At 47.0% G+C, this 142,569-nt stretch overlaps 2 protein-coding genes and 1 pseudogene across 4 annotated transcripts; 2 read left to right on the plus strand and 1 right to left on the minus strand.

Annotated features, from left to right (window-relative positions):
* The first annotated feature begins 14,260 nt into the window (after positions 1–14,260).
* LOC136151458 (elongation factor 1-alpha 1 pseudogene) lies at positions 14,261–16,396 on the plus strand (annotated as a pseudogene).
* Positions 16,397–25,833: 9,437 nt separating this feature from the next.
* On the plus strand, positions 25,834–78,844 carry CMTR1 (cap methyltransferase 1). Its single transcript, XM_065913417.1, has 24 exons — positions 25,834–26,000; positions 28,024–28,161; positions 38,263–38,414; positions 39,921–40,079; positions 42,893–42,985; positions 44,581–44,652; positions 45,737–45,831; positions 45,953–46,025; positions 50,918–51,116; positions 51,883–52,001; positions 53,890–53,986; positions 54,300–54,432; positions 55,100–55,279; positions 68,794–68,850; positions 69,612–69,669; positions 70,120–70,188; positions 71,144–71,275; positions 72,203–72,325; positions 73,017–73,108; positions 73,909–73,977; positions 75,252–75,299; positions 76,108–76,220; positions 76,777–76,885; positions 77,491–78,844. Exons 2-24 carry the CDS (start codon positions 28,029–28,031, stop codon positions 77,621–77,623), a joined length of 2,508 nt encoding a protein of 835 aa, XP_065769489.1. The 5' UTR covers positions 25,834–26,000; positions 28,024–28,028; the 3' UTR covers positions 77,624–78,844.
* On the minus strand, positions 70,076–95,265 carry CCDC167 (coiled-coil domain containing 167). Of its 3 annotated transcripts, none has more exons than XR_010660116.1 (5): positions 95,173–95,265; positions 81,876–81,970; positions 81,622–81,674; positions 80,086–80,275; positions 70,076–70,201 (listed from the first exon to the last, which is right to left on the minus strand). XR_010660116.1 is itself a non-coding variant. In XM_065913418.1 (4 exons), the coding sequence occupies exons 1-4, from the start codon at positions 95,212–95,214 to the stop codon at positions 80,172–80,174; spliced, it is 294 nt and encodes a 97-aa protein (XP_065769490.1). In that variant the 5' UTR covers positions 95,215–95,265; the 3' UTR covers positions 79,924–80,171. The 3 variants fall into 3 exon arrangements, 1 of the variants encoding a protein (XP_065769490.1); XR_010660117.1 differs by lacking the exon at positions 70,076–70,201 and adding an exon at positions 73,997–74,865; XM_065913418.1 differs by lacking the exon at positions 70,076–70,201 and having other exon boundaries at positions 79,924–80,275.
* Between the last annotated feature and the right edge of the window lie 47,304 nt (positions 95,266–142,569).

Below are 142,569 nucleotides of genomic sequence, written 5' to 3' on the forward strand. Positions count from 1 at the left end.
TGTGAAGTAATTAGCCTTCAACTAATAAAAAAAAAAAATAAAAAAATAAAAATAAATAAAAATAGGCATTATAAACCAACACCATATTGTAAAGCAATTATCCTCCAAATGAATAAAAATAAAATTTTTTTTAAATCTTAAAAAAAATAGCCATTATAACTGAATAAAAAAACTCTGGAGAAATAGAAGGAAGATTACTACCATCTTGATGTAACAGTCTCCTGTTTATCCCCTGTCCATGTGTTTTGTTTATACATTGCATGGGATATAAATATTTCTAGAATTGTACAGATAAATACTTTTTTTAGAAAGGAAAGGTGCTTTTATCAGAAAAGCTGACAATCTGGGGAGATGGTAGACTCATGTCCAGAGACCAACTCTAAAAATTCTGGTTAGCTATGACAGCTTATTTGTTTTTGTTTTTTTATTATTATTTTTTTCTAATTGAAGTACAGTTGATAACAGTGTTGTTACTTTCTGTGGTGAAGCAAAGTGAAGTGAAGTCGCTCAGTTGTGTCGAACTCTTTGCAACCCCATGGACAGTAGCCTACCAGGTTCCTCTGTCCATGGGATTTTCCAGGCAAGAATACTGGAATGGGTTGCCATTTCCTTCAGCTATATATACTTTTTGTTTTTAATATTCTTTTCCATTATATTTTATCACTGAATGTAGTTCTCTGTGCTGTACAGTAGGACCTTGTTATTTATCCAGTCTGTGTATTATAGCTTACATCTACTAACCCCAGCCTCTCGCTCAGCCCCTCCCCTAATCCCTTTCCCCTTGGCAACCATAAATCTGTTCTCTGTGTCCATGAGTCTGTTTTGTAGATAGGTTTGTTCATGTCATATTTTAGATTCCACCTGTAAGTGACAGCATATGGTATTTGTCTTTCTTTTTCTGACCTACTTCAGTTAATATGATGCTCTGTTTGCATTCATGTTGCTGCAAATGGCATTATTTCATTCTTTTTTTAATGACTGAGGAGTATTCCATTGTATATATGTATCACATCTTTATCAATTCATCTGTCAGTGGATATGTAGTTTCCATATCTTGGCTATTGTGAGTAGTGCCGCTGTGAATTTAGGGGGTGCATGTATCTTTTTGAATTAGAGTTTTGTCTGGATATATGCCCAGGAGAGGGATTGCTGGTAATTCTATTTTTAGTTTTCTGAGGAACCTCAACACATTTTTCTATAGTGGCTGTACCAACTTACATTCCCACCAACAGTGTAGGAGGGTTCCTTTTTCTCCACATCATCTCTTACATGTTATTTGTAGAGTTTTTAATGATGACCATTCTGACCGGTGCGAGGTGGTACCTCATTGTAATTTTGATTTGCATTTCTCCAGTAATTAGCAATGTTGAGCATCTTGTCATGTACCTATTGACCATTTGTATTTTTTCTTTGGAGAAACATCTAGGTCTTCTGTCCATTTTTTGATTGAATTCTTGAGTTGTATAAGCTGTTTGTATATTTTGAAAGTTAACCCCTTACTGATTGTATCATTTTTATTTTTGATGCCTTGGGAGACTGACCTAAGAAAACATTGGTACGATTTATGTCGGAGAATGTTTTGCCTGTGATCTCTTCTGGGTGTTTAATGGTGTTATGTCTTATGTTTAAGTCTTTAGCCATTTTGAATTTACTTTTGTGTATAGTAAGAGGATGTGTTCTAACTTCATCAATTTACATGTGGGTCTCCAAGTTTCCTGACACCACTTGCTGAAGAGACTTTTTCCCCTTGTATATTCTTGCCTCCTTTGTTGAAGATTAATTGACCATAGGTGTGTGTGTTTATTTCTGGGCTCTCAGTTCTGTTCCACTGAGCCTCACATGTCTGTTTTTTGTGCAAATACCACACTGTTTTAATTTACTGTAGTATTGTCTGAAGTTGAAAAGGTTATGCCTCCTGCTTGCTGCTTTTTCTTCAAGATCGCTTTGGCAATTCTGGGTCTTTTACAGCTTCATATAAATTTTAAGATTATTTGTTTTAGTTCTGTGAAAAATGTCATGGGTAATTTGATAAAGATTGCATTAAATTTGTAGATTGATTTGGGTAGTATGGCCATTTTAACAATGTTAATTCTTCCAATCCAAGAGTATGGGATATCTTTCCATTTCTTTGAGTCATCTTCAGTTTCCTTTATTAGTGTTTTATAGTTCTCAGTGTAGAAGTCTTTCACCTCCTTGGTCAGGTTTATTCCTAAGTATTTTATTTTTTGGAGTGTGATATTTGAAAGATATTGTGTTTTTTTTCTTACATCACCTTTGTGGTGTTTTGTTGGTAGTGTAAAGAAATGCAGACGATTTCTGTGTGTTAATCTTGTATCCTGCTACCTTGCTGAGTTCATTTATAAGTCCTACTATTTTTCTGTGGCGTCATTAGGGTTTTTTATGTATAGAATCATGCCGGGCTTCCCTGGTGGTCCAGTGGTTAAGAATTCACGTCACAATGGCAGGGACACCAGTTCAATTCCTGGTCCAGGAAGATCCCTGGGTGCCTTGGAGCACCTAAGCCTGTGCGCCACAATGACTGAGCCTACGCTCTTGAGCCCGTGCTCTGCAACAAGAAAGCCATCACAGCTGAAGAGTAACCTCTCTTTGCCACAAATGGAGAAAGCCCACACGAAGCAACAACGACCCAGTGCAACCAAAAATAGATCAACAAATCTATGTAAAAAAAAATTCATGTCATCTGCATATAATCGTCTGGTAATAGGGTCACATGTTTTGAAATCATTGGTAATATGGTTACATATTTTGAAATCAGAAGGTACAAAAGGACCTAGGGTGAAAAGCCTTTGTCCTCCAGTGACACATCCCTGCACAGAGGTGATGAGTGGTGCTGGTTCCTTGTATATTCTTCCAGAGATGTTCTTTGTCTATACAAGCAAAAACATACATGTAGGCCTTCTTTCCCTTCTTTTCCACAAATGGTAACAAATTGTACACTGCTTTGTACCTTGCTGTTTTCAATTACATGTTGATGATTGGTCCATGTCAGAACATATGGAATCTTCTCTTTCTGTGTTACAGCTGCCTATTATTCTGTTATGTATTTGTACCATAAATTTGTTTTTCCAGCTTTTCTCTTTTTAAATCTTAAGTTTCTTTAAACCCTTTACTCTTTCTTCATACAACTCTCAAAGTCGTATTAAATATATCTCAGAATATATACTTTCAACCAAAACAAACAGGAAAAATAATGGCAACAAAAATGACATAGACCCCATAAAGTGGTATATGAAGAATGAAAAAAAGGAAATCTGGAAATTCACCTAGTGGGAGTTCTCTATTAAAATCAAGGAGTTGTGGTCTTTTAAAAAAAAAAAAAAAATTAGGATATAGCTTTTTCTAAATGTTAGTAATGGTCTAGTAAATCTGGTTCCATAGTAATCTGACTACTTCCATCTGCAGTTCCAATAATCTACACTGAAATAAGAACAGAATCTATTAGGCTCCCAATTCCACCAAACCCTACAGTACAAAACTTCAGTAAAACCAAGGCAGAATATCCAAGGTAAAATCAGTCTGCTCCCAACCAATCAAGAAAAAGACATCACTTGGTATGAATAACCATTTACATTTTGACAAGATCCGGGCTTGAGAAAGTCAATTTCATTTCTAGTAAGATTTGTGTCATTGCCACTGAAATCCTTATAATTTGTGTTGCATGATATATAATTGTGTTGGGTGACTACAAGTGAGCTGTTTAGTTAAAACTATAGTTAACTGGTTCTTGCATAATCAGGTAGTTACCATGCTGGAGAATTCCATGGACAGAGGTACAGTCCAGGGGTTCACAAAGAGTCAGACACGACTGAGTGACTAACACTTACACTTTTTTTTTTACCATGTTGGGGACAAGTAGCTTCCCTCTTTTTACTCTGTTTTAAACAGTGCTGCAGGGAACACCCTTACATCACTGAAGGAAAGATCCTCAAAGGAGACACATCTCAACTCAAGAGCCTAAAGGCTTTCTACAGAGACTGATCTCACAGAATGATCCTTCTCTTCTCTTCCTTGGCTGTTGGACACGGTGACTTGCAACCTCTTCCTCCAAAACACATGTTTCAAGTGTGCACACAAGTTCAGAAAGTGAGTTCTTAAATAAAAAAAGACTTAAATAACTTGGGTTTGAATCCCAGTCCTGCTCTTTGCAACTGTGTGACCTTGGGCAAGTTACTTATCCTCTCTGAGTCTCAATTTCTTCTAAAATACCCTTATCTGTTATTGTGAGGTCTAAATATTCCAATTATTGCCCTGCTCAGAAACAAATGTTCCATTATTTTTAAGGACACAAACCAAAAATTAACCCAGACTTTTGCATTGTTTCTCTCAGCCACAATATGTTCTTTTCCTGAAGGGATATCTGATATGAAACACCATCTCCATTTTGCTTGCCTGGGAAGATACGTGGTAACTTTTCTGCCTTGCAGCACCAAACCACAGTATAGCTGAACCCCACCACTGTGCATTCTGGCTCTAATTAAAGGCATGTTCTCTGCAACAGGGCTCTGAGAAACTGGGTAAAGAGGGTTTGTTTCAGATTCTGGCTTTATTAAGCAGATGAATGCAGCCAGTGAGCTCTGTGAAGTGCTTTGCAGTGAGTGGCAGGTGTCCTGTATCCATCTGATTATGTTAACCTAGAAAGGGCTCGCTGTACCTCTAGGCAATCTTCGTGCCAGCAATCAAACTCTGCCAGGGTGGGGGACTTTGCCCTTTGTGGGTTGGATAGCTGGATACCTGTCATCTGATTTTCTGATTGGAAACTGCTGTTTTTATAGAAGGACCTAAATCCCCTCGTTATCGCCAGCCCTTCTCTCTCACTACTTTCTGCTCTGTGAACAACCATCCAGGCGGTCACCACAGCTCCAAGAGTGCCTGGGACGGGCACCTCTCTCCACCTGCCTGTTTGGCTTTTTATAGCCCAACTCTGTGTAGAATCTCCTCACTTCCTATCTGAAGATAAATCAGGGGTGCCCTAGGTTTGTCTCAACAACTCATTCCCCTAGGCTTCTAAAAAAAAAGTCTACAATTAGTCTATTTGACACAGAAATTAAAGGAGGAAATGTCTAACTTGCACTGTGGTCCTAACCTAAGAAGAATCTAAGATGGTTAAAATCCTAGTATCACTGTCTCTTACCCAGAAAAGCAGTCTTGTTAACAGGTGCAGGGCCTGATCTGAACAGAATACTGCCGCTGGTAACCAGAGGCCAAGCGCTTGTTCTTCTGAACACCAGAAATCTTCCCGGGTGGTCAACTCTTTTAACTGTTTCCATCAATGGGAGTTGAAGCAGTAGGAGCTCCCAAGGAGAAGATGGGACCTTGTATTGATGAAAAGTAATGAACTGTCTTGTTTATCTATCTGATTCTTTCATTTTAGATGAGCCTATGAATCCTGCACAGTAAATACCCAGATGCTGAAATTTCTTTGTCTGCAGCATCCCCAAACAGTGTGCCCACCAGGGGTTACCCGAGCTCATCAATTTAATCTCCAAGCAGTATTTTCAGATTGTTGCTTTACCAGAGTCTAATCTGGATCCCTACGTCAAGTCCAATTTCCAGACCCACTCTCCCTGCTGTCCATCTTCCCCAGGACCTGTGAATACTAGAATCTCGAGTGACTTCTCAGTCATTAGTCGATTATTAAATTCTGGATGTCTCCAGTTCAATTCAGCAATAGTTGTTGGATGCCCATTTTTTACTAGGTCTTGCTCTAGGTGTTTATGCCCCAAACGAAAGAAAAAAAGCCATTGTAAGCTACATTCTAGTAAAGGGTCAAACGATCAGAAGCTTCCCACAAAGGTTTTATCAGATCCTCTGGAAGTGGTTTAGCAGTGCTGCCTACCTAAAAGCCAGCATAGTGGGTGTGCCTTCATCCACACATTTCCAGAGATGGGATTTTGGATAAGGGGGTCCTGTGGGGGTGAAGAGGGGTTGAAGTGATGGAGCTTTGGATTCAAGCCTAGTTAGGGTGGAAAATGAAGACAGGAGGGAGGTGATAATTAGACTATAGATGAGTCCAGGGCCTGCAAGAGGTACCACAGGATCAAAGAACAGTGTCTGAAAGAGAGAGCTGGGAGTTGGAGAACTGATATGTGGATTTAGTATTTAAAGACTGGAATAGTTCTACAACCAAACAATGATGTTCTTATCTCAAAATGATGGGCTTTGCTTCATGAGCACACTCCTTCATGAAAGTAACCTCATTTGTTTTAATTGTATACGTGTGTTAGTCACTCGGTCGTGTCTGACTCTTCGTGACTCCGTGGGCTGTAGCCCACCAGGCTCCTCTGTCCATGGAATTTCCCAGGCAAGAATATGGGAGTGGGTTGCCATCCCTTCTCCAGGGAATCTTCCCAACCCAGGGATTGTACCTGGATCTCCCACATTGCAGGCAGATTCTTTACTATCTGAGCCACCAAGGAAGTCCCTTTAATTATATAGATCATATGTATTTTATTAATATAATAATTGTTTTATTTATAAATTTATTTAAATAATAAAATTATAATTTATATATATTTCTATGTTATATGTTGATACATTGTTCCTAGATATATTCATTTGAAAATAGCATATTTTTAAATATAAGAGCTTCATTTTTGAGGATATATTTTTACTTTACTTCTTTATCACCGGAGACCTGGGTTCAGTCCCTGGGTCAGGAAGATCTCCTGGAGAAGGAAATGGCAACCCACTCCAGTATTTTAGCCTGGAAAATCCCATGGACGGAGGAGCCTGGTAGGCTACAGTTCATGGGGTCGAAAAGAGTCAGACACGACTGAATGACTTCACTCACTCACTCACTCTTTATCACCCACTTTCTTTTCCACCTTAATCTCCAGCTGCAACAGTCGAAACATATTAAGCATTATTTTAAGATGCTGTTACAAAAATCTTTGGTTCCTGTCCTTTTCTTGCATCTATCTCACCTACATTTGTCTTTTTTGACTATTGATCACCCAGACTACTTTCATATTAATAACTAATTCCCTTCCTTATGAAGCAAAGCCCACTTCTCCACAAAGAAGCTGAAAATACCAGTACTTTTCCCAGAATTCCTTGTGGCTAGAGCTACATACATAAAAAGGATGCCTTAATTTGGCACACTCAACCTGTGAACTGGGAATGGGATTCAAAGATGCTGGGACCAGCAGAATCATGTTCTGTGAGAGAGGTGGCTGATGAGTCATTTGTGGAAGCAGTCGTGACCATGGTGCTTGCGGGATGATCCCTGGTCAAGGGTATCTGCCACATAAGCTCTGGTGTGTCTGCCTAGGTGCTGGGGGCAGTAGTGACTATAAAACCACCAAACTGGTTCTGTAGCACAATTTTGGGCATTACTACTAGCCGTAATGGCAACCCACTCCAGTGTTCTTGCCTGGAGAATCCCATGGACAGAGAAGCCTGGTAGGCTACAATCCATGGAGTCACAAAGAGTTGGACCCGACTGAGTGACTTCACTCACTAGCCGTGTAGCTGCTAACCTCTTTCTAATATATACTTTTAATCCTTTCAATATATTCATTTTCTAATTACTGTACCCGGAAGTCATTTCTGTTGCATACACCTGAGTCAGAAGACTGACACAGCCTGGTCAAGCCTTGTCTTAGTCCTGTGAGCTGGCCTGTATCCTTCCAAAACATTTTCTTTTGGTTTGAGTTTTGGCTGCATCAGGTTCTATTACTTGCGTAGATGGCAGATGTGATGGGGAAGAGTCTGAGCTTCGAGTCTACCTTTTACTTGCTCTGTGACCGTTAGCCAGTTACCCAACTTCTGTGGGTCTCAGTTGTTCAGTCGCTCAGTTGTGTCCGACTCTTTGCGACCCCATGAACTGCAGCATGCCAGGCCTTCCTGTCCATCACCAGCTCCCGGAGTCTCCTGAGACTGATGCCCATTGAGTTGGTGAGGCTATCTAACCATCTCATCCTCTGCTGCCCCCTTCTCCTCTTGCCTTCAATCTTTCCCAGCCACAGGGTCTTTTCCAATGAGTCGGCTCTTCGCATCATGTGGCCAAAGTACTGGAGCTTCAGCTTCAGCATCTGTCCTTCCAATGAATATTCAGGGTTGATTTCCTTTAGGATTGACTGGCTTGATCTCCTTGTTGGCTAAGGGACTGTCAAGAGTCTTCTCCAACACCACAGTTCAAAAGCATCCATTCTTTGGCGCTCAGCCTTCTTTAAGGTCCAACTTTTATATCCATACACGACTACTGGAAAAACCATAGCTTTGACTAGACAAACCTTTGTTGGCAAAGTGATGTCTCTGCTTTTTAATACACTGTCTAAGGTTGCCATAGCTTTTCTTCCAAGGAGCAAGCATCTTTTAATTTCATGGCTGCAAGTACCATCTGCAGTGATTTTGGAGCCCAAGAAAATAAAGAGTCTCACTGTTTCCATTGTTTCCCTATCTATTTGCCATGAAGTGATGGGACCGGATGCCATGATCTTAGTTTTTTTGAATGTTGAGTTTTAATCCATCTTCTTTACTCTCCTGTTTCACCTTCAAGAGGCTCTTTAGTTCTTTGCTTTCTGCCATGAGGGTAGTGTCATCTGCGTATCTGAGGTCACTGATATTTCTCCCAGAAATCTTGATTCCAGCTTGTGCTTCATCCAGTCCAACATTTCCCATGATGTACTCTGCATATAAGTTAAATAAGCAGGGTGACAGTATACAGCCTTGACAAACTCCTTTCCCAATTTGGAACCAGTTCGTTGTTCCCTGTCCAATTCTAACTGTTGCTTCTTGACCTGCATACAGGTTTCTCAGGAGGCAGGTAAGGTGGTCTGGTATTCCCATTCCTTTAAGAATTTTCCACAGTTTATTGTGATCCACACAGTCAAAGGCTTTGGCGTAGTCAGTGAAGCAGAAGTCTCAGTTGCTAGCTCTAACAGATAAGAGGGCACTTCGTTCTGACCTGCTCTGGTTGTAGGGTTTGGGTGACGCCTCCCTCAAAGGTCTGTGCTGAGTATGAGGGACAGCTTGAGCTGCTCATTGTTGATGCCGCCCCGCCCCGCTGCCTGTGGCAGGTTCTCTCTCTCTGTCTTTTCTTTCTAACTTTATCTTGGCTGTGCTGGGTCTCTGCTGTGCGGCACAGGTTTCTCTAGCTGCCGCTCACCGTCTCTAGTGTGACCAGCCTCAGGAGCTGTGGGTCACGGGCCTGGTTGCCCCCTGGCATGTGCGATCTTAATTTCCTGACCAGGAACTGACCCCCATGTCCCCAGCATTGAAAGGTGTATTCTTAACCACTGGACCACCAGGGAGCTCCCTGGAAGCTTCTATTTTAAGTTCATAACATTCTAAAGCAAATAGGTTTATCACCTCTTCTCTTCCATTCGTCGTCTTCTCTTCAAAAACACTGGGCGAGACTGGGACAGTGGACATTCTGGAAGTTAAAGGAGAGGAGAGACTAACGGGAACGGAAGGAACTTCCTAAAAGCTCAGGGAGGATGGTCCTTAACGTTATCCTCTTGCAGATGGCTCCTTACAAGGAGCCTCCTCAGCCAACACAGCCTGCGTCGTAAACGCCAGGTCCTGGGACAGAGTGCACCGGTGCTCAGCCCCTCCTCTTCTCAAAGTCCTTCTGTAAGCTTCCTAAATAAGTGCCTAGTCTTTGCTCTTTTCTGTTCCAATCCATGCCCCATACCTTATCCCAAGACAGCTTTCTAAAGCATACATGAGGTCATGTCTTGGCCCCGTGTGTCTCCTTGCTGCTGCTGCTAAGTCACTTCAGTCGTGTCCGACTCTGTGCGACCCCAAAGACGGCAGCCCACCAGGCTCCCCTGTCCCTGGGATTCTCCAGGCAAGAACACTGGAGTGGGTTGCCATTTCCTTCTCCAGTGCATAAAAGTGAAAAGTGAAAGTGAAGTCGCTCAGTTGTGTCCGACTCTTAGCGACCCCATGGACTGCAGCCCACCAGGCTCCTCTGTCCATGGGATTTTCCAGGCAAGAGTACTGGAGTGGGGTGCCATTGCCTTCTCCAGTGTCTCCTTGAGTCATGGGCAAATGAATTACATTTTCCAAGCCTCAGTTTTCTCATCTATAAAATGAGGATAGTAATACCTATGTCATGGGGGTTGTTGTGAAGACTGAATGAAATAGTAAGTAAGTAGCCTGGAGTGTAGTGCCTGGAACATAGCAAGAGTTTCTGCGTAAACTATTGCTCGTACTACCGTTATTGCCCAGGGTATACAGCCGTCTGGCCCAGTGATCGTGAGCGCTTGCTAGGGAGTCAGACACAGCTGGCTCTGTCTTTACTATTCAGATGAGCTTGGGCAAGTCAGGCTACCTCTCCTCATTTCCTTCCCATGAAATGAGGATAATAAAAATCCTTCCACTCAGGGTTTCTGTGAGGGTGAAATGAGATAGTATATGCATTTCAGAATTAGGTTAGGCTAATAGAGGGCCCTAAACAAGCCATTACCCCTACCCCCATAAAAGCTGAAGGGAGGCTCAGTTGTTATTAAGGACTCAGGTTCTTCCTATCTCTGTCCTTCACCATCCTTGGGGGTTGCCTAGTAGCCCATGACAGCAAAAGTTTTAAGACTTCCTGGAATTTCCACCCAACAACTTCTAATTATACATCATTGGCCAGCATGTAGTATGACATCACATATAGCTGCAAGAGAAACTAGAATTAAAGTTTTTCAGCTGGACAAATTACCACTCAGAATGAAATAGCGTTCATCAAGTCATTCTGCCAACAACTATATGAATGAGCTTGGAGGTAGACCTTCCAGCCCAGTCAAGCCTTCAGATGGCCAATAGCTTGAATTCAACCTCAGGAGAAACCAGTATTACTGTGCTATGCTGCTCCTAGACTCCTCACCCTCAGAAATGGTATGAAATTGTGTTGTTTTAAGCTACTAAACATTGGGGCAATTTGTTATGCAGCAATCAATAACTAATACAGTAGGCAACAAGCCTCAGAATATTAGATTATCTTTGTCACCAATAGAAACCATAACTGTTTTAATATATTTAAGTTGCTGTAGAGATTTTAAAATATTATTTCTACTCATCCTTCCTTCAGAATTACAGTATTATTAGATTTACTACTAGATAATACACAATTTCCTTTAGGATTCATTCACTCCTAAAGGAAATCAACCTTGAATATTTACAGAAGGACTGATACTGACGCTTTTGCTCCAATACTTTGGCCAGCGAACAGCTGACTCATTGGAAAAATACCCTATTGCTGGGAAAGACTGAGGGCAGGAGGAAAAGGGGGCAACAGAGGATGAGATGGTTGGATGGCATCACCTACTCAATGGACATGAGTTTGAGCAAACTCCAGGAGATAGTAAAGGACATGGAAGTCTGGCATGTTGCAGTTGATTGGCTGAAAAACAATAATACATGATTATGGTCTCGCATTTTTGTGTTATGTAGTTGGCCAGCTACTGGGCAACTCTGGACCTAAGGATCAATGTGCTTCTCACACTGATAACTCTGATATCTTTGTTGCTTTTGAGGAATTTCTGTCAAAAATTATTTGTTGATCAAACAAGATCAAACAGAACAGAGGAGGTAAGTTGTTTCCATTGTTGGTTCAGGTTTTGCAAACCAGACAGTTCAAATGAGAATTCTTAACACTCCATAAGGCAGCTTTGACCTTTGGTAATGTGAGCAAGTGTGCAGTCAAGAAGTGTGGCCTAGTTGTTTTCAAGCCTGTCTAATGGTTGAAGTAACTGTTACAGGATATTATTTAAGATAATTTGGTATTGTTAATATGATATAGGCCATCTATAGAGTTACACATTCTGCAAGTAGCAGAAGTTCTTTTGTTTTTCAATGTAAACTCTCTTTGTACCTTGTCTGTGTTTTGAAGTAAAGGTATAAACGAACACACAGTATTTGTATAGGCTGTATTTGCATATTAATTTTCTTTAGAAAATACTGAGCGGTCTTTTGTTTATTTGTTTGGCCTAGCTGTGTGGCTTGCGGGATCTTAGTTCTCTGGCCATGGACCGAACCAGTGCCCCCTTGTCGTGGAAGCTCAGAGTCCTAACCACTAGGCCACGAATGAATTCCCCTGAGCATTTAAAATAAGAAAACTGAAGGCAAGATGTTCAGGTGTGGCCAAGTGAAGAGATTGGCATCTCATTTACCCCAAAAGAAACTGGGACAAAAGCAATAGTTGACATGAAGAAAAAGTGACAAAACACCCATTTCATTTCCCCAGACACCAAACAAAGTCATACAACAATCTGAGAAGCATTTATGCTTGAAAAACTGCTGAACTTCAGGTAAGAAGAGTGGGAATCTGTGATTTTCTGGCTTGAGGCTGTACCATCACTCTCTCCCTCAGTTATTTGATACAGAGATTCTAAATTTTAAGACAGTCAGGACCAGCACCTTCTCTGCTCTGGTCAGTGGGGACAGAGGATAGTGATCAGAAACACCCAACACTGTTGCTGATGAAGGGACAATCTCAGAGGTAGCAGTGAGGAGGGCCAGTGGCTCTACCATCTAAAGGTTGTAGTCTTGGTTGGGGTAAGCTTCCAGGATGAAGCTGCATGCATGCACAGAGATAAGAGAGGGCCCAATCAGCTACACGCTCCTGGCCAACCCTGAGGCTTTGTGTATGTGCAGAGGAAATGCAAAAGGGCATAACAATAAGTTAAAGCTGGGTAAGAGTGAAAATGGTGACTGAAACTGTAAATACACTCCCCCAGAAAACACAGATCTGTCAGTAGAGGACAGAAGAGCTAGTTTAGTGGCTTGAGGTGGTTGGACACAAGCTCTGTTTGATCAGTGGCTAGTCACTCAGTTATGAAGTACATGAGGCAAGTACTTCAGGAAGTCAGAAATAAAAATAACCAAATAATGACAGAAGTTGTAGCTATATTCTGCTGGAGAGACAGATTTCATGGATTTAGCCCAGACAAATTACTAATCGGAGAAACAATAAACATAAACAAATAGAAATAACAGTAGCCTGCAGGGGGGATTAGAATTCAGACAAGATATTATCTGAAATGTCCAATTTACAACAAGAACAACAACAACAAATTATAAGACACACAAAGAAATGGAAATGCATGACCCATACTTGGAAAAAAACAGTTAATATAAATTGATTCTGAGTGAGTATTGATACCGAATTTAGCAGACAAAGATTTCAAAGAGGCTGTTATGAGGATGTTCAAAGAACTAAAAAATTATATTTAAATAATTCAAAGAAATTATGATCACAATGAATCAATAATAGAGATTCTCAATAAGGAGATAGAAATAATAAGAACCCAAGGATATCCTGGAATTGAAGAATACAGTAACAACCCAAAGTAATCTATATAACCAATGCAATCCCTATCCAAATGCCAACAACATTCTTTTTTTTTTTTTTTTTTTTGCAGTAACAGAAAAATCCATCCTAAAATTCATATGGAATCTCTAGCAATCAAAACAGTGTGGTACTGGCATAAAGACAAACATGTCAACCAATGGAATAGAATAGAGCAGTGGTGCCTAACATTTTTGACAGCAGGGATGAGTTTCAAAGAAAACATGTTTTCCGTGGAATGAGGGGGAATATGGTTCAGGCGGTAACGTGAGCTACGGGGAGCGGCAGGTGAGGCTTTGTTCACTCGCTTGCTACTCTCCTCCTGCTGTGTGGTCTTGTTCCTAACAGACTTTGAATCAGTACCGGTCTGTGGCCCAGGGACTGGGGACCCCTGCAATAGAGAGCCCAGAAATAAACCCATACGTATGGTCAAGTGACTTTAAAAAAAAATTTTTCTTTTTTTTTTTAATTGTTGGCTGCATTGCAAAGCATGTGGGATCTTGGTTTCCTGACCAGGGATTGAACCCCTGTCCCCTAAAGTGGAAGCATGGAGTCTTAACCATTGGATCACTAGGGAAATCTCCATGTTTAAATGATTGTAAATGATTTTTGACAAAGATGCAAAGACCGCAACAAAAAAAGGACAGTCTTCTCAACCAATGGTGTTGAAGGCTTCCCTGGTGGTCCAGTGATTAAGAATCTACCTTGCAATGCAAGGGACACCAGGTCTATCCCTGGTCCCGGAAGATCCCACATGCCATGGGGCAACTAAGCCTGTGTGCCACAACTACTGAGCCTGTGCTCTCGAGCCCATGAGCCACAAACACTGATCCTACGTGCTACAGCTACTGAAGCCCATGCAGCTAGAGTCCATGCTTCGCTGAGAGAAGCCACTGCAATGAGAAGCCCACACATGTACCTAGAGAGTAGCGCCCCCTTGCCACAACTAGAGAAAGTGCATGCGCAGCAACAAAGACTCACCACAGCCAAAAAAATAAAAATAAATAAATAAATCTTAAAAAAATACAAGTGGTGTTGGCAAAACCGAATATCCATATGCAAGAAAAGGAGGTTGGACCTTTACATCACCTACAACAATGGACTCAAAATGGATTCAAGACCTAAATGTAAGACTGAAACTATAAAACCCTTAAAATATTGCAATATAGGAGAGAATCTTCATGCCATTATACCTGGAAATAATTATTTGGATATGATGTCGAAAATATAGGCAACAAAAGAGAAAATAGATAAATTGGACTTCATCACAATTAAAAATTTTAGCTTTTTCACACCAGGTTTGCTGCCAGGACACAGGTGTCGTGAAAACCACCGTTAAACCTAAGCAAAAATGGGAAAGGAAAAGACCCATATCAACATCGTTGTCACTGGGCATGTAGATTCAGGGAAGTCCACCACAACTGGCCATCTGGTCCACAGATGTGGCAGGATCGACAAGGGAACAGTTGAAAAGTTCAAGAAGGAGGCTGCCGAGATGGGAAAGGGCTCCTTCAAATATGCCTGGGTCTTGGACAAACTGAAAGCTGAACGTGAGCGTGGTATCACCATCGATATCTCCCTGTGCAAGTCTGACACCAGCAAGTACAATGCTACCATCATTGATGCCCCAGAACACAGAGAGTTCATCAAAAACATGATCACAGGCACAGCCAAGGCTGACTGTTGCTGCTGGCGTTGGTGAATTTGAAGCCGGTATCTCCAAGAACAGGCAGACCCCTGAGCATGCCCTTCTGGCTTACACTCTGCGTGTGAAACAACAAATTGTGGGAGTTCACAAAATGGAGTCCACTGAGCCACCCTACAGCCAGAAGAGATATGAGGAAACTGTTAAGGAAACATTAAGAAAACTGGCTACAACCCCAACACAGTAGCATTTGTGCCAGTTTCTGGCCGGAATGGTGACAATGTGCTGGAGCCAAGTGCTAACATGCCATGGTTCAAGCGATGGAAAGTCTCCCGTAAGAACGGCAATGCCAGTGGAACCACCCTGCCTGAAGCTCTGGATTGCATCCTGCCACCAACTCGCCCAACTGACAAAGCCTTGCGTTTGCCTCTCCAGGATGTCTATAAAATCAGTGGTATTGGCACTGTCCCTGTGGGTTCCGTGGAGACTGGTGTTCTCAAACCTGGCATGTTGGTCACCTTTGCTCCAGTCAATGTGGCAACTGAAGTGAAGTCTGTAGAAATGCACCATGAAGCATTGAGTGAAGCCCTTCCTGGGGACAACGTGGGCTTCAATGTCAAGAATGTGTCTGTCAAAGATGTTTGTCATGGCAATGTGGCTGGTGACAGCAAAAATGACCCACCAATGGAAGCAGCTGGCTTCACAGCTCGGGTGATTATTTGGAACCATCCAGGCCAAATCAGTGCTGGATATGCACCTGTGCTGGATTGTCACACAGCTCACATCGCTTGCAAGTTTGCTGAGCTGAACAAGAAGATTGATCATCGTTCTGGGGAAAAGCTGGAAGATGGCCCTAAATTCTTGAAATCTGGTGTTGCTGCTGTCGTTGATATGGTTCCTGGCAAGCCCATGTGTGTCGAGAGCTTCTCTGACTATCCTCCCCAGGGCCGTTTTGCTGTGCCGTGATATGAGACAGACAGTCTCTGTGGGTGTCATCAAAGCAGTGGACAAGAAGAGAGCTGGAGCTGGCACGGTCACCAAGTTCGCCCAGAAACCTCAGAAGGCTAAATGAATATTATCCCCAATACCTGCCACCCCAGTCTTAATCAGCAGTGGAAGAACGGTCTCAGAACTGTTTGTCTCAATTGGCCATTTAAGTTTAATAGTAAAAGACTGGTTAATGATAACAATGCATCGTAAAACCTTCAAGAGGAAAGGAAAATGTTTTTGTGGACCGTATGTTTTGTGTGTGGCAGTTTAAGTTATTAGTTTTTAAAATCAGTACTTTTTAATGAAAACAACTTGACCAAAACTCTGCTACAAAATTTGAGACCCATTAAAAAAAAAAAATTGAGACCCATTAAAAAATGTTTAATGAAAAACCTGTGTCTTCTTTGGGTCAACATTGTAACTCCCTATAGTACTACTTTGGTAAGAGTTGCTCATTTCTGGTGAGCCTATTTCTGGTGAAACAATTTTTGATTTATAGGTTTGTATTTCTAGGGTGAAGCTTCAGGTTTGTTAACCTTGTGTTGAGAACTCATCTGTTTTAATCACATCTTAAGCATTGGTGCAACACTTTCTAGGTTAGGACAGATGAGTAAAGAGTAACTATGTTTTTTTTTTAGTAACTATGTTTTATATGTAAGCTAGTTTTTAAGGTCAGATTGTATAGTATAAAAGCTTCCGTTGCATATAAAATTTTGTATGGTGACATAAATGAGTAAACCTATGTCATTTAGTTTCCCAGTTATGAGGATGTGCATTCACATTTATAATATTAAGTAGTTAATCTAAAATGTGAGGCTTAAACAGTATTGAGTATTGCGCTGCTAGAGTTAATTGTATACAGATTCTAGGAAAAATAAAAGATGCTGGAGGCTAAAAAAAAAACTTTAATTCATCAAAGGATTACATCAACAGGGTGAAAAGGTGGCCTGTGGAATGAGAGAAAATATTTGCAAATCATATATCTAATAAAGAATTAATATCTGGAATATATAAAGAGCTTCTATAATTCAGTAAGACCCCCAAAGACCCAAATGGAAAATGGGCAAAGGACTTCAATAGGCATTTCTCCAAAGAAGATATGTAAATGACTCATAAGAACGTGAAAAGATGTTCAACATCACTAATCATTGTGAGTTGCTTAGTCATGTCCAACTCTTTGTTAGCCCATGCACTGTAGCCCACCAGGCTCCTCAGTCCATGGAATTCTCCAGGCCAGAATGCTGGAGTGGATAGCCATTCCCTTCTCCAAGGGATCTTCCTGTCCAAGGGATCAAACCCGAAACTCCTGCATTGCAGGCAGATTCTTTTACAGTTTGAGCCACCAGGGAAACCCTCTGTCATTAGGAAAATGCAAAGAAAAACCATAATGAGATTGCAGTGTCACTTCATTATCACCCCCAGTAAGACAGATGTTATGAAAAAAGAGGAAAAACACTAAAAACCCCCAGAACATAACAAGTGTTGGTGGAGATGTGGAGAAATTGCAACTTTTGTGCATTGCTAGTGGGGATGTAAAATGGTGCAGCTGCTATGCAAAATAGTATGGCATTTTCTAAAAATATCAAGCATAGAATTAACATATGATCCAGTAATTTCATTTCTGGGTATATACCCAAGGGAATTGAAAGCAGGGACACGAGCAGATACTTGTATACCCATTTTCAAAGAAGTCTATTCATGATAACCAAAAGGTAGAAGCAATATAAGCAAGCACCCATTGATGGATTAATGAATAATCAAAATGTGATATATATGTGTATGTGTGTGTATATATATATACATATATAATGGAATATTATTCAACCTTAAAAAGGAAGGAAATTCTGACACATGCTCCAACATGGATGAACTTTGAAGACATTATGCCAAGCAAAGAGAATGAGTCACAAAAGGACAAATATTATATGATTCCACTTATAATACAATACTTAGAATAGGCAAATTCATACAGATAGAAGTATGGTGGTTTCCAAGGACTAAGGGGAGAGGAGGAACAAGGAGTTATTGTTTAATGGTAACAATTTTGGGAAGATGAAAATGTTCTAGAGATGAATAGTGGTGAAGTTTGCACAACAATATGAATGTACTTAATGTCACTGAATTTATACCTTTAGAAATCGTAAATTATATGCAATGTATGAGTTACCACAAAAAGTATAACAACTAAATGAAAAATTCATTAGAGGGGCTTAGCAGCAGATTCTAGATGGCAGGAAAAAGAATCACTGAACTCAAATATAAATTCATAGAAATTACCCAATCTGAAGATCTTTTTTAACTGAAAACAGTGATTGCTGTTCAAAGACCTGTGGGACAACATCCTACAGACATTAGATATACAATATATGTCTAATGGTTGTATCCAAAGGGGAGTTGAGAAAATAAAGGGCAGAACTTTTATTTTAAATAATGATCATAAAATTCCCAAATCTGATGAAAACATGAATCTGTATATCCAAGAATACAACAAACCTTAAGTAAGATTAATACAAAGAGATCCACTCCTAGACACATCCTAGTCTAGTGTTCAAAGACAAAGAGAAAATCTGAAAGTAGCAAGAGAAAAATGACTCCATATATAGGGAGCATTAATTAATACAACTGTTGGCTGAATCTAACCCAAAACAAGGGAGAAGACAGTGGGTTGATGTATCCAGCATGCTGAATGAAGAATTCTATATCCAGCAAAACTGTCCTTCAAAAATGAAACCAAAATAAAGACAATACTAGGTAAAAACAGGAAACATTGCTATGCTCCCTTATAAGATAGACTAAAGGAAATAATTTAGACTGAAAGGAAATGACACCAGAAAATGACCCAAATCCATAGCTAAAAATGAGGAGCACCAGAAATTGTATATACATGGGTTAATATGAAAGACTGTATTTTTCCTTCTTAACTATCCTAAAAACCACAAGATTATGACACTGTATTGCTATGTGATATATATGTTAAAAACGTTGTGAGTAAACTGTGAATGATATAAAAAATAAGAACCAGTATTTCTAGGAAGGGACAGAAAACCATTCAACACAGTGTGCAACAATTATAGTTACACAACTACTAAAGCCCTCATGCCCTAAAGCCTGTGCTCCTCAACAAGAATTGCTGTTGTTCACTCAGCCATGTCCAACTTTTGCTACCCCATGGACTGCAGCACACCACGCTCCCCTGTTCTTCACCATCTCCAGGAGCTTGCTCAAACTCGTGTCCATTGATTTGGTGATGCCATCCAACCATCTCATCCTCTGTCATCCCCTTCTCCTCCTGCCTTCAATCTTTCCCAGCATCAGGATCTTTTCCAGTGAGTTGGCTCTTCACATCAGGTGGCTGAAGTATTGGAGCTTCAGCTTCAGCATCAGTCCTTCCAATGAATATTCAGGGTTGATTTCCTTTAGGATTGACTGGTTTGATCTCCTTGCAGTTCAAGGGACTCTCTTAAAGGGACTAGAGAAGCTTATCAAGATTAGGAAATGGCCACCTGAGATTAATCCCCTGTAAACCCTGCTCACACCCTAATCTTGTCGGAGACCCCACTTCTGAACCACTGTTGTAAAACCCTTCATCATATCCTCTGGGTTTGAGACATAGCAGAAGCCTCCCTTGCAGGCAAAGCACTAAAGTTATCCTTTTCTACTTCATCTAAAACTCTGTCTCTGGGATTTGATTCAGGACCAGTGATAGAGAGACCAAGCTTTTGGTAACAAAACCCTCTGACACTAGCAAGTAGGTCTGGTTCAGTCTCCTGTGGGGTCACTGCTCCTTCCACCAGGGCCCTGGTGTACACAAGAGCTTGTGTGTGCCCTCCAAGAGTGGAGTGTCTGTTTCCCCCAGGCCTGTGGAAGTCTTGTAATCAAATCCCACTGGCCTCCAAAGTCACATTCTCTGGGGATTCCTACTCCTCCTACCATCTCCCTGTGGTTTCTCCTTTGTTTTTGGAAGTGCGGTATCTCTTTCGGTGGGTTCCAGTGTCTTCCTGAGGAGAAGGCAATGGCTCCCCACTCCAGTACTCTTGCCTGGAAAATCCCATGGATGGAGGAGCCTGGTGGGCTGCAGTCCACGGGGTCGAGAAGAGTTGGACACGACTGAGCGACTTCACTTTCACTTTTCCCTTCTATACATTGGAGAAGGAAATGGCAACCCACTCCAGTGTTGTTGCCTGGAGAATCCCAGGTACAGGGGAGCCTGGTGGGCTGCCGTCTATGGGGTCGCACAGAGTCAGACACGACTGAACTGACTTAGCAGCAGCAGTGTCTTCCTGTTGATGGTTGTTCAGCAGTTAGTTGTGATTTCAGTGCTCTCATGAGAAGAGGTGGGTACATGTCCTTCTACTCTGCCATCTTGAACCAATCTCTCAATTTTTGAGCTACTACTGCTATAATCGGTGTCTGAGGATTAAAAGTCATTAACGGTGGTGAAACCAGATAAAGTGTAAAACTTGCCATCTTCTACAACTTACTGTACATATTTCTTGAATATCATTTTACTTAAATACAAATTACTTATTTATCTATAGGTTCATAAAAGCAATTTATTTAAAAACCATACAAAAATTCTTTCAAAAATGTCACTTGGAGTATTAAAATAAATAACAATAGTAATGTATAGTGATATAATGCTATTATAACCACATACATATATACATGCATACATTAGGGAGAAGAAACACTTCTTACAATAGAATGCTGACCATAAAGTCAGAAAGAATCATGGAGTTAGAAGGCTACCATTTAGTAGATTACACAGTGAAAATTGATTTGGGCAGGAGTCATCCTCAAAAGCTAAAACTTGTTGGTAAAGGTTTGATGAGGAACAGAACATGCAGATAGTTTGAAAATACTTGTTAATGGAAAATGAAGAAATAGTAATGTCATGGTAGAGAAACTTAGACACTTCCTTAAACAGCTGAACATGTGATCAACATTACTGTCACTAGTAATGGTACAGGTAGACATCATGCCCCTCTCCTGCCATAAGAGGGACGCAATATCATTTCTATACTATCCTTGCCAATAGTACATGATTCCAATTTAATCATGAGGAAACATTAGATTCCAATTTGGGGGCATTTCACGAAACAGCTTTTTTAAAATGTCAAGGTTATAAACTAGAAACTTTTAGAAACTGTTCCAGATTAAAGAGAACTAAAGAGACATTACATAATTTGATGCATGATACTGGATAGGTCCCTGGACCAGAAAAAAATTTCCAGCTTATTGAGATATCATTGACAAATTAAATTTCAGCTATTTAAAGTGTGCAATGTGATGATTTATGTGTACATTGTGAATGAGTTGCCCTCTCCATGAAGTTAACACATCTATCCCCTCATATATTTACCCCGTTTCTTTGGTGAGAAAATTTAAGTTTTACTCTTTTGGCAGATCTCAATTATACAATATAATATTATCAGCTATAGTCACCATGTTATACATTGCATCCCCAGGCCTTATTCATCTTAAAAATGGCAGTTTATGTACACTTTTACCAACCTTTCCTTATATCCCCCACCCCACACCTCCTAGCCCCTGGCAATCACTTTTCTACTCTGTTTCTCTGAGATTGACCCAACCCCCAGATGCCTGATGCAAATAATACCATATAGTATTTCTCTTTCTCAATCTGGCTTATTTCACTTAGCATGATGCCCTCTGGTTATACCTATGTTGCTGCAAATGACAGGATTTCTCTATCTCACTATGTAAGTAAATATCACACTTTCAATCTTTTTTTTAAACTTTTTATTTTGATTTGGAATAGCCGATTAACAATGTTGTGATAGTTTCAGGTGGACAGCAAAGGGACTCAGCCATTCATATACATGTATCCATTCCTCCCCAGACTCCCCTCCCATCCAGGCTGCTACATAACTTTGAACAAAGTTTCATGTTCTATATAAAGTTTCATGTTGGTTATCCATTTTAAATGTAACAGTGTGTACATGTCCATCCCGAACTCCCTAACTATCCCTTCCCCCTAGCAACCATGTTTGTTCTCTAATATACCACTTTTTCTTTATTCATTCATCCAAAAAAATTATTTACTACAAAGTACATTATGGGACAATTGGTGAAATATAAATAACATCTGGAGATTAAAATATCATATCAGTGTTAACTTCCTGATTTTGATAATTATACTATGGTTAAGGAAGAGACTATCCTTATTCTTGTGACATAAACAGTTAAGTATTTAGGGATCAAGAGGTATCATGCCTACAATTTACTTCAAATGGTTCATAAAAACAATGTGCTTATATTATTGTTTTTCAATTGTTCAGTTGCTAAGTCCTATCCAACTGTGCGACCCCATGGACTGCTGCATGCCAGGCTTCCCTGTCCCTCACTATCTCCCGGAGTTTGCCCAAGTTCATGTCCATTGAATCAGTGATGCCATCCAACCATCTCATCCTCTGTAACCCTCTTCTCCTTTTGCCTTCAGTCTTTCTCAGCATTGGGGTCTTTTCCAATCAGTCGGCTCTCCAAATCAGTGGCCAACGTATTGAAACTTTAGTTTCAGTATCAGTCCTCCCAATGAATAGTCAGGGTTGATTTCGTTTAGGATTGACTGGTTTGATTTCCTTGCAGTTCAACGGACTGTCACATCTCTAGCACCACAGGTTGAAAGCATCAGTTCTGAGCTGAACCTTCCTTACGGCTCAAGTCTCACATCTGTACATGACTACTGGAAAAACCATAGCTTTGACTATAGGGACTTTTTCAGCAAAGTGGTGTCTCTGCTTTTTAATATGCTGTCTAGGTTTGGCATACCTTTCCTTTCAAGGAGCAATCGTCTTTTAATTTCATGGCTGCAGGCACCATCAGCAGTGATTTTGGAGCCCAAGAAAATAAAACCTGCCACTGCTTCCACTTTTTTCCCTTTTATTTGCCATGAAGTGATGGGACCAGATGCCATGATCTTAGTTTTTTATTGTTGAGTTTCAAGCCAGCTATTTTTCACAAAGCCAGTTTAAAATGAAATTTCAAAGAAAAGTAATTGATGATGACAGCCTTGTATTATATTGTTTTACTTGAATTATCCAATGTGTTAGAACACAAATGGTGTGTGTGCATGTGTAAAAATGAATGTGGACTGAAGTGTAATGTAGGCAAAACTGAAAGAGCATCTTACATTTTCCCAGCCTAAAAGGGCATCTAAATAAGATGTGGCTCTCAATGTCACCAGCTTCCTCTTTTTGCATCCTGTACTCATTCTGATGCCATCAAGGAAGAATTCTTATCTTGTGAGTCCTTTTGGAAACTACAAAGGAAGGCTATGAACATTTTGAAAAGAGTAAACATATTGTTTACCAAATAAAACTGTTGGGAAGAAAACTTTGTATTCTGCACAGATGGAGCCCCTGAGATGCTTGGTAAAGCATCTCATTTTACTACTTTCAAAAGAAAGGAAACTTCTTCACACCACTCATTATCTTTCTACTTAGACAAGCACTGGCAAAAAGATTCTTCTAACAGCCCTGTAAAATAGCCACAAATGCCATCAACTTTATCAGAGGCAGATCGTTGAGTCAAATGCATTTAAAATTTGTTTTGTAAAGATATGATAGCAAAATATAAATTCCTTCTGTACCACATGGAAGTTTGCTGGTTTTCATAATATATGCCATCAAGCACATTTTCAAACTAAGGGCAGAAGTTTTACTTGAACTGAAAGTTTAAAAACAAAGAAGGAAAAGAAAATCCACTCTTGGGACATTATGAGAGTTTTGTTTTTCATGTATGGCTTACCTGACATATACTTTTGATCATGTGAATGAGTTAAACCTTTCAATTCAATGTTACGAGGTCAATGTTATAAATGCTTCTTAAAAAATTTAAAAAACATTTTCAGTTAAGTGATTAATAAGGAAGAAACTGGAAGATATGCTTTTCTAAGACAGAGTTGTAATATAAAATTCTGTCAAATTTTTTTGAAAAGAGAAATCTGCAAATTTCTGGAACACTTTAGAAGTCTTTCAAAAGTTATTTCTACCTTATGGCTTCTAAGTTGAACCACAGATATGCAGTCCATTTCTTTCTTAAATAAACTGAATCAAAGATGTTAAGATGTTGATCTATCCAAAGATGAATTCATTCATCTTTGAACAAAAAACTACAGTTGAAGTTTTAGCTCAAACATACTGGAAGAATTCTAGTATTCCTTGAAAAAGTATTATTCTTGTCTTGATTCAAAAAACTGTTGAAGGTTTAACTTCATTTGCAAAAATAAACTTTTAAAAAAATATTTAATTTCATTTTTATTTATTTGGGTGCACCAGGTCTTAGTTGTGGCATGCAGATCTTTGGTCTTCATTGCATCATGCAGGATTTTTAGTTGCAGCTTGTGGGACCTAGTTCCCTGACAAGGAATGGAACTCAGGCCTCTTGCATTGGGAATATGGAGTCTTAGCCACTGGACCACCAGGGAAGTCCTTCCTGCTTTTTTTTTTTTTTTTAATCTTTGGTCAGTTATCTCATTTCTTTTCCCACACTTGACCTGTTCTAGAACCCTGCCCAACATGCATGCACAACTTTTTGCTAAGATGGATTCCACCACAGAAACCTGTAGGGGTTTGTCCACACTTACTATGGGGTTGTGCCCCCTCCTTTTTTGACCCCTAAGGAGCCTTCCTGCGCATGTGCAGGCAAGGAAGTTTTCCTTGATCTCAGGAGTGGTGATTTTATCTCTTTATTTCAGCACAGCTCAGCTTCTGTCCTTGGAGTGTCTGGAGAAAGCAAAGCTTCAATTTTACTCCAGTTGAAAAACACCAGCTTTCCAGTACAGGGGCCCATCCATCTCCTACCTCAATGCCATTCACTGGAAAAAGACCAGGCCTATGGGAGAACATAAGATCAGAGTTGAATTTATGAGTGTGAAGTTGTTGCAGGGAAAAGCCCATTCTGACTCCATATTGGAGGTGCTTCTTAGACTTGCTTTTCATTACTTTGTTATTATAATCATTTGTAAGTCCTGCCTCAGAGAATCCTGCTCCTCTGCCTGACTGTTAAAGCGCCTTTGTTCAGAGTCCTGTCCACCTGTAGATGGCAAGAGGTAAGAAATTAACACATCCCCTGTCTGAGGCTTGCTATTCTAGGAGATATTTGCAAGATCAATGGCCTTTTTATTTTGTTTCCTCACCTCCCCCCATCGCTGATCTATTAAAAAAAAACCTGGCAAGATAGTTATTTTGATATAATAGTCTTCCAGGTTCTCAATCAGCTCTCCAAATGAAGTTGCATTCCTTGCCTCAAGCCCTGATCTCCGGTCATTGGCCGACCCCGGGGTGAGCAGAGGAAGCTTGGATTCCGGTAACAAGGTGACACCGAGGAAGCTCAGCAAACTTCTGGCCCCACTGGTCTGAAGATCAGAAGAGGAGCTTGGCATGGGAAGCCATCTGTGTCCGTACGGTAAGAGGCCATAGGCAGCTCTCCTCTTCCTCTGGACCTTACTTCAATATCTATAGAGGTTGCACTGTTTCTCTACGTTGGAGATAACAGCAGTGAACAAGGTTGGGTGTGTGTGCCTTCAAACCATTTTACCCTTTACCTCTCTAAACTTGTTCTTAATCTGTAAAATTAAGACAATAATGAAACTGAGAGAGGAGTTGATGCGATGCCACTTGACCTTTTCTGTTTTTCACGTTTGTTTCTGGTCCTCTAGAGCCAGAAGACTAGATACCAGGTTACTCTCGCTTTTATAGTCCGTCCGCGTCGGGTCTTCTGCGCAGGCGCCCTGGACCGCCCCGGGGCAGGGTGGGGTGGGTGGGGCGGGCCCGAAGCCGAGCAGGTCTTCCCCGGGGCCAGGGCCCGCGAGGGGTGGAGGGAAGCAGGCTGCCCTGACGTCATCAGGCTGCGCGGCCCGCAGGGCGGGACCCGAGCGCGACAAGGCGGCCAGCGGACCGGGGCGGGCTAGTGGGGAAGCGAAACTGAGGGAGGAGGCGGCGGCTCTGGCAGTGGCTGGGCCAGGCCTGGCGGCGGCGGCATCGGCGGCCTAACCGCCCCCCCTCTCCGCTCCTTGGCAGGTCGCCCTCTTCCCTCAGCGTGAGTGCCGACGCGCGGCCCCGGGTGGGGGGGCGGCGAGCGGGCGGGCGCGCGGGGCTCAGCATCCTCACGTCCGCCGCCGCCGCCTCGGCCCCCGCGCTGGCGGTCGTGACCCTCGTCGCCTCTTCTCTCTCCCGTCCTCCCTTATACCCCCCGTCTCTTCCCCCGCGCCCTGTCTCCAGTCCACCAGCCGCTGCTGACACGTCTCTGCGCACATATTCTTCACACACTCACGTTGTCTGCAAATGAGAAGGCTGGCCGGGGGGGGAGGCGAGCTCATTTCTTCCCTCTCGTGATAAGGGGTGGCGGTGCGAAACCCAGGCCTGGGGAGATGGAAAGGGGATGTGAACCCCTTCCCTGGGAGAGCAGCGAGTCGAAGCCGGCCTTCTGCCTTCCTCTTAGGAGTTCCCTGCATTCTTATGGATGTGTAGGTCACTTGAGCTGTGGTGGGTAGGTCGGTTGTCTGCGCGGCCTTCCCCTCTCGGGCCTCAGTTCCTTGCAGTGGCAAAGGAAAGAGGGTTGGATAAGGTGGTTTGGAAGGTCCAAATCCAGGATGTGTAGGGGCGGAGCACCAGTGTCTCCTGCCTTTTGCACAGTTTCCACTCCTTTTCTTGCATCCATCTCAACACAGTTCTTGAGTTTCCTGTGCTTCCAGTCTCCCCCAGAGGTGCTAGGAATCAGAGGGCCCTTAGCTTAGGTTATGGGCCTCGGAGGTGGTGGTGGTTGCGGGGGCGGGGGGGGGGGGGAAGAGCTTTTTAAGACCCTGCCTTAAAGTTAAATGTAGCTCAGCCTGGTTTTGCTTTGTTTGTTCAGCATCTCCTGTTCTTCCTTCTTCCTCAGGATAGCTCCTGCCTGTGCCTAGTTAAGAGGCTGCCTCCTTAGAAAGGAGGAGATTGTGTGTTGGGTTGGCTGGCTCATCCTTGAGCTGGAGAGAAGTGAAACGTGATTGATGTTTGAATCATGAGAGATCAGTGATATCTTTGGATTTCAGCACTCTGTTCCTGTCCTGACCCATGCTGTTCGCCTGCCCTTGTGCCCCAGCAGCTCCCCTTCCCCCAAGGAGTTGCAGGCCAGCTGAGCACCCACCTGTTTGCTCTTATTTTTGAGTACTTTCTCTTTTCTGAGTCCTCTTATAGCCAACAGTTGTGTATAAACCACTCTGTTTTCACCTACTCTTGTTTTTCAATTTAATCATTCCTTGAGGAATGATTTCAGGAATCTCATTATTACTTCATTCCATCTCATTTTCCCCCTCCTGTTTGCTTCTCATACTTACCCACAGGCATGGATGATGGTGACACGGTACCTCGCCTCCTTCAATTCTTTTTTTGTGGAGGCGGGTGCCTGTTCTTAAAATTGCTGGTTTTGTACCTGAGTCCTATGATATAATAAGTCTGGTCCTGCTAACTTTCCCACTCTTCTGTTTTTTCAGTCAAGTCAACCGCTGCTTCCATTCCTTACTCCATTCAAACACTTTCCCAATTCTCCCATGTTTTCAAACATCCTGAAGAAAACCAAAAACCAGTATTTGTATCATATTGTGTAATCTCTTAATTTTCCTGGTGAAATAGTGCGATGGAGTAGACTTTCTGGGATGGTCTTTTCACCTTGAAAATAGTTGTTGATATTCATTAGGTTTCATGATTAATTTCCAGTGTACTTATTGTCACACGTGTCCCTTCTTGCATCAGAACTATAGAATAGCAAGTACCTAAGGCCTTTTTTTCCCTTGTGGCTTGTGGAGTTGATCCATGACTTTTTAGTATTTGACACCAGTGGCCCAGAGACCTCTGGGTCTGTGAGCATCACATTTTCCAATAAAACTGACAGCTCTTATTGAAAACCAGAGCTTGGCTAGCCTTCCTGGATATCATTCTGAGGAAGAAGCTGTTCAAGCACTGGCACTGGCAGCTGTTTGGAGTTGCCAGCTTTCATCCCATTAATGGTTTACTCTCTGGAATTCCCTGCTGTGATCCTAGTGGCTCTGACCAGGGCAGCTGACTATCTGGATTTATGGTTGCAGTAACAATGAAGAGGAGAAATGATTCAGAATGCACTGCCCCTCTCAAGAAACAGAAGAAAAGAGTTGCTGAGCTTGCCCTGAACCTTAGCTCCACATCTGATGATGAGCCTCCCTCCTCTGTCAATCATGCAGCAAAAGGTAAGCTTGCTTCTGTGGTCAGAGATCACTGACCATCTGACTGCTTGAATCCCTGATGCCTCAGTTGGGCAGAATACAGTCCACTGCCCCATGAGGAAAATTCGGCAAATTCTACTGAGCTATATCGGCTGTAGACTTTCTGTTTTGCCATTCTCCTGTTGGGAGTTGGGAATGTGTTATAACTAAAATACTGGACTTTCTACAGGTGTGCCTTAGTTCTGTTGTGGTCCTTCAGTGAGTGGCACTCTTTTGCTGCCTTCAGCCAGGTGGATGTAGTGGTGAGCCTTGAGTGCCCCTTGCTCTCAGCTGTTAATGATCCTGGGGCTCTTTCACAGGGCTGGGCTCTTTGCTGTGGTGATCTGGCTTAACTTCCCTCAGGTTTTTGCATTCTGTTTTCTTAGTTCCCTTGGCAGTTATGGTCAGAAACACCCGAAGGAATTGGAGCATCGCTGTGTTCACTGTTTGCATTAAGCTTTAAGAATTTCACTGATCTGGGTGAAATGAGCATTTTACTTTGCTTGTTTTCCAGGGTTATAGATGTTCAGTTTCCGCAGGTGCTTTCTGTGAAGCTTTCTTTCTCGGAGCTTGCCTGAAATACCAAACAATTAGCAGTAGCCCTGTTTGCATTTTCCTTGCATTGCCAGCTGTGTTAACTCCTCTAACAGTACTGTGAACTGGGTAGCTTAAAACAACAGAAATATATTCTCCAGACTTCTGGAGGCTGGAAGTCTAAAATGAAGGTTACAGCAGGGCCTCACTCCCTCCCAGGACTGTAAGAAAGAATCCTGCCTTGCCTCTTTTTGTTTCTACTGCTGCTAAGTCACGTCAGTCGTGTCCAACTCTGTGTGACCCCATAGACGGCAGCCCACCAGGCTCCCGTCCCTGGGATTCTCCAGGCAAGAATACTGGAGTGGGCTGCCATTTCCTTCTCCAGTGCATGAAAGTGAAAAGTGAAAATGAAGTCGATCAGTTGTGTCCGACTCTTCGCCACCCTATGGACTGTAGCCTACCAGGCTTCTCCGTCCATGGGATTCTCCAGGCAAGAGTACTGGAGTGGGGTGCCATTGCAGTCTCCTTGTTTCTGCTAGTTGCTGGCAATTCCTGGTGTTCTTGCAGCAGCATAACTCCAGTCTTTGCCCCTGTGTGTGTCTGTGTTCAAATTTCCCTCTTCGTACGAGGATAGCAGTCATTGGATAAGGGCCCACCCGAATCCAGTATGACTTCATCTTAATTTGATTACATCTGCAGAGACCCTGTTTCCAAATGCCATGTTCCCAGTGCTGAGTGGATATGATGTTTTGGACGCCCAGTACCCCCAGCAGTCTTGCATTTTGTATCCTTTGCTGGATCAATGGTAAATTGGAATGAAATTTGGTAACAAATTGGTGACTGAAATAGTGTGAAGCATCCCCTTGAGGGTGATAGAAAATACAGTTTATTCTCAAGAGGCTGGCTAATTGAAGGGTGGTTACTCATCAGGTGTACTGAGTAGCTGGTCCAGAAGGGAGGAACTTGATAGACCTTGCAGACAGCTAATAAAGCATTTGGTGCGGCCTTGATCCCCGCTAGATAAGAGACTCTTCTTATAACCTTCTGTGTGGGGATAGGTGCGCCTTTAAAGTTGTCACAGATTTTAGGGTGGGTGGGAAAGGGTTTATGTCATTGAGGTTGCTAATTTGGGAAGGCAAAAATATATTGGGCAAATCGGTTCTGGCAACTGTTGAGGAAGGGGATTTTGCTTATCACCGGGGATTTGAGCAACTTGAAGGTAGAATCTTCAGTCTTGAGCAGGAGAAATGGCCTGCGTGGGGGAAAGAGAATGTGTGCCTAGGGGAATACTTAGGTGGTGGAGGTATCTGGTCCTAAGTGGATCTCAGGGGACATTTGCTCTCAAGAGAATGACTCCCAGGAGATGAAGGTGTATACTTAACACTTTTTTTTTTTTTTCTTAACACTCTTTCAAGGGAACCAGTCTAATTTAAATTTCAAGCTTTTAAAAATGTGACTGTGAATTGCGATTATCCCCCCTCCCTTCCATTCTCCCACAAACTCCCCTTAATTCTGCCAAATGGCTTTAACCTTTTCAGAAGTAGCACCATATGACTCAGTCAGGTTTGACTGTTTCTGTTGTGTATACAGAATGGAAATCTAGAGGTGGCCAGTACGTTGTATATGTCTGGCAATAGGTCATTTGGTCCCTTTAATTTGCAGAAAAATGAGGCAGAGGCAAACATTGTTAACTTCCCCGGTGAGCTTATTTTAGGGAGGGGCAGTTCCACAGAAAACTCTGAGGATGAGTGTCTGGTGTCTTCATCAGCAAGACTGCTGTCTGTGCCCCTCCCCCTGCAGCCACATGCCTGGCATGGAATAAATGGCTCAGTACATATGAAATGGTTGGATGGCATCACCGACTCAATGGCCATGAGTCTGAGTAAACTCCAGGAGTTGGTGATGAACAGGGAGGCCTGGCGTGCTGCAGTCCATGGGGTCGCAGAGTCGGACATGACTGAGCAGCTGAACTGAACTATTTACTAAATAGAACTGATGGAAAGCAACAGTGGTATCTTTTCTAAAACCCTTAAAACGCTTCACCTCTTTGATTGTGCCTACCCCTGCTCCAGTCTGCAGAGGATCATTTCCTTAAGTACTTTGCATTAATATCATCTCCTTCTGTGTTGATTCTCTCAGACATCCCCTGGACAGTGTGCTCCGGTAGTTTTCTGTCTCCCCAGAAACTGCACATCCCCTGAGAGCTCTCTGTGGCTTTCCTGTTCAAGACACTGCATTAAAGCAGGTGTGTTTCCTCTCCCACCACTTCTACCTGGACATTCTGTTGAATAGATGATTGAAAAATGCTCTTTAGGGAGTTCAGGTAGAAAAACAGAAAATCAGTAGTTGCTGTTTCTGTCTGTCTGGGCCTTGTTTGTGCTTCTTTTGCTAGATCAATGTGGTGACTCATTAATAGGTCTATTTAGTTTAATCAGTTTGTTTATTTTGCATTATTGACAGGGTAGCTGCATTGCCAGTCTGAGACTGACGTCTGACCAGACTAAAGAAGAAAAGGGATGTTGTTGTCATGGCCACTGGGTCATCGTGTGTTGAGAGGAGTTTGAAGGCATTTTCAAGCCTAAATAAACTATTGGAAATTAAGCAAGGAGAGGCAGATGGCAGTCATTTTGTTCTTATCCTGGATAAGTTGGTCTAGACCCCGAGACAATTTCCTTTTCTCCTCAGCTGCTCATCTTGTGTGGGCTCCCAGCCCTCCCATAGCGTGTTGTTCTGCAAGTTGCTGGGCTCCTTCAGCCCAAAGTGCCTTCCCCTCCACCAGGTTTAATTCTTCCCTAAATAGGCTCTTTCCCCTGAAACACCATCGTTTTCCTGTCAGCCCAGATTCATGACCTTAATCAAAAACTTCCTTTATCGGTATCTGTTTAAATTGCTCTAACGAGTTGCCATTTGTCTGGCATGAAGGAGAAATTGAGTCTTTAAACAGGAGTGAGTGTATTCCACAGCAGTTGTTAGGCAGCATGTGATGTTTATTGAAGTACGTAATTTATTCTTCTGCATCCGTGTGCTGCTCACCTTGACCATTAGTGGTTGGAGCTGTCCCTCCTTGTGTGTTGTCCCTGTCATTTTTAATCCTGACATGTTTGACCTGCTGTTATATTATGAAGAATTCTGTCAGTAGCTGGGAAACCTCTGATTCTTCTCTAAAATAAACCTCTTGTCTTTAAAATGATTTAAGAGTAATGACTTCTATCAGGTAGAGAAGAAATCATAAGTGAAACGCGGAAGAATGTCTTGAGCTCTCGGGTAGGTTTTAGAAGGGAAGCTCCTGGGGAGTAAATGGGAATACCACCCAGCTTTGGCCAGTTCTTAATGAAACTCATGATTTTAATAGACCGATCTTATTACTCCTGTTAATTTATATCCTCATTATAAGATTGTCTGATCAATATTTGCCAAATCCTTATCAGTCTTGGGTGGCTAAACTTCCTCTTTAGCTCCTGCTGCAGCCGAGACAGGTGTCTTCTTTTCATCTGAAAAGAGTGGCCCCAGAGACCCAGGGGTGAAAATGAGTAGTGGCCGTGGCAGTCTGTGGACATCAAGATTGTTCAGGGCACTTGGCTTCAATGGTGTCAGGCTAAGAACAGGCTTTAAATAGCACATGAAATAGAGAAATAAGGCTTATCTGCTAATCCAGCACACTGCTCCATCTCACAAAGAAAAGCCTAGTCGGATATTTTAGCTCCCCTCAACCTCATTCTCAGACCCTGGGCGGGACAGCTGTACTCTAGGTAACACCTTGGAAAGAGGAATGGTGTGGAAAGATCTTTGTGCTAGAGTCCAGGAATATTGCACCCGAGCCACCACGGGTTTGCCCAGTGAGCCCTGCACCCAAATTTGGTTCTCCCTGTCATTTTGGTCCAAAAATGTTATGAAGACAAAACAAAAGATCTCTCTCTCTTTGGGATCTGAGGGTGGCAGGAACCCTGCATGCCCGGGAATGGTAATCATACTGTTGATGGGTGCCCACTGATGAATCCTTAAGCAAACCTAACAGCCTGGCAGCTCCCTAGAGCTGGACCAGGACCAAGGGCACATTGTCTTGTGAGAAGGATACCAGGCTTTCCTCACCTTTATATAGATAGATGTGTGAGTCTCCAGATGGCTGGTGAAAGAAATAACAACTGATGTAACATTGTACCTTCTAGGCTAGCCACAGGATCCCTGGGCTTCCCTGAGAAACTTGAGGGCTGTGCGCAGAGCTGCCGCTCCTGAGCTGTAGGCAGGGAAGCAACCAAGGAGAAAGACGCTGCGCTTGGGAAGCACAGTGCTTCAGCGTGCGGGAGCTCTGCTGAGCGCACATCTCTCCTCTGCATGGGCGATGAGCGGCCCAGCCTTAGTCTTGAGCTGCTCAGGTCTTTCCCCTTATATCTGCTGCCCTCTGAAGATTACTCTGGAAACAAATTCTGCACAAGGCTTATTGAATGAGACTTTATTTCCTTATCGTTTTTTTCCTTTAACCCTAATTTTGAAACTAATAATATATTCTTATTTCTTACACAGAAAATGCAGAAAAGGCAAGACAGAAAATAAATATCACCATACCTATCAGTTTCCATGGTTACTCATTGTTAACGTTCTGGGTCTTTCCTTCTGCGTAGCACTCTGTGATGTGTGCTGCATTGGCCCATGTAAGCATGTCGGCTCCTTGTTGAGGGAATTGGAGAGTTACCTGAAGAGGACGAAGGCCGATTTGGTGCCTCTCATTCAGGAATTTTCTCAGCCAACATTCCTCCTCAGAAGCCAGACTTTTGGTTTTAAGTTTATTCTAATTTTTTCACACATGCTCACCTGCTTTTCTTTTGCAGAATGTTATATATACTTAAAAACGCATGTTAAAAAAGAAAAAAAAAAAAAAAACGCATGTTTATCTTAGCTGTTGGATTTTTAAGCTCTCTGGGAGTAGGATTGATACTTTTGGATAGTACTCCATTGTATACAACATGGACCGTTTATAAAAACAGGTCCTGAACCACAGTTGTTGTCTGATCTATTAAACAGTATAAGGTGTCCTTTTTTGGCCTTCTGGGGTACAGGGTGCTAAAGAGTAGTCCAAGGGGAACACAGTTCTCTGTTAGGATATAGGTATTCCATCTTTATGCTTAAATTTTTTTTTGAACCTTAAAAAATTTTTTTAAGACTTCATTTTATTTTTTTTTAGAGCAGATTGTTTCACAACAAAATTGAAAGTAGAAAGGACCTCCTACACCCCCGCCCCTGTGTGTACAGCCTCCTCCATTACCAACATCTCTCTCAGGAGTGCTGTATTTGTTACAATTGATGAACCAATGCTGACACAACATTATGGTTCACTTTTGATGTTGTACACTCTGTATTTGGACAAATACTAGATTGGTGCAAATGTAATTGCAATTTTTGTATTGTTGAAATTTGCCATTTGATACTGGAATACATTCTTAACAAATGTGATATTATACATCATTTTAATGCACATTTCTCGCTTTTTTTTTTTTTTTTTTTGCTAATGTCTTTTTACTTGCTGTTTATCTTTACTTTTTGGACTATGGAAATGATGTTAGACAAAAAGCAAATTCGAGCTATTTTCTTGAGTCTGAAGTCATAAAGCAGTGGAGACAATGCGCAACATCATCAACACATTTGGCCTAGAAACTGCTAGTGAATGTACAATCCAGTGGTGGTTCAAGAAGTTTTGCAAAGGCTACAAGAGCCCTGAAGATGAGGATCATAGTGGCTGGCCATTGAAAGTTGATAACGACCACCTGAGAACGGTCATCAAAGCTGATCCTCATACAACTACACAAATTGTCAAAGAACCTAGCGTCTGCCATTCTGTCTTCATTTGGTATTTGAAGCAAATTGGAAAAGTACCAAAACTCAGTGAGTGAGTGCCTCATGAGCTGACTGCAAATCAAAAAAATTGTCATTTTGAAGTGTCGTCTTCTCTTATTCTATGCAACAGCAATGAACATTTCTTGATCAGATTGTGATGTGTGACGAAAAATGGATTTTATGTGACAGTCAGCAATACCCAACTCAGTGGTTGGACTGAGAAGCTCTAAAGCACTTCCCAAAGCCAAACTTGTACCAGAAAAAATCTCATGGTCACTGTTTGGTGATCTGCTGCCCATCTGATCCACTACAGCTTTCTGAATCCCAGTGAAACCATTATGTCTGAGAAGTATGCTCAGCAAATCGATGAGATGCACTGAAAACTGCAACGCTTGCAATTAGTATTGGTCAACAGAAGGGGCCCGATGCTTCACCACGACAACACCTGACCATATGTGACACAACCAGTGATTCAAAAGTTAAACAAATTGAGCTACTGAGTTTTGCCTCATCCACCATACCTCTTCTTTAAGCATGTCAATGACTTTTTGCAGGGAAAACGCTTCCACAACCAGTGGGAGGCAGAAAATGCTTTGCAAGAGTTTGTTGAACCCCAAAGCATGGATTTTTATGCTATAGGAATAAACCAACTTCTCATTGGCAAAAATATGTTGGTTGTAATGGTTCTTATTTTGATGAATAAAGATGTGTCTGAGCCTAGTTAATAATGGTTTTAAAATTCACAATCCAATACCACAATCATTTTTGCCCCAACCTAATATATAATGGCATGTATCCTTCCCTGTATTTCTGAGGGCTGGATGTCTTACACCACATGTTTGAGGTATTGTAAGAAGGAATGTGCTAAGGGCTTGTACACTCAGTAGATGCTTAGCAAAGATGACAACTGGGTGCCAGTTCTTTAAATTCACTATAGTGAGTATCTAGTTCATTGGTTTTAATGCAAAGCCTCAGTTCAAGTGTTAGAGCTAGAAGGTTAATTGTGGCACAGTCCTTGCTTCCTAGGAGTGACTGTGTCCAGTGGGGTGGCATGTGGTAACTAGCTCTCAGGCAATGTGATGAATGCTGTGCCGACGGTGTGAATACTGGTGCTACTGGAGCTCCGTGGAAGGGAAAGTCAGGCCTGGGTGCTAGGGAAGACTACGTGGTTTTCTGAATGTCAACCCTTTGCGACTCCGTGTTTTCAGAGGGAGATGGATGGATCAGTGCAGACAGGCTTTAGAATTAGAATGTAATTCTCAAGTTATGAATACGTGTATAAAGCCCATTTTGGGTATATAGAGAATTTTTTAAAGTGGCTGTCTTTTGTGCCTTTCCTCAAATATTTCCCACAAGCAGCCAAACTTTGAGTCAACATCTCTTCTCAAGGACCTCCTTTCTTTCTTAAATTGTGCTATGTTGCTAAGTTAGGGTTTTTTTTTCCTTAACATTTATTTAAAATTTTGATAGCTAATGTAGTCACATGGTTCATAAATAAAAAAATATAAAAAGATAGCCACTATAAACTCTAGTGATATAAAAATAGAAGTCAGGCTTAACTTTTTCCACTTGTTCCAAGTAATCATTTTGGTATTCTTTCACTGTGCCTTGACCCCACATGTGTGGCTAATCACTTTTATTGGTCTTGTATATCTTGCCTTCCAAAAGCTCTTTTTATAATTACAAGAAATAAAAATTTTATTCTATTTTATTCTTACTGTCTTTTTTGAGAACATGAAAGTTAGGATGTCATGCTCATGAATATGGTCTCAGTCTTCTGTTATCCAGTTGACAACGTGTCTTCATGGTCTCATCATTTCAATACATAGAGTGGAGGTTCCCAAGTTTTCTTGGTTCTTGACACTTAGCGTTCTTTAACTTTTTTCACTATGCCCTTAAAATACCAAAAGAAATACCTAACAGGTTTGTTAAGTATTTAGGTCTAAATAGCAAGCATTTATATCCTAATAACTACGAGATGTTTGCAAGAATAATATTCATAAATTGAAGAAATTAGAAAATTTTATTCTTTAAAAAAATTTTTATTGTGAGCTGCACTGGATCGTTGTTGCTGCATGCAGGCTTTCTCTAGTTGTGATGAGTAGGAGCTGCTCTGCCTTGCGATGCGAGGGATTTTCCCTGCAGTGGCTTCCCTTGCTGCAGAGCTCCGGCTCTGGGAGGAAGGGGCTTAGTTTTCTGGCACCATGTGGAATTCTCCCAGATCAGAAATTGAACCTGTGATCCCTGCATTGACAGAGGGAGTCTTATCTACTGTTCCACCAAAGAAGTCCCCAGAATTTTATTCTTAAATAAGCATAGTTGCTTATTAATGAGATTTGTATACTTTTGAGCATGGTACAGCTTCTTTAACCTTGGGATCAGATTGAACACTACCACTGTCATTTCATGTTCTGCATTCCTCCTGGCTTGCAGTTTATACCATTTTCAGTGGGAATATGCAGAAATTGTTTACCAGATTTTTTTTTCTTTGTTCACTTTGTGCACCATGGAAGATCTTCATTCCCTGATCAGGAGTCTAACCCCTGCCCCCTGCAGTGGAAGCATGGAGTCTTAACCACTGGACCACCAAAGTAGTCCCCTGTTTAACTGATCTTTGAGATAGAATTTATTTCCAAATTTGGGTGGCTTTGCCTAAGAAACTACCTGAATGAAACTATATTGGGTTGAGATATCTTTTTCTGTTTTTTGGCCATGCCATGCAGCTTGCTGGATCTTAGTTCCCTGACCAGGGATCAAACCTGGCAATGAAAGCACTGAGTCCTGACTACTAGATTGCCAGGGAATTCCTTAACATCTTCTAAGAGGTTCACATATCTATCAAAGAGAAGGAAAGATGCAGTTATAGCGATTATCTAGACTGTGGCTTATCCCACCTTTGGCCAGGAGACAGGTAACCCACCACTTCTAGTAGCTGCTAAGGTGGGTCTTATTTGGAGTCTTTGGGCAACAAAATTGCTGACAAATGACGCTACTGGCTGGACTCACCCAGGCCGGCAGCTCCCTGCTGGAGCCTTCAGTTGCGGCTCCTCTTTTCCCCACCTCAGTGCGGCTGCTTGAACCCCCGTCTTCCCTGTCTTCCCTCTCTTCCTCCTCTTCCTTTCCTATCCCCACCTCCCCCTTCACTTCTTCCCTTCTCTTCCCCCACTTTCACTCTGTGAGCCAGCTCTTCTCTGGGGCTGTGCTGTAGACTGCACCCCCCACAAGTTTGAAGGACCATGAAAACAGAAAGCTAGGAGGTTAGACAATCACAAATTATGATAGATAGTCCCCATGATAGAATTGTTGAAAATGAAAATAGGTATCAGTGTTTGGAAACTGATGTTCAACTAATAAATAGCAACAGAAATAATAATCATATCATTAATAAATTTTTTATTTGACAGTGTGCTCCCAAATAACATTTTTTCTCTTAATCTTCAAACATTTCTATGCGGAAGGTATTGTCATCCCAGTTTTGTAAGAGATGGGAAAGGAAGACTGATATTTTGAACTCCCATTGTGTGTCAGATACCCTTAGGAAACTTCAGTGGCCTTGCCCAAGATTACACAGTTTGTAAGAGGTAGAGACTACTTTTGACTTGGGTCACTTAATGAACTTTGTGTGTGCAATGCATGTACCGAACACTAGTTGTATAAATGAAGCTTTTAGAGGCTATATTGTGCCGTAAACACACCAAAACATTTTCTTTTTTTCTTTTCTAGCATCTGCTACAAGCCTAAGTGGGTCTGACAGCGAGACTGAGGGGAAGCAACGCAGCTCGGACTCTTTCGAGGATGCATTCAAAGCAGACTCTCTTGTGGAGGGAACTTCCTCTCGCTACTCCATGTATAACAGTGTGTCCCAGAAGCTCATGGTATGTCAGCGCTTGGGTTGGGTTTCTAAAGCTCTACCAGCAGAATGAGAGGAGGGAAGCTGTGTTGGCAGGAGAAGCAGCAAAGCAAGGGTGTAAGTTTTCCCTCTGCTTACCAGCTGCTGTGTTTCAGCAGAGAGCGCGTAACCCCTTCTTGATACACGTATCACATTTGAATCATCCATGGGCAGCGGCTGTTCAGGCCTGCTTCTCCTGTCCAGAGCTGGGGCAGCCTTTGGTCTTCTTAGTAGTGAGTTGTTATGAGCATATGTGAGCACATGGATGTGTGTTAGTGGATAAGAAGGCTTCATGCTGAGATTTTTGCTCTAGTGAGTGATCTTAAAAAAAAAAAAAAAGACTAAAATCCTGCTCACTCCCAGATTCCTAAAATAAATGGGAGTAGAGCTGTCTTCTATGTTAACTTCCAAAAGAGGGCCCAGTTTTCCTTTCCACCTTCAGTACCCTGTTGATATACCACAGGAGGAAGGTGGAAGAAAAGACTTGCTTACTGCTCTTATCAGACTTCAGTATATGTGCAAAGGTCAGGGAAATCCAAGTCTGTCTTCTGTCTAGCTTCACGAATGTTACAGTTGACGTCTCCGTTTTCTGTTGGAGTCATTTAAGAATGAGAACTGCTACTTCTGAAGTCATAGTCAGGATTCTGATTTGGGGGCCAAAAACTTCAGGGAAGTGGGAGATGGGAAGGTTGGTGACTCAGACTGTGACCTGGGGAAAGGTTTGTGGCTACTGTAGGAATTTCATCCAGCTGCTGAGCCTTGCAGTGCCCCTTCCACAGGGAATACAGGCCTCTAGAGGAAACAGGACTTTAGGGGTGGAGTTCTTTTATTAGACAAGGGTGTGTGGGTTTGGGGTCTCTGGTTTTAGGGATATGTAACTGGGCCCAGGACTCTAGAGTTTAGTGTAAGCTTTTTAGTTAGTTGTGACATTTAAACAGATGTTTCTGTCCCATCTTACAGTACCATCCATACCTCAGTTTTACATGAAGTGATTTTTCAGTTAATCTCTTGATTAAGTGGGCTCCTTCAAGCCCTCATTGTCCTTCCCTAGTAAGGCCATTTGACTGGTTAAGGGTAAGGTTTAGAAGTTGCCGCTGGAAGCAGTTCCATTTTAAATTATGTTCTCTTTATCAGCTCTGCTTTAGATCTACTTCTCACTTAATCAGATAAATTAGCTGGAAGGGTAGTTGTGCAAATGTCCAGTGAGATTCATTATATACTCCTGGTGCCTCTAATTACAGCTATGAGGTTCCTTCTCATTTATCCAACTTGTGGTTGCCCTAGACTTTCACCCCCAGGATAGACAGCCACAGGGCTCACAATCAAACTGCAGTTATTAGGCTAGAAGGAAAACTTTAGGCCTTACTCATTTATATTTCTCACAATTTAATACAGTGTCTGACACAGTAGAAGGACTGAATAAATGTCTATTTATGTAAGTGCTCCGCTTCTGTTTGCTTATATAAATGCACCATTTACGTCTCTTTTTCAGGCCAAGATGGGCTTCAAGGAAGGTGAAGGATTGGGTAAATACAGCCAGGGGCGGAAGGACATCGTTGAGGCCTCTAATCAGAAAGGTCGACGAGGCTTGGGTCTGACACTGCAAGGCTTTGACCAAGAGCTGAATGTGAACTGGCGAGATGAGCCAGAGGTACCTCGTATGGAGATGAGACGGGAAGACCATTTATGTCTTTATGAAACCATATTAACAAACTAGAAGTCCCCAGAGGCAGTATGATCAGGGTGGTTAGTGGGGATTGGAACTAGTTTCTTACATGGATGATATGGGGGTGTCCAAAATGGAAAAGAGGAGCCTAGGGGAGATACAGTGGGCTATGGATTTGTTTCCTGTTGCTTCATATAAGACTGGGTCTAAGACCAGTGGGTAGAAGATATAGAAAGGCAGAGTGTCTCCACAAAGAACTTGAATAAATAGATACAGCTTTTCACCAGTGATGAACATGCCTAAGGAGGTAGTGAGCTCCCTCTGCTGAAAGGATTCATGTGAGCCAAATGAGGACCACTCTCCCATTGTGTGAGTAACTGGATCAGGTACCCTCCAAGGTCCTTGCATCTCCTCAAGTTTATGATATCCTGATATTAAATAGGTGTTTGTTTATGCCAAATAGCTTTTCTCTTGTGGGTTTATTCTGCTTATCTCCTTGGGTGTGAGTTTGTTTTAATCCTGAATATCTAAAGAGATTCCCTCTGATGGTACAGATAATGTTTTTTTTTAAGTTTATTTTTATTGATTTACTTATGCCCTACTTTATTCCACAGAGGATTTGAAGTGAGTATAATAAAAGTATCTAAAAATAATGATAAAATGTTACCATTATAGAGTTGAAACTAGAGAAAATGAAACACAAATGTCTAGCCTTCCATATAGTTGCTTAAGTTGAGCTTCAGATGTTGCTCTGAACTCTGGAAAATGGATATTTTGTCTCCCTGTTGTTCCAGTTCAGCAAAGAAGTTCTGCGAACCTGTGCATGACAAAAGCCTAATAAAGTGTCAGAGTAAGATGCTGACAAACCAGGAGTTAGTGGATTCTGAGAGTGGTCCTACTGTGTTGCCTTGTAGTTGTAAGGAGACGCGACAATGCAGAATAGGCAAATACTGATCAGTGGGGCTAGGTGTAGGTTTCTGCCTCGGAACTCCTTGGTACTTTCCATGTCCTCGTTTATCTAGAGTGGGTGAAAAGTCCCTACCCTCCCAATAGGGCAGAATTAGAACTAACTTTGCTAAACTTGGAATCTGAAATTTGCTCATAAAATTGTTTTTAATAGAGACAGGCTATTGAAAAAAAAGCGGGTTTTTTTGGCCCTGTTACATGGCTTGTGAGATCTTAGTTCCCTGACTGGGGATTAAACCCTGGCCATGCCAATGAAAGCGCCAAGTCTTAACCACTAGACCCCCAGGGAATTCCATGAATAATTTTTTTTTGAGGCAAGGCTGACCTAATCACCATTTACCATAATTCACTTTTTCTTCTTAAAGATATTCTTTTGGTTAAGAGTTTGCCTCAACTATTTGTTGGTGGCCACGTCTTTTTGTTTTTTGTTTTAAAATTTAAATTTAAAATTTAAATCAATTTGGTTATTTTTGACCATGTGGGATCTTAGTTTCCCAACTAGGGATCAAACCTGTGCTCCCTACAGTGGTAGCACAATGTCTTAACCACTGGATCACCAGGGAAGTCCCACTTCTTTAAGGCAGTTGAGTCTGGGTGGCCTGAGGTGAACGTTCAATTCCTGGAGTCACTGCATGGAGGATGCTCAGTGGCACTGCTGTCCAGGAATATGGAGTGCAAGGTGTGGAGTTTCAGACAGAGTTCACTTTGTGGTAGCCGTAATGTTCAGACTTCCATGGGGAGGTTGAATCTGCTGTTCCTCTCCAAAGGAGCATCCATACTGTGTATGAGCTTCTTTGTAGAGATTATAATTCACAACTTTTATACCTAAAGGAACCGGCTTTGACCAGCAAGAGAAGCCATGATTCATTGCTAGATTCATTGACAAAAGTTTTCAGTAATTTTTCTTTTAAACTTTTTCTCTGTTGATGGTAGTTGACTTGCCCTCAAGACCTTGCATTGAGATACCATTTTATGCTTTTCAGAGCATGTAATATTACCTTTAATCTCATTGCTTCAATTCGCAATGGTGAATCTCTTCTCCACACTTGCTTGGAGGGAAAATGTTAGCTGCCAATGCAGGTTAGCCACCGATTTAGTTTTCTTTTTTTTTTTTTTTCGATTTAAGTTTTATAATCATTGTCTCTTCAGCCCTGTGAACTTAGTTCTGGATGCACGTTAGAATCACCTGGTGACCTCTAAAAATGTCCTTACACCCAGTCCCCACCTGAGACCAGCAGAATCATATACTCTGAGGGGGGTGCCCAGGCATCAGTACTTTTTAAAAGGTCTGCAGATAATGCTAAGTGTGGCCAGGATGAAAACCACAGTTTTAGCTTGGTGAGGAAAGTAACTGAAAAATTCAGAGGAAGCAGCACTAGAGAAGCCAGTTTCTACTGTGTCTTGCAATAAAAGGCATCAGGAAGTGAGGCTCGTTGCACTGTCTTCCTGATGTAATTACCTTGTAGACTTGTGTTCTTCTCTGCGTCCCCATTGCTCTGACTATAGGCCACCTGCGTTAAGGATCATGTCTTTTTACCTCTGTGTACTGAGCACTTAGTTCGCAGTAGGTGTTCATCAAATAATATTGGAACAAATGAAAGAAACTTTGAAAGTTGGAGAAGTTTCTTAGAATTCAAACCAAAATTGGCCCTGGCCTTTAGAAGTTGAACTTCAGAATCCTGACTCTTAGATCTGACACTCCCATTGGCCTCAGCGTCCTGGACACTTTTCACTCTGAGCCCCTCCATCGTTTTGGGGAAAGCCCTGGTGAGTTGGGGCATGGCCCTGAGGGTCTGCCTTACCTGACTTACTTGCCTCTCTTTTGTTTGTAGCCCAGTGCCTGCGAGCAGGTGTCATGGTTCCCAGAATGTACCACTGAAATTCCTGACACTCAGGAAATGAGTGATTGGATGGTTGTGGGGAAGGTAGGAGTTCAGGAAAATGTACTCTGAATTCTTGACACTTCTGACATTTCTCCTCCTCAAACCAGGTGTGTGTATCTGTATACTTACAGTTTAAGAAAAGTGTGAATCTGAGCTTTCTGGCAGGAATAAAGCTGCATCAAGAGGGTGTCAGGAGCTCCATGAATATGCCCCTGGGAGATGTGGCACACAGGGCTTTTTTCCTCCTAGTCATTTACCTTGCAAGGCAGCACAAAATGCATAACTTCTGTTTTCCTCTTGGATGCTTTTTAGAGAAGTTTATTATACACCTGTATATATTCTGGTCACTGCTGGGCACTGTTCCAGGTAGATAAAAAGGACTACCTCTGTCCTCAGAAAAGAATGAGGGAGTTGTTACTAAAGGAATTTGTTTATTCTCTTTCTGTAAAATTGTAAGAGTTAAGTATATAATTTTACCAGATCAGCATGTTCCAGAGAGCAGTTCTCAAAGTGTAGGGACTTCCAGGAATCTCCATCACCCTTTCAGAGGGTCTACAAGTCAGTTATTTTCATGATTCTGACAAGTTACTTGCCTTTTTCATTCTCATTCTCTTACAAGTGTCCTGTGAAGTCTTCCAGAAGTTATGACATGTGATATCACATGTTGAGTGCACATGTGGACAGGAGAATCTCAGTGTCTTGTAGTAAGCCGGATGCTGAGAGCTTTGCAAAAATGGAACCCAGTGCCACTCTTCTCAGTCTTTTTTTTTAATATAGTTTTCATACACGTTTATTTATATTAATATAACATTCATTTAAACTGAACTAGTAAATATTTAAACATCTTGGTGGAGAATCTCAGTGTCTTGTAGTAAGCTGTATGCTGAGAGCTTTGCAAAAATGGAACCCAGTGCCACTCTTCTCAGTCTTTTTTTTTAATATAGTTTTCATACACGTTTATTTATATTAATATAACATTCATTTAAACTGAACTAGTAAATATTTAAACATCTTGGTTTTAACTTATATTAAGGTATATAAACACACACACACGCAAATATACACGTCTATCTCCCACAGAAGCAAAAGCTGTTTGGGATCCTCAGTGATCTTACAGAGTGTAAAACCTGAGAATACCGAGTTTGAGCACCACTGATTTAGAGGCAGCCTCACTCATACATGACACTGAACTCAGCATCCCCGGGAGGCTCCCACACCTTTGTTTTCTGTGACACTGCCAAGTCAGTGCCTGAGGTCCTGCCTTCATACTCATCACAGAACAAGAGGCTTCCTGGTTGAAGGACAGCCTCTGTCATTTGGGGTGTTCCCAAATGCCCCCCATCCTTCTGCCCCCACGCTCTAGGGACAGACAGTTTGGGTGTCTCCTCCCTGTTTGCTTTTCTCAGCCTCAGTGTTCACGAGTCTTGTATCCATATGGTGCTTTCGGGGGAGCCCAGGGGGCTGCTCCTCCTCGTGGCTTTTGGAGCCAAGCCAGAGGGATTTAGGCTTTTCCATTCCCTGTCCCTCAGGGGTTGACGTTCTCTGGCAGGGATTGTTCTGCTCACTCAGAACCCTGGTTTCCCCACCCACCCAGATGCGGTCACATGTGGTCATTACGGGTTGTTTTCTCCCTGCAGAGAAAGATGATTATTGAAGATGAAACAGAGTTTTGTGGGGAAGGCCTGCTTCGCAGCATGTTGAAGTGTAAGGTAAGGCCTCGTGGCTAGAGCTGACACTGAAGATTTTGTATGAGGGGTTGTGCTGGGCTTTTCTTGTTCTTTTGAGTCGGTTGTGGGGAAGTTGAAATTTAGCTAAGATTTTTTTCCTGGAGAGCAGATGTCAGTCTGGCGTGTTTCTGTGAGACGTCTTTTTTCCTGGTGACTCCCCTGCCCTGCAGTGTTGTTCTGTCCCTGTGGTCAGTAGCCAGGAAGGGAACCACTTAATTTCAGTGGGTGGGTTCATCGTAATCCTGAAGGGGGGCTGGCATAGTGGGAGATTTAATCATTCTTCAGTATCAGAGCTGAATTCAAATCCTAGTTTTGCAGCTTTTTTTTTTTCTTTCTTTGCTGAGTGACTTTGAACCATTTGCTTTAGCTTCTCCAAGTTTCCTTATCTTTAAATTGGGAAGAAAAAAATACTCAGTGTTGTTGTGAGAGTTAAAAGAGATAGTTGGTGTTACTCTCCCCTTGATGTCTTCTGACCTGACCTGACTTTGGTCAGGAGATGCATTACCTGGGGCAGGGTGAGCCAGGGAAACTGAGGAGAAAATGAGTTGGAGGAGAAGCAAGGCCTGAGACAAGCCTCACAGAGCTTATTTTTCTGGCAGGTAGAGTGTTGGAAATATCCTCAGGTAAAGTGAGGCTTTCTTTTTCCAGAGAGAATTAGAGGAAAGAGAAGGGTTCCCTGCTGTGAGATAGGTGCCCTCAGAAAAGCCTCATCTTGGTTTGCCTGCCTTCTTTCTGGGTATACCCTTCATAACAAAACTCTAGTCCCTGCCAAATTGCTGGTGGAGTGGAGAAGCAGGCTTGCAGTGAGGGTCAGCAGTGCCAGTAGGATTAATACCACTTACCACGTGGCAGGCACGTGCTTGCTTCCCTTTTATTTTGTACCGTTTTACAAGTGAGGTAGTTGAGAGGCAGAGTGTTCGAGCCGCCTGTCTGGGGTCACATGTCTGATCATTTCAGAGTTGGGATGCAGCAGAGGCCTAGCTCTTCAGAGGGCTGTGAATCTGGCTCATCAAGCTCCATCCCGGAGGGTGATGCTCACCTTGTGGTTCTGATTCTCTCTGGGCAGAGTGTGTTTGATGTCCTGGATGGGGAGGAGATGCGGCGAGCTCGGACCCGGGCCAATCCCTACGAGATGATCCGAGGAGTCTTCTTCCTCAACAGGTTTGCTGGCATTCCCCTCCTCCCCCCACCGCAATGTGCAGTGGTCGATGTTTCCTTTTGAGCCTCCACCCTCCCATCTGTCTGTAACTGAGGTGTGCTTTTCTGTCTTGCTTTGTTGCAGGGCAGCAATGAAGATGGCTAACATGGATTTTGTGTTCGATCGCATGTTTACAAATCCAAGGGACTCTTATGGGGTGAGAACAAGATTTTGCTTCTGAATTCATAGTGCTAAATAGACTTCAGCTTCAGTGGCTCAGAAATTGTCATTTGTGCAATGCTAGGAGAGTGTTCCTGCTGTGTGATGGAGATGCATTTTGTGATGAGATATATTTTGCTTTGAGCTCTTAAGCTAGGGTTCCACAGTGCTTCCTGTGGTCCCAGGAGTGCCCTAGAAAGCAGTTATCTCTAGGGCTTCATGCCCGGAGTCCCAGCTCCCGACTCTGCAGATCCTGCTCTTCACTCCAGGTGGGGGTACCCAGGGCTTGCAGCAGTGGAGGAGGGACATTCCTGACCAGATCAGCAGGTGTGACCTCCATAGGCCAAGGGAGCAGGGAGGTGAGGGCATGGCCTCTCTGCTGCACTGATTAAACATGTATTTATCCAGCCCCTACATTGTGCCAGGCACAGTGCTAGACACCAGGAATACATAGATGTGATCCCTTTCCCCATGGTGCTTAGGTTCTGGACATTCTGGGGACTTGAGAGCAGATAAGGGTAAGGGTTGGGTGTGTGTAAAGCCTCTCCAAGCTCGTCGACGTGTAGAGGCCCGTTGCCACCAGGGAGCTTTAGCCTGCCCTCTTCCAGGGTGGGGTGGAGTTTGAGTGCAGTCAGCCCTCTGTGTCTGTGACTCTGCAGATACAGAGGGCCGGCTGTACACTGCCACTTTATATAAAAACTCAAGCATCTGTGAATTCTGGTGTCTGCTGGGGGTCCTGAAACCAATCCTCTGTCAATACTGAGGGATGACTGTGTACAGTCCTTACAGTGAGTTAATGTTCCAAATTGAATCTTGTGACATCATCTGATTTGGTTGCTGCTGTTTCTGGTATGAGAGGGCAGTACTCTGGGAAATGTCTGAGTGTTGACTGAAATGTGGGCATCTGGGTTCTTTCACTGGTCTGTATAATCAGTATCATGTTTGAAGGTCTGTGTTCATGGTCAAGGGGGCAGATAGGAAGTGCAGGTAGGAAGTCACAGGTGGTGTCACTCAGGTTCATACCTTCTTTGGGTCTCAGCTACCTCATCTCTGAAATTAGCCCTCCAACCTGCCAGAGGACCAGGGTAAGACCAAGAGACTCTTAAGGTTTGTTCCAGCTCTAAAATCTGTGACTTCAAATGTGGCCACTTTTCCTTTCTGCTTCTCTGAACAAGCTTCGGGTGGGATCCTAATTACAAGTGGTGGATCAGAATAATTTTCTACTTTGCTACTCTCATTTTTCTGAACACAGACCCTCCGTATGATAGAGAAAGAAAAAAAGAAATTTCATTCTAGCTTTCCCTTCAGAGTTTCAGAGCATTTTCACCCTGTTAGTTCTCTGACAGTGAAAGGGCCAGGAGCCAGCTGTTCCCAGTCCAGTTTCTCCCTCACTCAGCCTCCTTCTGCTAGGCCCCCGATTGTCCACCGCTTAAAGAAATTTGTTTTCCAAATCTTTATTGCTTCAGCCTCCCCTGCCTGGTTGTTTCCTCCTTGTGCCAGAATGGCAGGTGGACCCCTCCAGCCTTTAGTTATTTCTCCCTCCCACCTCACAGTACCAGCAAGCTGTACACAACGGCTTTTGGAATTAGCATCTTGAGAAAATTACATTGATATAATGTTGATTTAATTTTCTGAGCTCCGAATGATTTCCCTTAAACCCCTGCCTGGCAGAGGAACTCTGTCAGGTTGATGGGAAATCACAGCGTCATTTTGGGCTTTTGAATGTAAACGCCCCCAGCAGCTGGGATCTGGTTATTGTCTTTTGCTGTCAGGAAAATGAAGTAGGCACCAGGGTTGTACCATTCAGGCAGAGGGTGGAGATGTTACGTAGGAAAAGGTGGCTGTGTTAACAGTGCTTCAGGCAGCTTCCTGACTGGCACTGATTGATAGTGGCTATGGAGAATTGCCCTTCCAGAGAAGTTCTTCTACACTCCACTATAAAAGTGATTTCTCTTCAGCTCCTAGTGTTTGCTTCTGTCTGTTCACCCCTGTTTCCCCCCAAGGACTGGAGTGACAGCCAAGCCCAGCAGGCTTGTTGTGTTTAGAGCAGTCCCAGCAGACATGGGAGTGGCAGAAGCCCCAGGCACATGCCCAGGTTTGCTAGAGTCTCAGTGGCTCTTGGATCAGGGAAATTAGAGTAAGAGTGCGGACAGCGTGAAGCCTAGGAAAGTGTGAGGAGGTTGGAGATGGGAAGCTGGAGGGAGGGTCTTTGAGGTTTTTCAGTGTGTTTCTGCTTCTACAGGTTGTGGTAAAAGGAGAAAAGAGGTTAGGGAAATAAAAAGATCATAAACAAGAATTGGAAGGGGCCAGGAAGAGAAAGGCGTTTAGATTCTTTGGGTATATGGAAGCGTATTACATATAAACCAAAACGTTACATGAGGGACTTGTGTGCCTGCGGTTATCGTTGTAGTAAGAAAGCCTTGGCTATGAAGCATAACAGGATACAGAAGCTGAATGTAGATCTTGAAGTTTCAGCGCCGTCTTAGAAGAAATTGGACAGCACTTACGAAGTCCCTGCTGCCTGTGGAGCACTGCACCAGACTGCAGAGAGAAAGGAGGGGAGGAACAAGGGTCTGACTCTCAGGGAGCTGGCTGATCTAGTTGAACTTCGTGTCATCTTAACGTTTGTTCAGTATTGTACCGTTTTTAGGGGTCTTCGACATAAGGTATTTTGTTTAATCCTACAATAGCCTTGAGAAATAACCTACATTAGTTCCAGTTTGTCGTTGAGGAAGCTCAAGCTTAAAGACATAAATCATGTTCTTGCCTTTGACTGCACAGTCAGTAAGTGGCAGAGGTAAGAACCCCGGCCATACTTTCTGTGAAAGGACCTCTGGCCGTGGCCTGCGAGGGTGACACATTTTGAAATTACAGAACAGATTATATTTATGCTGTCTTTTTGGAGGTGAGATGCTCTCATTGATTCATTCTCCTTTCTTCTCACAGTCTTCTTTGGGCCAGCCTCTCACCTGGTGAAGCTGGCGCCTGGGGCTAGGGCATGGTCTGTGGTGAGGAACAGTGTTTTCTCTCTTGCCAGTGTGTGCAGGCCTGAAACTTGTGACACCTGCCTCACTACCGCTTTGCAGCCTGGGAAGTGCTGCATAATATTCTTGGCGTATGCTATTAGGTCTTATTTAGTGTGCAAATGAATACAATAAGAAGATATGAATAATTGATGGCTCAGGAACAAAGAATGTTAGGGTGGTGGAGCAGAGGAAGGGGAAAAGGAACTGATATGTCCCAGCACACTGAGTGGGCTTGCCACAGGGTGATGAAGTGTATTTTTAGCTACAGTCCCTTTCTCCAGAGACTATTTCCACTGTTGTGATCAAGCTAGCTAACCATCATCAGAGGCAAAGCCCTTGTCACCTCGAAAGTGACTGGACTGTGAGCATTAGTATTTCCATTTCTTTCCTATAACTGTTGCCCCTGAAGCCTTCTGATCTTTATCTGGCAGTTAGAGCGCTTTGGACAAGCACCCAGCTATGCCAGACTTTGAGGGAGAGAAGGCTGAGCGGTCTTAGCCCTTCCTGCTAGATGGTCATCAGGGTCCCCTGCAGTCACCCCTCTGGAGCTCAGCCTCTTGTCACCAGTGCAGTTGGCACGTCTCTGCCGTGGAGGCTTGAGACAAGTAGAATTCACCCTCAAGGGCCCAGGTGTGTAGAAAAGTGTAAACACAGTCTAGATCTGCATTCAGCATACATTAAATTTAATTAATTAATTTGGCCAAACTGTGTGGCTTGTGAGATCTCAGTTCCCCGACCAGGGATGGAACCTGGGCCACAGCAGTGAAAGCCCAGTATCCTAACCACGAGGCCACCAGGGAGTGCCCAGCACTTTAAGAATTTAAAGCCACTTAAGTGGCCAAAACTGATCATCAAATACAAATGATGATAGTGTAATGCAGTTATTCTTTAGGTGAGTGGATGCTCTGATGGCTGCCTAGATCAGTGTCTCCTGTTCTCTCAATCTTGTCAGCTTCCAGCTCTGCCCCGCGCAGGCCCTGGTCAGCAGAGGGGCAGAGGCAGGAGGGGGCGGTGTGCAAAAAAGGAGGACGCACAGTGCACTGTGCTGTGTTGGATGGAGTCATGGAACAGAACAAGGGGTCTGGTGAGATCTGAATCAAGTCTGGGGTTTAGTTCATAGTGATGTACCCGTGCATGTCAGTTTCTTAATTTTTACAACTGACCGTGTAAGATGTTACTAAAACTGAGTGAAGGATGTGGGTGAACTTTGTCGTCGCAACTTATCTGTACGTCTCAAATTATTCCATGATAAAAATTTAATTGGAGGGGGAGAAAAAAGGGAGCGTCTAGGAGGAGGGGACGAAGGGGCGCAGAGGCTGTGATTTGGAAGGTGAGGCCCTGGGCTGGGAGGAGGTGATGTGAGAGCTCCTCAGACTCTAGTTGGACAGGAAGCCTGCCTCTCCTGGTCAGGCTGACGGGATGCTGCCTAAGCGGTGCTGCAGACTGTGAACAGGTCAGTTTGTGTCTTGGCGTCTCTCTCTCCCTGTCTGTCATGTGGGGGGCTAGAACATCTACTCCGCTCGTTGGGACTCTTGTAAGGCAAGATGCGGTGGGGAAGAGATGCTGAGAAATAAAGCAGCACACTTGGGTGCCCATTAGGATGTTTTATTAGGAGTCTGAGCTGGGCGTGGTGTTGTGAAAGGCATCAGGGGTGTTTTGAGGTGGGGATGGGTGACTCTGAAGGCAGTGGTCTCAGGGGTTTCCTGCCGGCTTCCCGCCTGGTTTGCTGGCGGTTGTGGCTCTAGCAGGAGCTCTGCACTGTGCTTGCTGAAGGGCTTATTTTACTCCCCTGCTTTCTCTTTCCTGCTCCCCATTGAGCCATTTTTTTTCCCTCTTTCTCCCCTGACTTCACTTACCTTTGCAGAAGCCACTGGTGAAGGACCGGGAAGCTGAGCTTCTGTACTTCGCTGATGTCTGTGCAGGCCCGGGTGGCTTCTCGGAGTATGTGCTGTGGAGGAAGAAGTGGCACGCGAAGGGCTTTGGAATGACTTTGAAGGGTCCTAATGACTTTAAGCTGGAAGACTTCTACTCCGCCTCCAGTGAGCTCTTCGAACCCTACTACGGTAGGGACATGGAGGAGGCCACCAGGGACCGAGAGGGACAGGTCTTATCAGGAGGAGTTACTATCCACCTGCCGTGTTTTCTGTCCCAGGTCTCTCAGCACGGGGTTCCCAGCCCATGTCATGAAGATCTCGGTTTCCTCTTGGCTGTCCCTTTTTCCCCAGGCCTGTGGAATCCAGGTTAAACCCTCTAGTAGGCAAACTCTCAGCAGATCCATATTAATTTCTCCTTCCTTCTCTTGTGGTGACAGGAGATAATAAAACCATTTGATCTCTGGCTGAGAACTGGTGGTGTTATTAACAAATAACAAATCCACACTCACCCCCAGCCCTGTATGCCAGATGCTCAGCAACCCCCTAGCAGTTCCCTCCACTCTGTCTTACTTTTTGTGGTTTGGCAGGAAAGCCCAAGTCCTTTGTTAACAGAACTTGTTAAGAAATTGATATTGCTTCCTAAATGTAGGTGCTTTAAACGCACATTTGATCTTGAACATGAAGACCTTCTGTGTCAGTTGATGGCTCATGGCTGGTTGACGCCTCCTGAACTCTCCTCTACTGTAGCAGGGCCCTGTCTCTGCCTCCTGGTCCATCACTGCAGGGCAGCCTTGTATGGCGGGCCCTTCAGTGAGGTGCTCCTCACAGAGGGTCTTCTCCTGGGCCTTGAGGTCTGCCTGGTACCTGTGTTCACAGCCCTGGTGAGGTTGTGTCCTGGCGCCACGGATGCACAGGGCAGATGAGCTAAATGTGAACCTTGTGTCCTCTCTGTCAGGTGAGGGTGGGATCGATGGAGACGGAGACATCACTCGCCCGGAGAACATCAATGCTTTTCGGAATTTCGTCCTGGATAACACCGATCACAAGGGTGTCCACTTTCTGATGGCCGATGGGGTAGGTGACCTGCTCTTCGTGGGGTGATAATGTATGTTTTTATTCTTTTTGTACATCTTTTCAGTTTGTAACTTTGTCAAGGCTGTGCTGTTGTGGGCATCTTTGCTTGGGGCAGGTGGATCTTCTCAACTCACTTCCTCAACGGGCCTCGAGTGAGGGTAGAGGCCTGGTGAGGGGGCACCGTGACTAAGATGAACTCAGCAGAGCCGACGGGAAGGACATTTTCATTGTTTGTTACCCAGGTGCTGCTCTTGGCAGAGGCTGCCTGTACACGGCCACTCCTAAGCCTTGGGAGCAGCTGATAGGCAACCACGTAACCAAATGCAGCAGCTTCATATTAATTACAACTCCATATTAAGACTCCACAAGAGGCTCTGTCAGTGGCTGGGCTGAAGAAGAATTCAGGTTACCCATTTCTTGGGCAGTTGTCTGAGGTATAGAGGTGAGCCCCCCCAGCTTTCTCCCCTAGTAATCTGATGCTGCCGGTAGTCTTTTTCTGGACTACCAGAAAAGTTGTGAACTACAACTTAGTGTAGAAAAGGGTCAGACAACGTGGCAGTTGCTCCAGGGTCAATGGCCAGAGTTGCAGAAAGCTTCTGGAGCCCCGTGGGCAGCCTCTCAAGCAGTAGCTGTGTGGGGAGGTGAAGAAATGTTTAGAATGTCAGCGCAGGATCTGAGCATGCCCTCAGTCCCCAAAGGTTGGTGCCTAGCAGGGGACAACAGATAGGCTTGAGTGGAGGGAGGGGCCGCTTCCACTGAGCCTGTCGGAGTCTGATACGCTTGAGAGGCAGCCATGCAGGGCATCAACTCGAGTGGCAGACTCAAGGATTGTCCTTCTGACTTAGGCAACATGGACTGGTGACCCACGTGGGGTTTTTTGGTGTGTGTGTGTTTCCCTTCTCCCTATAAATAGCCGTGCATTTTAAGAAGCATCTGTAAATCTGGAAGACATTACTGAACATTTTTACTTCTGGAGACCAGGCTGGGGCCAGTTAAATGGAGGCCAGCCTCTTTGCTTCTCTTAATTATTGTGATAAAAATCACATAACATAAAATTTACTGTTGCAGCCATTTTTAAGTTTACAGTTCAGTTATGTTAAATATAATCATGCTTTCATGAAACAGATCTCCAAAACTTTTTCCATTTTGCAAAATTGAAACACTGTGTCCATTAAACAACAACTTGCCTCTTTTCCCGTCACAGCCTTTGGTGTCCCTTCCCTGTGAGCTTGGCTCTCTGCTCCTTGCTGGGATCTCACAGGGAGGGAGACCACTCCAAGAACAGCAACATACATTCTTCATACAAACAGTCTGCCCAAAGAGGCAGCCAGCTGGAGGAAGAGGCTCCATGGTCTTGGGACAGGAGGGGGGTGGTTTGTGAGTAAATCTGTGGTCAGAAGAGAAAGAAAGATTCTTGTGATGGTCAGAGTTAGGCGGACTTTCTCCTGTCACCAGACTGGGACCTGTTCAGTGGTAAGCCCAGGACTGAGGGGGCCCATTCAGCCACACGTGCTCCCCGGGTCTCAGTAGACTCACCAGGCATTCAGTTTCCTGTCTTGTAGTTGGCTTGTGACTAGCGTATTTTGCCTCTGTTCTGCCTTATCCTTCCCTTGGATTCCAGCATGAGTTTTAAAGTTTTCTGAACCATCTCCTTGGAGGAGCAGATTTGGTTCCATCCCTAGGAGTGACAGAGCAGGAAAATAGCACTGGCTCAGTAGGCAGGCCCGGGTCCCAGGTACTGTCTTCACAGTGAGCCATATGACCACACCAGAGAATCTGGAGATCAATGGAAATACCTGAAGAAATCTCAGGGAAGATGAGGGAGGAGCACTCTCTTCAGTCCTCAGCACTTCTCTTTTCTACTCTGATCCTTGTGCTCCTGTTTCAGGGCTTCTCAGTGGAGGGACAAGAGAACCTGCAGGAGATCCTCAGCAAGCAGCTGCTGCTCTGTCAGTTCCTCATGGCGCTGTCTGTTGTCCGGACAGGTGACACTTCTCTGCCGTCTCCCCATCCAGGACCCACCAGAGGCCCTGTTGTACAAGAACATGTATTGGGGTTGGCTTGAAAGTTAAATAATGGTCTGCTTGTATGAGGTGACATGTGGCGGAATGAGGAATTTAGGGGGGAAAGTGCTATGGAATCCCCAAAGTCCCCTCTACAACTCTTTCCCTTCTGTGCCTGTGACTTTTAATGGGCCCAGGTCTCTGGGCCCTGACTTTATCATAGTCCCTGAGATGATCCAACCCACTTCCTGGAGTGGAAACTGCTGACTATCATTGGTGTTTCCTCTTAACCTAGGAGGCCACTTCATCTGTAAAACCTTCGATCTCTTCACACCGTTCAGCGTGGGGCTCATCTACCTGCTCTACTGCTGCTTTGAACGAGTATGTCTCTTTAAGCCGATTACCAGCCGTCCTGCCAACTCAGAGAGGTGAGGCTTTCCTCTCCCTTTGAATCAGACTAGTTGGCTAAATGTCAGAACAAGAAAACCTGGTGCATCTCTGGCATGAGCACTCAAGCTACATTAAAAAAACCCTGATTTTAAAAAAGTGATTAGAGCCAAGAGGATTTGGATTTTCTTGGTTCTCTGATGTACCATTCAGCTTCTCCCTCCTCCATCAACCTTGTTCACCACACTTTTGTGGGCGATCCTTGGCTTGGCCCAGGAGGGTGAAGGAGACCAAGGAAGGGTTACCTGAAAGACCCATGGGCCACCAGCCAGAATCACTGTTTGCATCCCAGATGGGACCCAGTGCCAGTGCATCTTGGGAGAGAAGATTCAGCCAATCCGAATTGCTAGGCGGCTTGTTAAAAACACAGATTTCTGGGCCCCATCCCTGGAGAGTCTGATTGCCCTTAACTTAACAGACTTCCCAAGCTGATGGTGATTCAGCCAGCCTGGCACAGGGTAATTGGAAACCACTGCCATAGAGAGTAGAAACATAGCCCAACCTAAAAAGGAAGGATTTGAGGTGAACTTTGTAGCACTTTGTTCTTGGTACGTAGACAGGGTTTTGTGACTCAGCAAGGGGTTTGGGGAGGAGGAATTATGCCGGGGAAGCCGTTGCTCAGTGGAGTGACAGGGTCTCTCCTCTCAGGTATGTGGTGTGCAAGGGCCTGAAGGTGGGCATAGATGAAGTGCGGGATTACCTCTTCTCAGTCAACATTAAACTCAACCAGCTGCGGAACACTGATTCTGACGTCAACCTTGTGGTCCCCTTGGAGGTGATCAAGGGGGACCATGAATTTACTGACTACATGATACGGTCCAACGAGGGGTAAGCAGGCCAATGTGTTTTTTCCTTCGTTTCTTTTTGTTGTTGTTTGCTGGCATCCCTAGGGTATCAGGAAAGCCCTAGGGATGAAGAGAATGAAGGACTGAATGACTGGCTCTTGGTATCACTTTGTCTGTTTTGAAGAATTGGTAGCTGAGATCAGTCTGCTCGCTCCAGGGCTCCCTCAGACTTTGGGCACCTTGAGGACTTTCATCCTGCTCCCATGCCCTGTCACAGGGTGGCTGGTGGGAGCCTGGCTGGCATCGTCCTGCCCGTGGGAGCCTGAGTATGACAGTGAAGCTAGAGGGCAGACTTGTTTTGTGTCCTTGGGGGAAGGAATAGTCTCCCTTTAATTGCTTCCATTTGTAGAAGGCCATCATAGTTTGCTGTCCCATGAAGTCCCTTAGATGGAAGCAAGAGATGGCTGGAAAACAAGTATATAACATGCTTTTGGAAGTTTCTGGAATCAAAACTTTTGCCAGACCATGAGTTTCTCAACTAGGCCATCTGAATGCTGGTTTTGTTTTTGTTTTAACCTTCATCACTTGTTTCCCCTCCTTGTTAATGGTGATCATTTAAAGTTGTGACAGTTGACTCAGTTTTCTAAGTGGGCAAACCTCATCGGACAGTTTTCTGAGGAAACTTGGAGAGTTGTATAGTAGCAATGAATCAATAGAAGTGCTTGCTTAGGGGGCCAAACATGTACTGGAAAGGTCATTTCTAAGAGTGGAATCCCACGTCTCCCAGAGAAGGTTGAATGTATAGGTGGCCCTAGGGAAACATAGAAGGAGAGGTAGTCTTTATCCATCATCTCTCAGTGTTCTAACTTTCCATTCTGTGGTACTGCTGCACAAGCGCTCTCATCTTGATGTAAGAATCGGCACCAAGGTGGAGCCCGTGCTAAGTTTCAGCATGTTGTAGACGAGGAAGCAGGCCCGGGACCGGAAATCAGCAAAGCCAAGGCTTTGTCACTATTCTGGACTTCTTTTTGTTGAGCCATGCTGCAGTTTCATACGGGTGTGCGTGGATGCATGGCAGAACTGGTCTTTTCAAAGCTCCCAGTTTCAGAGTGTTTAAGCAGCCTGATAATTGATTTGTGTCTGATATATTGGGAATGTTTTTCCCCAATATGTGGTTTGCCTATTAATTGTCTTAATGATGTCTTTTGATAAGCAGAAGTTAAAATTTTTTGAGTCCATTTTTAAATTGTAAAATACACATAACAGAGTTTATCACTTTAACTCTTCTTAAAATGTGAAATTTAGTGACATTAAATATATTCACACTGTTTTGCAACCATCACCATAATGCATTTCCAGAGCTTTTTAATCATCCAAAGCAGGAACTCTGTACCTGTGAGATAACAACTCCTCTATTTCCCTTATTCCCAGCCATTGGTACCCTCTGTTATTTTCTCTCTGTGAATTTGCTTATTGCATGTACCTCATATAACTGCATTCATACAGTATTTGTTCTTTTGCCTCTGGCTGTTTCACTTAGCATAATGCTTTTAAGATTCATCATGTTGTAGTATGTGTCAGGATTTCATTCCTTTTTTAAGGCTAGGTAATAATCCATTATGTGTGCATACTACATTTTGCTTATCCATTCAACTGTTGATGAACATGTGGATTTTCTTCACGTTTTAGCTATTGAGAATAACACTGCTGTGAATGTGGGTGTGAAAAGTGACTGTGTCCCTCCTCTCACTTTATCTGGGTATACATCTGGAAGTGGGGTTGCTGCAACACTTTACTTTCTGACCAGCAATGCACCAGGGTCCCAATTTCTCCACATCTTCACCAACACTTGTTATGTTTTGATTTTTTTTTTCATAATAGCCATTCTAGTGGGTCTGAACTGGCTCTCATTGTAGTTTTAGTTTGCATTTCCCTAATGACTAATAATGTTGAGTATGTTTTCATATGCAAATTGACCATTTGTATATCTTCTTTGAAGAAATATATTCAAGTCCTTTGCCCATTTTTCTTTTATTTAAAAAATTTTATTTTTTATTGCAGTATAATTGACTTACAGTATCATATTAGTTTTTGGTATGAAGCATAATGATTTGATTTTTTAACATTATTTATTCATTTTTGGCTGTGCTGGGCCTTCTTTGCTACACATGGGCTTTTCTCTAATTGCAGCGAGCAGAGGCTAACGGGTGCTCAGGCCTCTGGTTGCGGTGGCTTCTCTAGCCTGGAGCACAGGCTGTGGGGCTCTCAGGCAGCAGCTGTGGCCCACAGGCTTAGTTGTCCCAAGGCGTGTGGAATCTTTCCGGACCGGGGCTTGAACCCTTGTGCCCTGCACTGGCAGTTGGATTCTTAACCACTGAACTACCAGAAAGTCCAATTTGATATTTTTATACATTAGAAAATGTTCACCGAAGTCCGATTACCATCCATCAATATAAAAAGTTATTAAGATATTATTAACTATATTCCCTGTACTGTACATTACATCCTGGTAACTGACTTATTTTATAACTTGAGGTTCGTACCTCTTAATCTCCCTCTGTGATTTCACTCATACTCCCCATCCCCCTCCCCTCTGGCAACCACCAGTTTGTTCTCTATATCCAAGAATCTGTTTCTTCTGTTAATATTTGTTCATTTGTTTTATTTTTAGATTCCACATGTAAGTGAAGTTGTATAGTATTTATCTTTCTCGGACTTATTTTACTTAGCATAATACTGTCTCGGTCCATTCACGTTCCAAATGGCAAGATTTCATTCTTTTTTATAGCTCAGTAATATTCCTTTGTGTATATATACTAATCTTCTTTATTTATCTATTGATGGACACTTAGATTGCTTCCATATATTGGCTATTGTAAATAATACTGTAGTGAACATTGGGGTGCATGTATCTTATTTTTGTCAGAAAAATAGCCAGAAATGGAATTGCTAGATCGTATGGTAATTCTGGCTTCCCTGGTATACTGCTCAGCTGGTAAAGAATCCGCCTGCAGTGTGGGAGACCCTGGTTTGATTTCTGGATCGGGAAGATCCCCTGGAGAAGGGATAGGCTGGTTATCCACTCCAGTATTCTTGGGTTTCCGTCATGGCTCAAACTGTAAAGAATCCACCTGCAATGCGGGAGACCTGGATTCAACCCCTGGATTAGGAAGAACCCCTGGAGGAGGGCATGGCAACCCACTCCAGGATTCTTGCCTGGAGAATCCCCATGGACAGAGGAGCCTGGTGGGCTACAGTCCATGGGGTCGCAAAGTCAGACACGACTGAAGCAACTAAGTACAACACAGCACATGGTAGTTCTGTTTTTAATTTTTTGAGGAATCTTCATACTGTTTTCCATGGTAGCTGTACCAGTTGACATCCCTACCAACACTGCGTGAGAGGTCCTTTTTCTCTATGTCCTTGCCAACAGTTACTTGTTGTCTTTTTGATGATAGCTATTCTGACAGGGGGAGGTGATACTGTGGTTTTGATTTGCATTTTCCTGATTAGATTAGAGATGTTGAACATCTTTTCATGTGTTTGTTGACCATCTGTATGTCTTCCACAGAAAAATATTTAAATCCTCTGCCTATTCTTTAATCAGTTTTTTAAATTATAGTTTAATCCAGTGTTTTTTAAATTGAAATACAGTTGATTTACAATGTTGTGTTAGTTTCTAGTGTACAGCAAAGTGATTCGGTTTTATGTGGAGAAGGAAATGGCAGCCCACTCCAGCATTCTTGCTTGGAGAACCCCAGGGATGGGAGCCTGGTGGGCTGCCGTCTATGGGGTCGCACAGAGTCGGACAAAACTGACGTGACTTAGCAGCAGCAGCATATATTATTTTTCAGATTCTTTTCCATTATTACAAGGTATTGAATATACTTTCCTGTGCTATACAGTAGGAACTTATTGCTTATCTGTTTTATATGTAGTAGTTTGTATTTGGTAATCCCAAATTCCTAATTTATCACTCTCTGCCTCTTCCCCCTTGGGTAACCATGTTTGTTTTCAATGACTGTGAGTCAATTTCTATTAGTCTATTTTGTAAATAAGTACCTGTGCATCATTTTTTTAGTTTCCACATCAAAGTAATATTGTGTGATATTTGTCTTTGTCCGACTTAATTCACTTAGTATAATAATCTCTAGCCCCATTCATGTTGTTGCAAATAGCATTATTTCATTCTTTTCTAAAGTTGTCTATAGAGAATCACTTGGTGTGGGAAGCCTCTCCCTTCCACGTGTTTTTTTTTTTTAATAATTTAAAAAACTTATTTATTTTTGGCTGTGCTAGATCTTTGTTGTTGTGTGGGCTCTTCTTGTTGCGGTGAGGGGGGCTACTCTTCACTGCGGTGTGCGGGCTCTGTATTGCGGTAGCTACTCGTTGCAGAGCGCAGGGCTCGGGCGTGCGGGGTTCCGTAGTTGCACAGGCTTAGGAGCTGGGCGCATGGGCTTTGTTGCTCCACAGAATTTGGGTTCTTCCTGGACCAGGGATTGAATCCGTATCTCCTTCATTGGTAGGCAGATTCTTTACTACTGAGCCACTGGGAAGCCCTACTGCATTCTTTTTTTATGACTGATATTCCATTGTCTGTGTGTGTGCGTACACACACACTACATCTTCTTCATTTATCTGGGTGTTTTTTTTTTTTATGTTGAGTTGTATGAGTTCTTTTTATGTTTTGTATTGTAACCCCTTATCAGATATATTGCTTGCAACTGTCTCCTTCCCATTCAGTCGGTTGCCTTTTTGTTTTGTTCGTAGTCTCCTTTGCTGTGCAAAAGCTTTTTAGCTTTTGATGTAGTACCATCTGTTTAGTTTTGTTTTTGTTTCCCTTCTCTGAGGAAATGTGTCCCCCAAAATTGCTGAGCTTGGTATCAAAGAGCATACTACCGGGGTTTTCTTCTGGAAGTTTTATGGTTTCAAGGATTACTTATTTTTAAGTCTTAAATCCATTTTGGGTTTATTTTTGTATAAGGAGTGAGAAAGTAGGCCAGTTTGATTCTTTCACGTATAGCTCTCCAGTTTTCCCAACACCGTTTATTGAAGAGGCTGTCTTTTCCCCAGTGTATATTCTTGCCTCTTGGTCATAGCTTAATTGCCCATATTTCCTAGTTTGAAATTAGGGAGCATGACACTTCCAGCTTTGTTCTTCTTCTGAAGATGATTTTGGCTATTTGGGGTCTTTTATGGTTTCACACAGATTTTAGAATTATTCTAGTTCTGTAAAAAATGCCATTGGTATTTTGATAGGGTTTGCATTGACTGTAGATTGCCTTAGGTAGTATGGTCATTTTAACAATATTCTTCCAGTATCTTCCAGTATATCTTTCCATTTGTTTTTGTTATCTTCAGTTTCTTGAATGAATCAGTGTCTTATAGTTTTATGAGTACAGGTCTTTTACCTCTTGGTTTACCTCTTAAGTTTGATTTATTTGTAGGTATTTTATCTTTTTGATGCAATTGTAAATGGTATTGTTTTCTTGATTTTGCTTTTTTTTTTTTTGGCCTCACCTCATGGCATATGGGATCTTAGTTCCCCAACCATATGTCCCCAGGGAGAGTCCCAGTGACCTCCTGTCTCTCAGGGAAGCTCTCTAATTTAAAGATCAGCAGGTGGGTCTCACCCAGACTCCTTTCGAATTACCATCTGAGCACTGGGACTTGGGAGTATGTGAGAATTTGCAGGTGCCCCTTAAGAGTCTGTTTCCTACAGCCCTCCAGCTCTCTCGTAAGTAAGCCCTGCTGACCTTCAAAGCCAGACATTACCGGACTCGTTTTCCTGGTGCAAAGTCCCTGGGCCGGGGAGTCTCATCCAGGGCTTGGATGCCTCAGTCCTTGGGGAGAACCCCTGCAGTTGTGGTTCTCTTTCCATTTGTGAGTTACCCACCCAGGGTTGTGGGTGTTGTGTATACCTCATCTCTGCCCCTCCTACCCATCTTATTGTAATTTCTTTTTTATATCTGGAAAATCTTTTCTGCTGGCTTTCACATGGTTCTCATAGATAGATGGTCTGTTCAATTCAGTTGCTCAATCGTGTCCGACTCTTTGTGACCCCATGGACTGGAGCACGCCAGGCCTCTCTGTCCATCACCAACTCATGGAATTTACTCAGACTCACGCCTATTGAGTTGGTGATGCCATCCAACCATCTCATCCTCTGTCGTCCCCTTCTCTTCCTGCCTTCAATCTTTCCCAGCATCAGGGTCTTTTCAAATGAGTCAGCTGTTCGCATCAGGTGGCCAAAGTATTGGAGTTTCAGACTCAGCATCAGTCCTTCCAGTGAATATTCAGGGTTGATTTCCTTTAGGATGGACTGGTTGGATCTCCTTGCTGGCCAAGGGACTCTCGAGGGTCTTCTCCAACACCACAGTTCAAAAGCATCAATTATTTGGCGCTCAGCTTTCTTATAGTCCAACTCTCACATCCATAAACTGCAAAAACCATAGCCTTGACTAGACAGACCTTTGTTGGCAAAGTAATGTCTCTGCTTTTTAATATGCTATCTAGGTTGGTCATAACTTTTCTTCCAAGGAGTAAGCATCTTTTAATTTCATGGCTGCAGTCACCATCTGCAGTGATTTTGGAGCCCAAAAACATAAGTCTGCCACTGTTTCTGCTGTTTCTCCATCTATTTGCCATGAGGGAACGGGACCAGATGCCATGATCTTTGTTTTCTGAATGTTGAGCTTTAAGCCAACTTCTTCACTCTCCTCTTTCACTTTCATCAAGAGGCTCTTTAGTTCTTCTTCACTTTCTGCCATAAGAGTGATGTCATCTGTATATCTGAGGTTATTGATATTTCTCCCAGAAATCTTGATTCCAGCTTGTGCTTCATCCAGCCCAACATTTCTCATGATGTACTCTGCATCTAAGTTAAATAAGCAGGGTGACAATATACGGCCTTGATGTACTCCCTTTCCTATTTGGAACCAGTCTGTTGTTCCATGTCCAGTTCTAACTGTTGCTTCCTGACCTGCATACAGGTTTCTCAAGAGGCAGGTCAGGTGGTCTGGTATTCCCATCTTTTTCAGAATTTTCCAGTTTATTATGATCCACACAGTCAAAGGCTTTGGCATAATCAATAAAGCAGAAATAGATGTTTTTCTGGAACTCTCTTGCTCTTTTGATGATCCAACAGATATTGGCAATTTGATCTCTGGTTCCTCTGACTTTTCTAAAACCAGCTTGAACATCTGGAAGTTAATGGTTCACATATTGTTAAAGCCTGACTTGGAGAATTTTGAGCATTACTTTGCTAGCGTGTGAGATGAGTGCAGTTGTGCGGTAGTTTGAGCATTCTTTGGGATTGCCTTTCTTAGGGATTGGAATGAAAACTGACCTTTTCCAGTCCTGTGGCCGCTGCTGAGTCTTCCAAATTTGCTGGCATGTTGAATGCAGCACTTTCACAGCATCATCTTTTAGGATTTAAAATAGCTCAACTGGAATTCTGTCACCTCCACTAGCTTTGTTCATAGTGATGCTTCCTAAGGCCCACTTGACTTCACATTCCAGGATGTCTGGCTCTTGGTGAGTGTTCACACCATCGTGATTATCTGGGTCATGACAATCTTCTTTGTACAGTTCTTCTGTGTATTCTTGCCACCTCTTCTTAATGTCTTCTGCTTCTGTTAGGTCCATACCATTTCTGTCCTTTATTGTACCCACCTTTGCATGAAATGTTCCTTTGGTATGTCTAATTTTCTTGAACTAGTCTTTCCCATTGTTTTCCTCTATTTCTTTGCACTGATCACTGAAGAAGGCTTTCTTATCTCTCCTGGCTATACTTTGGAACTCTGCATTCAAATGGGTATATCTTTCCTTTTCTCCTTTGCTTTTCGCTTCTCTTCTTTTCATAGCTATTTGTAAGACCTCCTCAGACAGCCATTTTGCTTTTTTGCATTTCTTTTTCTTGGGGATGGTCTTACTCCCTGTCTCCTGTACAGTGTCACGAACCTCCATCCATAGTTCATCAGGCACTCTATCAGATCTAGTCCCTTAAATCTATTTCTCACTTCCGCTGTATAATTGTTAGGTATTTGATTTAGATCATACCTGAATGGTCTAGTGGTTTTCCCTACTTCCTTCAATTTAAGTCTGAATTTGGCAATAAGGAGTTCATGATCTGAGCCACAGTCAGCTCCCAGTCTTGTTTTTGCTGACTGTATAAAGCTTCTCCATCTTTGGCTGCAAAGAATATAATCATTCTGATTTTGGTGTTGGCCATCTGATGATGTCCATGTGTAGAGTCTTCTCTTGTGTTGTTGGAAGAGGGTGTTTGCTGTGACCAGTGCGTTCTCTTGGCAAAACTCTATGAGCCTTTGCCCTGCTTCATTCTGTACTCCAAGGCCAAATTTGCCTGTTACTCCAGGTGTTTCTTGACTTCCTACTTTTGCATTCCAGTCCCCTATGATGAAAAGGACGTCCGTTTTGGGTGTTAGTTCTAGAAGGTCTTGTAGGTCTTCACAGAACCGTTCAACTTCAGCTTCTTTAGCATTACTGGTTGGGGCATAGACTTGGATTTTGATATTGAATGGTTTGCCTTGGAAATGAACAGAGATCATCCTGTCATTTTTGAGATTGCATCCAAGTACTGCATTTCAGACTCTTGTTGACTATGATGGCTACTCCATTTCTTCTAAGGGATTCCTGCCCACAGTAGTAGATATAATGGTCATCTGAGTTAAATTCACCTATTTTAGTCCATTTTAGTTTGCTGATTGCTAAAATGTCGACATTCACTCTTGCCATCTCCTGTTTGACCCCTTCTAGTTTGCCTTGACTCACGGACCCGACATTCCAGGTTCCTGTGCTGTAGTTTGGTGTCCCGTGTGAGAGGGAAGCTCAGGGTCTTACTGTGCCATCTTGGACAGACCTCCCTTTGCCCATTGTTAAATTGATTTGTTTTACTTTTCTTGTTTAGTTATAGGAATTCTTAATATATTCTGGGTATTAATCCCTTAATCAGATGTATGATTTGAAAATATTTTCTTGTATTCTGTGGAGTTTTGTTTTCGTTTTTTACTGTATTGATTATGCCCTTTGCACAGAAGTTTTATATTTTGATATAGTCCAGTTTATCTATTTTTTCTTTTATTGCCTGTGCTTCTGGTGTCATTCAAGAAATCTGTTACTAAATCTAGTGTCATGAAGCTTTTCTTCATGTTTTGTTTTGAGAAAAAGAAAAGTTTTATAGTTTTATTTCTTATGTTTAGGTCTTTGATCCATTTTGAATTGATTTTTGTAGGTAATGTGAAGTAAGTGTCTAACTTTATTCTTTTGCATGTGGATATCGAGTTTTCCCAACATTATTTGTTGAAGCATATCTATATGCATTTCCCATGGAATGATCTTGGTGCTCCTGTTGAAAATCATTTGATCATACATGTGAGGGTTTATTTCTGAGCTCTCTATTCTGTTCCATTGGTCTTGATGCCAGTACCATACTTTTTACTGTAGTGTTGTAGTAAGTTTTTTTTAACTCAGGATATATGAGGCCCCCAGCTTTGTTCCTCATTTGCAGTATTGTTTTGGCTATTTGGGGTCCCCTGAGATTCCGTATGGTTTTTGGGATGAGTTTTTCTGTTTCTGCAAAAACTGGCATTTGCGTTTTGGTAGAGTCTGCACTGAATGTAGATGGCTTTGGGTAGTGCTGTCATGCTAACTGTATTAAGTGTTCCAATCCGTGAACACAGCATGCCCTCCCATTTATTTTTATCTCTTCATTTTTTTCAGCAGTGTTACACAGCTTTCAGTGTACAAGTCTTTCACTTCTTGATTTAATTTATTCCTCAGCATTTTATTCTTTTTGATGCTATTGTAGATGGAGTAGTTAACTTCATTTTCAGATTGTTTGTTGTTAGTATATAGAATTTGTGACTGATTATTACAACAGTTTTTTGTGGAATCTTTATAATTTTTTGCATAAAAAGATCATGTGATCTGCAAACTGAGATAATTTTACTTCGTCCTTTTCAGTTTGATTGCCAAGAAGTTTTAAACTTTGATGCTGAAATCCAGTTTATCAATTTTTTTTTTTTTTGGTGATTCTTGTTGTCTCTCTAAAAAACTTTCACTGTACTAAAGTAATGAAAATATTCTGACTAGAATATTAGTCAGAAGTTTCATCTAGAAGTTTTATTTAGGTTCTTTAATGTCTCTCAGCAGTTTTATGGTTTTCAGTATAGAGATGTTACACATCTTTTGTTAAATTTATTTCTTAGAGTTTTATGGGCATGTAAATGGTATTTTAAAATTTTCACTTTCTAATTGTTCATTACTAGTATATGGAAATACAATTGATTTTTTGTATATTGACTACATATTTTGTGTGAATGCTTCATTTACTTATTAGTTCTAGTAGTTTGGTATATTCCTTAAGATTTTTTACATATATAACCATACCTTCTGCAAATAAATAATTTTTTGCTTTCCTTTCCAATTTGAATGTCTTTTAATGTCCATTGACAGATGAATAGATAAATATATATATCCCTTCATATATATATACCTAAAGGAATTAAAAAAGGATTAATAAAGGGAAATTTATAGCATTTAAATATACATATTTGTTGTCGTTGTTCAGTCGCTCAGTCGTGTCGGACTGTTTGCGACCCCATGGACTGCAGCACGCCAGGCTTTCCTGTCCTTCACTATCTCCCAGAGTTTGCTCAAACTCATGTCCATTGAGTTGATGATGCCATCCAACCGTCTCACCAAAACTTCAAAAAACTACTCATTTATAGATTAATCCCCCTCATGAGCCTATACATAAAAATCTTCTCTTGGTGGCTCAGTGGTAAAGAATCTGCCTGCCAGTGGAGGAGACATGGGTTTGATCCCTGATCTGGGAAGATCCCACAAGCCATGGAGCCACTAAGCAGGTGCACCACGCCAACGGCGCCTGTGCCCTAATGCCCGGGAGCCGCCACCGGAGGGCAGTCCCCTGCTCTCCGGAGCTAGGAAGAAGCCTGCGCAGCCGCACAGACCCAGCACAGCCGAAAATTTAAAATAAGTAAGATTTTTTAAAAATTAGTAAATCAAATTCAGCAATGTATAAGAGTAATGCTTATGACCAACTGGAGTTTATCTAAAAATGCAAGATTCATATACCTTTTGAAAACCAGTTTTGTACTTCACTGTATTAAAGGAATAAAGAGGAAAAATAATAATTTTGATAGATACAGAAAGAATATTCAACAAAATTAAACATCTACTCATGATTAAAAACTAGCAAACTAGTGACAGTGATAAACTAGTCACAGGGATAACTCCATCAGTGTGTCCGTGTCCTTTTTCCTCTGACTGCTTTCAGGATTTTCCGTTTATATTTTGTCAATTAATCTGTGACACAGAGGGTAAGAATATACATTGGAGAAAAAACAGTCTCTGTGTCTTTGTGTCTCTGACTGTAAGTGATGCTGGGAAAACTGGTGAGCTACATGTAAAAGAATGAAATTAAAACATTTTCTCACACCATATACAAAAATAAACTCAAAATGAATTAAAAACCTACATGTAAGACCAGAAACCATAAATCTAGAAGAAAACAAGGGCAGAACACTCTGACATAAAGAGGAGAAATTTTAGAGGTGGAGGGATCAGGCCCTAAGGCAAAGAAAGCAAAAATAGAGAAATGAGACCTAATTAAAGTTAAAAACTTTTGCACAGCAAAGAAAACCAACAAAATGAAAAGACAACCTACTGAATGGGAGGACATATTTGCAAATGGTAAGACTGATAAAGAGTTAATATGCAAAATATATAAATAATTCATATAATTCAACATCAATAAAAAACAACTCAATTAAAAAATGGGCAGAAGATTCGAATAGACGTTTTTCCAAGGAAGACATGTAGATGGCCAACAGGTATATGAAAAAATGCTCAACATCACTAATAATCAGAGAAATGCAAATTAAATGTGATCACCTTGCACCTGTCAGAATGACCATCATCAAAAAGTCTACAGATAACAAATGTTGATGAGGAAGTAGAAAAAAGGAAACCCTAGTACACTATTGATGGTACACACACACACTGAAATATTACAGTCATTAAAAAAAAGAATGAAATCCTGGTATTTGCAACAATATGGATGACCCTAGAGCAGTGGATCTTAGTGAAATCAGTCAGACAGATAAGTTATCATTTATATGTGGAATCCAAAAAAATGAATAATAAAACAGAAATGGGACTGATAGAGAACAAACTATTGGTTACCGGTGGGGAGAGGGAGGAGGGGAGGGGCAAGATAGGGGATTAAGAGGTACAAACTATTATGTTTAAAATATATAAGCTGCAGGGATATATAGCCAGTATTTTATAATAATTTTAAATAGAGTATAGTATATAAAAATTTGATTGTTGTATACCTGCAACTAACATTGTAAATCAACTATACTTCTATAAATTCGCTAAACAAATAATACCATTTATCTCTAATATATTTTTCATTTCTAGGATTTTTGGTTTTGAAAAATATAGTTATATCTGCCAGTATTTTCCATCTTTTTAAAGTATATTATACCTTTTTCCTAGATCCTTTAACATATTTTTCAGTTATTTTAAAGGTCTTATCTGATAATTTTAACATTTGGATCATCTCTTGGTCTTGTTCTGTTGGACTGTTTTCCCTCTCGTCAGTGGGTCACATTTTCTTGCTTTATCACGTCTCGCTTTTTAAATGAAAAAAATTGTCTCTAAGAGCCGTGGAGGCTAAGGTAGTGAGGGCGGCTCTTGGCGCAGGTAGTCAGTTTAGTGTGTACTTGAACTAGGTCTGGACTGTGTTGTTGCTTCATCTAGAATCAGTTCAGAGAATTCCTGGTGGTCCTGTGGTTAGGACTTTAATTGAAAGGTTGCAGGTTTGGGGATCCCTGCTTGGGGAACTGAGATCCTGCAAGGTGCACAATGCAGCCAAAAAAAATCATCTCACTATGGCTTTCAGTTTTTTTGTTTTTTTTTAAAGTAATTTATTGGTTGCTCTGGGTCTTTGTTGCTGCTAGCATGCCTTCTCTAGCTGTGGTGAGAGGGGGCTACTCTTTGTTGAGGTGCTCAGGCTTCTCATTGCAGTGGCTTCTCTTGTTGCAGAGCACAGGCTCTAGGCACACGGGTTTCAGTGGTTGTGACTCACAGGGTCTGGAGCTTGGGTTTGGAGGTTGTGGCGCAAACGCTTAGCTGCTCTGCGGCATGTGGGATATCCCCAGAGTGGGGATCGAACCCATGTCCCCTGCATTGGCCGGCGGATTCTTATCCACTGTACCACAGGGAAGTCCTCAAATTTTTAAGGATGAGATCAGAACCTTCCTTTTGGCTGGGCTTGGGATCTGAATGTCTGGAGGGTTTGACTCAGTTCTGCTTCACCCTAAGCCTGCATCAGGTCCATGTAACTGTACCTTAAGGTTGTGGTTGAAGGGGTTCTTTTTTTACTTTAACCCTGTCCCCAGACATAGATCGCCACTGCTCTGGCTAAACTTCTCTATCCTCATGACTGTAGGCTGTCTTTTTTGGTAATCCTTCTGAGATAAAATCCTTTTTTTTTTTAAATTCCAGCCACTGCAGTCTGCAGATCAAAGCTCTGGCCAAAATCCGTGCCTTTGTGCAAGATACGTGAGTGTTGCCCTTTCCAGAATCTACCTATTTCAAGGGAAGATCCTTATGTTTTGTTCCCCACCCCCCACCCCCAACCCGAGCTCTTTACTTCATTTCTACAAACATTTAAAAATACCTACTTTTTTATCTCATACTTTACCATATTCTGTGAAGCATGCCAAAGAAGCACATGGCATGAACCTCGGCCTCAGAGGCTTATCTGTCTTTGGACAGATAAGAGTGACCCAGGCAAAGGATACAGGAAAAGTTGTTACCAGTGCATCAGAGAATGTAGAGGGGCATGTGTAGAATATCTAATGTTCAGGGGACATAAAGAGTGATCAGGTGAGGAGAAGGAGGACTGGTCAAGGAACACCTCTGGTAGGGGGTGAGCAGAAGCTAACTCCGCTTTCTCGGGCATGGTGACGTCCACGGGATGGACTTCATGTGGCCTGTGTCAGGGAAGGAACTGGTGTGTTCTGATGGGTAACTGGGAGAAGGGTGTTGGGGACCCTGCCTTCCAGGGTGGCCAGGAGGGTGGCTCCTCCCTTCCCTTTGTGGTTGAGCAAGGAGATCTTCTCGGTTTCTGTGCCCGTGCCCTCATCTCCCGGAGGCAGAGCCGTGTGTTACAAGCACCTTGGGTGATGACGGCTTAGCCTTATGTGGGCATGCACACGTTCATTCACACGACTTCCTCTCCTTGGGGTTCTGGTGGGTGTGCAGGAGGCATACTCCTCCTATACAGAGGTTTCAGCCATTTACTGGCTTCATTTTCCCAGGACCCTGATCGAGCCTCGGCAGGCAGAGATCCGCAAAGAGTGCCTCCAGCTCTGGGGGGTGAGTGTTCCCCTGACCCAGTTTCGCTCCAGGGCAGGAAGCTCTCGAGAAGGCTGGGACTGACCCCCAGCCAGGCCAGCCCACAGCACTCAGGAGTTGGACGTCTCAGCACTGCTGGGAGTCACCTCCTTAGCTCTTGCACTCCTGGTTTAGCCCCGCAGACTGGTCAGAAAGGGCAAGGGTGGTGGGTGAACAGGCCTCAGTTTCCTGTTGGTGGCCCTGGGTAGCAGTATTGACCACAGAGAGCCCCAGAGAAAGGTAAATGGCTTTGAAGGAGTGTTACCACAAGGCCTGAAAGGGAGCAGTGACTGAATTGGCCACCCCAGCCCCCCTTTCCGGCTTCCTCGGGTACCATTTCTTCTTGCCCAGTCTGAGCCTATATATAGGCCCACACACAACCTTGATCAAAAGTGCGCTTGAAAACCAAATTTCTTTGCTGTCTTATTTCAGATCCCGGACCAGGCTCGAGTTGCTCCTTCTTCCACAGATCCAAAATCTAAGTTCTTCGAGCTCATCCAGGTAAGCTTGGTGTCTGGTAAAAATAAAGAGTTAGAGAGGTGGTATCACTGAGATCCCCCAGGGGGCTTGTGCAGGTACCACATGGGCTTCAGGGGTGGGCTGAGACCTCCTGGTCTCAGGTGGGGACTTTTGGTGAGGGTGTTGAGTTCCCACAGAGCCCACCAGGCCGCCTGAAGATTCTTGGCTTGAGATGTGTTGTGATCAGCATTCCCGCTGCCCCAAGCGTGGTGCTGGCTCTTACTCCCCGGCAAGTTTAGGGTGCCATGTGCTGCAGGGGAGACACGCACGAAGTGTGAGGTGATCTTAGGCCGGGAGCTAGTCAGAGGGTCAGGAGGGGGTGCCAGGAGAGCTCCACAGTGGAGCGGCCCAGACCTAGGCTCCCTGGTCTGTTTCTGGTGAGTGGTCTCCAGAATTCTTCTGCCCTGTTTTCCTACCACCTGAATTCCGGCTTTTCCCTGGGCTTCATTTAAATCTGGCCCAAATCTTGAGCTGTTGTGCAGGTCAGGGACTGGAGAATGAGGTTCAAGATGGCCTCAAAAAAACATCTTGTGTAAATTTTTCTAAAACAGGTGGAGAGATCACTTAACTGCTTTCAAATCAACTGCTTGCAAGTCTTTGCTTTCAGTTTTATTGAAGGGGAGGCTTTTATATTCTGGTGACATTTCCTTATAGCTCTGGTAAATCGATCTGTACTCAGGGACTCGGTGTTCTTTCCTTTTCCAGCCTCTTCTAATAGGTCCTAAAGGAACACTCCAAGCAGATGGAATTAGATCCCAGTTTGTTCCTGCTTAGGTAGAACAGGGGGCATGTTTCAGAGAGCAAGTGCTTCCTGTCCCCACCCACCCCTGGTCCCCCAGCCTGCCCTAACCCTCTGCCCCCAACCCCCCAGGCACCCGTACTGAGCGCCTGTGCCTTCCCCCAACCCAGCTGTGTTTTCTCTGACCCGGGGCTGCAGGGCACTGAGATTGACATCTTCAGCTATAAGCCCACGCTGCTTACTGCCAAGACCCTGGAGAAGATCCGCCCAGTGCTCGACTACCGCTGCATGGTGTCTGGCAGCGAGCAGAAGTTCCTCATCGGCCTGGGGGTAAGTCTGCAGCTGGTTCCCTTCCCGGCTTGGGTGGTGGAACCGTGCTGTCTGTCTGTGGGAATCTGGACAGCCGCCTGCCACACTTGGCGCGTGTTTGTTTGGCACTGAGGAGGTGGCGCTTTGACCCCAGGGAAGGTATTTCTTGAAACTTCCCTTCCTTTCTTCCTCTGAGTTACCCATGTGTCATTCATTCTTTCACTTACTCATGTATTTGTTTGTTCACTTTGGTGCGTTGCTGAAGGGAGCACTGCCTCCTTCCTGGTGACGTGGCGCCTCCTGGGCTAGCAGGGTGGTCAGCAGGCTTGGCCGGCTCGAGTCCTGGCAGCCATTTCTTTGCAGCATCGCCCCCACCCCCATCACCCCTGTCTGGCAGAGACACCACCTATCCTTACTCTGGTGCCTTTGGAGTCTAACACGAGGTGAGGGAGAGCCTCCACAGTTTTGTGTCTGAACTGGGCAAAGTCCTCACCGCTCTCTCCTTCCACTCTGACTGGTCTTCCTGTATAGTTTTCTGTCTTCCTCACTTTCTTTCTGTGTCCTCTCACATTTTCTCTTTCTCTTTCTTCACTGTCTCTCTCCGCTCTGCTCTCTGGATCCTTCACTAAACCCTCTTCGCACATACACCAAGCTGGATCTTTCCTGAGGGCCACTGATCATGGACTCAGGCCTCCTGAATGGTGCCTGAGCCTGTTCCCCCCTCTCCGGTGGGACCGAGTCAGAGCACTCCTCTTCCGCCGAGGCAGCGGAGGACAACACTGTCCTGCTGGCATATTAAGTGTCACCAGCTCCTTTCTCCAGACCTCTTCCTCTGGCATTTCCAGCCCCATCACCCTGGAGCCACCAACTGAAAGCCTTTTTGAGAACTGAGCCTCTGACCGCTCAGTCCCTCTTCTGCCTGACCTAACCTCCTCTCTCTGCCCGTAGAAGTCTCAGATCTACACGTGGGATGGCCGCCAGTCAGACCGCTGGGTCAAGCTGGACCTGAAGACAGAGCTACCCCGGGATACTCTGCTCTCCGTGGAGATTGTCCATGAGCTGAAAGGGGAGGTCAGAGGTGGTTCTGCTCACGTGTTGTGGCTCTGCCATCTAGGGAACTGAGGCACAGCTGGGCTTGGCCCTTCACCACCCCCACCCCCCCCACACACAATCCAAGTTAACTGGGTTACAGTGTGTGTGGTTGTTGACAGGGCCCAGGGCCCAACAAAGGCTTTGTAATTATTCCTCCTCCTCCAGTAGTTGCTTAAAGCCACACTATGTTCGGGTGGGAATGCTCACAGTCTCCTTCTGTGCAGGAAATCTTGATCATCTCTGGGTAGCAAAGGCCCTAGTCAGCCTGCTGTGTAGTTTTTAGATATTGATTGTTACTGACCAAGGATCCCTTGGGAAAGAAGCAACTTGTTATTTCCCCTGAGCTTTGGGTATTACCACCATACACATAACTTTCAGAACAGTCAGTGGGAGCAGTGGGCCAGAGCGGGAAGCCAGCTCCTGCCAGAGCACCATGGCAGTCTCCCTGGGTCTGAGATTTAAGGGGGCTGGTCCAGCACGTCAGATCTCTTGTCTGCTCAGAAGCCTGGGCCAGTCTGGTGCTGAGCATCAGCTGGGAGGGAGGTGAGGGAAATGTGTTCAGAGCACCTCCCTTCCCCCAGCTCTTTGAACGGAGGCCAGCAGGCCACATCGGGTGGAGTGGGCCCCAGGCCAGTGCCTGGCAGGGTGGGCAGTGTCCTTGTCCTTCTAGGGGAAGGCCCAGCGGAAGATAAGTGCGATCCACATCCTTGATGTCCTCGTGCTGAATGGCAGCGACGTGCGGGAGCAGCACTTTAACCAACGGTCTGACCGGGGCCCTGGGGGACAGAGGGGGAGGTGGGCCAGGGCAGCGCTATGGCAGCGGCCTCTGTGGCTTGGCTCCTCACTCAGGTCTTGTCTGCTTAAGAACACCCTTAGTTTCCCTCTTCTACCCACTAGCTGGTTCCTAGGGCACAGTGAGAAGTTGGTGTTGGCACTTTCATTCACCAGGGCTCCACCTTGCCACCATTTAGATCAGGAGTGATGTTTGCTTTAAGGCTGAGCAAGAGGGTGCCCTTCCGGGGAGAGGGCGGGTCTTCTCCCCGAAGAATGTGTTCTGTGCTGGGTGGCCCCACGTGTCAGTTCACCGGGGTCCCACAACTCCCACTTCCGTTTGTGCACGGATGCTCAATCAGTTGTTTAAAGGGAGCTACAGAACACTCTTACGCCGCCGTGCCACTGACATCTCTCCTGAGCTGGCTCCTCTGAGTGGGTGCACTGTGGGGTCAGTGGTTTGGGGTGAAGGAGCAGACGTTTACAATAAAGATGACACTTAAAGTTCTGCTGGAGGTGACTGAGCACAGCCAAAGTTACACTTGAGGAAAACCAGCCAAGATGTAGTAAAGTTAGAGGTCAGAATCCAGAGAGGGGGAGCGGGCCTCCCTGATGACGTTAGTGGAGAAGGGCAGGAGGGGGCCTCCAGGGGGACACGAGTGCCGCCTCTTAGAGCAGCTTTGCTGCAGATTCAGGAGTGCCCTCCCACCGGTGCCATGAAGATGCTCTGGGGGCAGGGGTCCTGGTAGAGGTACCCTTACTTGCCTCTGAGAGACTCCATTGGATTGTAGGATTCAGCTTGCTGAGAAATTTGTGAAAGCTGTTTCTAAGCCCAGTCGGCCCGACATGAATCCCATCAGGTGAGTGTATCACCTCTCCCCCCCATCCTCCTTCCCCGTTGCTTCTTTCTGGCTAGCGCCTGCCCCTGTCCTCTGAGGTGGGAGAGGGCTCAGCGGAGGCCAGGCCAGCGTTAGAGGTCAGACCACCCTGATGAGTGATGTGCTTGGGGGTCCTGGAGAGTTGCCTGCCTGCCCCGAGTACCTCCCCGTCCCACCTGTCACAGCAGGCCAACCTCCACCAGAGAGATTCATTCCTCGGGGTTCAGGTGTCCTCATTTCAGATGCACGTGCTTCTGAGGGCGCTAACACACCTGTGAGCCACACATTCGTGCTTGGGTATCATTAGCATATCAATCCTGGCCTTTTCATTTTTTTCGGGTAAGAAAAGGGTGCTGAGGGAATGGGAGTTTTTGGACATGATAAAGAGAAGGGTGGTTTGAGGTAATGGTCTCCTTGGTGCATGGAAAGAAGGCCATGGTTTGCTGCCATGTGAGGTGATATGAAAGGCCCAGGCCCCATGGGAGGCGAGGAGGATAAGAACAGTCAGCAGACGGATGGAGAAGAGACTTTTCCAGTCTGGGCCGAGGCCTGATGTTATGATCTTTGGGGCTTCGTGTGTCTAGAGACTGAAAAAATAATTTTCACTATTCTTTTTAATACAAATTTACTTAGAATTAAATCCAGTAGTAAGAATATATTTTATAGAAGTCTTCTGAAAGTCTTAAAAAAGTAATTTCTTCTAGTGCTTTAAAATGTCCTGTCTGCCAGGTCCCGAGAAGCTGCTTCAGGGACCCTGCCTCTGTTGTGTGGGGTCTGGTCGCTCAGTCTCTGGGCACCTTACCCAGTAGTGGCTCAAAGGCGTGCTCAGCAGCGTCCAGGGCTGGGGGGCTGGGTAGGGGGTCTCCTCACCTGAGGTGGAAATAGGCCTGTTAGGACGATTTGGAAATAACTGTTACCCGAAGGCCTAAAATTCATGTAGACAGACCTGGACAAGGGCCTGGTCCTTAGTGTCCTGGCCTCTAGTGATGGCGACGTGGGGCCGGAACACTGATGGGACGTCGCCGCCAGCCCTTCCTCTCCCTCCCCCGCATCCTCCCCAGCCGGGGCTCTGCTCCCCAAGTGCCCTGGGCCAGGCTCAGCTGTGAACTCTAGGGCTTGTCTGTGGGCGCAGTGCCAGGCTGGGTCCTTGTTCGTGGTGGCCTGGGTGGTGCGGGGCCTGCAGGCCTCCTGCCTCCCCCTGCTGCCCAGACAGGTGCCCCGGGAAGCCCTCGTCATCTCTGCGCCTCTCCCCACAGGGTGAAGGAGGTGTACCGGCTGGAGGAGATGGAGAAGATTTTTGTTCGGTGAGTTTGAGAGGAGCTGGGGTGGGGCGCGTGGCAGCGTCCAGGACTCCTCCTCTGCCTTTCTGTAAGATGGGTTGGGGGCGCAGTGCCGAGTGGCCCCCAGGGCCCCTCTAACCCCCGCCTCCTTTGTCTGCATGGCAGCCAGAGGTCCCCGGCTGAGCTGATTCAGCACCGTCAGGAGGGGAGCAGGGCGGGCACAAGTCAGGCAGAAATACGGGCTCATTGATGCTGTAACAGTTACGAGTGTCCAGACGAGAGGCAGAGCGCAAGCTGCCTGAAACACTATAAATCCAAGCCCCTAGTGCCGAGAGGGGTTGAGCTGAGGGGTTGGAGGGGTCTAAGTGCTTCCTCGTGTTCTCAGCTGTTGTGCGGGGTGCTCACATCTGGGGGGCTCATCCTGGGTGTGCCCACTGTGGCCACTGGAGCCAGACCTGGTCTCAGTGCTCCCGAACTAGCTCTTCAGTGGCCATGCTGAGACCATGGCTGGTGAACTGAAGGCCCATTAGCACTTGGGGTTTCAGATCTCACTCCAGCTGGTGTCACCCTGACACCCCGCAAACAGCAACGCAGCAGAGGTGTGTGCCATTCCCCTGCTTCCACGGCTCAGCTGGGAGTTCAGAGGCTGAATTCTTAACCCAGCACCCCACCGTGTGACCTGGAGCAACTCAAGTCTCTGCTTCAGTCTCTCTTATGTTGAGCCGAGATTCAAGTATTGGGTTGGCTGGTTCTGACATTAGTCAGAGATTAATGTCAGGACTGTCTCTCTCACACACACTTCCTGTTTGCACACCTGCTCGGGAAAATCAAGGTTAGAGATGAAGATCATCAAGGGCTCCAGCGGCACGCCGAAGCTCAGCTACACAGGGCGTGACGACCGGCACTTCGTGCCCACCGGCCTCTACATCGTCAGGACGGTGAACGGTGGGTGATGCGCCCCTCTCCCTGACCCCTCCCTCAGCCAGGGCAACTGGCCCACACCCCGCCTGGGCTGGCGCTCAGGGCTTCCTACTGAGGTAGGCAGAGCCAGGTATATGTTGAGGGGGACTGTCTTCCCTGAGCTCCTGTCATTGGTGGTCCCGGGGGTTGGGCTGGAGAGTGAAGCCCAGCTTGTATATGTACATATGGTGTCCTCATGGCAGGAGAAGGGCCTTCCCCACGGGCAGTGGCAGATCCAGAAAGACAAACCTGGCCATTTGTATGTCCTGCTGCATCCTCTTCCCTCTGGCTAACAGAATCCTGTTCCCTCTGCCAGGGTCCCAGAGATGGTACCCTGGTGGGAGGTGGGGTTGCTGAGAAGTAGTCATCTTAGGCACCCTCCTGGAGCCCCTTTGGGCTGATGATGAGGGCTGTGTCCTCCCAGGCTGTCTGCTGCTGCTGTTTGGGGAAGAGGCATGGAGGAACCAGGGAGGAGGGCCTGACCCATCCCCCAAGGGTCTTGTGTGTCCTTTCTGAGCCTCTTTCTCCTTCCTCCCATCAGAGCCATGGACAATGGGATTCAGTAAAAGCTTCAAGAGGAAGTTCTTCCACAACAAGAAAACCAAGAACTCTACCTTTGACCTCCCTGCAGATGCCATTGCTCCATTTCAGTAAGTAGGCCTCCTCCAGGCCTGCCCCCTCAGTAGCCCCAGGAACTCCTACCTGGATGCCAGCTCTTGGGGCACACCTGTGCCCTGAGACCCACTGCGGCCCAGGCAGGGGCCTCCCCCATGGGCGGGATGGTGGTCTCTGCAGGATGTGTCTGGGACTGGGCGGTGAGCTCAGGGAGAGGGCGGTGATGTCAGAACTGGCTGTGAAGGTTGGGTGGGCGTCCTGGGTGTGGGCACGTGGCGAGGCCCAGAGCCTTGCTCTCAGACCCTGTGTCTGTTTGCCAGACCCTTGGTCATAGGTTTCAACAGCAGCAGTAGCCCTAATGTGCCTGTAGTTAGTGTCACCACACTAATACTGTTCTGTTAGAGCAGCAGAGACAGATAAGCCAGGAATATCAGTAATGAGAGGATCCAATAGCATGCTGTTAGCAGCAGAAGCTGTGTGTTGTTGGGAAAAGCGGGTTCTGGAAGGCAGGGAGCAGCGGGGCTTCCCGGGTGTGTTTTGGCTGCCAGAGGGAATCGTTCCCATCACAGGTGCTGGTTTGGTGGGGGGTCTCTTGGTCCTGCTCCCCTGGGTGCGGCCTTGACCTCCCCTCTCCCCCCAGCATCTGCTACTACGGCCGGCTCTTCTGGGAGTGGGGGGATGGCATCCGTGTGCACGAATCCCAGAAGCCCCAGGACCCGGACAAGCTGTCCAAGGAGGATGTCCTTTCCTTCATCCAGACGCACAGCGCCTGAGGGCCTGGGGCGCGCCCACCCTGCCCAACGCCCTGTCCTTCCGAGCCCGGCCTTGAGGGCGGTGCCCCTCCAGCTCCTCTGAAGAGCTCAGTTGGAGCCTTTAGAGGACACATGTTCCTTCTGTGGGACACTCTGAACTTTCCTCCCTGGAGTGCTGCCTGGGAACTGTCTGCCCTGGCAAGACAGGACTCCGTCAGCTCCTGCAGCAGGTCGAGGTCAGGGCCCAGGGCACCTGGGGCCAGTGGGGGATGTGTCGGGGGCAGCAGGGCTCTGCCGTTCTCGCCTATGGCGCACACTCACTTTTCTGAGTTCTGTGCATTGCCCGAGGGCACCCGTGCTCCTGCCTTGCCCAGCTTTTTACTGGGCAAACCCTGAGGGAGGAGGCCCACTGTTGTGGCTGGCCGGAGCAGCTGCTACATAAATCAAAGTTTTGTTTCTTTGAACTTGTTCTGTTTTGATGCCAAGTTGGAGAAGATTGCCTCCTCCCCTGCCTCCCCTGGCGTTCTTCCCAGCTCACACCTCTGACCATCCTGCAGGCCGGGAAGGGAAGCACGTGGACTCCGTCCGATACTACATAGGATGCAGGTGGCATGTCCGGGGTGGCTGTGACTGCTTCCTGGGGTTGTAGAGCCTTTCTGTGCCCCACCCCTCTCAGTGTAAACCTTGGGCAGCTCTAGAAGGGGAGGAAGCAGCCCTGAAGACCTGCGTTTTCTGTGGCCAGCAGTGGTGGTCCCCCGTAACAGGGTCCTCCAGGGTTGGTGGCACCCAGTCCTCTGGCGATCATGGCACTCCTGGTTGCCCCAGACACCTTGCCACCCTCCCCCCTTTGTTTTCTTCCCCAGCAGGAGGCACAGTTGCTTTTGTTTGTCCTTATGTGGTCACTCCATGTCCTCTATCTTGGCGGGCGGAGGGGGAAGCTGGGCAGTAGCTTTGGGTGGGGGAGGGAACCTGTGGTTATTTTTAATGGGAAATACCTCTCGGAGATGCTCACAGGGGCTCCCTAGGGCCTCATCCCAGTACTAGACTGGTTTCCATGGAGATAGAGGGCACTGAGGCTTCCCGTGAGGTTGGAACTGACTCCACCTCAGGGGTCTCCAGCCAGCATCTAGCCCCTCCCCCCAGGTTGTCAGCAGCACCGCTGAGATGCTGTATTTCCACCCAATTCTGGGTATCAGTGTGTCTTGCAGAACCTTGGATCATTAAAGACAAACGTATTTTTAACGCCTGTGTGGTTCTGTGCTGGGGCTGCTGCTGTGTGTCCTCTGTGCTTTGTGGTCTGGGGCTGGAGGTGAAGCGGAGGAAGCTCTTCTCAGTGAAGAGGGGGGAAGAGAGGGTTGGTTTAATCAGCGCCGTGTCTGAGCTCAGGGCTGCTGCTTGCTGCCAAAGAGGGGCCCAAGGAAGAGTCAGAAATGCTGTGGCCCCTGTGAGAAGCAGGGACTGGAAAATGAGACCCCGCAGCCCAGGAGGCCCCTCCCCCTCACACCAGTCACTCAGCTACTCCCAGCGGCGCCCGTGACAACCCAGGATCAGTCCCTGTGACTAAAACAACAGAGGCGTCAGACCAATTAGTGCCACGGACGGCGAGGGAGCCATGGCTCCGCATCTGCGCTGGAGGCCACAGGCGCCTCGTCCCCTCTGCTCTAGGCGCGCATTTCTCCACAGGTCCTGTCACCCAGCAGGTCCTCCCCTAGAGCCTTCCGCCTACACACCGCCTGGGTCCTTCCTTCCCGTTCCACGGCCTGAGCACCCAGGGCAATGCCTTTCCCTGCTTTTCTGACTGAATTGGTGTGATCTCGGCTCCCAAGACCCTGCATCCTGCTCCTTGCCCTCCTTGGCCTTGCTCCAGCCTCCCGCGCCTTTGCTGGAGGAGAGGCTGTGAGCAGAGGCGGGGTGGCCTGCACTTGCCCCTCCTGCAAACCCCGCCAGGCTTCCTGGCCACTCACCATGAGCCTGTCTGGTCATGATCGTGGCCCCGGCTGCCCACTGGCTCTGCCGCGCCTCACCAGGCCTGCTGCCTCTTGAAGATCATGGATTAACTCTGCCCTCCAGTGGGACCACCACACAAGCATGAGTCCCAGGTTGCCCTTCAGCGCACAGGCTACACTTTTTCTGCTGTGATCACAGGCCGGCCCTGATGGGGGGCAGAACAGCCCAAGCTCTCGACGTCGCTCCCACCGTGGTTCCGCCTGAGCAGGCGCTTTGTCACCGCCTTATTCCCCACCTGGGCTGGGGGCTTACCTTCACAGCCCCTCTCCTCCCTGGAGTCCTGAATGCCACCCCACTGCCGTCGGGTCATGACATTTCCTCAGCACACAGGTTCTTTATTGCCTTTCCCCTGGGCTAAACCAGCACGAAGTCCTTCTGGAGCCCCAAGCCCCACAGCGGGAATGGGAGGCAAGAGGGGCCAGGCCGATGGGAAGCCCTGCTCCAATGTCTGGGTCAGGGAGAAACAGCCCTTGTACCTTGGTCCTCTTGAGGCTCGAAGGGCCTACTTGGCCGTGATCACGGAGCTGAGGGGAAGCCAGGGCTGACGGGACAAACCGCAGCCTCACACGGCCCAGTAGGCGTAGACGACGGTCAGGAGGAGGAAGATGGCGACAGACAGCAGCATGTTCTTGCGGTTCTCCCGCCGAAGCAACTTCAGCTCCTTCTCTGGGAGGAAAAAGGGTGGTGGACGGGTGTCCTCCATCTGCCCAGATCCTCACCACCTTCTGGCTATAGGTGCTGGGCCCAAAAAAGCCCCAACCCCCAATGCTGCTCAGCCATTTCTCTCCAAATGTAGCCGAAGACAGCATGTGTGGGAGAGTCACCAAAAGGGCTACACCCGAAAGCCCAGCGAGGTGGTGGCACGGCCTCCCCAGGAGGGTCCTCTGGCTCGTCCCTGGGTGGCCCCGTGGTGCGCCTCCCTCCGGGCGTCCTATCTGGTCAAGGAGAGACTGAGGGCAGCTGGGCCCTCCTCGGGGGGTAGGTACAAGGCAGAGCCTCACCAGCCGCGCCCCAGTCTGCCCTCTGCCGGATGCCCAGCTAAGCAGGAACTAGCGGCTGTGCTCACGGGGTGGTCAGGCTGCCCCTGGAGAACGCCAGCCCAGCTATTCCACAGCCACACTGTGTCCATTCATGACACACAGATGGTTGGTACTCTGAGGGCTAAACTGAGTGACAAATGCTACAGTTTTGTGTGAAAACCACCAGCTTTGAGGGGGTTGAAACTGAGGTCTCATTTCTCCCTGTGTGAGGGAGTGGGGATATGTGCAAACCAGCCTTGGGCAGGCCAGACAGGCCCCAGGCAGGGGTATGTGACACACACTGTGCTCATAGTGTTGATCCAAATTCCTCCGGGAGGTTCCCTGAGTATAGACTATTCTAGGGCTGATCCTGGGCCAGGTCTGGCCCCCCGGGGTGAACAGACCAGAGCCCAAGGAGCCTCTGCAGACCCTTTACCTCCCAGGCCGCAGGGCAGGGTGGCAGCGGGGTGCTGGGGGGCAGTAGCCACCCTCCAGCTGAGCCGGGTGTGGGCTCCCCCTGGCGCGGCACCCGGCACCCAGAAGGTGGCAGCATCGCTCCACCCACAGCAGCCCTGCACGGCACCCACGTGGGAGGTTCATTGTCCATCCTGGACCCCAAAGACCCTTCCACCATCGCTCCCATCGCAAGGTTTTCCTCGGAGGGAATGGAGGTCCTCAAGGAGAGGGCCAGAACAGGCCCCCCAAGTCGGGGGAGTGGGAGGGATCTCAACCTGGCTACAGCCGCCCCCTCCCTCCCATGGGGGAGGACAGAACGGACCCTCTGGCCTCGCCGTCTCCCTTGGAACAGAGGAGCAGACCTGCTCCCCTCCTAGGCTGCTGGGCCTTCAGCAGGGCCATGTGGCCTCCTGAGGGCTGGCCCCCTCCTGAAGTGCACCCTTGACCCCCATCGCTTTGTGGGCTCCCCAGGCTGTCTGCCTGTTCCTGGTCCTGGGACTGGAGGGTGGGGCTGGCAGTGGGAAGGAGCTTTCTTACCATAGTTGGAGGCTTTGTTCATCAGGCTGCTTTTCTCCTTCTCCAGAGACCTCCTGTGAGAGGCGGGGGGGTGGAGGGGGAGGTCAAAATAGCGAGAGCCTTTCTCCCACCTAGGGGGCAGTGGGCGCGCCAGGGCAGGGTGGACAAGAGGAACAAAGGCCCAGGTCTCTGGAGCAGGGGAGGGGAGGGATGGAAGCTGAGGGTCAGGACCAGGACAGACACGAAGGGGTGGGGGACGTGGGAAGGAGCATCACCTGGCCTCTGAGCTCAGCTCCGCCCCACAAAGCTTGGAGTTCACGACCTCCAGGTCTCTCCGACATTGTGACAGCTTCTTCTCCAGTCCATCGATCTGAAAGACAGCACACCCAGCAGGTAGAGATGGGTAGCAGAGTCTTCCAGTTTTCAAGACAGCTGGGATCCTGGGATGAAGAGGAAGGAGTCTCCAGGAGTCTTAGAACAGCATCCACACCCCAAACCTACGCTTTGCTGTCCTCTACCTCCACGCGGTACAGCCTGAGCCCGGCTGGAAACACCTGTGAGCGTTGCTCAGGGTCTCCGAGCTGCCCTGACCCACTGGGCCACACGTGGGATGGGGCAGACAGGAGCAGCCCCTCAGTCAGCTGTGTCCCCAGCACAGGCCCCAGTTGGGCCCCACAGCAGGAGCAACCAGAGCCCTAAATGCGGCAGGTTCTGCTACACAGGCGGAGCCTAGAATCAATGAGGTGATATGGGAAGTCTCTGCCTTTCCAAAGCACTCCACGCGTGATTAGACATCTAGGGGCCAAAAAGCAGAGGCATTTGTTCACATTGGTACACTTCAATTTAAGTAACCCCACTTGTAATAATACACATTTTCCCATGAGATTCAATAAAAATTACTGAAAGTACAGATCAAAAGTTTCTTTCTGACTTGGTTTTTGTGCAAAAGCGTTGACCAGCATCAAGATAGCTGTACTGTGTGATAAAATAGTTAAACTCCTGAAAGGCTACATGCCAAAGGTGCCAGTTCTCCCATTTATTTTGATTATAGTTTCAGAGATGTGTTCTTGGGGAAATAATCTGAATTATGGGGAAATGTTTTATGAAATACTAGACTGGATCGTCCAGGGTCCTGGTGTCACGCATTGGGCTTTGAAAGTTCACCTGTCTCCATCTGTCTCCAGGTGTCTTATCGGCCACCTCTTTGGGTCTGGGCCTGCTGCTTCTTGCGCCTCTGCCCTGCTGGTGGAGCCTAGACTGCAGTGGGTGGGAGTGCAGAGGGCCCTGTGTCCCTCACGGCAGCTGAGTGAACAGTGCCCTGGGTTCAGCTCATGCTTGATTTTCCGTACGACCTCACTCACTGTTACCACAACCCTGGGAGGGATAGCAAATACCACTTCGATTTCACAAATGGGAGAACGGGTCCCCCAAATGGAAGGACTTTACTGAGAAGTCAGGGTAGAACACCCCTCTCCTTAAAGGTCTCAGTCAGTTCTCTGCTCCAGTCCTTTCTGGAGTGGCCCCTGTACAGACGGAAATCAATGACTGCGCAGACCAATGCTGGCATCCCTGGTGTTCTGGGGACAGTGTCGAGTTGCCCTTGAAGACTCTGGACCTTCAGCCCCTCCTCCTGGCCCGCACCTACCCCAGTCCTTCTGGGTCAGCCTCTTCCCTTGTCCCAGCGCTCAGCCCAAATGACACACCACCTACCCGCTTCCCTGCAGCCCCAGCTGCTGCCAACTCCAGCTCTGGAAGCAGGGCTCTGTGGGAGGGAGCCACTGCAGAGCTTTGAGTTAATTGCTTGGTTAATTTTGTCATTTCCTGCTAGTGAGTACCAAAAGGAGGGCTGTCCCGGGAACAGCCCTAGGCAGGAGATGGGGCCTGTGCCTGGGGAGGCCAAAGGGCATCCTGACCTGCACTGTAGGGAAACCACCGCCGGGGAGCCAGGCTCGCAATGGAAACAGCCTGATGTGAAGGTTAGTGGAGACGGAGCCAGGAGGAATGGGTGACAGGCCACCGTGAGGCCCGCCCGTCACAGCAGCACCCCCAACACACACAGCTGCCCCTTGGGCCCTAAGAATTCTGGTTTCCATTTCCTGGTGCAGAAACCAAAATCAGGGCACCAAATTCTGTGCTGGGTCCCATACAAAGCTTAATTCTTGATGCACTCTCTCCTCCATGAGCCTTTTCTGCGGCCCTTGCCCCTGAAGGGCAGATTAGCCAGTCCTTTTCTCATGAAGCCAAGCGCTTATTATGTCATCTGGCTGTGGGTGTCCAAACCTCATCTTGCCAAACTCCGGGAGCCGCTTGGGTAGATGATGTAAATCTGCATCTCTGGGTCACGTCTAGCCTAGATCAACCCACTCCACTTGTGTGTGATGCCTGGCCTCTAAGGAAGGCTGACTGTGTAGCTCCTGCCCTAGAAGGCGTGGTGGCCATCTGTCTCCTCTGTGGCTGCTACAAGGCCTGGCCTGCTGCGGTCCCTGTGTTTGTAGCCTTGCAGGAATGAGTGGGGCTGGGCCTCGTGTAGCACCCGGAGCCTGAAACCCTCCCCTCGTGCCCACAGAAGCGGAAAGAAGCTAGGAGAAGCAGTGGTACGTGCACGTAGATGATATACTTTGTGGACCACCCCATGCACGTATTACTGCTAGGTCAGATTTCTCCCTGCCACCCTTTGGCCAGACCCTGGTGTGCATGTCATTCTGCGGAGGAATTTCGGGGCTTTCCATCCCTAAACACCTCTACAACGCTACCAGGGGCCAGGAACTCATCATGCTAAGCAAAATCTTTAAATTGAGGTTGGCAAACCACAAGTGGGCACACCAGTCTGCTGTCACGCTCTAGGCAAGGCCTGTGGAGCTGGCAGCTGGAGGCTTTTATCTGAACGAGTCCAATTTATCTGCAGTTCCATGAATACCCCACTTTCACTTACCACTTTTTAATGAGCATAAACAGACTAACACAAATCAAGGTTTTAGGGACTCAAGTTCTAACCTCCCTCCATGAATATTTATGTCCCGCTGCAGCTCTCTCTGATTCCCTTCTAAACATCAAATTCTCTTTTAAACCCAGCTGCCTGCTGTGGGCAGAGTGAGGGCAGTCTGGGACTGTCGGGAGGCTCTTCAGCAGGCCACAGACCCATCCTCAGAAGGTGCCCCCGGCCCCCGCAGTCCGACACCCTGCAGCACTTGCTGAAGCAGAAGCCAGTTCTCAAGCAGCCATAACAATGGGTGCAAAAGTTCTAGTGGCCTAGGGACTTCCCTGGTGGTCCAGTGATTAAGAATCTGCCTGCCAATGCAGAGACATACGTTTGATCCCTGGTCTGGGAAGATTCCACGTGCCATGGGGCAACTAAACCACCACAATGAGAAGCCGGCACATTGAAACAAAGAGTAGCCCTCACTCACTGCAACGAAGACCCTGTACAGCCATAAATAAATAAATACTCTGGTGACCTACTGGCTGCCGATAAGGCTGGGAGGAAGCGTCAAAATGCACCTTTTAAGTTGTGACTGGAGTCAGGGGGTGATGGCCACTGAACAGGCCGAGTCCCGAAAGACGGAACCGGAAACAGGGGCGAGTACCCAGGACGCAAACCGAAAACCAGCCTCTTGTTCTGGCTTTTCAGTCAGCAATGACAAGCACACAGGTAACTCACTTTGCAGATTCCCTCAAACAAATCTATAATCTTTCATCAGCCTCCTTCCTCTCTGCCACCAGGCTGAAGGCAACAGAGGACAAGACGGCTAGGACCAGGAGAGATAACATGGGTTAGGACCAGAATAAGGAGACAAATGTCAAGAAGATTCTGGAAGCATAAGGGTCAGGGCTGGAAGCAGTCAAGCAGGTGGAAGCCCGAGTGCCCAGAGGCCTGAAGCTGTAGTTCCTGAGAAGTGTGGCAATAGGGAGTAAGGGCTGTAATCGGGCGACTAGGCTCACCAGTCACTTGGTGTATGTCTAGGTGACTTCCTTAATTCGGTGCCTCAGTTTACACATGTGTAAAACAAAGGTAATAACGTTTCCTATTTCCAAGAGTTGTGAAGATGATACAAAGCAATACATGTGAGGTATTAACATTAGAACAGTGCCTCTCACACACAGTGAAGGGTTAACAAGTGTCTGTTATCATTATTAGAGAATGGTTTTCAACTAGATCTTTAGGGAATAAAAAGAAAATTGAGTTAATTTGTGGCAAGAGTAAGAGGAGTGAGAAACGGGCGTGCAATGGAGTGAACTCCCTGTTGGTCACTGGCTGGCAGCGGCGGGAGGGGAGCCCCTCGGCTCAGGTACGGCCGTCCTGTTCACGGAGGGTCAGCAGGGCCTGCAGGGTCAGACATCAGAACAGCCTCCCCAGCTGGCTTAGGACGCGGCACGCTGGGGACTTTATGACCCTGCCCTGGGATGACCCTGGGGTGGTCTGGAGCCAGTGCCATGTTGTAAAGGTTGGGCCTGGTGGAAGTGAGGTCAAAGGGCCAAGAGCAGCGGCTAGGGGCAGAACAGACTCAAGTGTGGTCTGAGTCCCGGCGGGCATCTGAGAAGATGCAGAATAGCAGGTGGGGGCTGGCAGCTGGCGCCCAGGTTCAATCACCGAAGCCATGGCTCTCTGGGGCTGGGTGCTCAGCCAAACTGGAAGCAGGAATGCAAAGCCCAAGACTTCAGGTAGAAAGAGGCTCCATCAGAGATCCGACCAACTCCTGGGACTCCTGCCCAACAGGCCAGAGAGTAGGCATTTGGCAGGAGGAGCCTGGCTGCCCCGCTGGTTCAGTTTTGGGATTTCCCTGGAGCGGTCTGCGGCAGCACTGCTGGCTGTGACTCACAGGTACAGTAACAGCTATGGTGGGCACTGAGGCAGGCACTCATTCAGGCTGTGTGGGGGCAGAGAGTGGATGCCCCTGGAGGACAGTAACACGGACGAGAGAAATGTCCACGCGTTACATTTATACTCAGAAGGTCAAGTGTCCGTTTTAACACAGGGGAAGAGAACAGCGTGTCTAAGTCAGTAGGCGAGGCATGGCCGCACAGGGGTCCGAGGAGTCAGTGAGGCAGCGGTGTGAGCTCCACACCACTGTCTGCCTTCTGGCATGTCACACAGCGCCCAGCACCCGCTGGGTGTTGTGTAAACCTGTGTGCAAGCAGCTCGGGGGCCAGGAAACAGGTGGTGATCAGGCAGTGTGTCCTGACAGTAAAGTCTGCTCTTGACCCCAAGACCAGCAGTGGCTAAAACTGGCCCATGGAGACTGCCAGTCTGAGCAGTGGTGGGGGAGAAGGAGGGGGAGAAAGGGAGGGAGCATCTCTCCAGCAGGGGGGAGCTGAGGGCCCCAGGGAAGGTCGTGGAGACAGGAGCCAGAAAGTCTATATTGTGTTGGCCAAAAAGTTTGCTCTGGTTTTTCTGTAACATCTTATGAAAAGATCTGAACGAACTTTCTGGCCAACTCAATACTTTAACCAGAAAGGCCCATGAGGGATTCCTCTATAGTCAGAACAGGAACTGCTACCTTCTTACCCAAACTCGGGCTGGGGAATTGGAGGCTGGGCAGTGGCTTGGAGAGTGGGCAGAGGAGCAGGCTCAGTGAGAACTGTAAGACCAAGGATTCGCCCCAGAGGCGGTGGTGTTTCCTGCAGCAGATCACGGAGTTCTGAGAGCAGACTGACGCTAAGGTCAGAAGAGGCTCTGGCCCCAGCCAAGTTGGCCCCAGCCCTGCTGGCCGGCATCTGGGCCAGGGCCCCTCTGTCAGAAGCAGCTCTGGGCACCCTAAAGGCAGTTCAGTATTAAGCAAAACCACCTCTGCCACCTGACTTGGGGAATAACACCCTATTCTCACAGCTTTAGGGAAGTCTCCCTGGGGTCCTATACGCCATAAAACCACTGTGTTAAGAGAAACTGTAAAATTCTCCCAGGATCCTCAGGGGGCATCTTTTCAGGAGTGTGGTGCCTCCTGGCCCTGAAGCGGCCCCTTTGGGGGCAGGGAAGGATAAGCACCCAGCACCCTGGTCAGGCCAAGCCCATGGGCGGCCAGTTCCAGGACTGCCAACAAGCACGAGCTATAGGCTGTCGCTCCCCCACTGAAGATTCTCCTATTGAAGATGCTGAGTGGTGCTCCCAGAAGCATCCTGACAGCCCAGGAGGTGGCCCCCGCCCACTTCCTAAGGAGCCACTGTCCAGGGCCAGACGTTCTTCTGGAAAAGGGCAGAGGCACCTTTGGGGCTTGGCGCTGCCAGGCAAGCCACTGTGCTTTCCAGTTTAGGAAGTTGTTTCCTGGGTCTTGCTGGCCTTGCTCTTAGGAGCTTCTGGGCTATGAATGACAAGGGGCCGAGAATGAGTTAAGGGGTCAAGCAGCGGTCACGGGACATATCCTGCACCAGCCTGGCCAGATCCTCCCTGCACCAAGACTTAATAACGAGCATGGTGTCAAGGTACCTGAGCCCAATTCAAATCCTGGACTTAACATGTGTCTGGATGGCAGCACGCCAGTCAGAGCAGCCCCTGGAAGCCCAGAGTCCACAGTAATCCCGGGGCAGCCAACACTTCAGGGGTAGGCACTGCTCTAAACGCCTCATACGGCTCCCTCACAGGACGCTCACAATAACCCTGGGCAGTGAGAAGCGTCAGTATCCACATCCTGCAGATGAGGAAACCTGGGTCACGGGGCTGAAGTAACCTGTCCAGGGTCACGCAGCCGGCACCCGAGGGAGTGGGTGGTGGGAGTCGGCGCTGTGAGCCACCAGCCTGGAGCCACTTTCAGGTCTCAGGGGAAACCTCCACTTACACCCTGGGCCAGTCTGTGGGCAGCTTCCCGCATGCTCCCCAAAGTCTGCATTGACGCTGCAAGAAAGGGACTTTCCCCTTTTTACAGAGGAGCAAACTCCTGCACATTTATGCAAACTGATCTAGGTCATAGCGCTGGGAAGTGGCAGAATTGGGGTCTGAATCGGTGTTTTTCTGCTTCAGAGCTCATGCTCCTTCCACCACTTTAAGCTCTTTCACCAAAATCCCTCATGAAAACATTCATGACAAAGAAGGGTTCTGTGGAACAAAATCATTACACATCCCAGTTGAAGCCCATCTAAGCTTGTTGATCTGGCTTTAACAGATTCTCTGCTCTGAATAATCTTGTACAAGGGCCTTGCTTGGTTTCTGTCCACATAACAGATACTCGCTGTGAGGGAAGAACCTGACTGAAATCTGTTTGCCTGGAGACAGTGAGATGGGAGCCCAGCGTGTCCTCACACTGAAGGCAATTATTACCTTCCAGCTCTGACATCCGAGGCACCCTTGCCCAAATGACCTATGCTGCCAAAGCACCCTGACAAGCGCACAGAACATGCGTCTGAGAAGGAAAAAGATGGGTGAGTTGGGCCTGAAAACCTCCTTTCCCCACAGCCTTTCTTCTTACTTGTTAACAACCCACAGCCCGAAGAGTGGGGTCACCTGTTTCATCTCCAGCCCCAGTAATCCAGGAACTGGATTTCTGGAAATCCACTCATTCTCACACGTCAGGGAAGCCCCAGGACGTGTATTATGATGGGGAGAGAAGCCAGCCGGCCAGCCCAGATGGTCTCCAGCTTCCCATCTGGGGCCTTGAGGCCACACGGCCAACTCACACGGGGGTCACAGGCCCTGATTTTCCAGGTGACCAGCCTCAAACCCCAGAGGACAGATTACCCTGATGGCCCCTAACGGATATTTTTCTGTGGAGGAGGCTCTTTTGTTTTCTGAGGGTAGAAAACAAAAACTTCCACCACGGCTCCCAGAAGTTTCTCTCTTAGGCTGGGCAGATGACAGCAAACCCACCCAGTTTTTAATCAATGAACAATTTTCAGGAAAAGCAGAGAGCTAAGGGGCTTGTCATTTCTCTGCAGTCACTCCCTGCCCCAGGTCAGGAACTTGGGGGTCCAGCTGAAGCCCTCGCGCGCTCTGAAGACTTCTGGGACCCCCTGGCCTTTGAGCAGCTCATAAGCAGAGCCATGTCAGTCTGTGCCTGAAGCCTTCGGTTGTCCTGGGCCAGAACACCGTCTGAGCCTTGTTTTCTCTTCTTTCCCCCAATATGTAGTTTTTGATAAATTAGCAAAAGCTTCTTCATCGCTGAAAGGCTCAGAGCCCTTTTTAAGAATTGGCATCCACCCCACGCCTTATGAATTCATTAATTAAAATGCTGGCAAACAGCCACTCCACACACGCTGACATCCAGCCGCGTTAGGTAATGAGGTTTTAGTCTCCTGACCCCCGTCAAGTGGAGTGGAGCCAGACACAGTCTGCCCAAGAGAAATCACCTGCCCAATGGCGACCTGTTGCTTGTGCCTGGCAGCAAGTGACGTTTATTTAATGGTCAGTTGCCCTTGAACTGTGTCCACAGGCCTCAAGCCTTTCTCCTAGCCCCTGGCTGGGTGGCAGCCAGCAAGGCGGTGTCCAGCTGCCTGCTCCACTGTGGCCTCCTGACCTCTGACCGATGAACCAGTCAACTGGGCCCAGAAGTCAGAGGGGAGAGTTCAATGCCTCCTCTAGACTCTCAAGGCCGATTCAGTAAATATTCATTGATGGCCCACTAGGCTGCTTCTAACCTTTGTCTTGGGAAGTTGGTAGGTTCCCATCAGCCTTGTACCCAGCCTGTTCCAGAACCGAGACCGTCTTCATCCATACTCAGTGCTGCTGTCTCTCACTACCCTCAGGGAGTTCACAGCGGCGGCTGACATTACACAAACACAAGTGTCCAGGCTTCTCTCCTCCTGGTGCTCATCCTGCCTTGGTCAATTTTTGCTCTCATCCTACCACCTGTCTTTCACCATCACTGATCCTGGCCTCTTCTTCTGATAAGAATTCCAGTGAATTTTAAATGACTACCACTCACTTTTATTCCCTCTAGCAGTTATTGTTAGTTGGTCAACACAACATTGATTCCCAACCCCTCCTCCTTTGCATGCCACCATAGAAGTTAGAAAAGCTCAAAGATACTTTTCCAGCCTCTATGCAGCCAGAAGTGGTCATGTTCCAGTTCTAAGCAATGAGATGATCCAGAAGGCAGCTGGGAGACTCCCAAGAGAGCTTAAGCTTCACTGATAAAAAGGACAAAGAGTGTTATAGTTCCTTTCTTTTTTTTCCTGACTTAAAGTTGAATATGATGATTGGAGCTGTGGCAGCTATCTTGTGAATAGAGGAAACAGCTAAGAAAATGCAGAAACAGCAGTCCTGACATAGCTGACCTTTTGAACCAAAGTCAGTAACTACTTAGCTCCAAATTTCTTGTGATGGGAGAAAAAAAAGTGTATTCTTGCTTTTTTAGGTCACTGAGGTCAGTTTTCTGTAACTTGTAGCTTAAAAACTTTCCAAACTGATAGATTTTTGTACTGGGCATCAGATCCAACTCTCTAAATGTCAGCTAAGACACTGCACATCTGTTAAGACTATTGGAAAAAAAAAAAAAAGACTTGAAACATTTAAAGACACCAAGGTGAATGGTCCAGCTGTGGAGGGAAAGTACAATGACCAAATAACAGGTCATTACTATCAGATATTAAAAAAAACAGGTTTTATGTGAGCCAAAATCCTATCCATTCAGACTGAAATGCAACCTTTCCCTCAGCCAGAATCCTTCTATCAGTTTAGATGGAAATACAATCTTTCCCTCCTCCCACACAATTCAAAAATCAGTACCAGAGCTGGTGATTTCTCATCTGAATTATAATTCTCTCTTGTTATTCAGAATAAAACTCGGTAGCCAGTTTTCCCCCAAATCTGAGATCTCATAAGATGGCACACGAGTTGGATAAAAAGGCTTTGAAATGAGCCATAAGTGGGGGAGGGTGAAAGATGCCTTGGTGTCCTGGGAGGTGACTGTCCAGTCCAGCTGGCCCGAGCCAGCCCTCAGGGGGAGTGCTGCCTGCTCAGTAATTGCTTCATTACAGCAAGTGGAGACTGTTTGCAGGTGCTGAAATCACTCACTTGTGGGGGTTTTAGTGCACTCGTCAGATTAACAAACATTTTTTATTAAATCACCACTTCATTGGCTCAAAGCACACGACTTTTAATAACAGGACAATATCTGCTGCTCCTGAACACCAGTGCACATTCAATACTCAGATCTGCAGGGGGCAAAGGAGGAGCAAGGTGAGGAGACAGCCAGAAGCTAAGTTTTTTCTCATGCGCACAGCTGCAGAACTCAAACCTTAGAATATCCAAACAAAAGTAACCTGGTCATCTTGATGATATCATCTGATATCTTGATGATAAATACTTATATTGACATTGAGGTTAAAAAAAACAGGCAAAACTGATTGGTATAAGGCACTAGGACAGCAGGCACATCACCACATTCAGAACACTTTAAAAACTTGAATCAGGGACTTCCTGGTGATCCAGTGGCTAAGGCTCCATGCTCCCAATGTAGGGGGCCCAGGTCCCATCTTTGGTCAGGGAACTAGATTCCACATGCTGCAACTAAGAGTTTGCATGCCACAACTTGAAAAAAAAACTCATCTGTCGAAAGAAAGACCCAAAGTAAGATCCCAGCTGTTACAAGTAAGCAGCCAAAACAAAGAAAAATAAATATTAAATAAAGAAAGGTATTATCTCTAATAAGTAAATAAAACTCACGTCAGACAAACAAAAGTCATCTATGAACATCTATGATCTATATGTGGAGCACAGTCACTGAGTCTGCAACCCCTGGTGATGTTCAAGTCCTTCATGTTACCAATGAGGAAACTACAAAGTCCAAACTTAGTTCCAATGGAAGGATGGCTACCCATAAGAAAGCCTTGTTTATTGATCATCCACTGTGTGTCACATGTGCTACTTTACAAATACTCTCTCATTTAATCCTCAAAACTACCCTGTGAGGTAAGATGTAGTCTGCTGAGAAGACTCAGGCTGTCCAGTAAAATACACTTACATTTTCTTCCACAGCAACGGAGCCCTAGTTGGGCACATGGTCTCCTAGGTGATGAAGGGCCTTGCAGCTTAGCTGCAATCTTTGCCAATGGGAAGAGGGCACCTTGGGTCCAGTATTCTTAAGACACTGAGTATGCTTCCTCTACTCTATCTTTCCTGTGAACACTTCAATGTGGTGCAACCTAGCTTCATTCATGAGGTGACAACACGGGGGACAAAACCACAAGATGGAAGGAATATGGTAGAACCACTACTATCCTGGTACCCTAGACCAGGAGTTGGCAAACAATGGCCTGTGGGTCCACGATTTGTTTCTGTAAATAAAAGTTTTATTGGATGTATGACTTATTTTTGTAAATAAAGTTTTATTGGAACACTCATTAGTTTACATACTGCCTATGGCTGCTTTTGTGCTTAGTTGTTTTTTTCTTAGTATAGCTGAGTCTCATTATTTTGGAGTTATGTTCTATAAAGTTGCCAACAAAAAATCAGCAAATACTGAACCAGGTTAGGTTCCAGACAGCCTCTGGTCACAACATTTTTATCAGCTGAGCAATACAAAACCCTCTGTGTTTGTGTCTAAAGAAACCTTATTTAATATATATTGTTGATTAGTTAACACTGAACTCACATCCAACAGCACTATAACTATGCCTGAGAAAGCTAATCTAACACACACATTTTCTCCATAAGGCGTGTCTCAGCCTTCTTGCACTTTGGAAGACTAAATAGCACTTCAGTCCTACACTTGAGGGCCATTTTAAGCTGCAAAATCACCAACAAAAAGCACAAAAATGCAAGAAACTTGGCACTAAATAGACCAGAAAAAGGACATTTGTTCATAGCGCACAGAAGAATGGAAAAATAAGACACACTATCGCCTTGTTTGACTGTAACTGGACATGTGTGCCTCAGGTGAATCAAATCTCAATGCTTTGAGTCAGTTTGGTAATTACTACAGAAGCATTTCAAGTATTGATTTGGGGGTTACAAGCACATTTTAGCAATTAGACAAATGCACAAATACGTGATCTGTGAACAATGAGGGTCAACTGTAGTTGCAACAGAGACCATACAGCCCATAAAGTCAAAAACTTTACTATCTGATCTTTATAAACAAACAAAACCCCGAATTTGGGGATTTCTCTGATACACCAACCAGCTTATCATGCCCTAATACAGGCTATAAAGTCTAGGTTCTTCCCATTTCAGAGTGCCATCTCATTTTAGCATCTATATTTGATTTTATTGTGTGTTAGTCGCTCAGTTGTGTCTGACACTTTGCAACCCCACAGACTGTATCCCGCCAGGCTCCTCTGTCCGTGGAATTCTCTAGGCAAGAATACTGGAGTGAGTCATCATTTCCTTCTCCAGCGGATCTTCCCGACTCAGGGATTGAACCCAGTCTCCCCAAAGTTTGTTTGTGTTTTTCCACAACATCTTACAGAAAAACTCGAACAAAATTTTTAGCCATCCCAATACAAGAAGATTCACATTTCCACCAACCTTGTTCCCTAAGTAGGCCAGTATTTCTCAAGTGGTGGTACTAAAACCTCCTGCATTAAGCATGGGTGTAGCTTGTTAAAAATAGATTCTTTGTTAAGAATACACACCCAAGTCCTACTGAATTACTTGGGATGGGGGAGAATTCAACTCCCCATTTTAACAAGATCCTTAATGCATTCTTAAGACTGAGAACCACTGAACTGGGAGTAAGTTTAAGAAGAAGGAAATGGCAACCCACTCCAGTATTCTTGCCTGGAAAATCCTATGGACTGAGGATCCTGGTAGGCTGAGTCCATAGGGTCGCAAAGAGTTGGACACGACTGAGTGACATCTCATCATCATCATCATCTCATCAAGAAGACAAGTACCCAGTACTTTTCCTGCAACCACTGGGAGGATGATCAAAGGGTACCATAGAACGGGAGAAACAAGATGCCGCAGAAGGCACATCTCCTGTACTTGATTTTGGGCCCCTCAACCATTTCCGCTCAGGCTCTACTTGAAACTTCAGTTTCCCCATCTGTAAAAATCTCACAGGCTTGTACTGAGGGTTAACCAGGAATGCAAATAAAGTAACAAACAGCAGTTGCTCGACAGGGATCAATTTTCTTTCCCTTCCATATGCAGTTACTTGTAAGCTCTTTGTGAACAACACCATTCCAGAATTCTCTACAGATTCCCACAAAGTACTTTTCGAGCTTCATGCTTCAGTACCCCAGAAGAATTCCCCATCTCTGGCCACCAGTAACATACTAAACAGTATGGGGTCCCTCACCTTCGGGGGTCCCCTCATCTACAGATTTCTACGCCTTGGGGATCCCCTCACTTCCGAGTACCCGCCCCTTTTGGGTTCCCCCTTTCACTTAAACGTTTCCTCTCAGGGCCTCCAAATCTCCGTACCGCGCCCTCTTTGGGGCTCCCCTTACCCGCGAGCCTCTTCCCCTCCGGAAGTCCCCTCACCTTCTCTTCCCACCTCTCACGACCCCTAGGTTCAAAATCAAGCACAGGTGCAACCTTCGATTCTCCCAGCGGGCCGTCTCTCACCCTCGCGTCCCTCTCCCAAACCCACGTCGCTCTCATTTCCTTCCCCCACTCCCTCCTCCAACCAGTAGCCCGGCCGACCCAATACCCGCCGCGGGGAGAAGTTCACAGCTTGCTGCATTCCCCGTTTCTCCCCTCACCTCTAAAGCGACGCCCAGATTCTCCCGCTTCTTTTTAGTCATGTTACTCGACGGGTTCCCGGAGTCATTATTGGACGCGCCCACTGGTGGCGCCACGCATGTGCAAAGCCTCGTGCTTCTCCCTCATTGGCCGCCGAGATGGTGGGAGGCGGGACTACTGGCGGTCGCCATCTAGCTGAGGGGCGTGGCCAGCTTGGTGCAGCCATGTTTGTGAGGGGCAACTTTTCTTTGTGGCCTCAGGTAGAGGGCGGTGGGGAGAGAGTACCTGGATTGGTCCGGAAGGAACGATGGCCCGCCCAGGGGTGGAGCTATTCCCATTCCTTTCTTACCCAAAGCCACTTTACTGCACAAGAGACGCTATTTTTTTCACCGCATCGTCATCTGTGCCCTTCAGCCTTTTAGGGACCACTTTGCCCTGTTTGAGGAAGCCAGCTCCCATCCCTTCAATTCTGTCATTTCTTCATTATGGACCTTCAAGGCCCATGCTGAAGCACTGCCTCACCTCGAAGCCCCCATCTTGAGCCCCTTGGTCCTTTGGGAACTGATAATGATCTGTTGTTATTCCTTTTCGTCCTGTTCTTATTTTTGTTTTATTGTAACAACAACAGCCTACAAACGTCACAGAAGACTTTTAAGTGAAAAGCAGCTTCCTTTATCCTACCACTCAGTGCAGTTGCTGTCTTTGTTTCCGTGTATTCTGGTCCGGGCCTGGTCTCGGATCATATTTTATGCTGTTGTAGTCCTATCGTACCTCGCTGGTGGCTCAAACGGTAAAGAATTTGCCTGCAATGCAGGAGACCCTGGTTCAATCCCTGGGTTTGGAAGGTCCCCTGGAGAAGGAATTGGCAACCTACTCCAGCACCCTTGTCTGGATACTTTCATGGACGGAGGAGCCTGACAGGCTACAGTTCTTGAGATTACAAAGAGTTGGACTCGGGCGACGGACTTTCACTTTTCACTTTCAGTCCTGTCCATACAGTATGCTGTAGACCCACATCCTTTGAAATGCTTTGACTGGGCTTCAATTTTGTATGGTAACCCAGCTACCCATATAACCGAAACTAATGTTTCCTGATAAACACCTTTACCACCTATGATGCACTCAAATATCTTCTAATCCAGTCTGTTCAACTGAAAAAACCTAGTGACAGGAGACCTATTAAGTTTATTTCGTGACTCATTAATGGATATTTGAAATAGATATTTTCCCACCTGCTTTTTTTAAAGCTTAAAAAAAATTTTTTTTAAATTTATATTCATTTTTGGCTAGACTGGGTCTTTATTGCTGAGCACAGGTTTTCTCTAGTTATAGTGCACAGGCTTCTCATTGCATTGGTTTCTCTTGTTACAGAGCACAGGCTTCAGGGTGTGTAGACTTCAGTAGTTGTGGCATGTGGGTTTAGTTATCCTCTGGCATGTGGAATCTTCCGGGACCAGGAATCAAACCCGCTCGTCCCCCGACTTCCCCCACTGTGTCCCCTGCATTGGCGGGGGGATTCTTAACCACTGGACCACCAGGGAAGTCCCATTCCCCATGTTTTGAAATCAACATTTGCAGTGGGGTATATGGCCACCAAGTGAACGCATCTTATTCTTGTATTATTTTATTGGATATTACCACCAAATTATGCTAAAGCAAATATCTTTGTGTACATAGGTCTGTCCTTCTGAATTATTTCTTTAAGATAAATTCGCACAAGTGGAATCATTGGGTCAAAGAGTATGAGAACAGCATTGCAGCTTCTTATTTTCTGAGTAGTTATCTCTCTGTTGGAGTCTGTGTTTCTGTGTGTGAATAATAACCTTGACAGTGTTTGGGGGGAAAAGTCTTTTCAGATCTGTTTTCTCTTCTTGATAGAGTCATTGAATGATGGAGCTGGAGGGAACCTGAGATACCATCTCGCTTGACTGCCTGACTGAGGCCCACATCAGGAAAGTGTAGTAAATTCTATCTGAACAGAAAGCAGACTGTTGAGCAGTTGTTTAGTGCAGTTCTTAGCTCAACACCCAGCCCAGGAGAAACTTACTCTAGAACACTGTCCATCAACTGTCAATCAACAGCATTTATTGTCAGAACACTCTTCATAGCTTTGGTTCTGATCCCAGAAAAACCAGACTCTCTGCTTCCCAATTATCATAGGCACAGGCCCAGGGGAGGTGAGAAGAGAAGGAAAAACACAGTGTTCTTTTAAAAGTGATTCCTTCTGCGTTTGTTTGGCACCAAGAAAAAGCCATGGGTGTGCTTCATGTCAGTCCTTTGTCTCTCTTCCCCACTCCTGGTGAACTGATGGGCGAGCTGTCATCCTTCTCCCCAAGGAGCTTTGGATTTTCCAAACCTTAGCTTGTCCCACGTATCTGCTAATGGGACAAAATGCTTGAATTGAAGCTGGAATGAGAGCCTATGTGGGTTGTAGTAAAAGGGGGAATTTTGGAGTGAGACTGACCTGGATTCCAGTCCCAGCTCTGCCACTTAGCTGTGGTGTGATTTGGGGGCAAACACTTAAACTTGCTGAGCCTTGATTCCCATGACTATGAAACAAGCTCGTCATGTCAGACTTATAGGGCTGTGAGAAATACTAAGTGGTTAGAACTGTGGTTTGTGAGTGACCAGGAGAGATAGCAAGACTAAGGCAACTGCTGCCAGCTTTTCACTATAGGGTTTTGCTTAGCAGTTGTTGCTATTCATATTTTTTGCTATTGTTTTGATACTAGTTTCTGTCAACTTTGATATTATTGTTAAACATCTGCTGTTAGGAGTTTAGGTTTATTTCCTATTATTAATGATGTGTAGTTTACTGCAAAAGGCAGCCACTAACGTTCACTCTATTCAGAGAGGAGATGCCCTCTTCACCTCTCTACTCATCCTTCCTGCTGAGATCAACTGTGGGTTTCATGTGCCCAGACATTGCAGATGGTGATGCTGGGGAGGTTGAAAGAACCCCAGGTAACCCACTGAGGTCCTTTCACCCCCTGGTACGTTCAAAGACCAGCTTTGATTCCCGTGGGGACTGTTTGCAGAGCCTAATGCAGCTTGGCCTGACTTTGTGCCGGTAATTCTGCCCACATGCAGATGAATTACCGTTGGCCGGCTGTCTGTCTGTCTTTGTTCTCCAGTGAGCTGTGGTCCTGAACTGTCTGTTTGGGAATTTTGTAGCTAAATTTTTAATGGAAATCAAGCACCACACTGGCAAACAGGAGAACTGGATTCATTCCTGGCCAAGTCAGGTTCTCACTTCCTGACCTTGGGCAGGTCAAGCCTCTTCTTTGGCTCTCAATTCTGTTGTCTGTGAAATGGGCACACTGGGGAGACTAGACAGCTGAGACACCCTAGGATTCTTTTTTTTAACGGCCTAGTTACTTGTAAAGTGCCCAGATATAAGGCACCCTCGTTGACTGCAAGGTGGACATATAAAACAAGAAGCAATCATTACCCTCAAGATGTTATCAATCTAGTTAGAGAAACAGACTGACAATATGAAATAATGAATGCCAGACAACATATAATTAAAAGCCAGCTGTCTGGTACTTACTGTTGATGCATTAGGAGCTCAGGGTAAGAAAAGAACGCCATGCATATTTGGGGTGGCTTTGTGGAGGCTATGGGTCTTGGAGGATAAATGAGATTGGGTAAATTGAGATGGCACTCCAGGTGGGAACCCAAGGGTTTCCTGTGCAGGGGGTGCCCTTTTCAATCCAGCACAAAGGCACTGTATTGGCTAACCACAGCCCTGGCAAATTGGTCATGGAGACCACTAGGTCTACTCTTGCATCCTAGCCCCATCGTGGGCTCGCCGGACCCGTAGGGCCCCGGCCTGGAGCCCTACCACTGCCCAAAGGGCACCTTCTCAGAGCTGGAGTGGGGGAGAATGAAATCTTTCATTGTCAAAAGTATCACAGGCAGGAAATGAAGAATTTTGTAGGTGGTTAAAAATACAGTGGAGGCTGATTTATGTTTGAATTTTGTTCCAGGACAGGAGATTATAGCCCAGGTTCTGAGGCAAAGGCAGCCGTGTCTTTATAGCCTGCTTGGATCAGTTTTATGTCTTAGTGATTTTTATATGTTTCAGCTAAGCCAAGATGTTCGAACTTTTTTGTCCCACACTTCACTGGGGAGCTCATATACCACTCCTGCACCTAACCTCATTTTCCCATAAATAGAAAAAAAAGCAAAATAGATAAAAAAATGTTTTTGCTTTCTACCTAGTTGGTATCCAATGATGTTAGCTAAATTAAACCAAATCATAAATAGATGATGAACCCACGTGACACCCTGAAGCAGATGTCAGGGGACATCTCGAAAATAAAAAGGCAGGAATCTAAATACTGTTGAATATGCAGACCGGTCCTTTCCATAATATTTTAAAAAACTAATTTATTTATTTTTGGCTATGCCAGGTCTTCATTGCTGAATGCAGCCTTCCTCTAGTTGTGGTGCACAGGCTCTAGGGTGAGCAGGCTTCAGTAGTTCTGGCACACTGACTTAGTTGCCCTTCAGCATGTTGAATCTTCCCCGACCAGGGATCTAACCTGTGTCCTCTGCATTGGCAGGTGGGTTCTTAACCACTGGACTACCAGGGAATTCCATAATAATTTCTTGATGAAATTTCTATCAGATATTAGCACTAAGATAAGCTAAGTAGCCCTTCCTGGCTTGCTAATAGGATTTTACCTCATGGCTACTGTACCTTTTGTAACTGGTGATACTTCTCACTATTTCGCTCACAACCAAGCTCAGATCTGAACTTGTTCAGGGGTTTTGAGCATAGATTTTTATGTACTAGCATTCTCCTTGGCTTTATTTTCTTTTTCTACCCTTGTTTTCCCTTTATTCTATCATTTTATCTATTTTTATCCCACTGTATTGTGTACATTTTGGTAAACTACCTCAAATCCTTTTTTAGAACACAAAGGAGGATAAATAAATCAATAAATACATCCTGTGTTTGTAAATATGGCACTTTGTTCTTTCTAAGGCAAATTTTCACATCCATTAGCTCTGTGGTCCTCACACAGCTCTGTAAGGAAGGTTGGGCAGGCTCGGTCACCCTCCCTTTGCAGACAAAGAATCTGAGGTACATCCATGGATAAATGGCCTGAAGAAGAGGACAGACCCACCCCTCCATCCCTATAGAAGATGGCCTGAACCCTTCTGAAGAAGCAGATGGGAATATGAAACTAATAGTCCGCTAGGTGACTTTTTACTAGTAGGTGTGGATTGAGAAAGAGGAAAAGTTGGAAGGGACACAAATTGGGGTGACCATTGGCTTCAGAGATTCCTCCAGAGTCCATATCTGTGCTGCCATCTCTACCGCCCCCTCCCCCTTTTGATAACAAATCTACTCCCACTGGTCACATGGGGGGCCATGGAGCCCCCTGAACAGCGTAGCCAGTCATAGAACCCTATGCTCTTGGCCACAGTGATTGGTTCAGAGGGGAGAACTCATGACTCAGGTTGGGCCAATAGGAGATCTTCACTGAGACTTTTAATCTCTAGCTGGGACATGAAACCTCCTCTCAGTTTTGGTTGCAGAGCTGTTGTGCTGTGACCCTGGAGCTGCCACTATTTGTGCTGCCTTCCGTGAAAAGAAGTTCCTGTGGGGTGTGAGGGGAGGCAGGCAGAGTGCATAAAGCAGCAGCTAGTGGGAGACTGTGAGAGAGACGGTGCCTTGTGGATGTTTGGACCTGAGGTTCCAGGTGCCTCGCCCTTGCCTCTCCCAGGATGGAGGCCAGCAAGGATGGAGGCCAACACATCCCCCCTTTGGAGTAAGCCAGTTTGAGCTGTGTTTCTCTCACTCACTGCCCAGAAATTTCTTACTTCATATAATTTGTAGACTGAGTATTTTTTGTTTGCTCTTTCTGGGAGAACCCTGAAGTTCTGCTTTTCTGGATGTTAATACATCTGGACACTCAATGTTTAAATTTCAGTGTTTAGCTTCTGTGAGGGAGCTTGGGCCCTGGGAAGTAAGGATAATACTTACCAGCACACTGTCAGGCGTCTATCATTGGAACATAAACACAGGCAGCAGAGCCTGGTGGTTCAGGGCATGGCAACTGACTTGGCTGCTCGTCAACTGTATGACCTTGGGCAAGTTACTTAACCTCTGAGTCTCAGTTGCCTCATGTAAAGTGAGGATAAAATAAATAGTAGGTATCTCATAAAATTCTTGTGAAGATCATATAAAATAATCCATTTTGGTACATAATGCTGTGCCTCATACCTCACTGTGCTGTGCTTAGCCGCTCAGTCACGTCCGACTGTCTGTGACCCCATGGTCTACGGCTGGCCAGGCTCCTCTATCCATGGGGATTCTCCAGGCAAGAATACTGGAGTGGGTTACCGTGCCCTCTTCTAGGGGATCTTCCCAACCCAGGGATCGAACCTAGGTCTCCTGCATCGCAGGTGGATTCTTCACCAGCTGAGCTACCAGGGAAGCCCTCGTTCCTCATTAGCACACCATAAATGTGGTTCAAGTATTTTGGACAATTTTACATGTACTGTCCCTTGAGAACGCCTATGAATGAAGCAGAACAAGTATTCTCATATCTGTTTGGCTGATGAAGACTCTAATGTTTGCAGGGGTTAAATGATCCATTCCTAGCACCTAGTAAGTGGAAGAATCTGGGGACTTCCCTGGTGATCCAGTGGCTAAGAATCCAGCTTGCAGTGCAGGGGATGCGTATTTGATTCCTGGTCAGGGAACAGAGATTCCCACATGCTGTGGAGCAACTAAGCCACCATATCACAGCTATTGAGTCCACATTGCTACAACCAGAGAGTCTGTGTGCCACAGAGAAAGATTTTGCACGATGCAACAAAGATTTTGCATGCTGCAACTAAGACTCTTCACAGCCAAATAAATAAATAAATATTAAAAAAAAACAATAAGTGGAAGACTCTGGAATCTAGCTAGTGGAGTCAAATCCAGGGTTCTCTCCCTTGGATTTTGTTACCAAGTAGCTCTGTGCTGGCTATTCTCAGGAAGCCAGTTTAGCAGTTTGTAAAGGGCACTATCCCTCCAGGGACAAGGTCCATTAGAGAAGCCAAATTCTGTCCAGAAGACAGCTTGCTGAGGACAGAGGATTGGCAGTAGAAAGATGCCCAGAGGAAAGACTGCTTAAGTTGGCTTCGCTGGTCACCTTCAGCACATGCTTATCTGCACTCCTCTTCCTCTTCTTCCTCCCAGCACCCACACATCTCACAAATAAGACTTCTACAAGACAGACACTACAAGAATCAGAAAGTAATGTAGAGATCATGCGAGTCCATTTATTTATTCAACAAACATTTGTTAAACATCTCCTATGTGTAAGGCGTAGTAGATGTTATGGTGAACAAGATGCAGATCAAATCTCTCATTTTACAAGTGAGAAAAACTGAGCCCCAGGAAGAAAGCTGACTTCCCTAAGGCCTACAGTGAGTTAGTAACTTTGTTAGACACCTAAAGCCATCTGCCTAGTTCATAGCAGCCCCTCTTTTCTGAAGTCTATGTGATCTCACCTTCCTTGTCACAGCTGATTGGGCCAGAAAAGATAACAATCAGATACCTAACAGAAACTGGGCCAATCAGATTTCACCTCCCAGAAATGTGATGCTGAAATGTGATGCTATTCTCAGCCCAGAGAGAAAGGGACAGAATGAATGCATGGTCATATCCACAGTCCATCGCTTGGATCAACCCGTGGGTGTTCTATCAGCACTGCCCATTTTTTATATCTTCCCTCTTCATTTGGGAAATTTTGAAATTATTGTTTTTTTTTCCTTGCAACAACAACAAAAAATGTAAACTAAGTCTGTGGCTGACCTCAGATTAAAACCTGTCTGCTGGCTCCCAGACCTGTGTTCTTTCCATCACACTGACTGGCAGCAGAGATGCTTCCCAAGGAGTTCTCAGAACTCAGGCTTTTGGGTATGCCACACGAAACCATACCATCCAAAGGCGTTCTCATGGTTCAGAGAAGGGGTTTCTGGGAGGCGTCAAATTCCTTGATCTCTAGAGCAATTGCCTTGGGGGGTGTGTGTGAAGATTTCCAGAACAGCAGGAGAGGATGGTGATTAAAAGTTCAGGCACTGAGGCCAGACTGTCTGAGTTCAAATCAATCCTGGTCTCCACTCATTAGCTGTATACCTTGGGCAAATCACTTTTCTCAGTTTCCTTCTCTGATATTCACTCTCATGGGGTTATCATAAGATTCCATATATGTATAGAATGCTTGAAATAGTGTGCAACAAATGCTAGTTATTTACTATGCAAGCAACCTGTGTTTTTTAGATTGCATTTGTTCACAAAACATTCCCAGGCCCTTAGGGTTTAGCTTTCACTCACTTTTCTAGCTACTGCTAGCCCCCTGAGATCCACCTTGGTCTGATCACATTTTTAGCATAAAAACAAGTAGCATTCAAAGCCCAAGTCAGATACCACATGAAAAGTAATCAGTCTCTGACCTTTTACACACCCTGATGTGTGTGTTGTACCTGTGATGAGTTGTTGTCTCAGCTCGTACTCTCCCCTGGGACAGGAGCTGACCAGACCGATTAAAGTTTCTCATCAAACCTTCATTCAACAATTATTTATTAAGTGCCTATTATGTTTTGAGCTCTACACTGGGGCTGGGGGACACAGGATCTCTGTGTGGTGACAGGCTAAAAGATAAATATAACGCCATGCTCCAACACTGTGAGAGAGGCAAGCTTAAGGAGCTATGGATTGAGACTCCTCTAGTGGTCCAGTGGTTAGGACTCTGCATTTCCAATTCAGGGTGCACAAGTCCAATCCCTGGTCCAGGAACTAAGATCCCACATGCCTTGCAGCAGAAGGAGCTATGGATTCGTTGAGAATGTTGGGCTTAGTTCACACTGGGGAGTTAGGGAAGGAGGCTCAGAGAAAAGGAAAGATGAGTAAGAGTTAGACAGGGAATACAATTTCACACCCATGAGATTAGCAGACATCTGACAAAACCAAGCACTGACAAGGATGTGGAATCACGGAAACTCTGATACACTGCTGGTGGAGTGTAAGTTGATACAAAACTATGGAAAATAAACCAGCATTAACTAAAAAAGTTGAAGGTGCATCAGTTGATATATTACAATCATGTTCTTTGTTGTAATAGCAAAGATTTGAAAACAACTTAAATGTCCATTGTATTAATCAGCTACTGCTGTAATCATACTGGGTAACAAATAATTCTCAGTGACTTACAACAACATTTACTTCCTTTTGCGGGGGAGCAGTCAAGTCATTTGCTTTTACATGAAAACAGAAAATTGGGAGAGGGAGAACAAGAGGGGAACTAGCCAGCTGCTTAGATTTTCCCGCAGTTGGAAAGGGGCAGCTGGTTTTAAGACAGGAATTGGGTCCCCACAGCAACGTGGCAATGGTGACTAGACCATCAGCCAATTTATCCAAGCACTATTTTCTACTAAATATTATCCCAAACTAAGCAGGTTAAGGTTATGTTGGAAAGTATCACTGTCTGGGAGTATTTTTCTTAAGAGCACAGAGATGAGATGACAGGCATCAAGGCCACGGCACGGTGACCAGCGTGGGCCAGGCTCACCTAGGAGCAGAGGATCAGTTCACGCAGAGCAAGTGGATACGTGTGACATAGTCAAAGGCAGTGGGGAGTTCACAGCCTTTGCCGTCCATGTAGGGCTTCACGTGGGAGACGAAGTAGTCGGCTTATTCCCGAGTCAGGTTCTGGTACAGGTCCTCCCTGGGTCACATAAGGCTTCCCTTTGAAGCTTCTGGGTTTCCCTTCTCGGTCTCACAGCTGATCATGAGGGTCAGGTACTTGTGCAGGGAGACATGGCTGTCCCTGTTTGGATCCACAGTGTCCAGAATGGCCTCGAACGCGGCGTCAGGCTCCCCTTCCTTCATCATGGGCAGGCCATAGACCAGGGAGGGCTCCTTGCTCACAGGAGTTCAGGTTTGCTGGGGCGATTCTGCCCAGGTTTGCCTCTGCTCCCTGTATCTCTCATCTGGGGACTCAGGCTGAAGGGCAAACAGTTTGCTGGGAGCAAGCTCTTCTCATGACAAATGGCAGGACTGCAAGAGACCAAATTAAATCACTTAAAGCGATGTTCGCATCACATGTCTCTAGCATTCTATTGGTTAAATTCCATTAGGCCAAACTCAAAGTTAATGGGGTAGGGATAGGTTCTCCATCCACTCTGTATAGCAAAGGACGTGCATGTATAGTTTTATGTAGTTGTGAACGGAAGAGTTGGGAAAATAATTCAATTGCCTATATCAACCAGCAGAACAAAAAGATCAATAAATTGCAGTGTAGTCATACAATGAAAAATTATACAGTAATGATGGTCTAAAGCAGGGATTAGCAAAGTACACCCAATCCAGCCTGCTTTTTGATACTCTTTTCTTAATTACAGCATTTGTAATTACATTTGTATAGGAACACAGTCGTATTTGCCCATCTCCATATTGTCTTTGGCTTTTTTCACATTATAGTGGCAGAGTTGAGTAGTTGCAGCAGATTGTTCAGCCCACAAAGTTTAAAATATTTATTATCTCTCTCTTCCAGAAAAGTCTGCCGACCTCTGATCTAGAGCTACACACATCAACATGGGTAAATCTCACAAATGTAATGTTGTTTGAAAAAAACAAGTTGCAGAGGAACATAAACCATATGATACTATTTCCCTCAAGTTTTAAAACATGCAAAATATTCAAAATAATACTATACATTGCTTCACTACTCAAACATATGCTGTTTAAATAGCAAACATCAAAAGCAGGCTGAGGGGCTTCCCTGGTGGCTCAGTGGTAAAGAATCTGCCTGCCAATCAGGACGCATGAGCTCCTTTCCTGATCCCGGAAGATTCCACATGCCACAGAGCAACTAAGCCCGCACGCCTCAACTACTGAGCCTGTGCTCTAGAGCCCGGGAACCGAACTACTGAAGTCTGAGTGCCCTAGAGCCTGTATTCAGCAACAAGGGAAGCCCCTGCAGGGAGAAGCCTGTGCACCACAACTAGAGAGCAGCTTCTGCTCACCGCAACTCGAGAAAAAACCCTCGCAGCAACGATAGACCCAGCACAGCCAAAGGTAAATAAATAAGTAGAATTATTTTTAAAAGTAGATTTATTAAAAAGGAGAAAAAAGCAGGCTAGGGACGTCCCTGGCAGTCCAGTGATTAAGACTCTGCACTTAAAAAAAAAAAACAGACTAGTGATTATCTCCGTAATTGGAGAGATGGATGTGACTGGGGAAGGTGCCCGAGGGGTTTCTACTGTGTTGGTAATATTTTGTTTCTTAAGCTGAATGATGGTGCCCATATAAGGGTATTCATTTTATTAGGATTTACACCTTTTGTGTAGGTCTTAAATATCTCAAAAAAAAAAAAAAGAGTTAGGGGAGAACAGAAGATGGGTGAAGACCGTTGTAAGGAGTCTGATTCCTTACCAAGGTAGAGAGGAGTTCTTGGGCGGGTCTGAGCATAAATGGCATTGCAATCAGATTTTAGAAGTGTTTTAGAAGCATCAGCTGGTTGCGGTGTGGAGGACAGCAGGGAGCAGAGCTACCGCACAACATCTTGCCCCCCAGGTGCCTCGCTTGCCTCACTTTACTCCCAGCCCCGGTCTAGAAGGGGGTGAAACTGGAGGCAGGACCTGGTTAAGGGGGGTGGCAGTGGCCCAGGGCCTGAGCCAAAGCAATCACACTAGGGATGGGAAGGGGTGACATCCTGAAGACCTAGGAAGGAGGTGATAAAAGAGGGAATGTGGGACTTCCCCGGTAGTCCAGAGATTAAGAAATCTCCTACCAACGCAAAGGACATGGATTCTAGCCCTGGTCTGGGAGGATTCCACATGCCCCTGGGCAACTAAACCCCTGTGACGCAACTACACCACACACCCTAGAGCCTGTGCTCAACAAGAGACGCCACTGCAACGAGAAGCCTGCACACTACAGCTAGAGAAAGCTCTCGCACGACAACGGAGACCCAGAGCAGGCAAGATGAAGAAAAGGGGGATCGTGGAGAGTCAGGAAGGGGGAAGAGTCTAGGAAGCCCCCCACCTTTCTGCCTCGGACCGATGGATGGTGTTGCCATTTGCTGGGACAGGAAAGCCATCAGCAGAGTGGCAGGTTTTGGAAGAACACTGGTGAGTTCTGTGGAGCAGTGGCCCTGAGAGCTGGGCTCCAGGGTGCAGCTGGAAGGATGATAGATAAAGTGGGAGGACAGGCAGGTGGTTGAAGGAGCCTGAAGTGGTGTGTTTTCTTTGTGCTCCAAGAGGGGCGCAGCGGGAACTGGGATGGACGTGGCAGACACTGTCCATCGCCTGTCCCACATCATTCCTTCTCCTTTGCTAGGAGAGCTCTATTTTCTCCAGGAGTCAATGTGCCCAGCTCCCAGCTGAATCATGATTGGTGCAAATCCATGACTACCATCCATCTCCCTCTTCTAGTAATTGGCTTAGGGGTAGACATGTGGCCTCAGTAATGCAATGAGACATAAGAAATAATATGCAAGGACTTCTAAGAAATTCTCTTCCTCCATAAGAGACCTATGTGAGAAGAAAGTCATCCTCTTGTCTTACACTGAAAAGTGAAAGTGAAGTCGCTCAGTCAGGTCTGACTCTTTGCAACCCCATGGACTGTAGCCCACCAGGTTCCTCCATCCATGGGATTTTCCAGGCAAGAATACTGGAGTGGGGTGCCATTTCCTTCTCCAGGAGATCTTCCCAACCCAGGGATTGAACGCGGGCCTTCCACATTGTGGGCAGACACTTTACCATCTGAACCACCAGGGAAGTCCACGCACATTTTTCTCTGTCTGACCCCCTCAGTTCTACTTGGGAAGTTGTTGAGAATGTATGTGAGGCTTGGAACTGCTGGAGTCACCTCGTATCATGAGGAGACATAATTGAGGATGGCAGGATGGAAGAATAGGAAGTGTACACGGAGCACCCGTGCCCTGCCTCCCTCTCGGGTGTTGTTGGTGCTCCAGGCTCCTGCTTTGACCAGGCGACTCCTCTCACCTGGAATTCTGACCTTTCCAGCGCTGCCTCCCCCAGCCCAATATCCCCCTGCTCACAATTCCTTGGTGGCTCAGATGGTAAAGAACATGTCTGCCATGCGAGAGACCTGGGTTCAGTCCCTGGGTCAGGAAGATACCCTGGGGAAGGAAATGGCAACCCTCTCCAGTGTTCTTGCTTGGAGAATCCCATGGACAGAGGACCCTGGCGGGCTACAGTGCAAGGGTCGCAGAGTTGGACACAACTGAAGTGACAGTATGGACTGGAGCCACCAGACCCCTCTGTTCATGGGATTCTCCAGGCAAGAATACTGGAGTGGGTTGCCATTTCCTCCTCCAGGGGATCTTCCTGATGCAGGGATCAAACCTGAGTCTCTTCCGAGAGTTCTGTAACATTAGGGCCACCTGAGAGGCTACAGTCCATGGGGTCACAAAGAGTCGGACACGACTGAAGGATAATATTTCTTTCAGATTTCCTTATACTACCTTGAAACCCTGCCTGTCGCTAGCTCAGAGTTCTCCCGTTGTTTCATGTCGGTATTTGATTCATGTCATTTCATCTAGATGCATTTAGAGACGAGTACTCCTTTTGGGTATTCCATAAAATGGCACGTGCCCGCCATCCCACGTCTCTTCTGGTGAGGAACATACGCTTCCCCAAGTGTTGTCACACTCACTTCTCCAGGAACCCCAGGAAGCGGGTGCTGTTATTGCCACTTTCCAGAGGAGGACACTGCAATCCAGAGAAACACAGGATCCTGCCTGGAGCTACAGTTAGACACGGGCAGAGCTGGGTCTGAGGATGCTTTTTCCCAGGGATGAGGGAGAGAACCCCTCCCCTCTCTCTCGGACCCCCCCTGCTCCTGAGGAAGCGAGAACTTGATCTGTGTGTTTTGCGATGAACAAAGGCTCACGGAAGCTCTTCCTAAACGGCTTTGCTGGAGGCACCAGTGTTTTTATCTACGGCCTCCCGTCTCCCTCGCCTCCTCTCTTTGAGGTTGTAAGGAATCAGAGAGTTGGAGCACCCCTCCTTCCAACACCTGCCTGGATTCCCTTTGGCAGTGGTGGGGCTGGAGCCTGGGGTGGGCCAGGATGACTGCTGCCTCTCTGGACGCCTGGGAGGGCTCCTTTGCTCTCTGGCTTCCGGCTGGGCTTCAGGAATGGAGGCAGTGAGGTCGGGGAATCTGTTACCCCAGCTTCCTCCCCGCAAGGTCACCATGGGCTGGCCATGTCCCTCTGCCCATGGTTACCCACCACCAGGCAGCCCTCCCCTCCACTGCAGCTCTCTCCAGGGCTCCCCACACTCACCAGCCCTGGGTACTGCAGCACCCCTTCTCAGCTTCCCTAAGCCTTGAAGCTCTTTATTAAACTCTCCTCATGTCATTTGGGGTGAGGCTGCCATCTCATTGCTCCCAAGACCCTGAACTAATCAAGTAGCAGCCACTTGAGAAACAGCTGAATCCCCAGCAGGAAGTGGCGGGAATAGAGAGAGACAGGCTGGTTGAGCCAAAGGGCACTGCCATCACCCCGTGGCCATCATCTCTGAGAGGGTGGGACCCCAGTGAGCTGGGAGTGGGAGTCCAGTCAACTCCACCTGCGCAGCAGACTACCTGAATGCCTGCTGCTTCAAGCCTGGAGAAGACCGCTTCGATTGGACCCGATCCACAAACAGGCATCACTCTGGGCAGCAAACAGTGATCTCCAAATATCTTGATCACACGCCCCTGCGGGGAAAACATTTTTGAGGATGTGTCTGTGTATCAGTCAGGGTCCCAGCAGGAAACAGATGTCCTATTTAACTTAGGGCAATTCAAGCAAGTTTATTTACGTCCGTGTGTGCTAAGTCACTTTAGTCATGTCTGACTCTTTGTGACCCCATGGACTGTAGCCCGCCAGGCTCCTCTGTCCATGGGATTCTCCAGGCAAGAATACTGGAGTGGGTTGCCATGCCCTTTGCCAGACAATCTTCCCAACCCAGGGGTTGAAGCTACGTCTCTTATGTCTCCTGCATTGGCAGTCAGGTTCTTTACCCTTAGTGCCACCTGCGAAGCCCCAGAACTTCTTTATAAAGTTGTGGGTATAGAGGAGCTACAAGGGATGGTACCGGGCTGTGACCATGCCTCGGTCCACAGTGGAGGGGAGAGAGTGAAGCACCCGGGTTTGGAGGGACACAGACACCTGGGGTGACCCTGCAGGGAGGGAGCCATGGGAATAAAGCCCCTGACTGCACTTTCCTCTTCCCATTAGACAAAGTCTCCCCTTAGGCAAATCCTCCCTGACACCCTAGGGCAGGGATTCTCAGGACCGGGTGAAGGTGGGCTGAGGGGACAAGCAGGAAATAGTAAGTTCATAACCCCAGCAAATGTAAGTTTATTTATTAATAAATTCTAAACACACACAACTGAGCTAATACGTTATGTACATTATAAAGTACATACAAGAGGGGAAATTGAAAAGAATAAGATGCGAGAGAGAGTAGAGCCCCAAAAGATTATTTCATGCCCCCTTGGAGTGTAGGCTCCCTGCTGTGATGCAGCCTGTGTGGGGGACCAGTGACTCTGAAGGAACATTCTGGGGTGATGGAAATGTGTAAAAACTGGTCAAGCTGGACGCTTAAAGACGAGTGCATTTGCCTGCATGTAAGTCAGACACACACACACACACACACACACACGCACACCTCTGGGCCCAGAGGGCTCCCAGTTTTCTCCAGTTTGCTCAGGAGTCTAGAGTGGCCTGTTGTTCCAGGGCTGTTTCTCTCCCTTTCTGCTCCTCTCACTCTTGTCCCCGGGTCCCCACGCTACTGAAGTGGCCTGGCCGGGGCACCTCCCTCTGGCAAAGGCCGACACCTTGTTCTCTCGGGTAATAATGGAGTCACGCTTACAGGGCTCTTGCTGGGAACTGGGAGCTGCTCCAGCCACTTAATATGCATTAACTCCTTTAATCCCCACAACAACCCTCAGAACACTGATACTATTTTTACCTTCTTTTTCCAAAGAAGAAGTGCCACAAGGAGCATGAAGAGGGGAAGCGATCCACCCGAGGCCACACGGCCAGGAAGGGACAGAGTCAGGATGTGGCCCCAAGGTCTGAGTTCTGGCCCCAGGCTGTGGGGGCTTCTCTCAGATGCTCCCTGGGGCCAGGAAGGAAGCGGGTCTCTTTCTCTCTCACTGTCTCCACCTGCCTTCTCTCTTCCTCTCACGTGCTGGTGGTGGTTGACGGTGGTCATGTGGGAGGCTTGGCAGTGGGGTGCCACCTGAGAGCAAGTGGCCTGAGAGGCCGGAGTCAGGCCCGGGGAGGGGCTCTCTGCAGGGCCACCCAGCCTGCGTTTCTGCCCCAGCCTCGCCCTCCAGCCTCCAGTCAGCGGGCCTCCTCTTCTCTGTCCCTGGCTGACTGGCTCCTCTCAACCTCTGCCTCCAACCAATATCCCCTCCCCACCCTCTCCAATGCACTCCGGCCCCCAGCCTAGCTGGCCTTCCAGGCCCAGTTGAAATCTCATCCTCCCTCCAGAACAGCAGTCCCCAACATTTTTAGCACCAGGGAGCAGTTTTTGTGGAAGACAGTTTTCCCACAGAAAATTGGGTATGTGTGTGTATGTGTGATGGTTTGGGGATGATTTATTGTGTACTTTATTTCTATGATTGTTATATCAGCTCCACCTCAGATCATCAGGCACTAGATCCCAGAGTCAGGAGACCACTGCTCTAGGGAGTATCTCCCCCCTGCTTCCACAGCCCACCTTTTGAATTTGAGAGCCAGACTCCCCTTTTCCGGAGAAGGCAATGGCACCTCACTCCAGTACTCTTGCCTGGAAAATCCCATGGACAGAGGAGCCTGGTAGGCTGCGGTCCATGTGGTCGCTAAGAGTCAGACACGATTGAGTGGGTTCACTTTCACTTTTCACTTTCATGCATTGGAGAAGGAAATGGCAAGCCACTCCAGTGTTCTTACCTGGAGAATCCCAGGGATGGCGGAGCCTGGTGGGCTGCCATCTATGGGGTCACACAGAGTCGGACATGACTGAAGCGACTTAGCAGCAGCTCCCCTTTCCACTGCCAGCTCAGGAAGTGTAGGAACCACGTCTGTCCTGCTCACTGCCACCAGCTGGACACCTTCCTCAGAGGTGCTTGGCATGGAGAGGCACCCGGGGGTTGTTTGAACCAGCAAAGGAACAGAGGGATGCTCGTGAGTCTTGATGTTGTTCTGTGGGCCATCAGAGGTTTTTCAGCACGTGCCTTTCAAGACCAGAATTCTCCAGGTGTCCCGGGGTATTTGGGGAACGGAGGCATCATCCCCTCTTTCTGAAGTGTGTTTGCCAAGAGCTGTGACAGTTGACAGGACCCCCTTCCCAATGGTCAGAAAGGAAACGGTGGGCCCAGGCTCCTTAGCCATGCGAGCCTCAGGCAGCCAGACAGGCAGGGCCCCGGGGCGGGCCCCACTGGCTACGGGCACCGTCTGCGCCCACCCGCCAGAGGAGCCTGGCTGCGTGGGGCCGCGCGACAGCCTCGTGCCAGAAAGCCCTGGGCAACTGAACTCTGTTGCCTCACAAGAGAGGTCATTTCCCTCCCCGACTTCCAAGCCTTTACCGGAGCTGTTTCCTTGTCCCTTCACTCTGTTGGTATTGAAGTCCGGGCAGCCTGACAGCCCTGGCAGACAGCCCAGAGCCCAGCGCCCCAGGCAGACACTCTCTCTCCTTTTATTCAGCTTCAGCGGTCTTGCTGTGATTGGGTGGCATTTGTGAGCACAAAAGAGAGGACGCAGGCATTCAGGAGGCCCTTTCAGAAAAGGGCGCTGCAGGCCTCCTGGCTGGAGATTCTCCTGAGGTCCGGTTGGGTCTATTTTCAGCCCGCCAGGCACTTCTGTTTGCATCTCACCCTGGCCCCTGAGCCTCTGCATGCCAGAGTGGGTGGGGGGCAGAGGGGACTGGCAGGGAGGTTTCTGCCAGGGTCTCCCGGCCTGGAGGACTGGATGCTGGCTGCCCAGGGCTGAGGGGATGATGGGGGTGGCATCCACAGAAATCAGTTCCCTACTGGCCTCCCTCGACCCGCCGAACACACTCAGAAGTGAGAAGCAGCTACGGGGTTGCTACTGCCGTGTAGCTGCGAGTCAGCGATAAAGGGCCAACTCCCATATTTGGTGCCTTGTGTGATTCGGGGCTCCTTTGTCACCCGCATCATCATTCCTGGTACCCAGATCAAAGTTCCTGCCAGCTGTGCACCAAGCCCTGCTCTCGGCAGGAAAGAGCGAGCTGGAGCAAGTGAGGATGACGCTGAGGACGGAAAGGCGTTTTCGTTGACAACAGCCTACTGCTCCCTGCTGGCCTCTGCCCCCCAACCTTGCTTCTAGTCCTGGGAGCCATGGGGGGCTTTGAAAATTCCACCAAGAAATGGTGCCCCGGTTCCCGGCATGCCGTGTGGCCGTCTGCTGTTGATTTGAAATCTGTTTGCCCAGGAGTCCCAGTCCGGTTCAGCAGACAGCAGTATTTGCTTATTAATTTGTTTATTGATTTACTGGGCTGTATTTGGGGCTTCTCCCGGGAAGAACTCCAGACACACGGGCTGCCCAGCATCCAGCCATCAGTCAGGCTCAAGTTTGGGGTTTGAGATGCCACAGGGCCTGGAGCCGGCGGGCCTCAGGCCAGCGCAACGTCCCGGAAGGGTTGAGGGCATGGGCAGTGGGGTGCTGGAAGGCTGAGGCCAGTTGCTGAAGAGGTGGGCTGACTGCAGGGACGGAAGCACGCTTTGCTCGATGGGGACGGCGCCCTCTGGGGTTGTGCTGCGTGGCCTCTGCCTATGGAGAGGTTATTACAGACTCATGGCCAAAGGGAAGGAAGCCCACATCTCCATCTCGGAAAAGGCCCTTCTCCAGCTGAGCAGTATTTAAGAGGCCTCCTTCCCAGAGGCAGGGGATGCAGGAGAACCAGTCCAAGGTCTTTGGTGCCCGAAGGCGCTCAGATTCATGTCTTAGGAAGGGTTTTCTGAACGTGCCCAGACTGAGTAAGGCAAGAGGTGTTTCTAGCAACAATTCGCTCAGCTCTTGCATAATAATACTACATTTTAAAAAACCTCTGAGGACGTCTGTGGCTTTGTCGCCTTTTCAAGGCATATGTTGACTACAGATTGTGGGAGCAGGATGAGAGGGGGAGGGGAGCTTCTGAGGGAAGAGGCAGCTGCGTCTGAACAGAATTCTGTCACGGAGAGAAAGATCTGACTGAGGACTTGGAAGAGCCAGGCGACTGTGGGTGTGGGCTTGGGCGTCATGCAGACCAGGGGCAGTTCTCGGCCCTGTCATTTATGAGCTGAGCAAAGCCAGGCAGGTTACTTAGCATTTCTGTGCCTTGTCTTATCTGTAAAATGATGGGAAGTGTGTCAACCTCATGGGATTGATGGGAGGGTAAAAATAAGATAACATACGTGCATGGGTCTTTAGTTGCTCAGTTGTGTCCGACTCTTTGCGACCCCGTGGACTGCAGCCCTCCAGACTTCTCAGTTCCTGGAATTCTCCATGCAAGAATACTGGAGTGGGTTGCCATTCCCTTCTCCAGGGGATCTTTCCAACCCAGGGACTGAACCTGGGTCTCCTGCTCTGCTGACAGATTCTTCACTGTGTGAGCCACCGGGGAAATCCCAAGATAACATGAGAAACACACTAACATGTGGATGATGGTTATCTCCTTATTATAGACACAGGATTAGAGACATGAAGCTTCCTGACGGAAATTTTTCCCCTAAAATGAAAGGAGGACCCTGCCTGAATGAATCTGGCGTCCCCTTTTCAGATGTGCTTTCTCTTTGGCTGCTCTGGACTTTGTCTCTGCTCCCTGGAGCCCCTTCAATTCTCTTTCCCTCAGGACCAAGATCAAAATCTCCTGGTATTGTTAGGGGAACCATTATCCAAAACAGCCCGCCCTGTCCAGGCACCACAGTAACCACCTTCATCAGTTAAGGAATGCAAAACTACCACCAACTGGAAGAATTCAAGGAAGGTCGACAAGAGATAGGAGACATCCGTCCACATGTCCTACCAACCTCCCAGAGTCCTTCATTACAGGGATCCATCTTGGCTGAGTGATGGGCACACCACTAGGGAAGACCCTGGATTGGAATGATTGGCCAGAGACAACGTGGAAACTAACCCCATTACCAGAAAACCTGAGACTGTGAACTGTGGCAGAGCAGTTCTCCTGGGCTCCTGGACCCTTCTGCTCTCCTCCCAGGTGCTCCTTCCCAATAAAGTTTCTTGCTTTGTCAGCACTTATGTCTCCTTGGACCATTCATTTCCTAGTGTTAGACAAGAGCCCACTGCAACAGAATTGCTGTAAGCCAACCAGGCACTAATAGTGCCCGCAGACGATACCAAATAGGGGAGAGGCGGTCAGGGTAGGTAGATGGAAAGGGCTGAGAGTAGCTTCTGCAAAGCCATGCTCCTGTGAGAGTGCAGAGGGGTCCAGGGGAGCCCCAGGCTGAGGAGTCACTGCCCAGCCTCCAGTCCAAGCCCCGCTGTTCCCTGCTGTGAAGCCTGGGGCAAGAGGCTTAATCTCTGTGCCTGGTTTCTGCGTCTGCAAAAAGAGTTTATGAGAGTACTTGTCTCACACATTGTTGTGAGTTTAAGCCACCTGGGTGGCGCTGGTGGTAAAGAACCCGCCTGCCAATGAAGAAGCCATGAGATGCAGGTTCGATCCCTGGGTTGGGAAGATGCCCTGGAGGAAGGCGTGGCAGCCCACTCCAGTATTCTTGCCTGGAGAGTTCCATAGACAGAGGAGCCTGGCAGGCTACAGTCCATGTGGTCGCAAAGAGTCAGACACGACTGAGCGACTGTACACGCATGCGTGCACGTTACACACTCGGCATCTGTGCCCAGTTTCCAAGTCTTCGTCCACACGAGGATGAAGACGTTCGTAACTCACCTTCCTTCCTTCGCCGTTCCTGCCCCAGCCCTGCTCACACTGCACTCAGACTGCACCAGATCACCCCTGTTGTTCAGCCACAGCCTCTGCTTTTGCACTTGCCCTGCCTCAGCCAGGAACGCCCTTCCCCCCAGCCTTGGTTTGTCCAAGTCCTTCTCGCCACATTCACCAACCGCCCCCAACATCCCACCATCTTGAAAATCCCTCCCCATTCCTTGGATCTCAGTGTAGGTGTCACTCCCTCCAGGAAGCCTTTTTGGATCCCCTTCCCACACACACCCCTCCCAGCTGGGTCCTGGTCCTCCCTCCTCTGAGCCTTTTCCTACAGTATCGTTTATAGAGCCATTATCACCACACTTGGCAGAGTAGGTCTATTTCCTTCTGCGCTACACCCAGCTGACTGAGTTTCCAGTGATGGAGTCAGTATCAGTTAGGACTGAGATGGTCTGCAGGTGATAGCAAACTCCCCAATATTGGCCTAAGCATCAGAAGTTTTCGGAGTTCAGGGCAGATAGGATAGCTCTGCTCCGTATGGTCCTCCGGGACTCAGGCTTCCACTGTCCTGTGGCCCTATGACGGGGGGCTCTCATGACCAAGGTCCCCTCACAGTCTAACATGGCTACCCCTATTCCAGCCATTACATCACTTTCCAGTCAACTGGAGGAAGAGTGAATATCAGCTATCTCTTGAGGAGAATTCCAGAAGCCATCTTTTGACATTTCCCTTTACACTGTATATGTCAGAATTTAGTCACATGGCTGTCTAGCTGCAAGGGAGTCTGGGAAATGTAGTCTTTATTCTGTTTGACTCTGTGACCAGCCAAAAGTTCCAGGACTAGGGAGGAAGGGAGGAATGGAAGGACAGTAAGTAGCGACCTCTGCCATAGGGCCCTGGCCTCCTTCATCCCTGTGTTGTGCTCCTGCCAGTGCTCATTGAGCGCTCAGTGTATGTGGACAGACGGGTAGACGGTCACATTGTGTTTACCTCTCCCATCAGGGTGGATGTGTGGCAGCCTCTGATTGGCCCATGTGTTGTTCCCCCATCCCCCCTTCACTCATTCACACACACTTGTTGATGCCTCCTACGTGCTGGGTGTTATCCTAGGTGCCAGGCTAAAGCAGTGAATAAAAGACAGAAAAGTCTGTACCTTTCGGAGCTTACATCCCAGTGGCATCTGTAGTGATACGAAGCATGGTGTTTAATGCTTTCTGAAGATTAACTCATTGGAAAGGGCACTCAATGTTAGTCATCTCTATTTTACAGGTGGGGAAACTGAGGCATGGGAAGGTTACATGACTCGTAGAGGTCATACAGGAGAAGAGACAGAGCTGAGGTCTCAACCCAGGGAGTCTGGCTTCAGAGTCTGTCCCCTCAGCCTCCAGTGGATGTGGTCTCCCAGCGTTTCTTACACGATGCTGCTCTCCCTGCTCATGCTGTGTTGTGGCCTGCTTTCTGCGCTGAACTTTGCCACAGATATCTTCCCGTAATCTTTGTAATCACCGTTCGTGGTGGCCACACGGGGGAGGGTGGGGCAGAACAACTGTGGTCTATATGTGTGGAGGGGAAGGGGGCTGTGGTCCCTGTGAGGGAGGGCTTAATGGGAGAGGAGGGTTTGAGCTGAACCTCAAGAAGTAGTAAAAATTAAACTCATACACAAGAGATGGAGAAGGGGCAGGAGGGGAGGGGTACCAGCTTGAGGCACAGAGGCTGGACCGAGGTGGCACATGCCAGGTGTGCCGTAAAGCCTGGCGTAACTAGGCTTATTGGACGGGGGTAAGCAGTGGTGCTGGAGAAGCCTGACGGTGGAGAGACGTGGACAAGCCGCAGAGGTATTTGAACTTTATTCTGTAAGCCAGGGAAGACAGCTCTTCAGCACGAGTGCCTCCAACCTCCTGCCTCCGTTCACAGCAGACGTCACGAGTCAATCACTGCATTCTCCCTGCTGAGTCTGACAGCAGCCTTAGAGTCCTTTTCAACCCAGAGCTTCAGGCAGTCCCTGCCTACTTAGTTGCTGTGGGTCAATGGGAGCCACTGCATGTTCTTGAGCAGGGGAATGAGTGTTACAATATATTTTTTAGTCCTGGAGCCTGTGGGGGCCGCTTGCCCTGATCCCAAGCAGCCGTAAGTCACAGCTGAGGTGGGACCGGGGCCCGGGAAGACCGTGGGGCAGTGGGGCTGCTGCCTTCACCCCTGTAGACCCACCTAGCCTAGCTTGCACCCCTGGGGAGAGGACCCAGCTTTTCTCATCACGGAAACTGAGCAGAGAGAGAGAGAAGCCGTCACACCACTCAGGCGAGATAGAATTCTGAATGCGGCCCTGGTTGGCTGCCCCCACCCCGCTAAGAAAGAGTGGAGGCCAGGTCAGGGCTGGATGGGTGCCACAGCAACCCAGATTCTAATTTCATGAGTTTAAAGGCACCTTTAAAATGCATAGAAAGGTGAGCAAAACTCATCTGTCATGGTTTTCAGAGTGAGAGGGATCCATCCATCCGCCACAAATATATATATGTGTGTATGTGTATATATATATATATATATGTATATATATATATATTTTTTTCTTTCCCTAAAGTAGGTATCGATTCTCGGTGATTGTAAACAGGTCATAAGAATGCTCTCAGGCATCCCACCCTCTGATTTCAACCATGCAGATATGACTCTGAGATGACATTCCTCCTGTGGTTCTTGTTGTCATTGCTGGTGTGTGTGTGTGCGTGCGTGTGTGTGTGTGTGTGCGTGTGTGGTGTAGTAGGTTGGTGAGAAGCACAAGATCTAGAAAGGTGGCCATGAGAGGGAATCACTCTGTCTGCCCAGAGCTACTGTGGGCGCTGAATGCAGGTGTTTGTTGTGGGTCTTGCCAGCTGGTGGATGGAAAAGAGCTCCATCATGCCTGCAGTGGGCAGTGGAAGGTCCCCCGCTTTGCATGCTCCCAGGCCCCCACCCCACCTCCAGGCTGCAAGTTTATCCCCGGCTGGGGAGGCTTGTTGATAACCCAACTCCCTGGCGAGCACCAAGTCCGTGAGCAGCTGAGAGATATGTTTATTTCCTTTTAATGTTGTTCAGAGTTCAATTTACCCAGTGGCACACTAGTAAATAAATAAGAAAACCAAACCTTTGACAGGGGAAAATATGGAGTTTTCCTCCTACATTCCTGAGTAATATCTCAAAACTTTTGTGACTCACGAGGGCCTGCAGTGTTTGGCTAAAAGGGGTGAAAAAAAAGAAGAAAACGAGAACCATCTTGTTTCTTATATATTTGTCAACAGCTTTACAGCAAGTGGAGAATATTCCATATAATGTGGCCCCATGCACCATCTGAGCTGACGCCAGGTTTCCTGGGTTCTGTGGCTGTGTCTGAAGCTAAGGAAGTGTAACCTGTATAATTGCATCTCTGTAAGGGGGGCCATTTTCTACTGCCCGAAACACATTACCCACCAAAATCTCCTGACACTCATCTCTCAGGCCTCCAAAATCTGACTGTTGACGGTGGGGAGTTATTGCACAAAAATCATTCAAAGGCTCCAGCTTAGAACACAGAGGCAGTGAGAAAAGAAAAGAAAAAAAAAAAAAAAAAAAAAGGCAAATGAGGGAGAAGCCGTTACAGATGAATGAGGCAGTAGGAGGTGAGACCAGGGAGGTGAGAATGACAACTCTGCGTTCTGTTACATGTTTACCTAGAAGACTTTGAGACCCTGCGTGCCAGGCATTGGGCAAAGCACGAGGCAAGGAGGTGACAGAAACAACAATCAATACACTCATGGCAATGGTAATGATAACAGGGCTATTTCCTGAGTGTTTACTGAGTACTGTGCTGAGCATATTATCTCAGGGTTGAGTGGCCAACCCAAGCTCCTTGTTCTTGGGGAGTTTACAATCTCCTAGGGGTAGGGGGAGTGGGGAGCAGGGTCAGCTGACTGCTGAAAATCCAGGGAGAACCCTGGTCTTGAAGGATAGTTAAGAAAACCCCCAACTGAGGAATTTTTTTGCAAATTTTGAAATCTGGTGTTCTGATTGATGTTAGAAGCCTTAGCCTTATCAATTTGAGGGACTAAGGGCTGAGGTTACCAGGAACCTGGAAATTTAGGTTTCTATGGGAGAGCTTGCCAAATTTAGCACAGATGGGATAGGCAAAGGGGTGAGGGAGGTGGGGGCTGGTGAGGGAGAGAAGGGGACATTCAGGGCACAGAGAAAGGTAGGGGCCAGAATTACTGGGGTGTGTGGTGAATAAGGCTGCAACAAGCAGATGAAGGCTGAGCGACTTGGAATTCCCCAGCCCAGGGCACTGAGTTTAGAAGGAGGGAGATGAGGGCTGTTGGTTGGCTGACTGGGAGCTGGGATGAGTGGTAACAGGTCTTCTGCATCCTGAAAGGAATCAATGGAGGCAACTAAGAGTGAAATTGCTCCTTCAGTTTCAGGACAAAGTTTGAAGACGTGCCTCCCAAGGAGGGAGAGGGGAAAGAGGGGCTGTGAGTGGAATCCAGGGGGGCAGTGGATGGAGGGAGATGGTGGGGAAATGGCTGTCCTCAGTGGGTTCCCCTGTCTCGGGCATGGGCGGAAGATAAACACTGAAGGGAAATGCTGGGAGCTGTCCAGACCTCCAGTTCTGAAATGGATTCCGGGAACTAGCAATTTTTTGGTCACAGGAGCTGACAGCCTCCTATCCAGTGGGTTCTCAAAGTGCAGTCCCTAGACCAGGAGCACCAGTACCCCTGGCAAGTAGCTAGCACTGCACATTCCCAGGCCCCATCCCAGAGTTAATGCATCAGAATCAGTGGTGGGAGGGTGCGTCAGTAACAATCTGTTTTAAACAAGGGCTCAGTGGTTTCTGATGCCACTCAACTTGGAGAACCACTGCTCTAACAAACAGCTTTTCCTGCTCCCAACCCCAGACCCCCAGTCCATACCTCTGGGGACAAATCCTGTACTCAGCTCTACCGTGCCACTTGCCACCCTGCCTTTAAAGCACATCTGTGTTCATTTTGTCTCCAGCTGAACTCCACGAGGGGAGGGTAATGTCTTGCTCAACTCCGAACCACCAGTGCCTGGCACAGACTGGCACACAGTAGGTGTGCAGTGAATGTTGTCAATGAATTGATAGAAGGATGGATGGATGAATTCTAGAAAGGCAGCTAACATGACCTTTTAAAATCTAAATAAGGTTGTGGGGACTTCCCTGGTGGTCCAGTGGTTAAGATTCTGCACTCCCACTGCAGGGGCCATGGGTCGGTCCCTGGTTGGAGAACTGAGATTTCACACGCTGCATGCTGCAGCCAGATAAAAAAAATATATAAATAAGTCTGTGTCACTTTCTTGCTTAAAATCTTCCAGGGGCTGCCAGTGCATTTAGAATGAAATCTAACTTCTTTCCCTGGCCCACAAGGCCTATTGGTCTGGACCTATGGCCTTGCCTCTAGGATTTATCCTGCCATCTCTCTTAGCCACTATCGCATTCCTCCAAATACCCCAAGCTCATCCTGTCTCAAGGACTTTTCAAGGCTGTGCCCTCGACCTGGAGTGCTGGTGCCCAGACGGCCATGCAATGGGCTTTCTCTCATTTCTCAAGCTTGGCTCAGATGACGCCTTCTCAGAGAGGCCTTCCCCGACCACTCCTCTAAAGCATCACCTCCCTCTTTGTTCCTTTATCTTGTTGGTTGGTTGTTTTAGTGGTTAGTTTTCCTGCTTATAACACTAGCACAGATTTCAAAGGTGTATGGGGAAGGATTCGTCTCTATCATTTCCAAATTTCCCTCCATATAAAAGAGGATCATTCTTTATATAGACAATTGACAGTGCCTCAATTTCAAAAACTTTCTATATTTATTTAGATTTACATTAAAATCACTGTGTGTACTTAGCAAACCCAGCTTCAAGGCCAATTTCCTTCTAATTATCTTGCTGCCTCTAAATCCCTTAGATGGAGTTTCTGAAACAGCCATGGACCAAACCCTTTTAATCCCACCATGGTAAGAGTTATGGACTTAGGGTAAAATGAGCCCTGTAACTTGAGGTGTTCCATTGAGCTAGAAGAAAAGTGGGTCACCCAAAGAAGACACACAGAGACTGTGGGTGAAAACTTCAGCACATTCAGAGAAATGAGGGAAGGATGCATTCTTTGGGACTGGGGTACAAGTTTTGCTATGGTTAGTCAGAGAAGGCTTCTTGCATAACTCAGCATTTGGGTTGCATGCGGAAGATTTTAAAGGGATAAAGATGACTAAGATAACCGTGATAATATTCTGTTTAATGCTTGACTCCATGCCAAGCACTGTTCTAAACACCCATATTCACTTACTCTTTACAAGAACCCTATGAGGAGGGTGCTATTTTTACTCCCTCCCATTTTACAGATGTGGAAACTGAGGTACAGAAAGGTGATGTCATCTCTCCAAGGTACCCAGCTAATTAAGAGGTCGATCAAGGAAATGCAATTTGTGTCTCAGCCATCACACTCTCCTGCCTCTCCATTAAAGACGTCAGTAGCCCTTCAGGTTTCTCTACAGCTTCTCAAGCCTTTCCTCATACTTTAGCTGGTTCTGAGCACCTATGAGGTAGCCAGGGCAGGCATTTCATCTCCAGTTTTGAGGTGAGGGTGCTGAAGTCGGTGAGGTTAAGCAAACCACCCCAGGCCCCACCAAAAAGAAGAGGCAGGATCGGAACCATAGCCAGCAAGCCCAGTCCGGGAAAGAGAGGGCATTTGGGAAATGACATTGAGAGCCAGCAGGCAGGGAACGGTCTTGCTTCTTTCCCCAGCCCACCCTCTCCCAGCCATAAGATATATATAGCGCCAACGGAGAAATGAATCGTGTGTTTGCAGCCCCTTCTGCAGATCCATCACGGAGCAGCGTTCGGTGCAGATTTTGCAAACAGCTTGAGATTACTGAATTAATTAGAATGAAATTAATCAAAACACCCACCACAAAGGAACCTGAGCGTGTGAAGTGTGACTTGGGTGAGAGAGGAGGCGCAGCGGAGAGATGGCGCCAGGGGTTGGACTGGCTGTCCGCCCAGAGCCCACTGGGGCGGGCAAGGAGCTGATGGGCGGGGCGCTGACTCCTGCTGACACTCCACCAGGCCCCCCAGCCCCCACTTTTGCACTCTGGGTCTCGAAAAGGAGAGGACTCTGCCCCTTATGTCCAGGCTGTTCAGTCTGTAGGGACGGAAGCTTGGATCCTGTCGGAATGTTCGAGGTGACAAATGAGAAGGAGGTGAGCAGGCAGGGATAAAGCCACTGATCACAGGTCAGAAAACCTGGGGTCTCTGAGCATTATTATCCCAGTTTACCAGGATGGATGGTTTCGACTTTACTCACCTCTTTCAGCCCTTGCTGTTCGGTCACTCAGTCATGACCAACTCTGCGACCCCATGGACTGCAGCATTCCAGGCTTCCCTGTCTTCCACTATTTCCCGGAGTTTGCTCAAACTCATGTCCATTGAGTCAGTGATGCCATCCAAGCATCTCATCCTCTGTTGTCCCCTTCTCCTCCTGCCTTCAATCTTTCCCAGCATCAGGGTCTTTTCCAATGAGTCGGCTCTTCGCATCAGGTGCCCAAAGTACTGGTGCTTTAACTCTTCTAAGTTGTATAAAATCGATGAGAGGTTTAGAACTTTCACCCTTATCCAGCCTGAGTTTAAAGCTCAACTGTCCTACCTGCTAGCTGTGACCTCAAGCACTTACTGGCTGCATAATCTCACTGAGCCTTAGTTTCCCCATCTGCCAAATGGGGATAAAAAAATAGTGCCTCCTTTATGGGGCCCATTATACAGTAAATACTATGTAAGTGCAAGCAATTCTTAGATCTAACCACTCAAGAGGGCCTGTCCATCTTCCTTCAACTTGGCTTCACATTTCCTCTTCTTCCTGCTGCCATTGTCTCGGCCAGGCCTTCATCACTCTATTTATTCATTCATTCCATAAGCATTTGTGGAGCTCCCAGTATGTGCCTGGCACTGGATCAGAACCAGCCATTGCCTGGGGGCATTTCTCACCTAGCAAAGTGGGTATTGATGCACCTGGCCAAATTGCCCGGGGATCAGGGAATTCAGAGAGACCTTTCAAGCCTAGGAAAGGCGTTCCAGCCAGAGGAACAGCACGTGCCAAGCATTGCCCCCAGGCTGTGTCCTAAAACACAAATTTGATAGAAGTCATGTCCTGGTTCATAACCTATAATCAGCCCTATTCACTCACTGCAGTTCATGCCCTAGCGCATGTAAAGCCCTCTGCTTGGGTTTCATGCTTCTTGCAAATCTGCTTCCACTTACCCTCAAGCTTCTTGACTCCTAGCACCCCGCTTCAGCTGGGGACTGTAAGATGAAAGGGTTATTGTGGAACCTATGGTTATGTTTATGCAGCAGGTGCTTAATAAATGAGCCCACCTCTCCTCCCCACTGCCACACTAAGTTGCTTGGTCAGCTTCTCTTTGTTTAACTGTGTGCAGGAGGCAGCACCATGCAGCGTTCAGAGTGCCGAGCCCCAGTCTGAGGGTCAGCAGAGCAATTTCTAGTCCTGGCCTTTTTTTAAAATTTATTTTTCACACCTCGCAGCATGTGGGATCTTAGCAGGGATCCTGTGCCTCCCTGCAGTGGAAGCATAGAATCTTAACCATTGGACTGCCAGGGAAGTCCCTGAAAAACAGTTTTATAATCCTTTCTGACTCTGACCTTTTCTCTGGCTACTGAAGAATATGTCTCACACCTCACAAGGACTTGGCTCATGCCCCGCCCGCACAGTGCCTCCGCCTCCTACATGGCGGCATTAGTGGCAAAGAATCCATCTGCGAAAGCAGGAGATGCAAGAGATGTGGATTTGATCCCTGGGTCAGGAAGATTCCCCTGGAGAAGGAAATGGTAACCCACTCCTGTATTCTTTCCTGGGAAATCTCATGGACAGAGGAGTCTGGTGGGCTACAGTCCACGGGGTCACAATGAGCTGGACACGACTGAGCACCGCAGTGCCTGGAAAAGTTGGTGTCACGTGATAGGCACTAAACAGGGAGTCTCTAAGAGCCTCCTGGGAGCAGCTACAGGCCAGACTTTGGAGGCGCACTGAGAAATTTCAAATCTGACTCTGCCACTTACTGGCTGTGTGATACTGGGAAAGTTTCTCTGTCTCTCTGAGCTCCAACACTTGGTTCATCTGAATGAATGGCAGTTGTAAGAGTAACCACCTCATACTGCTGCTGAGAGGGTTAAATAAGATAACAAATGTAAAGCACTTAGCCCAGAGCCTGGCAGGTAATATTGCTCAAAGTTTTTTGTTTTTTTTTTTTGGGGGGGGGGGTGGGCGTCATCTTGGGCAAAATTGATTCTCAATTTTCTCATCAGACAAGGATAATGACGCCACCCTCCCCAAGCTGTCATGAGGGCCAAGTCAGCAATGTCTGTACACACTTGGTGCAGTTAGCCCTCTGCAGGGCACACAGTGGTGGGAGGTTAAGTGATTGGAGGTCAGTTAGGCAGCATCTTTCAAAATTACAAGTTTATATATGTACCTCTCACCCCAGCAATCCCATATCTAGCTATTTTTCCTATAGATATACTTTAAAGTGTGCAATTAAACACAGATACAAGGTTTGTATTAGCAAATGATCAAGGATAACTCAAAATAACCATCCAGTGGGGACTGGTTAAATCAGTCATGGGACATAAATGCTTATGGAATACTAGACAACTGTAAAAAGGAATGAGAAAGTTCTTTACATACCCCTATAGAAGAATCTCCAAGATAAATTGTTTTGGAGAAAAAAGAACAGGGTGCCGTAACGCCTACATATATGTGTTTGTCTATCCATAGAACATCTCTGGAAGGATCCACAGTAAATCAGCAACAGTGGCTGTTGTCTCCAGGGAGGGAAAGAAGGGTGCAGAGAAGGAGGGAAGGCTTTCGTGAATGTGGAACCACATGCCTATAAAAGCTATTGGTAAGTATAAACCCTGACTCAGGACAGCAGGAACCGTAATGAGCCCAAGTGTGAAGTGAGGTCCTCTGCTGGGGGTGACTGTGAGGCTTGGCTCCCTGTCTCAGGCATATGGCCCGTTGCTCTTGCTGGCAATGCACACTTCCAGAGGCCAAGACAGGGGGCTTGGTTGGAGGCCTAGAAGGACGGTGCCCCTTCGGGACTGGCAATGTTTGAGTACACCCCTGGCACCTTGGGAGGCCACTTTCCCCCAAGGGTCCCCACATGCTTGCACTTAAACTGAGGCTGTGGTACCAAGAGCCTGATTGTTCTGCCCAGGACTGCACCACCCCAGGGCTCTGTGGGCGTCCGTGTGATTGCAAAAGAGTCCTTGGGTGGCCTCTCAGGTCTGCCAGGGAGGCAGATGGCCTGGTTCTGCACCGCTTTTCCCTTTCTGGAGTGAAGGAGCTGCCGCTCTGGCTCTGAAGGAATGATGTGTCCACCGTGAAACACGATTCAGCCTCTCAGAGGGAGAGGAGGGTGGCGGGTGGAGATGTACAGCCAATGGAGTCAACTTGGGTTGAACACCTGGGTTCAAATCCCAGCTGGGGCCCGTGGCTACTGTGTGATCTTGGGCAGGGCACTGAGCCTCTGTGGGCCTCAGTTTCTGTGAGAAACTGTGACATGGAGTGACCACACCCACTTCACAAGGTTATTGCAATGAGCGAAGTTCCGGTCTTTGAGGTGCACTAGCCCAGAAAACAACTGAGGCCAGGATTTGAGTGCAGAGTTGTTTATTTGGTGGGTGACCTTGAGAAACACTGAACAAGGGAGACAGGGAAGGCGGAAATCCAGTAAAGGGTGTATTGAAGAGCAGTTACCACCCAGGGTCTCGGGTGCAGTCCTGCTGGACTCTCTGGGAGACTGTGTAGAATAAGCCTTGGTTATCTCAACGAGGGACAAACTCGCTGGGGTATGTATATGCAAACGCCTTAAGATCACCAGTTAAAGGTTTATCTGGGCACTTAAACTGCTTGTACTTCTAGCCTGCCTGGGGCTCAGGACAAGCAGACTGGGAGGGGGTGAGTGGGTGGAGAAAGCTGTCAGGCAGAGAGACACAGGTGCCTGGAGCTGGAGCAAGTCCAAGCACTACACATGGGACCAGTGAGTGTTGAGGGCATGTGGCAGGGGCACCAATCTCTCTGTCACAAGGGGTTTAGCACGCGCTTGGCACTGTTTTAAGCACTCTGCAAATATGAAGTCATTTAATGCTTACTACAACCCAGTGGAGCCTGGTGTGCTGCAGTCCATGGGGGTTGCAAAGACTCAGACACAACTTAGAGACCGAACAACAACAATTCAGTGAAGTCGATGAAAACACCACGGCTCAGAAAGGTTGCGTAACTTGCTCAAGTTCCCCCAGCCAGAAGGGGAGCCAAGATTTAAACTGGAGAAGTCTGGCTGATTAGGTCTAAAGGGACCTTGGGCTGCCTTGGTGGCTCAGATGGTAAAGAATCTGCCTGCAATGCGGGAGACCTGGATTTGATCCCTGGGTTGGGAAGATCCCCAGGAAGAGGGCATGGCAACCCACTCTGGTACTCTTGCCTGGAGAATCCCCATGGACAGAGGAGCCTGGTGGGCTGCAGTCCATGGGGTCACAAAGAGTCGGACACGACTGACAACTAAGTACATACAGCATTTAAAGGGACCTTAGAGACCACTTAGGTCAACCCTTTCCATTTTATGAATAAGAAACCCAGAGGGGAGAAGCAGTTTGTCCACAGTCACACAGTTACCAGAACAGAAATTTGAACCCACCTCACCCCATGCCCACCCCGGCCTCTGCCAACCACCACCTTCTTAACCTTAGCTCTTTCTCCTCTGGGCTATGAGTCTCGGGTGGGGCCAGCGGCAGGTGAGAGGGGTGGTGGAAGTTGGCCTTCTGCAGAATACTGGGTGCTGCAGTGCGGAAGCCAGGGGGCCATTAATCGGCTGGTAAGGCGGGCATGGCAAAATCTGATTAGATCTTTAGGATGCATGCTTGGAATCTCAAAATCAGCAAAGGAATCAGAACCCAGAGGAGGCGTGTGTCGCTTGTCCCTGCTTTTTAACCCCAGGCTGGCATCAAAGAGGAAAAGATGAGCTGGGCTTACTAGGGTGTGAAATTTCTTTTTTGTCTCCTGAGGTGGGGAGGGAGAGATGAGAAATTGCGATGAGCCCCGTGTGTAATTAAAGGCTCCAGAATTTCTTGAGGATTATGTTGCTCAAAGAGACAGAGCAGGATATTGCTGGGCCCTGGCTGATGTGCCTTTAGACAGACTAAGAGAGGTAAGGAAGCGTGGTGGGGTGTGTGTGTGTGTGTGTGCGTGTGCGCGCGTGCACACACTTGTGCATGCTTGTACTGACAGGAAATCATAACCGGCAAGTAAATTAACCCTTACAGCTTCACACTTTTCAGAGAAGTAAGAACAAGGACGAGCCGTCTTTGCCTGGGGACAGCCTTCTAGAATCTCCAACCTTGAGTTGCCAAACTGTCAGTGGGCTGCCATAGACACGACTGGCATATGAAGGGTTACTATTTCCCAATTTGCCGAGGACTGTCCTAATCTGGGGCTTCCCTGGGGGCTCAGACAGTAAACAATCTGCCTGCAACGCAGGAGACCTATGTTCGATCCCTGGGCTAGGAAGATCCCCTGGAGAAGGGAATGGCTGCCCACTCCAGTATTCTTGCCTGGAGAATTCCATGGGCCAAATCCTGGGAACCGTCTCAGTTCCAGACAGATCACAATGGTTGGTCACCCCAGGCATGGCCCTTCTATTCCCACCCCTGGTAAGGCCTGATCAAGAGAAGCTATCTCCATCAGAAGACTGGGCCTGTGGGGCCTGGAGGAGGGCAGGGTCACGGACAAGTGCAGGCCACCCAGCCAGATCTGCTTCTGTCCAAATCTGCTTCCAACTCCTATCTTTGGAATCAAAGATTGCTCCCTCAAATCAGGTCACACTCCTCTCAGGGGACCTTCCTGCTCTGGGAAGGGGATCCCTGCTTCTCTTGTGGGCTGTTGAGCCTGGCTGGCAAGGCTGCGTGCCTGGGAACGAGCCTGGTAAAGTGAAACGTAGGATAGAGCCTGAGGCCAAGCTGTGAGCACAGTGCAACCTGGGCAACTGCCTTTCCCTCCCTGGGTTCTGTTTCAAATGAAGAAGCTAGACTGGAGGTCTCTTTTTATTTTTCTTTTCTTTCTTTCTTTTTTTTTTTTTGAAAAAGATTTATATTGAAATTGTGAAAGTAATGCAATCATTTTTGAAAAAAATCGAACAGAACAAAAATTTCAAAGTGAGAGGTTAAAGTCCTTTTCTCCTCCTTATCCCATGGGACAGCCATTAACAGTCTCTTTTTCTTCTCAGACATTTTCCCTGCATAGGCAAGCCTGTGAGTATATATAGCCTTTATTTAAAATGTAACACAAATGAGATATTTCGTTATATGCTATTCTGCAACTTGCTTTTTCTATTGAACCATATATCCTGGACATCTTTCCCCACACACAAATCTCCTTCTTTCTTGCTGGGCTGGAGAACGTTCTGCTGTCAGAATGCCCCATGGCTTGTTTAATCAGAACCGCTGGTTTCTAGGGCCCTCCTGGCTCCCAAGTTCACAGCCCAGGCAAGAGAAACAACCAGGGGGGCGGGATGGGGTTGGGGACGATCAGTAGAGTGTCAGTTCCAGAAAGCTTGCCATCTGTCACATCTCTTCACTGGGAGATGAAAATGATTCGGAGAGGGATGAGGAGGAGACAGAACTCCTGGGTGCTGAGAGTAAAGCGTGGGGGTGGAGAGCTCCTGAAAACAGAAAACAGCCCCTCCGACACGGAGTTGGGGCCACAGACACAAGGCTCTCGGCTAATGCAATGTGACAGAGCTGCAGGGCCCGATAAGTTTTTCCATTTCTTTGTCTTTCCTGAGAGAAGCTCATGATTATCACCTTCGAGGTCACTGGGAACTGTGCTCAGAGGGACAGCACAGCTCCGCGTGCTTCCAACTGGCTCCCATCAAGAAGTTAGAAGGGAGCCTGCAAATGCATTTGCTGTTATCATCTCTCTAGCCCAGAAAGACTTTCCCTGAAGGGGCTGGGGGAGGGCAGGCGGGAGGCAGGCCCCTCAGTAGGACCTGGGCAGGAATATTAATGCCGGAACGACTCCCAAACGCAGCCGGGAGGCCGAGGCGGCCCAGACAGTCCTGGGAGGGTCTGGATGCTGCGCAGCCCACGGGAGGGACAGATCCGATGGCTCGCGGCAGGGGCACCCCGAGTCTAATGAAAAACCATCTCCTTGTTTTGGGCTGGACACCCTCAACACACTGCCCGGGCCTTGCTCGACCACCCGGGAGAGGATGGGCTCAGGGCACGGACACCCAGCCGGCCCTCCTAAGCGCCATCGGCGACATCGCTTTATTCCTGGCGGGTGCATCCGTCTCACTGGGTCTAGATAGATAATACAATCGCTCTGCCCACACCCCATTTGCTAGGAGACAGCCTGGGCTTCTGAATTTTTTATGGCCTCACTTAGCTTGGAGGAAATCCAGAGGTCAAAGCCGGAGCAGACGCTCCAGTCACCTTGGCCGTCCGGGCGCGCAGCCTTGCCGAAACGGGCTCACCCACGGGGCCCTAAATTACGGCGATTACACTGCAATTCGCGGCGCGATATTACTTTGATACACTACCTGCTGCAGCCGGCGCTGGGAGGCGTGCATTATTTACCAGGGAGGCTGCCCGCGCCGCGCACCAGAGCCGCCAGCGCTCCGCGGGGTCTTTCCCGTCCCCGCAGCCCCGCCCCCGCTCGCCCGGTGCGGGGTCTGGGGTGGGGAGCGGAGTGGAGCAGCCACCCTGGCTCCGCGCGACCCTTTCCTGACTGCAGTACAGGCCGGGAGAGGGACCAGCGGAAGCTGGCGATGCGGTTGGGGGCGGGTGGGTGGGAAGAAGTGCCGAGCCTGCGGCTTCTCGAGCTCCGAAAGAAACCTTTGGTCCCTCTTAGCCGTCCTAGGAGAGCCCTTCGCCCGAGCGTCCAGGGAACCCCCGCGGAGGGCTCCTCTAGAGCGCGCAGCTGGCTCCCCGAGGCTGGCTAACTGCAGCGGCCCCATTAACCCTCCTCGGCCAGACTCAGCGATCCGACTGTGCCCGCCAGTGTCGGGGACGCAAGGACAGCAGGCTTCGCCCCTTCCTAGGTCCCTGGAAGCTAAGTCGACTGCAGCCCAGGCCGTTTTCATCCTCGCTGAGCACCGGGGATGGGGTGGGGAGGGACCGGGTTGGGCAGGCGGCCTCCTTCCAGCTCCCCCCCATGATGGCTAGGCATCAGCATCTAGATTGTAGGTTTCTTCTGCTTGTATCCAAAGCTGTCCTTAAGGGAGATGGATTTCTGATTGAAATCCAGTCAATTGGCGCCGAGGCTGGCCGGGCGCAGCGTGGGCGCTCTTCTGGGGAAATTGCCCTGGGTCGGGGGTGTGCTTGTTGGAGGGGAGGAGACAGGAACCGGGAGCCCTGCTCACAGCCCTGCTCTGGAGCCTGTCAACAAGCTCCGGTTGGTTGGTATCTGTGCAAGTCCCCTACAGAGAATCTGCGCTGCCTTTCCAGCTCCTTGGGATTGATGGAGCCGGAAGTCTTCCTTGGGAACCCCCAGAGGTCAGTGCATCCGGTCTCTGGCACCCAGTGTTTGGTTAATGAACCCGTGGAGGGGACCAGAGTGGGTGAGCTGGAGGTGTCTGTTCTGTGGGGTGAAGGAGGATAGTCTGCAGTGTGTCCTGGTGGTTGATCTGTCCAGCTGTGGATCAGTGCTAACATCCTAGTTCCTGCTGTCTAGGATTTAGGAGAGGTAATCGTTCCCTGTAGGACATGCCCGGTTTAGCACATACCTGGTGGAGGATGGGGAGCTGCTCCCTGCCCTGCAAAGTGTGCCTGGGTTCCTTGTTATCTGCTTCCCCTCCTGGATGGTGACCCCCACTTCCACCCTGGCCTTCCTTTCTCATCAGGGAGCCCTGGGACTCTGAACCCCCACATCTCTCCCCAGCATCCGGAAAGTCCTTAATGCCCATGCTTTAGACTCTAGGTTAAACCTCTTCCTCTTACAGAGCCTGACTTCAAATGCAGATTCTCCCGGGTGGGGGAATATACTTTGAATCTCCACTGCCTTCCAGTGGAAGAGCTCACCAGCCCTTCAGGAGCAGCTGGAGGAACTGGGTGTGGAGGGGCTCCTGGGAGGAAGCCCGCGGGCTCGGGCAGGTGAAGGGTGACAGGTGCCCATACTCCGCAGTTGCCTGGGAGAGACCGTGGCTGAGAGGAAATGTGAAGAGTAGCAGCAATAGTATTGGAGTAGTACTACTCTACCGGAGTAGATCCCAGAAATGTCAGGAGCTCATTCTGCCTGCTCTTCCCGGGCCAGCAGAGAACGTATAATACATACTGTCTCTGTCCACTTTGGGACCTGAGATGAACATATTTTTAAAAGGAATCCTAGCTACTGCAGGAGCAGGTGGTGCTGTGGGGGCAGCTGAGAGCAGGAGAAAGGGCACTGGCTTTCGAGCTCTAGGGCTTTGCCGGGGCCCTGCCCCTCACTAGCTTTGTGACTGTGGGCAAGTCACTCCCTGCCCTGATGCTGGTTCCCTGGTGAAGAGTGATTGGGTCCCGGGCAGCGATGGGTGAGTCGAGGCCTCGGTGCCCCTTGCAGGTGAGGACAGAACACTACCCTGGTTAGCAAGGAAGACTTAGTTTTCTACTCATTTATCTGTTCAGCCGGTCTGTGCCGGGCAGTCCTGCAAGCCTACAACAGCCACCACCGTGTTCATCCTTCTCTGTTGCATTTGATTGCCTGATTAATTTATTGAGTGGCTTCTTTGGTAGGAGCTGGTCCTCCAGCTTCCCTGGTGGCTCAGACTGTAAAGCATCCACCTGCAATGCAGGAGACCTGGGTTTGATCCCTGGGTTGGGAAGATCCCTTGAAGAAGGCGATGGAAACCCACTCCAGTATTCTTGCTTGGAAAATCCCATGGACGGAGGAACCTGGTGGGTTACAGTCCATGGGGTCGCAAAGAATCAGACACGACTGAGCAACTTGACTTCACTTCACTTCCCTGTGTCCTCCTGCTCATTTGCCTCTGGCCCTGAACTTATCTGGAGGAGCCCTGCTGCGGGGTTGGGGGTGGTGGGACTAGAACCTCCACCGTCACTGACTGCCTCTTGGGCTTGGAAAGAATCGTAAAGGCCCCCTGGCCCAGCAGCCAGCCACCTGGTGCTCCCGGCCCCTCCTCAGAAGCTTCGCCTCTCGTAGTAGGAGACTCACTTTTTCTCGCTGATTCACTCTTAGAAAGGTCATCCTTTTTTGGAACCAAAGTCCAGTCCCCTGGGTCACCTCCCCTTAATTCTAGCTCTTCTTCTTGGGAATAGCACACAGAAGGAGTGGATTCTACAGGAGTCACAGGACAGCCCCTCTGATAGCTCAGGGCGGCTGTCTTGTCCACACCACACCCTGTATTCTCAGGGTTAAACCCGCCCGGCCTCCTCACACTGCCACTTCCAAGTCCCTTCACAATCTTAGCTCTGACTAGAGTTGATGACACTTCCAGCCTGGTGGCAGGGCCCCTTGTCTTCAGGGAGCTTCCAGTCTGGGAGATAGTCTTCCTACAACCCCAACAATGAATAACAAATTTGCACAGATATTTGGGACTATTGGATTTCCAACAGGTGTGACTGTTCATCTAGAAACTTCCTCAGAGGTGAATGGGTTTAGCCATTGGCCAGGGAGAAGAATTTTCCAATTCTCTCTAAAAAACTGTTCTGCCTTTCTCCAAATGCTCCCACTGTCCCCTGGGAGGGATAAAGGAACTGGGGGAGAGAATGCTCTTCAATTCTCCCCTCCCTCATACAGCCATCATGGGGGGATGGGGACCCCACTGGCTTTGGTGCCCCAAGATCTGGGGTCAGTGGGCCTGGGACCTTGGAGAAACCTCCTCAGCATCTGAGATGCCAGTGTTCCACTCTTTCTCCTGATTCCTAGAAGATGTTCCTGGAGGGGCTGGTCAGCCCCAGCACAGAGTGGGCCCTCTGTGTAGGCTCCTCCTCCACCCACCTGCAGCTCTTAATTTATTATTAACTCTGGAACTGACTTTGAAATTATGGGGGACCATGTTTCTTTCCTTGGCATCTCTTATAGTCCTCGAGGGGAGGTGAGCTGAGAGCACCAGATACACAAATATGCTGTGAAAACCCTGTGGATTTGTGGTTCTAGCAAGGGGAAGGAAATTAGCTGTAATAAGCTGCTGCCGCCTCACTCGAAAGCCGCCACCGCAGACCCTCAGAGGAGCTCCTGACCCCCTTCCTCTGTTCCCTTCACTTCCCAGCCACCTATCTGGAGACCTCCGTCTTCAGGTTCCCCCTGCAGGACAGCAGCCCCCCTCCAACCCAGTCCCGTGACATCACTGATGAGGATTATCAATTTCCCTGGGACTTGTGGGGAGAAGGAGGCGAGGCCACGGGCACACAAAGAAAACGGTCCCTGGCCTCTCCCTGAGCAATTAGCTTGAATGGTGGTAGGAGAAGCAGGTGGAAGTCAATTTTCATTCTCCTAGAATTACTGGAAGGTAGAGGGTTATTTGGAAGTTTCTGAGAAGTGAAAGGGATTCATTGGCCCCCAAATAAAAGGATCAGTAGGAGTCTGGCCTTTCCTTTTTCCTCTCCCGAGTAGAACCAAAGGCTAAAACCCATAAGTGACCACCCCGCAGTGGCAGCTTCACTTAGGCAGAAAATAGACCCCAACTGTGGCTGGAATGATGGAGGGAGCTGGTTCTAGCCCTCGGCTGGCTAACCAGCTGGCCCACCGTGATCTGGGCTCTGCCTTCCTCTCTGGCTTGTGGTGCAAAGAACAGGACTCAGTCATGTGGCAGATGTTATGGAAATGTTCATGGCACTGAGCAGGTTAGGTTCGCCTGCTAATTTGCTGTGTGACCTCTGACGAGCCACCTGATCTCTCTGGGCTTCTCTTTTTTCATATATAAAAGAAGAACATTGGTAAGATGAGCGTGGCATTCCTGGGATACAGAAGTAATCACGGTGAATCACGCTGCGACTCAAACATACTTAGTGCTGGGCCTACCAGCCAGAGTGCTATCCGCTGAAGCTTCACACTGATCCTGTAAAAGGAGAATTTTACATCCAATGGGACAGTCGTGATTTTTCACTACTAACTGCTATCTTTGTGATTTAAAACCTTGTCAATAAAATTTGATTCCTATCAATATTGTTGTATCTTTTTACTTCAACATTTACTAAGATTTTTCCCCCCCTCTTGGAGATACAGCCAGATGTAATGGTGAAGGGTGTAGCTCAGGACACTGACTACTTACTTGACTATCAATCTTGGCTCTGTCACTTACCAGCTATGTGACTTTCAGCATATTCCTAACCATTCTGTGCTTCAGTTTCCTCATCTGTAAAGAGGAGAACATGATATATCATAAGTGTGTGACCTGAACGGCCTAGAACAGTGTCTGGAGCCTAATAAAGGCATATTCAATAAGTATTGGGGATTATAATTGCAATGCAGAATGCCTTTAAACACTTCTCAGGAATGGTGCGCTCTTTGTTCTCACCATGCTGGGTTCTGAATCTTTGCTACAGTGATCCCTTAGAAACACAACTTCTAAAATCCTGAGAAGAACGGATCTTTGAGGTATGCTTCCAGCTAGAGTGTTGGGGGGTGGGGGGTGTGTTCCCGATTAATAGAATATTCTGGTTAACTGAGAAGAGCTATTCCTTTTAGTTTCATTCCCTTTGTAGTTGAAAAATTTATCTGAAATGCACAAACCTCTTTCCTTTTTCAGTCACCAGGGTAATTAATAATCCGTTCTGTGGAGGCCTCGAGGTGTTATTGGAAAGGGTCCTGGCTAGGCTGGGGGAAGGCTGGCAAGTCTGTTCTGCCTTCACCCCTGGTTTCTGCATCTGTAAAACTGGGGGGCAGGAGATGAGGCCTGGAGGGAGTCTGGGCTTTCCCTTCTCACAAGGAGGTATCAAGCGGGATGGGGTACCCAGAGAACTTTGTAAACTCTAAAGCTCTGGGTACCCAAAAGTATGCCTCATTTTCTCCAGGCAGACTCTGCTCCCTGGGAACCCATTTCTAAGACAAGAAGCCACCCCTTTGAAGGCCTCTGCAGTGGAGGCCCAGAAGATGGCCTAAGGGTGCTGGGCCGGGGACTTCACCCCAAGAAACAGGATGTTGTTTTGCTCCTTTATTTTTTGTTTGTTTTGCTCCTTTTTTGTGTTTTTTTCTGATCTTGCTTTGTGCTCGGTCCCTTCAGTCGTGTCTCTCTGTGACCCAATGAACTGTAGCCCACCAGGCTCCTGTGTCCATGGGATTCTCCAGACAAGAGTACTGGAGTGGGTTGCCATTCCCTCCTCCAAGGGATCGTCCCAACCCAGAGATCAAACCTGTGTCTCCTGTGCCTCCTACCTTGAAGGAGGGTTCTTTATCACCGAGCCACTGGGGAAGCCCAATCTTGCTTTATCCTAAGTTAAAATAAAAATTCAGTTAATGAACAATCTCGTGAACAGAGACTTTACAGGTTGGATGTATGTGTTAAAACATGAAATGCATGTATGTGGCATTCCCTCTGGACCCGACATTGACCAAGGTTTCCAGGGTTCATCCTTACATCTGGCCTACATCACGTGCTTTACTGATGTAGTTGTTCATTCATTGTACAAGAATTTATGGAGAACCAGTCAATGATGTTCTAGGTGCCGGGGAGATAGCCATGAATAAGACGGACAAGGTCTGTACCCTTGTGAACAAAACACCCAGATGAGGAGAGACTGATAATACACAGAGAGATATTAGAAGAGGGAGTTTAGGTTGTGAAGAGTGCTGTGCGGTAGGTAAGTCATGCGGATGTGATGGGGAGTGACTTGGGGGCTAGGTCACTTCCTCAGACCAGAACAGATTCTGAATGGGCAACTTATGTAACAGAGATTGTCCTAAATTCTTTCTCTTTAATAGAAACACATGACCATGCATAAGAATGAGGGTGCTTAACAATGGCTAAGCTCTTGCTGGTACCACACCTCTTCTGAATGGGCTGCAAGAATCATCTAATCCCTCCAACAGCCCCTTGAGGAGGTTATTATTATCCTCTCTTTATGGATGAGGCAATTGAGGCACAGAGAGGTTAAGTAACTTTCCCAACGTCACACAGCTAAGAATGAGTGAAACCAGCATTTGAGAGTCCTAATGGATTTATTAATATTGTTGCTCTTGAGGGGCTACAGTATAAGCATTTGAACTGTCACTGGAATAGTTACACTCCATTAAGTATTCTCCATTCAATTTGACCCATTTTCGAAATGCATTTGGTAATTTGTAGGTTTTATTTCATTTTAGTGAAGAGGGCTTCTCTTGGGAATTAATTGGAAGGCTGGTAGTTCAGAGAGGTTTGTAGTTTCTAGAGTGGCAGAGAAATCATGAAGCTGTGGCGTAGGAAAGCTTCAAAGGCTGCGGAGACCATCTGGCCCAGGTCACTTATCATGTAGACCAAGAAAGCGAGTCTGGAGAGATTATGACACATACACATCACACGCCGCACATACACAACACACACACCCCCGCACACTTCGGGTCCTCCCTCCGGCCTCCCACACAATCTGAGGAGCATGTCAGATTCTATTAAGAGTAACCGAGTGCAGTGTTCAAACACAGTTTCAGTCTATTTATCCAGGGAAACACGGCTTTGGAGGCAGCAAACATGCCCATTTGTTACTATTTGCAAAGATGGTGTACACCAAATATGGGCTTTCTGTAAACAAATTAAAAAGTAATAAAGTGGCCCCATCTGCATACTAGAGCGCCGTGCTTCCATTTTAATGAAGCTTGCTCTCACAAAGCCATTTTGATGGCTTGTCAAACAAGCTGAAGCCCTCGGCTGAACATGGGGCTGTGCTCTCACTCCTTCCTTCGGTCCTTCCTCCCTCCAGCGTGTCTGTGGCACCTGGGATGGGGCGGCAGAGGAGCTGAGCTGGGGTCCTGGGCCGTCTGCTATGCTCAGGAGACCGGCCAGGTGCCAACAATACTGTTCAATAGCAAGGTACGAGGTCACAAGACAGTCCACACAAGCCGCACGAACAGTAACAACAGTAACCATATTTCATCAGCGTTTGCCGAATGTCAGGGGGCTGGAGATCTTCTGTCTTCACCTCCTAATCCCCCCTCTGCCCTGTGCCCTGGAGCCTCCCTCTGAGGACTGCATCACAGGGCTCCTTGTGAAGTGAACTCTGGTTGGCATTGCCCAATGCGAGGCACCACTAGGAGATGGGGAAGGGAGTGGGGTTGAGGTAGGTATTTCGGGGTGCAGGGGCTGCCTCCTCCGTACCCGTGGCCACTGTCTCAGCCCCTCTCCTATAGCATAGTTCTACCTCTGGGCTCTGGCTTCCTCTCTGTGCTCCTCGAGGCCTATAGGTGCTAACAGTGTCCCAGTGTTGCTAGCTCTGGGGTTCTCTACACTCCCTTTTTACTGCCTTCCTCAACTCTACCCACCTCTCTGCAAACACCCTTTTGGTAAACTCCCCTCAGTGGTTTGAATAAACCATCTGTTTCCTGCCAAGACCCAGATGAATACAAACTGCCTAAATTAAACCTTTACAGATACACACTCCATCCTCCTCAGAACAGCTCTGTGAGGTAGAGGCTGTGATTAGTCCCATTCACAGATGAGGAAACTGTGGTTCAACTTGCCCAAGGCCAAAAAAAAGCTGGCAGAATTTGAATTCAAACTACCTATTAACAGAGATAAACTCTTAATCATCACCTCACCTGCTGCGGAGGAAGACTGACTCCAGTCCTGTGTACCTTTGGGCACCTCCAGGAAGGGGACTGGCCCACCTGTCATGAAATCTTTTATTTATAAACATTTATGGAGCACCTGAGCCCTGAGCACTGAAGAATTGATGCTTTCAAACTGTGGTGTTGGAGAAGACTCTTGAGACTGTCTTGGATTGTTAGGAGATCAAACCAGTCCATCCTAAAGGAGATCAACCCCGAATATCCACTGGAAGGACTGATGCTGAAGTTGAAGCTCCAATACTTTGGCCACCTGACGTGAAGAGCCACCTCAGTGGAAAAGACCCTGATGCTGGGAAAGATTGAGGGCAGAAGGAGAAGGGGATGACAGAGGATGAGATGGTTGGATGGCATCGTCGACTCAATGGACACAAGTTTAAGCAAACTCTGGGAGATGGTAGACAGGAAAGCCTGGTGTGTTGCAATCCATGGGGTCACAAAGAGTCAGACATGACTTAGCGACTGAACAACAACATGAAGCATCTGCTATGTGCCAGGCCCAGCGCTGGGCACTGGGATTTAGTGCCCAGCTCATCTTTTCTATGGAGGAGACCACAGCCTGCTCCCTTGGTTCTCAACCACGGCAGCATGTCAGCACCACCTGGGGAATTAAATGGAATCAATACCCTGCTGCCCTACCCACAGCCAATTAAGTCAGAATTCCTTGGTGGTGGAGCCCAGGCATTAGTGTTTTAGAAAACTCACTAGTGAGTCTACTAGTGGACCAGACCCAAGGGCACACTTGAGTGCCACAGGGGGTCAGAGCAGGTTGAGAGAATTTGCAGCTGAGTTGGTTGGGAATGTGGAGAATTTGGAAAGATGGAAGCTGGTAGATGTGAACCTTCTAGGCTGGGAAATAACTGGCTGGCATATTGGCGATTATTCATTTAATAAGCGCTAGTTGAAACTCAATTTCAAGCGATCAGTGTAGCTCATATGCAGAGATGGACCTTACGGCTCCCACAGCTTGGGAGCTTCCCTCTGGGGTTTGGGATAAGGCTGGGCAGTGGGGAGCCATCCACGCTCCTCCGTGCTCTTGAAGCCAGAGATAGGCCTGTGAAAGCTGCTGCCTGAGCTGGGGGCCAGACCTGGAAGGAGGCTGTGGCCTGGACAGAACCTCTTTCAGCCTCCACCACCCAAACACCGACTCTGGATCTCAACGGGTCTTTCAATGCTTGCCAGGACTTTAATTCTCTATCTTGCTGTCCACCCACCCAGACAGGATGAAGGGAAGTTTTGAAATGAAACAGCTAGCATTCCCTTCCTAGAGCAGCCACGAGGCCTAAGTCTTGTTCCAGGAGAGAAGTGAGGTGACACCCAGGAAGGAGACTGAGAGAGGAGACACAGCCCTGCCTCAGGGAGCCCCAGTCTGAGGGGAGACACAGCCCTGCCTCAGGAAGCCCCAGTCTGAGGGGAGACACAGCCCTGCTTCAGGGAGCCCCGGTCTGAGGGGAGACACAGCCCTGCCTCAGGAAGCCCCAGTCTGAGGGGAGACACAGTCCCACCCTCAGGGAGCCCCAGTCTGAGGGGAGACACAGCCCCGTCCTCAGGGAGCCCCAGTCTGAGGGGAGACACAGCCCCGCCCTCAGGGAGCCCCAGTCTGAGGGGGGAGAAGAGTCACCATTTCTTCAGAGCCAGAAGTCTGAGTGGGGAAATACCCATAAGGAGTGAGACTCACCCCCATGTATGGTTAGGACCAGATGCTCTCTGATCAGGAGCCCTGCTGGGCTCCTCCTGAAGTGAACAGAGACTTCTGCTTTCCACTCAGCACTCCACTGTCCCCAGCAGCAGTGACCACCCCATCCTGATGAAGGCTAGGCCAATCTGTCCAGGAGGCAGAGACCCTAAAGGAACAGTGGTGGCCTGAGGACAGCCTCATGAGGGGAAGACGCCCGACAGCAGGTGACTTCTCTCTGTGCCTGTTTCTCTCTCAGGAGGGCAGCAGAATGGGAAGAAGGTGAAGAGTGAAGGAGGATAATGTGGGAACCCGGATTCCCAGGTGACTCAGAGGTAAAGAATCTGCCTGCCAATACAGGAGCCTTAGGAGACACGGGTTTGATCCCTGGGAGGGGAAGATCCCCTGAGGGAGGAAATGGCAACCCACTCCAGGATTCTTGCCTGGAGAATTCCCATGGACAGAGGAGCCTGGTAGGCTCCATGGGGTCGCAGAGAGCCGGACACGACTGAGTGACCGAGCACAAACGAAGGTGGGAGTCTAGCTGGGCAGCCTCAGCCCAGACTTCCTCTTCCAGAAAGCTCCCCGTCCCCCAAGATTTCTGCTGCTGCTCCTTCCAGACACCCTCTGCCCCTCCCCTTCACCACCATGTAGTGCTTCTGCCTCATTTTTGATATCTACACCGCCCGCCCCCCACCCCCCAAGGGCCCACAATGACACCAGAAGGACCAACAGCTCATAATGGCAACTGACATTTACCATATGCCTGGGACTGCTTGAAATCACTGTCTCTATTATTATTTAATGCTCACAACAGCATTAGAAGCTGGTTTCTGTTATTATCTCTGGTTTATAGATGAGGAAGCAGACGCACAGAGAGGGTAAGCCCTTTGTCCAAGGCTGCGTAGCCTGTAAGCACTCGAGGTGGGACCCTGGCAGCCTCTGCTTTGCTGGCTCACCCTTCTGCCTCCTGGTAAAGTGTGTGGGTTAACGAGGGGTAGATGTGAGACAAAAGCTTTGGTAGACGGAGTTAAAGGAAGCAGGCCTCCATTTGTAGCAACGTGACCTAGAGAGTGTCATATTGAATGAAGCAAGTCAGACAGAGAGGAGAAATACAGCATCCTTTATATGTGGAATCTAAAAAACAAACAAACATGATACAAATGAACCTACAAAACAGAAATAGACTCACACACTTAGAAAACGTGCTGGGGTTGCTGGGGGTGGGGTGGGGGGAAGGGATAGTTAGGGACTTTGGGAAGGTCATGTACACATCGCTGTATTTAAAATGGATAACCAACAAGGACCTATTGTGTAGCACATGGAACTCTGCCCAGTGTTATGCACCGACCTGGATGGGAGCAGGGTTTGGGGGAGAATGAATGCTTGTGTATGTATGGCTGAGTCCCTTCGCTGTTCGCCTGAAACCACCACACCATTGTTAATTGGCTCTACCCCAATACAACATGTTTTTGGTGTTGAAAAAAATAAAAATTTAAAAATAAAGATAAAAAAAATGAAAGGAAGCAGGCCTCTCCTCTGTGCCCCTTTGGCTGTCTGTTGCTGGGAAGGATTGATTTTAAGCTGGAACTCATTCAGATTCTGTTTTCCCTCCTCCCTCTGAGAGGCTGAGGTTTGGGGCTTGAGGCCCCGCTGGCCTGATATAGATGAGGAGCGGGGAGGGTCATAAATTAACCGCCCTCTGAGACTGGCAGGTCCACCCAGTCCTGCACAGATGGCAGCCCAGGGCGGATGCAAGAAACTCCACAAGGAGCTCCGGATTGGCTGTATCTGGGGCCAGGGTCAGCTTCCTTTCTGCTCTCCTGCTGGAGAGGAAGGTGAGTCAAGGGTGGGCCTCCAGGTGGCCCAGATTGGGCCAGGAGGAGAGGATCAGGCAGCCTCTAGGCTGTGTACGCTCCTTGCCAGAGGAGTCACCCATGGTTAAGTCTGTAGGAGTTTAAATTGCTACTGACTCAGGCCCTCCCTGGGGCTGGGATGTGTGCGTTAGCCCATTCAGTACTCACATCAGCCCTGCGTATTGGGGATCGCTGTTATCCCAGTTTC

This window comes from Muntiacus reevesi, chromosome 20 (assembly GCF_963930625.1).
Source record: "Muntiacus reevesi chromosome 20, mMunRee1.1, whole genome shotgun sequence".
Classification (NCBI taxonomy): Eukaryota; Metazoa; Chordata; class Mammalia; order Artiodactyla; family Cervidae; genus Muntiacus; species Muntiacus reevesi.

Excerpts from the sequence above, each read along its gene's own strand:
- CCDC167 (XM_065913418.1), bottom strand. The coding sequence starts at position 95,214 with ATGACTAAAAAGAAGCGGGAGAATCTGGGCGTCGCTTTAGAG. Across the intron at positions 81,675-81,875 it reads GAGCTGAGCTCAGAGGCCAG|GAGGTCTCTGGAGAAGGAGA; the intron begins GTGATGCTCCTT and ends CGCCTCTCACAG. Across the intron at positions 80,276-81,621 it reads GAACAAAGCCTCCAACTATG|AGAAGGAGCTGAAGTTGCTT; the intron begins GTAAGAAAGCTC and ends TTTTCCTCCCAG.
- CMTR1 (XM_065913417.1), top strand. The coding sequence starts at position 28,029 with ATGAAGAGGAGAAATGATTCAGAATGCACTGCCCCTCTCAAGAAACAG. Across the intron at positions 46,026-50,917 it reads ATCCAAGGGACTCTTATGGG|AAGCCACTGGTGAAGGACCG; the intron begins GTGAGAACAAGA and ends TTACCTTTGCAG. Across the intron at positions 76,221-76,776 it reads CATCGTCAGGACGGTGAACG|AGCCATGGACAATGGGATTC; the intron begins GTGGGTGATGCG and ends TCCTCCCATCAG.